Genomic DNA, 144,179 nt, shown 5'->3' on the forward strand with positions numbered 1-144,179 from the left:
TGATAGTTTGAGTCAGGTGCTTTATTAGAATCATATTTTAGTCAGCTTTTTCATCTCCGTGACCAAGACCTGACAAGAACAGTTTTAGACAAGAAAAACTTTATTTGGTGCTTATAGTTTCAGTGGTCTCAGCCTACTCCATTGTTCTGGGCACGAGGGGAGACAGAACATCATGGCAGAAGGGTATGGAAGAGAATAACAACTCAGAACATGGCAATCTCCATGCAGAGAGAGAGCTCCACCCATCAGGGAGAAAATACAAACCCTGAAAGCATGCCCCCAATGACCTGACTCCTCTAGCCATACTTTACCTTCTTACATTACCACCCAGTTAATCCATACCAGTGGAGTAAACCATTGATTAGGTTATACCTCATAACCTAATCATTTTGCCTCTGAGTGTTCTTTCATGAGCATTTGGGGGATACCACATATCCAAATCATAACAGATCACCTGTGGGAAGCCATTCTAACACATGATTGGGTGACTCCCGTTAAGGGTCTGAGGCACTTTGGATCTGTTCAAGTTTTCCTGGCTCTTTCCTGATAAGAGACCCCATCCGTGTGGGGGTGTGCCTGACCACTGACCCCGGGGACCCAATCACTGACCCTGACCTTGGAGTGCAGCCCCCCCTCAACCTTCATTGGATGGAATTCTCCCCTGAATCTCTTGTTCCCCAATAAAAGGCTAGTCCCCAGCGTGTTCGCTCTCTCTCTCCTGCTAGCCCTGAGTAATCCTTGCTGCCCTGCTGGGCGGTTAGAGGTGGGAACCAGAGAGGGGAGCCATCTCGGACCTAGCAATAGAAATAAGGTAACTGAATCTGTGTGTTTTATTTCAATCTCTTCTAACTAACTTTATGCCTAGAACCTCATTAATGAAACCATTGCGCTGGCCACGTGGTAGAATCACCCAAAGTGATCTATAGATCTAATGCAATGCCCATCAAATACCAATGACATTCTTCCTGGAACTAGGGGGTGATGGTGGAAAAAAAAACAGTCTTAACATTAATATATAAGAACAAAAGACCCAGAATAGCCAAAGAAACCCTGAGCAAAAAGAGCAATGCTGAAGGCATGATGATACTTGATTTCAAATTATACTACAGAGCCATAGTAATAAAAACAGTATAGTACTGGCATAAAAACAGACTATGTATAGGCCAACAGAACAGAGGACATACAAACAAACTCACACAGCTACAGTTATCTGATTCTTGATAGAAGGGCCAAAAACATGCATTGGAGAAAACATAGCTTCTTTAGCAAGTGGTACTTGGAAAACTGGATATGTAGAATGTTGAAACAACATCCCTATATTTCATCCTGTACAAAAGTTAACTCAAAATGAATCAAAGACTAGAAACTTTGCAACCGTTCAAAACAAAATAGGGAAACACTTCAACATAGCTGCAAGCAAAGACTTCCTGAATAGGACTACTGTACCTCAGAAATAAGAGAAAATCTATAAATAAGATGGCATCAAATTATAAATCTTCTGCACAGTAAAAGAAACAACAGAGTAAAGAAACAACTGAAAAAGTATTTTTGCCAGCTGACAGAGGATTAATATCCAGAATACATAAAGAATTAAAAAACCCTCAACCTTAAGAAAGCAAAAAACCCAATCATGAACGGGCAAATGAACTGAATAGAGTTTTCTCAAAAGAAGTATGAATGGCAAACAACTGTATAAAAAAAATGTTCAATATCTTTAGTCATAAGGGAAATGCAAAGCAAAACTCCATTTCACTTAAGTTAGGATGACAATTATCAATAATACAAAGAACAATAAATGCTGGTGAGGATGTGGGAAAAGGGAATTCTTCTACACTGTTGATGGAAATGTAAATTTTTACAGTCAATGAAAATCAGTATCGAGGTTCCTCAAAATGCTAGAAATAGAACCACCATATGATCCAGGTATACCAAAAGAATTAAAGTCAGCATACTTAAGAGATATATGCATGCCCATATATATCACAGCACAATTTATAACTGCCAAGGTATAGAATCAGACTAGGTGTTTATCAAAAGATAAGTGGATAAAGAAAATGTGGTATAATGTACATATTACAGTTTTATTCAGACATAAAGAAGAATAAAAGCATGTAATTTGCAGGGAAATAGGTTGAACAAGAGACCATAATTTTGAATGAAGTAAGTAAGACTTAGAAAAGTATAGTATTTCTTTTTCTCATATGTGGAAGCTAGAGGTAGAGAGAGAGAGAGAGAGAGAGAGAGAGAGAGAGAGAGAGAGAGAGAGAGAGAGAGAGCCATGAAAGTAGAAAGAAGATCATTAGGGTAGAGGAAAGGAGTCAGGGGGAAGGAAGTATGGTAGGAGATATTGGGGGGTGGGAATTGATTTCTAGATCTGAGAAATTCAAGAAAAATAAAATATTAGATATATACTATAGAACTGGCTAGGACGCATTTTACTGTGCTGAATTTATCAGTACATAATTTTGGTTAATTTCCTGCTGACGGAACTATCACTTTCATGTGGTCTGCTATATCTCACTCCTTTGCTTATTTGGAATTCTGCTGCTTGAAAGTACACCCTAGGGACTAGGGCTACATCTAACTGCCAATTCCCACTGTAACTCTAAAATTAGCTAGGATGGCCCTTTAAGAGTCCCAAAGAAGAGGATTGTTCAATTTTAAATGGTCTCCTTTCCTTTCTGCACTCCTGCACTTGCAAAGACGAGAATTTATACCTGGCTTTCCCAGATAATTGTTGGGTGACTGCCGGTCCTGGCTAGGACAATGGTTTAGAAAAAGCTGCTCTTGTTAATTTCAAGGAGTTTGCACATACTGCTGTCTATATTTTGCCTGTGTCCTGAGACTTTCTGTGAGGTGACAGACTAATGAATCTGATTGAGGAAATTTCAAGGCAGCAGCACAGTTTTCAGGGGACGGCATGGGTATTGTTGGTGGCTTTTAGCCGTGGGTGTGGAAGAGCAGAAAGCAGAACAGAAAGATTGGAAAAACTTGCAGTTTAGCCAGAAAACTATGAATAAAAACAGGGCTAAGGAAATGTAGTTAAAGAGATTACAGCCACTAATGAGATGCTGCTTAGTACTTTGCCAGGAAACAATAGAAAAGAGGGCTTGAGGATGTCTCAAGATTTGGCAAGACCACACCCATCTCAGGCTCTAAGGTGGAAAAGTAAAACCGCCTTTGAGAACTGACCAGTGGGGTACCCTACTTGCAAATGGGGACCTAGAAATTTTTTTCACCATGTTCAGCTGCTCAGGCACTCAGAGGCTCCTGCAACCATAGTCCCTGAAGGCTTGGCTACTGCTCCAGATGGTGCAGACCTTGGCATCAACCACAGAGTGCTGGTTCTGCAGGACTGCAGGATGCTAGAGTTAGGGGGTCAAGGAGGTTTCCACCAAGAAAAGGAAGACCTGAGAGGTCAGGCAAAGTGCCCCAGGGTCAGTGTCCCTGAGGGCTGCCCCTGAATGGGCCATGCATGACGATATGAGAAGAAAGCCAAACTGCAGTGGAAATCCCCAAGATTAAGAAATGCCAGTACCATGGAACATCTGCTGAGGAAAGCTGCAGGAATTGAGCACAGACAAGACAACTGAGCGGCCATATGGGCTGCAACCAGCAAGGACATATGGGCTGTGTTCCACAAGCTCTTTGCAGAGAACATTACCGTGTCCTGTGCTCCAGATGCTGTCTATGGAGCTACAGGACTTGTTTTGCCCTGCTATTTTTTGGTCTTGCTTTGGTCTCATTCCTTCTATGCCCCTATTTTTTCCTTTTGTAATGGAAAAGTTTATTATATGCCTTTATGTATAGGATACATATAACTTGCTTTTGATTTTTACAGGGGCTCACATTGAGAGTTTGCCTTGAGTCTCAGAGGAAACTTTGGAATTGGACTTTTAGGCAATGCTAAAATGGTTGAGAGTATGTGGGCCCTTGAAAATGGACTAAATGTATTATATTGTGTGAGTGGCAAGAACTTTTGGGGACAGGGACAGAATATTATGATTTAGTTATAAGGTATCCCCCCAGAAGCTCATGTGTGAGATAATTCAAGAAGGTTTAGAGGAGAAATGATCAGATTATAAAAGCCTTAACCTAATCAGTGCATTCATCCCCTGAAGGATTAACTGAGTAGTGTCTATAGGCTGGAAAGGTGTGATTGGAGAAGGTGGTTGATCGTAGCCCTTATATTTTGATCAAATGGGAACTATCTTTCTCTCTGCTTCTCTACCCAACTCTTCCACAATGATATTCTGCTTCACCTTGGGCCCAGAGGAATGGAGCCAGCTGTCTGTGTATTGAGACGTCTGCACCCATGTGCCCCCAAATAAAATTTTCCTCCTTAAAATTGTTCTTGTTAGGTCTTTTGGTCATAGATGTGAAAAAGCTGACTATAGCATGTACCAAGTGGCTATATATAAGTAAATTCTTAGTTATCTTCAGGAGAGATGTCTGAGTCTGAGTTCAAACACCTGTTCTCAAGATTATCCTGTTGAGCGCCCTCCCTCCAGACTCTGTCTCCCTCTGCTGCAATCCAGTTGCAAGGGAAACTTCTTCACAGTTTAAAATATCATCAACTAACCTACGATCTTTGTGATATAATCTGACATCTGTGGCTGGTTAGAGCACTACATTTGAGCATCTCATGCAGTGTATGTTACTGACATTTAATGTAGAAAAACTTTTTTTTAAAAAAGTAAGTGTTTTATAAGGAGATTATAGCTATTTGATAAAAAACAAGTTTAAAATTTGGAAAAAGTGCTAGGGAAAATGGTATAAATTTTGGTATAGGACTGAGTTTCTTTATAGTCTTCATTAAAATTTCTCTGATAATTTATTTTCTGCAAATAAGATCTAATTTCTCAATGTTAACCCACATTTCTCAGGGGTGGAGCATTTAATAATTAATAGGATCTAGAGAAAATGGGTTCTCAAAATGTAATTATTACTTTCAATATCACATGGTGGTAATATGTTCTTAAAAAGAGGCCTGTGCTTTTAGAAATTCATACTAAAATATTTTCAGATAAAATACAATGTCTGATTTTGCTTGAAAATAAACCATGTAATAGGGGTTGGAATAGTTGGGGGTATAGTTAGGCTGTCATACATTAATCCTAGAATACTACAACTATGCCAAGGAACAGGATTATTTAGTCTGCTCCTCTTATAGTTGAAAAATCTTGAAAAGATAGTGATGTTCAAGTTGGAGTTATACTCAGTAGTAGAGCACTTGCCTAGCATGTATGAGGTCCTAAGTATTCTTCTTAGCATACAAAAAAAGCCAAAAAAACAAGCCCTCCAAACCAACCAACCAACCAACCAAAATCCAAAAATAAAAAAATAAACAAAAACAACAATGTCCAGTTTCTAGCTTTAGAGAACTGGGCCTGGGGAGAACCCTCAGGTGGGTCTAATATGCTAAAGATAAAAACTGCCTTAAAAGTCATAGAAATCTGTCCTGCTTGGAGGCTCTTCAATTTATTCTAACTCTGGCATCTGGACAGATCATATTATTGGGGCTCTTTCAGCCCTTTTCCTATGTTTGTGCACCTGTTCTTACTAGGCTAAAGCAGAGAAGCACAAACATATAATTAGAATGCTCATACCTAATATTTCGTACTGTGAAAACCTCCGATTTTTCTTTCCTAGTTTAAAAATAGTGGTTTGCTTTAAAATGTCATTTGCGATGAGGCCAGCAAGGCTGGGGTAGAGGTGAAAGCAATTTGTATAACTTCTGGAGTTTAGAAAGGACCCTGAACTAATCTAGAAAAAATGCTTTGGACAGTAACAATTTTCTGCCATCTAGTGGATAATTCAAAGAACAAACCATGCCTTTGTTAAAAAAAAGAAAGAAAGAGAGAGAGAGAGAGAGAGAGAGAGAGAGAGAGAGAGAGAGAGAGAGAGAAAGAAAGAGAGAAAGAAAGAAAGAAGAAAAAAGAAAAGAAAGAAAAGGCATTATTACAAAGCTGTGTCTTCAAAACCCTCTACAACTGGAAAAAATTTTGTGTCTGGAAAACAAACTAGTTTTCCACAAACTGTGTGTCAAAGTTATTATTTCAATGATTTTATTAATTTTAATGTAAAAGAATTTGATATGCTCTATTCTCTTAATGTTGCTTAAAATATAAATCCAATATACTTAATTTTGTTAGCTTAGAGGCCTAAGATATATATAAATGTGTTTATAGTTGGTTCTTTAAAATTTTCTCCTTCCCTTTCTTGGCAGTAGTAATGTCCAAGACTTATAGGGGCTCTAAAAGCAAACCTCCTACTTAAAATTCTGGTTCTACTTTGTACAAACTGTACTTGGAGAACATATCTCTTTGTGCCTTAGTGTTCCTATCTGTTAATCATAGTACCTACTTCATAGTGCTACTGGAATGATTTAATCTATTAAAAGCACTTGGTGTTTCAATGTTATCCTTTTCATCATTATTGTTGTTTATATGTGTATCAATATTTAGTATTCATGACAAATAAGTTCAGAAGTGGCTTGTACTGTGAATCAATTCCATTTTTAAAACCAATAAGGATTCATTATATTTTGATGATACTCAACATTAGATGAAGTTAGATAATATGTTTTGTTTTGTTTTGTTTTTAGTCAATGGTCTCATAAACTGATGGAGAAGAATTAACTATAACTTGAACCAAATACAATGAGTGTGGGACACCAGAGTTTTCATAACCAGAGTATAAAAGAGGGGAAAGATATTTCCACCTGGAGAAATTGACTTATGAGCTATAAGTTAAATAATGGATGCATTTTAATAGAAATTAAATTGCAAAAGTGAAGATGGTAGGGAGAACTCCCACTGTGGGAGACCATTTTGAGTGAAGGAACTGAGTTGAAAAAAAATACAGCATTTATTTGAAGAACAATGAATAAATAGAAAGACCTCACTACCTCTATGCTGGGCTTTGTTCTAGGCAATACATATATTGAATAGAAAAGACAAAGTTTCTACTATTAAGGATGTACATTTCAGTGGGGAATAAATACTGAAAGGGGTCTAGGAAGAGAGAATGGAGCTAGATTTTGGAGGGTATCTATGGGAGAGCCAACAAAGACTGTTGAATATGGAGGAACCAAGATCACATGGTAATTAAGAAATATTTACCTAGTGAGGAATATGCAGGATACATAAAAGGTTGAGGTCATGGAGACACAGAGAGAAACAAGTCTCAATAGGAGACAATTTAGGGTCCAGATGAGAGGTAATTAAGCCTGAACCAGGGAAGCAAAAAGGAGAAAACAGTCTTGAGGCATCCAATCTTTGAAACAGCATTTGGACCAATAGAAGGTCATGAAGGACATGGAAATGTTGACACTAAGCTTTCTGCAGTCTGTATTGCAATTACATGTGCCTGTATCATAATTATTTGAGCCAACTATTTCATATCTTTAAGCCCCAGTTCTCTCATCAGTACAACAACAACAAAAAAATCACTTTGTTATACCATTGTTGTTGTTGTTTTTTTTTTAAAGGGAAGACGAACAAATAAATCACAAAGACAAACACATTCCACATTATTAGGGATATGGAGAGTTCTCGGCCCTTGGGAGCTGTTACTGGAGGAAGTCAAGAAAACCAAAACAGAGTCATTCATACCTACCTGCCTGTATTTGCATCAGATGCATTTGAAGAGGAGACTGCTCTTTCCTTAAGGGTGACAATTATTCACAAAGGAGATAATTAGCTGAGAATTTTCAGTAATTATTCCATATTAAGGCCAGAGATAAAAGGTTCTTAATTTTTTATTCGGGAATCCAAATAATTGTGGATTTTGATATTAATCTTGTCATAAACTGTCCAAAAGTTCATTTTGTAAGCTAGAAACATACCTCTTAGGAGGGATGAAAAGTGATCTTATGAGAAAAAAATCCTAAGAATTAGAGAGAGTTTTAATACCCAGAGTGTTTTATTTCTGTCCATCTTAAGATCTGTCTCTGGCCATTTGCTAGCTGTAGATTTGTGTTTGCCCACCTTAAAGACCACATACTGAATTTAATGTAGAGGTACCAGGCAGCAGAATTGTGGATGCTAGTTAAGCTAAAGTGGATTAAAGAACTAACTAGATGTTTGTTTTCTGGAATTCCATCCAAAGCAATTAAGTGAATAGTCTGAGTTTATATCCAGAGGGAATTCATGCCTATTAAGAGAAGGAGAACACTGAAACAGAAGAGGTGGATGTGTCAAGAAAAGGCAAAGCTTAATAAGGACTAAGGAGAGAGAGGAATGCTTTACCCTGAGAGGATTGAGGAGGAAGTCCATGAATGCTGTTCCGTTGTGATAAAAGAATTGAAGATGTCCAAAGCTATGCATACTCCCCTGTAGGTTAAAGTAACATTGTCAGCACTTTTCAGAGACAGAGAGACTGCATTTTTGCAGTTTAAGCAAATTCAGTACAATTGCATTTTTAGTTGTCTGCAAACACATGATACAAAACTTAGATGATTTCAAATTCAGCAGGCATATTTGGGATAGTCTGGCTTACCATAAAAGCTGTGCATTAGTCTACTTTGAAAGCTCTAGAGGAAACTTCAAAGTTGTTATTCTCCATGGGCACCTAAAAATTATTTGTTTCAAGGCATCCAGGTAAATTCTGGTTGAGAAAAACATATTCTACAGATTTATATGGACAGAGGAAACCATGGTATCAAAATTAAAAAAAAATAAATCAAAGTAGATACTTGAGGTTGCAGGCATTAATTTGCAATCCAGTTGCTTCTCACATGGGCCACTCCATATTACATGTTAAGGATTAATAGCAAGAAATTTATATACTTATCATCATTATTGAAAACACAGGGAGAATATTATTATAGCAATAATAATTCACAACTAGATTTTAACTCATTATTTGTTGTCAACCAAGTATCAGATATTTTACTAAGTACTGGGTTTATAAAACATGAATAAACATGATCCAAGCATAGTGTGTGTGTGGGGGGGAGGAAGTTGAAGATAACTAACATTTAATAACTTTATAATAAGCTGAATATGTGCCAGGTAGATGTAAAGACACACACACACACACACATATTTTATTTTATATTCACTGAAGCTTTTTAAGGCTTATGCTATAGTTTCCCAATTAGAGTTTAGCAGTTTCAGAAAATGACACACAAAAAAGCAGGTGGCAAGCTGGGATCTAAACCTAGTTGTTCTATCTTTAAAGACCATCTTTTAACTAGGCTGCTTCTCGTTCCTGTGATATAAATCAACTTGTTTAAACCTCTCACAAGATTATAAAAGAAGTTGAAGAAAATGACTAAATTTTGCTAAGGAACATTTGCAAATGTTTCACAGAGGATGTAACTTTGATCTGGGTCTTAAACATTAAAATTTTGACAGGCAACTGAGAAGAAGGGAATCTTAGGCAGAGGAAACAGCATGGGCAGAAGCACAGAAAAAGTGAAGGACATATTTGGGGAGAAAAAATGTTTGCAAGAGAAAACTAAGAAGCGGTGGCAATAAATTGCTGAGACTGACTTCAGACTTGTAATCATCCTACCTCAGCTTCCCAAATTGATCAGTTTAAAGTCATGTACCACTGTGTCCACCTACTAATTGTGGCATTTCTTATAGGGCTAAGTAGTAATGGACTGGGGAAAGAAAAGACCAAGACAAATCTTAATAAAAAAAAAAGCTTTATTGAGATATAGATTACATATTATATAATTCAATAATTTTCAGTAATTTTACCAAGTGGTGTAGCGGTAACCAAAAATCAGTTTCAGAATATTTTTATCTACTCCAGTAAAGATACTCCATGCCCATTTAGTTATTTGACATTTCTACCCCCAACCCCAGGAAACCTTTAATCTACTTTATCAGTTTGGTCTTTCTGGATATGTATACGTGGAATCATATGTGACTTTTTATCTGGCTTACTTTGACTTAGCATAGTATTTTCAAAATTTATTCACATCATAGCATGTAGCAGCGCTCTAAACATTTTTGTGTGTGAATAATACTTCATTGTATGGGAATACCACAGTTTATCCATTAACCAGTTCAATGCTTGAGTTCTGTTTAACTATTTTGAATAATGCTACTATGAACATTTGTGTGAACACACATTTTCATTTCTCTTGGGTAGATATCTAGGAGTAGAAATTGCTGGGTTTTATGGTAGTTTTGTTTAGTATTATCAGAAACTGCCAAACTGTTTTCCCAATGGCTGTACAATTTTATGTCCATGCCCGTGAAATATGAAGCAGTATAGAAAGTTTAATAAGAAGGTGGTCATTGAATTTGGTGACTACATATCCACTGGGGATACCTAACAGAGTGATTTTTATTTAGGCAAGGAGACAGATGCTAAAGTGTAGCTATCAAGTTCAGATTTTCATATAAAAAATTCTTGTCAATATATTTTGCTTCCTGTGAATGTAGTTTTGGAAAATTTTTATTATATAAGGTAACGAAGGTTTTAAATTTCTACTTTTATCAGGAAGGCCATTTTTTATCATCACTTTTTTTTGTTTCTTTCTCAATTTCTTCTTTATCCTTACTCCCTTCGCTTATTCTCTGAAAACAGGAGTTAGAGCAATCAGGTCAACAACCCATTAGTGATGCCACAGAGTTAACCTAGAGATAGGCTGTCATTTGAATAGAGTAAGCCTGGAGGATTCAGTGTGTGCACTTGCATAAATACCAAAGTTGATTTTCTTCTTATGTGTGATAGAAATAGTATTTGTGTCACTGAGTCATTGAATGAATGTCTGTTGAGCTCATTAATGTTCCTTACTCAGAAAACCCTTTATGGAATCCACTCCATTAGTTTATTACCATTCATGGGAAAATATTTGACTGAAATACTCTTTGCTCCTCTGTGACACAGGACATAATTCTATCAAAGTGAGCTGTTCCCTTTCTTGACCACAGATATATCCTATCCAGTCATTACAAATACACACAGACTGTTATTTTTTTTATGGACTCAAGCTTTGAGCATGAATCTTTTCTGTTGATTTTCCCTCCTTTTGATTTCCAATTTTAGAAATAGTTCTTCCCTGTCCATTTTCAACAGGATAACCGTCTATAAAGCTATGCAGCCAGGAAAACTCAAGATAGTTTATGATTCTGATATGTTTTTTAATTCTTTCTCCATGATATACGAACAGGGATCTAAGAAGCTACGTGACAACCAAGTGGAGGGACTCACTTCTATATTCTCTTGTTTTTCCCTTTATTCTAATTTGTTATACATGATGGCAGAATGCAATTCATTTCATATTACACATATAGAGGTCAAATTTTCAAGTCACTGGTTGTACACAAAGTATTTTCACACCATTCATGTCTTCATACATGTACTAGAATGATGTCTAACTCATTCCACCATCATTCCTACCTCCTTACTCCCTTCCCATCCCCCCTTCCTCCCCTTTGCCCTATCTAAATTTCTGCCATTCCTCCCATGCTCCCTGCCCTAATCGCCATTATGAGTTAGCATCCTCATATCAAAGAAAACATTTGGTCTTTTGGTTTTTTGGGATTGGCTTACTTAGTATTATATTCTCCAACTCCATTCATTTACCTACAAATGCCATGATTTCATTCTCTTTTAATATTCCATTGTGTGTGTGTGTGTGTGTGTGTATATATATATATATATATATATATATGTATATATATATATATATATATATATATATATATATATATATACCAAAGTTTCCCTTTCCATTCATCCTACATTGCATATTGCATCTAGGTTGGTTCCACAATTTAGCTATTGCGAATTGTGCTGCTATAAACATTGATATGCCTGTGGCCCCTGTAGTATGTTGTTTTTAAGTCCTTTGGATATATTCTCTTGAGTTGGATGGCTCAAATGAAGTCTCTTAACAGCTTTCCTAATAGTTCTCTTTTGGAAAAAGACTAGATGATGTTTGTAGTGTGGATTAGATGAAACTTTGTGAAGACTTACATTGCAGACAAAAATTTTGCTTTATACAGAAAAAATAAGAGCTTAAAATCACCAAGATTTTAACAATTCCTTTAATAGAGAGGAAATTAGTGAAAGATTATTTGAGTCAAGGTGGAAAAATTTCAATCAAAGTGATCTATTTCCTACAGTATATTGTTAGAGTTACAGAAATAATAATTAGGAACAAAATATTTCTTGCTTACAATATTTATACAGTTGATCATTATAAAAAAGAGCACAAACATGGTTCTCCTTGTTTAATTGGGAGGAATTCTGTTTGGGCTACATTTCAATTATATTATTTTTCTAATTAATGCCCTGCATTAAATATAATCAATTTGAATGTTGTAAAAGTAGATGGGACAAGAAGATAGAGTCATCATGTTCCCTATGTGATAAAAGTAAAAGAAAAAAATACAGATTTTGTTTCACATCTGTTCTGTTTACTGCACAGTTAATGTAAAAAGTGAATCTCTGAAGCAATTGAATAAATATAAACATGTGAAATGCAAATGTATTTATCATATAAAACTTCTGAAAAACCACAATTTGTAAAACAAGCAAAAATCTGTACTATTAAAGTAGTAAACATCTATTTATATTATTTATAATAATAACTATAATTATTTTCTAATTTTGCATTATAAAATAATTGTTGGCCCAATTGTATCCAAGTCATGCTGCAAAAATCATTTCCATATTTAAAATATGAACTACTATTAACATGATGAATAGATTAAAAAATACTTCTTCCTTAAAGTAAAACAATGGTATTACTAATATCAAAAATGTTTGGGGGTTGATTTTTCACTTGTGGCTTTAAATTTTGCAGTGATTTTAATCAAAGTGAGTTGTGATCAGTGTTATCATTTTTCACAATGGTTGGCTGATCTTTCAACTGCAATGTACAATTATATATATATATATATATATATATATATACACACACACACACACACATATATATATGTATATATATATATATATATATTTAATTATAATGATTAAGTTTTGAACCTGTGACTGTGGCACAATTGCATTACACTTAATGAATGGTGCTAGTTGGTTCTCGTATAACATTTTTTATGATTTCATCAATTAAAAATTGAGCCCCTGGGTATGCTCCCCATAATCATTGAAACCACAGTTCTCTTTTGCTTTTCTTTGTCATCTTTAATCCCCAAAACAACAACATAAAATATTTTGATTTGTTGACCAAAAAAATTAACAAATATAGCTCCAAGCCTGCATTATCTTGGGCATCTTCTCTTTTCATTTTTTGTTGCCACTAACCACATGAATGAACCTCTGTAGGAAGAAATCTAAGCCTTGGAACCCTGCCTCCTTTAGTTCCCACAAATACTATCATGATTTTCTTTTTCATCCTCATGTGAGAAAAGTTGGTAACTTTCTATGGCCTGTTATATATACACTTTTTATCCTAAGAATTAATATTATTCCTTCCTCTGACACTTTCTCTTTTAGCAATCTCATTTCTCCCTGCTCTGGTACCACCTCTCTGCTGCTTTCAAGACATTCATTTCTTATTAGCACATGCAATTTGCTTCTAACAACTTTCCTGCCTGTGTAGATGTCACCCGGAGTCATGGGGAGTCAGTCCACTGTTTCCTGAGGCAGCTTATTCCATTTTTGGATAAGTCAATTAAAAGAGCTGTTCTCTCTATTGTATAAATCAAATAAGTTAGCTATATGATTTTCACAGCTTTTTATTTTGGTGTGGATATCAATCTAATGAGGCCTTATTTCCTAGTTGTTTTGCAGATGTGTGTTATGTCTATAGGGTGCTTTGTCTACGCTGTAAAGGAGGATTCTCTGCATCTGGCATATCCACAATTCCATGCCTGGATTCACCCTGTCGTCACTTCAGATGCAAAACAGTGTGAGGTCTACTTTTGGACACAGCACATGTATAAACACGTTTGATGACTAAGCCACCTTTTAAATATGAACTATTTTATGTGAAAATATATATACAAACTATAGTTATTCAAGAATGATAAAAAATCCCTATGTAAAAGTGATCTGGTAAATTTTAATTGTAGAGATTAAATGCAAGCCTGATCATATGCATACTCACCTACATAGCAAAATTACTAAATACTACTAATTATTTAACAAAAAAGCATTATGTGTTGTATGTTTGTCTACAATTGAGTAACAGAGAAAATGTTGCATCTCCTGTATTCTATATTTTGAATGGAATAATAATAATAATAATAATAATGAAGCAATTGGCAAATGATAGTTCTACACCTGCAATTTCATATAATGTAGGAAAACGTGGATAGTTTGTCATTTTACAATATGAATATGAGAAAATATCTCATATTTTACCTCAGTTGTAGTTTCAAATACTCTATAGAGCCTGATCTCTCAAATCTCTGAATTGTTAGCATCTTTAAATACCCCTGCATTATAAACCATTTTAAAAATTGTCTTAATGACAATTTTAATTGAATTTTATGTGATGCTATTGTCATTGTTCTAATGAGCCACAACCTATATTTCAGTCAGAACATCTTATGCTCTGCAGTAACCTGAAAGTATATATATATATATGGGTTTTTTACCCAACCTTCCTCCACCCTACCCAGGAGCTGCTCTAACTAGTAACTGACCACGGAGAGCACAGGCTGTTTTCCATTTGTCCCAAATAATGTGGTAAAAATATCTTCTGGAGACAGCTAAGTGTGTCACTATCAGTTAACATCTGATACAAAGATCAACATGTGGTGAGAGACTTTTCACTCAAATTTTCTTTGTGGCCTAATAAATACTGACTTATTTATAGAGAAGCTACTTAGAGTTAGGAGTGCAGCTCCTGATCATGTAGCAGATTTACGAGCTGAGGAATGGTTGGCTTGGGGCAAGGTGGACAGCATAGGTAGGGAGGAGTAGTAAGAAGGGATCATCTATAGCCAGCACGGCTCTACTGTGAATTGTTCTTTTTCAATTTTTATTTTATTTTATTTATTTTTTATTCTAATTTATTATATATGACTCAATTAACTAGATGTCTTTAAAGCCCACTTTTAAGCCTATCCATTAATCATCTATGTAATTTTAGCAAGCAAAATGCACGAGGCTCAGAGCTAATTATGCATTATATTATGCCTTCAGATATCTGGATAAAAGTCATGCTAGAACACTCAATCACTTCCCTAAAATTCATTTCCACTATTGATGACTTAATGATATATTTACTTTAGAGATTTGCCTTGGGAGAGAATGATTATCCTGGTTAGTTTTACTTGAAAGAATAAACTTGTACTTTATGGAATCTGTAAGCATTTTTCTTTCTCTTAAAGTTATTTTTTATCAGTGCATATTTACTATGCAAGAGAGTGGTTTTTTTAAATCATTCTGTTAATTGTATTTTCAAAGCCCACAATTAATACAGAGTGTTGAAACTCATGCTTTGGCTATTCCTAGGTAGAAATGATCCCCTTGATACCAATGCAAAATATGAGAGCCCTAACATACACAGTTCTTAAATTGCATTGATTAAACCTGGGTAACAACAGGCTGAGGAACCTGGGGAAGCAGTGTGTATGAGGGCAGACTGCAGCTTTGTTTCTTAAATCCAAAGTCAGTACATTTGAGCAGTAAAAGAATGATTTAAAAAACCACTCTCTTGCATAATAAATATTCACTGATAAAAAAAGAACTTTAAATAAGAGAAAGAAAAATAAAAATGACAATTTTTAAGTATGATCATCACAAATCAATCTTTGTTTATAAACCTTGTTCTACCATTCATCTATCACATTATATGTAACTCACTAGCTAGAATACAAACGTTAGCCTAATTTATACCTCTCAATTTAACTCTTTGATTTTTTTACTCTGTAGTTTTGAAAACTGTCATTCTTCAGTAATAATATCCACAACTTCTAGGTACAGGTTATATACTCAATTATGAAGAAATATTTTCCCATGTTTCTAACAGCAGAGAGCAGTATTTTGCAAGGTGAGCTGATTTTGTGATTTAACAAATATTCTTTTGGTAAACTGCTCTTTTTGTGCCCAATTTTCTAAAACCTAAGTTAAAAAAAATACTACTGCAACTCAGTTCTGGATTTAGTGAGAACAAAGACAAAATGGATTTCTGGTGGAGAAAGACTACCATCACTACCTAGATGTCAGTGTCCACCCCAGAACCGCATTTTCGGCAGAAGATTTCCATGCTCTGGGTCAGGAAGCCCTCACCCACCAAGGAGATGGCGCACTTTCCACAGTTAAAGCACTCACTGTGCCACTGGCGGTCTTGAAAGCATATAAACTTGGCCCCTCTGAGACCTGTAAAGGAATTGGGAGAAGAAGAGAAATACATTCACTCAATGAGTGTATTGAATCAACCTGATTGACCATTCAATTAGGTGCTGTTCTGAGAACTGGGGGTACAGCAGTGAGCAAGATGATGTAGAAGTGTCACTCCAAGAAGAAGGCTGTAAAGGTCTATGAATTTTGGGCTGGGACTGTAACTCAGTGGCAGAACTCTTGCCAGTTCCATCCTTAGCACTGCATAAAAATAAATAAAATAAAGGCATGCTATCCATTTACAACCAAAAAGTAATTTTTAAAAAAAATCTATGAATCTGAATTGCTCCTGCCACTGTGGCCTATTTCTTTCTTTCATTTTTTTTTTTTTTTCAGTGCAAGGGACCAAACTCAAACACATGCTTAGGCAGGTAATCTATCACACCCCCAGTCCTCAGAGATTAATTCCCAAGAAATGTCTCATTAGCCTCTACCATTTTAACTTAGGGCACACTTTTGCTGTTGTGTTTTTTAAAAGCTAATAGAATTTGAGTCTGCAGTGACCCTCTGATCTTTCTGCCTAATATGATTTCAGGGCACAGTTCAAGAAATTGAGACGTTATAGAGGAGAAAAGATCTAAAAGTTGGGAAGTGGTTGATTTGCCTGAGGCTTGGGTTTATTTATTTGACAAGTTTTCTCAAAATGACCTCAATCTTATAGATTTTCTATAATCTTCTTATCATCCATGGAGTGTAGATGAAATAATTCATGTGCTAATTCATATATAATTTCTAAAAACTCCATTTTAGGATGGTGAAATTGAAAGTGTGAATAAGCATTCCATTTCAGATAAACTCTCTCTGACTGTGATAATGAAGTTTTGTTTCCATCTTAAAAAGTCATAGTTAATATCTTTAGCGTTTAGTACTTCATAGAGAAATTTGCTTCAAATCCCTACTTTCTTTCCTTGATTAAATTTACAGTTGCTTATTCAAGATGTTATCATCACTAGTTTCTAATAAATTAGTATATAACAAGTGATTCCCTCAAAGTCATTTGAAGCATTGATAAACTGATTGTAAGAGTCATATTCTATGTATATACATGAATCATCTCTATTCATAAAATTATTAGATATCTAGCACTTTGATGCTTATGAGGTTTTTCTTGATTCAATCAGTAAGCCTTATATAAGTGGCAAATGTAAAGTAGTTCTGAAATTTTACAAAGAAGAAAAACATCAAAGCATCTGGCAGTGTCCAAAATTGAAACACTATGTTTACTCCTTTAGGTCATGAAGATCATTTGCAGTAAGAAAGTCAGCCTGGAAACTTGTCTCTGCCACCTCTTTTGTTGGGCTTTATTTGTTCCTAGCAAGTCAATTCAATAAGAGTTGGCATTTTTTGAGCCCCTAAATATGTGCTACTCACTACTATAAGCCCTTTATGTGTATTACCTCATATGGCTCTCATCTGATTTTCATGGGGGAAGATATTAGCATCATCCCACTTAGACAAAAAACAAGAGGTGGAGAAGTTCAACCACTTTCTGGAGATCAACCAAATGGTAAGTGGTAAGATCTGATTCCAACCAAGGCAGTCTGGCTTCACAGACTATGCTATTAACCTCACCAAATTAATTTTAACCAAATCCTGGTAAAACAAAACGTAACCAAGAATATTACCAACTCTCTCTGGAGAAAATACAATATTTAAAATTCCTCTTCCTCTAAATAAACACAAATCCAAGAACTTATTCCTGGGTCATTGAAATTATGTATCCTGTGACCAAGAATACAGATCCTTAAGATGACATATGTTTACATGAATGCCCAAATTTCTAAAGATAAGTATATGGCAGTATCAGGTATATTAATATGGTATTTTAATTCAAATAGCTATTATAGTTTGTGGGTTTTTGTTTATTTGTTTGATTTGGGGGCACTGGGAATTGAACCCAAGGCCTACTTGTATGCTAGACAAGCACTTTACCACTGAGCTACATTCCCAGCCCCAAATATCTATGGTATATTACTTCAGATAGCTCCAATTTTAAAGAATATTTACTTCCAGGCCTATATATATTAAGCAGTCAGATCAAGAAATAGTAAGTGACTTGGAGGTTTTTGCAAGCATTTCAGTTTCAATCAAGAACTGAAGTAAGATTATTATTAGAAGTTCCCTTTAGACTGTTCTAAATCAGATATACATTTAGGTTACTGTTGGGTGTGATTTGTGGTTCTTGATCATCCTTGTGTTTGTGAGAAAAAAACAAAATCGTTTTTGTCTGACTTTAAAAAGCTGATTTCAGTGAATGATTTGGAACAATTCATCAGAAAAATCACTTAGACATATCTTTGATGAATCAGAATTGAAACTCATTAATGTATGTTCTCTGAGATCTTTATTAGCTATTTGAGTGCCCAAAGAAATGTGCAACACATTTTAAATTATTTGATTTCCCCATTTCCTTATTGGTGTCCCTTTTTTCTCGTTCGATTCAAAAAATGTGTGGAATCAATTGTGATGGCATATTTACTAAGATTTTGGAGCTCAAGGTACTTATGCATGTCTGGAAGTCCCATTTTTGAACAAAGTGGTGGAGATGGTGTCTTGTTCCCTTAGTTGTAAGAGAAGCCAGATGTATAGAAAGCAGGAGAGTAGAGTGGTTAGGAGCATGTGCTCTGAGACCCAATAGTCTGGAATTGTCAACTCCTTGCAAGGGTCAAGGAAGTAATGTACCTGAGTGACAGAGACAGGATGTGAGGAACACAGAGGGCACTCCCCACACAAAATGGCAGCTGCTTGGCTCCATGTGACCTTGAGCCTGCTTAGGGAACATGAAGGCAGCCTCTTCATCAGTGGTAAGCTCTATATTTGCTTTTGGCTGCAGAAGTAGATTTTACATTCATCTTTCCCCCTAAATATGTCCAGGCCTAACAAAGCTGTTCTGCTAGTCAGACGTAGCCCACGGCTAGTGTGAGAATTTGAAAAAAAAAATGGGGTCCCTATGCAAGTGGGTGGAAGCCTGAAAGTTGGGGTTTGCATGAAACTCTTTTCCTTCATTGGAAGACACATGGAATCAACTTTTGTTTTGTTATATTTATTTGAAAATGGAGGAGGAGGAGGAAAGGGATAGCATCATCTTTAATTCTCTTGTTATAAAATCTGAACTAAAAAAAATGAAATATCGTCTAAGAATGGAGAGCAGAATATAGTTCTGTCACATTATTAAGTGACGATAAATTGCTTCAAAAAGTAGCTGCTGGTTTCTTAAGTATCCTGCTAGCTTTAGTTCCCTTACTATAGGATTAGCAGTTTAGAGATGGCTGAGGAAAATATAATGCATTTTTTTAAACCTTGAAAACCTATTTAACATGGATCAATTTATCATTGATGTCATTTTTCAAATCATATCTCATGTATCTTGTTTCTTTAGTAGAGAGCAATATTGTTTTTCTTTCATCTGTTCATAATTTCAACTTGTTGCAAGTGAATGGAGAGAAAAGAGAGTAATGTATTTGTTAGAAGCACGTTAAAATGAAGTTTAGTTCATTCCTGACCTATGCTTTCCTAATCATAGCAGTTTCAGATATTTTATAGAATATTGTACTTAATTTAAAACTTCTGTATCTTAATTCTTCTTGGCTATGTTTGGAATAAAGGCAGAATTCTGATTTATTATACTCTTTCCTCCCACTCAAATCCTTAATGAGACTCAAATCAGGACTCTTCATTTAATGTCTTCTCTGACCTCATATCTCATCCTATTTTCTCGTTCCTCAAACTATGACTTTACTTAAAATCTGTACCATTAGGGTAGTGTTTAATTTCTTTTGAAGAGCATAGTTATCTAAATTCCACCCTGTAATTTCCTTGAGGGGTCCATTTAATATTTGAATTTATAAATGGTAGGTACCTCAGTTGTGTTTGCTCAAAAGGAAAGGAAATACAAAAGTATAATGAAAGATTTAGAATTTTTACTTATATTTCCTAAACTAACTAGGTAACATTTTATGTAGTTATAACTGTCTTATGGTGGTACCATGTTGAACTGGAGAACTTACCAGTAATGGGTTTGGTACATGCTGCACACCTTTTGGCATAAAGATGGTTGTAACAGTCCATGCAGAATGGATAATCATCTTTGGACATAAATTCTTCTTCACAAAGCTCTTTCCTACAGCCACTACACAGAAAACACTCTCTATGCCATTGCTGGTCATGAAACATTATCCCACCTGAAGATATCACCTGCCAAAGGATTTCAAAAAAAGTCAATGAGTGTGGTCTCCACTGCATGTTAGACCTTTTCTGATACTCTACCTGCTTGATTTAGGATTTTATTTTCCTTAAAACTTCTGTGATTTTTTTTGAGTCAATTTATGAAATCAAATGTTATATCAATTAAATAGGATTGGTAAAAAAAATGAAAATTATTTTAATTTTTCTCAACCAATGGATCAGAAAAATGGCATAGCCTTTTTGGACTCAAGAAGATGAAAAGAAATAGGTGTTTGATTCACCTCATCTTCCTTTGAGTTTTCTTAGCTTTGCCATCAGAGTTAAGATAGTTCTATACTATGTTCTTACATCAATATCTAATTTGTAAGGATCTGAGGAAAAACATCTACTTTTTCCTGAAAGCTTTGTACTAGGGTCAAGAATATCTGACAGTAGAAATCCTGGATGGAATTGGTAAATATCGTCATTTGCTATTAATGACTTACATTTCTTAATTGTTTTGAGGTCCTCAGTACTGTTCTAAGAGGTGGCCTCTTTGTATATTCTCAACATCTCTGCTTGGTGGGGACTATCATCTTTACCCCTTTTACAGATGAGCAAGAACCAAGAGTTAAAGTCGCTAAATTACATTTCCTGGAGACAGCATTCAAACCTGCACAGTCTGACCCCACAACCTGTGTACATAAGCATTAACACCATTTGGAGTTGAGGTTATTTTGCATGGGTAAGCAGTTGATAAGATCTTGTGGAATGAATACTTAAAAACAACAACAATAAAACTTTCGGAAAACAATTCTAATATTGTATCTAGCACGAGATGTTGTAGGGTATGTGTTTTTAGCTTCAGGATTCAAATAATGGCACTCACTATATATTGAGCCTTAGGGTATGATAGGGTTTGGCCAAAGATGCTTATTAGTTCTTCATAAGATAATATAGTTTTTCTTAGTCAATTTAATCCAAGGATTCAACTTCTTAAAAACTTTAAATATATTTATCAGAATCAGATGGGTAAATATTAGGCAACTCTTCTTGTGTAGTTACTTTGAAGTCATCATCTTTCAAATTTGTGGTCATTGAACTCCTGGAATTGCTGAGGAAATTGGAATATGTTCCTGTACACGTTTTATAAAGAATGAAACAATATGATATCAGAGATGGCCTACAGTCTTTGTATTAGAATTAACTCATATTGAAGATAGTTTAAGTCATTTTATTGTTGACAAACTCAAGTGTTGTTTGTCTATCATGTAAGGCTTTTGAAAAAATATTCTAAAGATATTTTTAAACTTATAATAAATATCTTAGAAATTAAAGATACTTGACATAAAAGTTGTTTTTCCTAAAGGAAAAAAGTTTACTATTCTGAATAAGTAAATGAAAGTATAATGGTGTGTGTGAAGTAAAGCAATTTAAAATACCCCCTACTGACTTCAAATGCCTTACCGCAGGCACAGCAGAAATCATGATGCCTTTGATTTGTTTGGTCAAATGATTAGCAGGCAATGCTTAAAAGATTTAAAACTTGGAAAATGTATTCACAGCAAAATAAAATTTGATATATACACCAAGGTCTATTTAATTAGGGAGAAGAAACTCTGGAACATTAAAAATCATTTCCTTGTGATTACATTTCTTTTGAAGAGAGAGGTGAACTAAGATGAAGTCTAATATTTAAGCTTGGTTTTGGCCACTGACTGATTCCATGATTTATAATAAGTTTTTTCTCTGGAGAAGTGGAAGCAATGATGATTTTTCATGCCATAGATACCAAAGCAAGAGTTGAACATATTTAACTCTATTTGAACTCTGAGAAATTTGAATTCAAAGCACTTGTGGTTTGAGGTCAGTTGCTCTCTAGAGGAAAATAAATTTAGTGTGACAAAATAAAATATGTTGAAAAAGTTTAAAGGCCTGGTTGTCAAGTAGTTTTTTGTTTCTAAAAACCATGTGGTCTTTGGTTTGGGTTGAAAAAAAAATTGCTTTTCTTTAGCTTTGATCAAAAACATTTACATCCAGCTTTCCTTATGGAACTTGTAGTTTTAAAAATTAAACAGAAAATAATCTGGCATGCCATGACCTATCTATTATCCAACATAAACATTTCATAAATTTTTGATGACTTTTAATAACATTCTAAATATAGTCACAGCTGCCTATAACCTGGGAAGCACCAATGCTGCATCCCAAACTGTATTCAGCCCTGAATTATGACAGAAGTTCCTATCTTGAATCTTTACAGCAGTATTGAAAGAACGTTCATATTGCCCAACAAATTTTAAGATAATTCTCACAGATTCCATTAATATTTTAGTCTAAGTCTTTAAGAAAGGAAACCTAAATTGGCTACTTAGTTGTCTTTCAAAACACTTAGTTAAACCTACTCATTTTATTTCTAGCATCTATTTTTAAATTTATGTCATTGACTCTGGTAATTCAATGGAGTCATAGGATCTGACCACTGCTTGAAACATTTCCTGTCAGTGTTTCTTTGAGTACTAGACGATTTCATATAATATTACTATCCATTGTAATTTTCAATCATCATTATAATATAATTCAATAATTACAACTTAGGAGAGTATATTTATTTAAATATAAATGTAGTATTGGTATTGTTAATATATGTAGAAAATTACTGTATGTGTGTTCATATGTGTGTGTATATGCACCTGTAGGTGGTAATGAGACCCAGATATCCAGATGCAAATATACAAATGGTCTTAAGAGAACTGACAACGTTGCCTAAAATATTTAGGAACCAGTATACCAATCCAAAGTGTTTTCATGAATCAACTTTCTCATTGTAATTTATAGTGTCATTTTAAACTTGTAACGTCTCACAGGCCAAGACTTACTTTGAGAATATAAAAGTATGTTATGAAATATGGACAGGTTTCATCAAGATTAGAGATGTGAGCCACTTTCCACATAAAAATATAGAGGATAAAGAAGAGTTGGACAAAGTTTACCTCTGAAAAATGACTTGTTTTCCTCCTTGGAAAATATACTTTGCATGGGGAACCAACTCCCTGCATGCAACACTGAAACTGGAAGTAAAAGAACTTGAAGCTCTTAGTTTTGTTGGTGTTTTCATCTTTATCGAATTCCCCTTAAGATCTCCACAAACCTACTCTTTGAAAATGCCAAAGCTTCAAACCAAGAAGACATTTGCATTGCACAATGTGAGGAGTTAAGATCTTATCTAATTTGGTTCTTCAGTCACTCTGTGAAGCAAGTCCATATTCCTCTGAAACAGTTAACACTGAAAGGATCAAAAATTATTTCCTAAGAATTTTGTATTCAAAGAGAAATGTACTGTCTCTCAGAATGCATGAACTCGTTTATAGAAGCAGTGAATGCAACTGGAATGTCAAATCACTTGAACCACTAGAAAATTAAATTCATGTTCTGGATGAAATTTTATAGCTGATAAAATATAGGTGGACATCCTCACTGACAGAGAGTGGTTTTGTGCATGTTGGAATTCATAGCTAATATGAATGTATTAGACAGATATGACTGTAACAGTTCATTCCAAATATATCATGTAGAAAAAAAAAAAGCAATGATACAGAAGCTTCTACAAGTTTCATCCTCTTTAGATAATTACCTTATTGCAAAAGTTGCAGTAATGAGCAAACTTCTTCTCAAAACATGGCAGGCAGTAATTTCCATTCTCTTTGGAGATCAAGGGCTTTGTGCCTATTGGCTGTAGGCAAAGCTCACACACAAAACAGGTTTCATGCCAGTAGTTTCCCTTAAACTCCATTTTGCGAGAACCTATGAAATGCAAAAGTAAGAACCTGTTAGTACTAGTCAGGCATGGTTTTATTTTCTTTAGGTAAGTGTAGATCAAATTACTTAAAATACATATTTTAAATACCAAGTTGAAAAACGAATTGTCCTTTCATAAAAATTACATTCTGTCAGAAAACATCCATCTGGGGAAAGAAAAGTTAATACAGTTCAGCCTTGATGACAATGAATTATTCTTTCACTGAAAACTCCTCCAAGGACTGCATAAGGCACAATTTAGAGATGTTAAAGTATTTTAAATGGAGAATAGGAATGGCTGCACATGGTTTAGATAAATTGGGTCATAATAATAATTACAAGGATATTAGAAATGCCCAGGGCACAACCCCCAAGATTTATATTGTATAGTTATAGCCTCTAAAATTATTTGAATCCATAATAAGAAAATGTGTGTGTGTGTGTGTGTGTGTGTGTGTGTGTGTGTGTGTGTGTGTAAAAGAGAGAATGGGGGAGGAAAGAAGGGAAGGAAGGAGGAGACAGAGAGAAAGAATTTCAGGTCTTACGCTGCTGTCCATAGAGAGTAAAGGACCAAAATATAATGAATTCACGCTTGTCAAAAGTGGAATGATTTACATAGAGACTTGTCTTCCCTAAAAGAAACAATGAAGACTGATCCCTGAACCAGCTTGGGTAGAGTTACAACAAGATAGTTGGCCCCAATCTCCTCTGGCAGATTTTTTTTTTCTTCCTTAGAACATTTGTTATGTCCAGGGCAATGTGTTTAAGTAGTGTTATTAAAAAACAAACAAAACAAACAACAACAACAACAAAACTCACCATTTATTCAGGTTCTGCTTGAAAATGTTATCTATGAATCAGTTTTTATTAAAATACACAGAACACTAATTTACCTGTTCAAGGATAATAAATGAACTACCTTTTTATTTTGTAAAGTACATGAAATTGAGATCAAGTGAGGAAGAAAATTGTCTTTCTCAAACCCAAGGCTTTGTGAACTGCTGTAATAGGGCACATTGTGGCCCTTAATGAAAAACACTGCAGCTTTGGTTAGACACCAGCGCTCCCAGGAGATCTTACCAGGCATGATGGTCCTTTTGCATTTGAAGCATTTAGAGGAGCACTCATTAGAATAGCACTCTGTGCACAGCAGGCGCTCATCCTTGGCAGCAAAAGGCTTTTCCACCAGAGAGTGTTTGCATTTGGTGCACTTGAAGCATCCTTCATGCCAGTGCCTTTGTTTGTAACAAAGATCCTTTGAGACAGTAAATAAAAGTTAATTAAATGTGTTTGCAATAAAGGCCATTTTATAAGACAAAACTGAACACTCATGGGACTCTAGTGCCAGTAGGTTGTTCTACTAGCTTGAGGGAAAGTTGTTATTGATACTGTTATCTATAGTGAAGAGACTGTGGAGTAATTATGAGCTACAGTCTGGGTGTTTCTTGGTTGGTCACTAAAGGAGCTGGAAAATACACTGACTTTCTGCTATTTTTTCCTATTTTCCCCAGTTTCCTTTTGCATAGTGCTAGAGATTTTTCAGGAATTGTTTTTAATTTTTTCCCATTACACGTTGAGATTTAACTAACTAAATAAGCATACAAATAATACCACCTAATAAAAGCAAAGTTAAGAAAATGATGATGAAGGAGAGAAAGAGAAAGAAGGAAGGAAGGAAGGAAGGAAGGAAGGAAGAAGATAATGGTAATCAGTGAGCATTGCAGAAAGAAGGGGTGGTATAAAGGGAGGTTTCCAAATCTTGTGGGGTTTAGTGGAGCTGAGGTTGATTTTTAAGTTGGAAAGTATTAATTTTCCATATTTACACCTCAATTATTTATATATTTATTTATACACTTGTTATTTCAGAAATAACTCAATATTTTAGCTGTGGGACTTTGGGGGAAATAGCTTAACTTTTTTAATGTTTATCATCCTAAAACACAACCTCACAAGACCATGTAAAGATTGAAGCACATGCTATATTTCACAGTGCTAAGTGTCGTGACTGGAACTTCATTAGTGACAACTAATTAATCCTTATGTAAGTATAAGGAAATAAAAAAACCCTTACATAAAGTATTAAGAAAATAGAGCTAAAAGTCAACACTAATAGAATCGAGGCATTTCGAAGCATTTGCTGCTTATAATCAGTTTTTATGTGAATTGAGGTGAGACTTACCTTGGAATCTGATTCAATTGGTTCTTTGCATTCCTCACAATAGTTAGAAAAGATACGATCATAACATGAAACACAGTATGGATTATCATCCTTTAGTACATACTTCTTCCCAAGAAGTGAGGCTGTGCAGTATTGACAATCAAATTGAGCAGTCGTCATTTTGGTTTGATCCTGTGAATAAGAAAATGATTCTTACACACAAAAGTAAAATTCTGTTTATAAATGACAATACAGTGTGAATCCAACACTTGAATGAATTTCTATTTCTTGAGCACAAATCTACTGATTTAGGAAAATTATGTTTGTAGTCATGGTGACATTTGGAGTGATTTAGGAATGGCTACTCTTTCATCTTGGCAGTTCTTGTGTGTTTTTTAAGAAAAAAAAATAAAAACATCAAGCCAACAGGCAGATTGTAAAAAAAACCAAAAAACATACTGTAGTAATCATGAGCTAATATGTACATCAATAAGAATATGATGTGTGTTTACATAGGATGGCTTTACCTCAAGCATAATACACATGACCTGTTGATAGGGTTTTTACAAACTTTCATCACTCGTTGTCTGGGAGAATTCTGGAGGTGTGGAGGTGAAGTTTGATGTAGATGACAACAGTCTTTTTGACTTAGACTTAAAGAGAAATTAATAAAAGTGCTTTGCCATTTTCTAGTCCATTTCCATTATCTAGTTCATTTATTTACTCCTTATTGGGTATCTAGGAAGGGCTCTGCACATTAATCCTAAGGTCTTCCTATACCATAACCCTCTGTTAGGACATCCTTACTTACCTGTGGCTTCAACCGCCTTAAATATGCCCACGACTCCCCAAACTGGTTTCTGCTAACTTTAATGTCCTTGACTTCACCATGCAAATGTCCCACACCAAGCTGACCAAAAACCTTCTCAGTAGGTAGCATTTAGTCCCAGCCCTAGGTCTTGGACTAGGTTCTAGCAAAAGCACAGATGTAGAATTGCAGGTAAAGCTTTTAATGGTAGAGAACAGCCATAGGCTTCTTCAAGACATAGAGTTAAATTAACGCATATTATGGTATGAATAAAAGCAGCAGCAGCATCTTCCACAATAAAAGCTCATGGAACACAAAGCCAGGGCTAGGTTATGAATCCTAATTATTTTATAAATTAAAAAAAACATTAAGAAACAGAATATGTAGATTTCAAGTTTTAAACTAGACATTTAACATGAAAATTTCATTATTATCAAAAGCAGTAGCACTAATTTTCCTTTTGAAGATGGGATTTATGATTTCTGGATTTGCTGGGATATATTAGGACTTGTGAATGTTTTCTAATTATCCAATCTAGAAACTTCTTAAAATTTTAGCAAAACTAGAAGATAGGTTAATTATAATGATGCTTTCTAAAAGTATTTTTGGTGCTCATTTGTAGTTAGTACATTTTACATCTTATTCTCATAAATTTTGCCTCATTTTAGTGACGAAGTTCCCCCAGAGTGTCTTGCTGAATGCACATTGTCATTAGTTCTTTGAATGACAGTTTTACTACATTGTCCTTCACTATAAGTGGAGAAAAGAATGAGGATTAGGAACACGTGAGTCTTTTCCCAGGAAAGATGAGAATTCAGACTAGAAAGTCCCCAATGGGACATGACCAAAATTATCTGCAAGGAACATTGAATTCCCTATTTGATTAATTCCACAGAAATGTCCCTTCCTAGTGAATACAAACACACTCAAAGGGCTACCCAGGGCTTGGAAACAGAAGGAAAATAGATTCTCTGGGAAATTCTTAAAATAAAACTTTTCTTCATATTCCCAGTGATCAATGTTTATTCCAATAGTGAGATAAGGTAGGTAGCTTTGACTTTCATTACTTAATATGGAACATGTCATTTTCATTATTAATATTTAATTTTAAATGTATAAAATAGCACCATGAGAATGGCCTCTCAGCGGTTGGGAACTACCAGACCCCTTCCATTTTGTGAGACATTTTGTGTATTACATGACAAAACAAACAAAAGAACCCCAAAGTGGTAGTATTTCAATGGTTTATTTCAAACAACACTTTAAGCACTACAGTGTCATAATGCCTGATCTCATTTAGTGATTAGGTCAGAATTCTAAATATAAGGCCATTTGGTCCTTCCTTTATCTCCATCCTAATATGCTTTGCTCCATAGGAAATTCTTAATAAAATGGAACACATGTCTTCATTTTTTAAAAGGCAAAGATCTCTTCTTATTCCATTCTGTTTTGTTACTGCAACATCAGGGAGTTGGGCAGGGTGAAAGCAGAATCAGGTCCACTAATCAAAACCTTGTAAATTTGCATTTATGGGACTGTACAGTGACAGCAGGCATTGGTTCATGTCAACAGTTTTGAATGTTTGCTCAGTGGTATTGAACTCTCTGCCTTCAAGAAGTCTCTGTTCTCTTAGCTTCCTTATTACTTACCTTAATGATAGTGGATGGAATTGAGGAAGAGAACACACTGAGTTTCTTAAAATTACAGGTGTCATAACTATATAAACATTATAACTGTAGGTGAACAAATTCTATTAAAATCATGTAGAATTCATAGGGAACTAAAAGAAGTAAGGAGAGACTTCCCTAGGAAGACTTTAAGGAAATTAAACTATTGGAAATCTGATGGGAAGGAAGGAAGGAGGAAAGGGTAGAAAGGATGAGGCAGGGAAGGAAGGAAGGGAGGAGGGAAGGAAGGAAGAAATCACTCTCATTGTATCAAGGAAGAAGAAAGATAGTGGGAGAATGACATAGAATCTCATCTGAAGCTGGATAATGGTAGTCTTGAGGTCAGATTCTCACCTGGGTATTTTAAGGATAAAGGAAGACCTTGAAACTTCAAAGCCTTTTAAAGCTCTTTGGACCTTTAAATGGGGAAGAGAGATAAAGTGTTTTAATCAGCTTATTGCTGCTGTGACCAAAAGACCGGAGAAGAACAGTCTTAGAGGAGGAAGTTTATTTGGTGCTTGCTATTTCAGAGGTCTCAGTCCATAGATGACTGACTCTGTTGCTCTTGGCCTGAGCAGAATACCATGGTGGAATGGTGTGGAAGAGGAAAGCAACTCAGGACATGGAAATCAGGAAGCAGAGAAAGTGGGCTCCGCTCACCAGGGACAACATATAAACCCCAAAGGCGTATTTCCAGTGACCTATCTCCTCCAACCATTCCCTACCTGCCTACAATTACCACCCAATTGGTTAGGTTACAACTCTCATAATCTAATCATTTCACTTCTGAATGTTCTTGCATCATCTCACAGATGAGCTTTGGGGGGAATCTCATATCCAAAACACAAGAGTATGATTTTTTTTCCCCAACCAAGTCACTTTAAAAAAATATTTTTAGTTGTAGATGGACACAATATCCTTATTTATTTTTATGTGGTACTGAGGATTGAACCCAGTGCCTCATATGTATGAGGCAAGCACTCTACCATTGAGCTACAGCCCCAGCCCCTAAGTCATTTTTAAAACCCAATTCTTTTCTAATTATCATTTGCATTCTCTTTTCTTCTTTATCCCTAATGTAAACATTTTTAAGTACTCAGGGAATAACAGTATCTAGAAGGCAGGTCAAGACCTGTTTTTGATCATTACCTAACAGGTGAAGCTATAGGAAAGAGGAGGAGGACTATGTAGTTTTTGTCTCAGGGATCTAAATGTTAATTTGTGAAGATCAGAATTTTTATCATATGGTTCATATGGTGGTTTTAGAATATTGATTTAGAGATGCACTAATATATCAAAAGAACCTGTGAGGAAAGAACAGTTCAGAAATCAGCAAAAATAGACTGGGCTTTGTTTTTCCAGGTCCTTCCTTTGTATTTTTAGATTTCTACCTAAAAGAATGTGAGTTTATTGGCAATAGTTTCCATATCCAAGAATGTTGCTTAGGAATTATTTTTTTAAGCAAAACATAAATTTGTGTTGTTATATTTTATAGTGGGTTAATGCTAAGAAGGCTAATGCATGATCGGTCTATCCACTTGCATTTTTACTATGCTTAGCAGAATAGATTTCATAACTCAAGGGCATGTCAAGCAGGAGAGAGACAAGGACTAGATGCTGGGTTTTTTATCTTTAATATTCTTGCAAGGCACACACTATTCATTTATTCAAGTATTTGATGAACATGTAAAGTATATGTTATTTGCAAAGTAATCTGCTGGAAGCTGTGAAGGCTGTAAAAATGCATTAGACTCACATCCCATCTCTAGAGAGTTTATAATCTAGTAGGAAGAGTAGAACATTTTAATATATCACTAAAGTTAAAAAGTGATAAGGAGAAATGAAAAGTTATAAACATTTTGAGCTGTGTTTCTACCCATTAGAAGAATTTCTAAAATTTCTAAGGTGCATCACCCGAATCCCAAACCAATAAATCAATTTTTGGAGGCAGAGATGAAAACTAAGAATCTTTCAGTTTTTAAGTGGTTTTACTGTTCAGTGAGGGTTGAAAACTACCAGTACAGAGGAGGGGAAGAACACTTATTTGTAGCCAGCAAAATTTCAGGAACAAACTGGAGAAATGGCATTTGAATACATTGTGAGGTGGATATTATGATTGGCTTTCCTGACCTTGGCTCTAATTCTGGTTGTTAGAGATCATAGAGCTAAAATCTTCTCCTGGATTCTCAGAGTGAGTGAGTGCTTGGGAGGCAAATTTGACTCTGTTAATTAGAAACACACGTGAACATTGGAAGGTAGATGAGAAATCAAAGGTGTGTTCTTGCTGTTGCTTGTGCTTGTAAACTAGGTTACGCAATGTGAATGGTTTCTACCCATTCACTATACCTGGAGTCAGTTTTACAGGGTTCCATGACTTGTATTTGGCTGTGAGAGACAGCTGTGGTATGGTGTTGGAAGCAGCAATATCAACATTCAGATTCCCGACATCTGAATCACAAGAAACAGATATTGAAGTGGGAAAGTATAGTCCCTACTACACTTGGATAGATATTGGAAACACTGAAATGCTATTTAACACTCTTTTTTTTTTGAAGAGAGAGTGAGAGAGAGAGAGAGAGAGAGAGAGAGAGAGAGAGAGAGAGAGAGAGAGAGAGAGAAAGAGAGAGAATTTTTAATATTTATTTTTTAGTTCTTGGCGGACACAACATCTTTGTTGGTATGTAGTGCTGAGGATCAAACCCAGGTCACATGCATGCCAGGCGAGCGCGCTACCCCTTGAGCCACATCCCCAGCCCCTATTTAACACTCTTGTTTCCTGAAAGTTGGGTACAGTATTAACTATCATATGTGTATAATCTTATATTAATCTTTACACTCATCCCTGAAATATTTTACTATTATTCTAATTTGACAGATGAGAATCCACACTTAGGTCAAGATTATTTGACTGTTGAAAACACAGAATTCTAGGATTTAAAAACTACACCTGTTAAAACTGAGGCCCAGGATTTTTTTCTTCTTTTTTTTCCCTGCAGTACTGGGGATTGAAACCAGAAGTGTTCTACCACTGAGCTACATCCGCAGCCCTTTTTATTTCTATTTTCTATTTTGGACAGGGTCTCACTAAGTTGCATGATGCTGGCCTTGAACTTGTTATCCTCTTGCCTCTAGAATAGTTGGAATTACAGCTGCTGGCTCATGATTAGCCAGTGTAAACCTTTCTCTTCTTGGAGATGTTGGGAAGGGTATTTGAGATGGAGTAACAGAATTAGGAAGGGCACTTATATTTGTAAATGTGAGACACACATGAACAATAATAATTTATTCTAAGTGGTTCACAGAGCATGAGAAGGTAAGTGTTGGAGGACACGTTTGGAAAGGTAGCAGGCAAGGGCATCTATAGCTTAAGTTTCAATCTATAGTTAAATTTTGTCTGAGGACAAAATATAATCATTGATGATTTAAAATAGGTACATGGCTTGCTTTGAGCTGAAGTTATGAAAATTTAGCAGAAAGAGTCATCCTGGGATTTTACATAGGTTTCTCATAGGATCAGTGTGCCGCTAATAGGAGTTGGGAACATGGAAAGGAAACTAGTTGGGAGGCAAGATTAATATAGATTTAGGAACTTTAAAATTGGGGAACTGAACTAGAGGGGTATTGAGCTGTATGTCCAAAAAATTAGGCTGGAGTGTCATATTAGAATAAGAAATTTAGCTGTTTTTCTTAGTTAAACTCTGTAACAGTTGGTGAGATGCAATGGTATGACGTTGAAGGAAACCATCAAAGAAAGCTATAGCATAGAAAAAGGCAAAAGATGGACTCATTAAAAAAAATGCATGTTATATTATAGACAAGAGATAAAGCAGACGAAGTAAAGAGACACATGATATTGTGAAAGATGAAGGAAATAAGAACTCTGAGAATGGATATTAATGCCAATTAAGTGTCACCAGGAGGTAAATAGTGGCTTTAAAACAGCAGTACAATAAACATCAGCTGATGTCAGATTTCACAGGTATAAAGTACATGAGGAGGCCACATTTCTGACAATTCAGAAAACTGTTTATAGACCAGTACTCCTAAGAATGAAAAACAAAATAAAATGCACTGCTGAACTGGCAGAAGAGTTAACAAAATTCTCAGAGGCTAAAAACAAAAAGAAAGTAGGAAGCTAGAAAGGTTAACAATCTCTATCTCCTTCAGTTGAATTCTGAGCCATGATGATCTTGGTATTCACATTTAAGAAATTCTACCAACTGAAGTTGAAAACCCTTAGGTTTCAGTTTAAAGACTTAGTCTAAAATGAAACTGGGTTGGCAGTGTGATGGTATCTGGCAGAAGCAGAAGAAATTCCTCTGTGAAAGAATGCCCCAGTCTAGCCACCCTTCGTCCAGTTCACACACATAAATTTTCATTGAGCATGAGCTCACAATAACTAAAAGCAATGAAAAGAGGCAGAATGAGTAAATCCATAAAAGAAAATAAATAAATAAAGCACCAGAGAAAAAGTGATTCTGCATGAGAAATAAGAGACAAAAATGTAAAATAATTATATTTAACATGTTCAAAGACATGAATGGGTATTATACATACAAAATTTCAGAATAAAAATGAGTAGGCAGATTTTCCAAAGAACCAATAAAAGTAGAAAGTATTGAAAAATCATTAAAATAAAATTTAAACATTCAAATGCAGATTAAAATCAGTTAAAGGAAAACTTAATAAACTTAAGGATAAAATTAAAGAAATGCTACAAAATATAGCACAGAGGGAAAAAGAAAAATATAAAAGAAATGCTAAAGGATCTGAAAGACAAAGTAAAGGGATTTGAAGTCCTTTTATAAGACAATAGAGAAAATAAAGACTATTAAAGGTTGGAAATAGAATTGAACTACAGAAACTTAATGAATGACAAAATGCCTAGATTCAGAAAGAAACAACTAGCTGATATCATGAAAAGAAACATTCCAATAAAGCTGCTACACTACAGAGACAGAGGATCTTAAAACATCCAAAGGGAGAAAACATACTATGTTCAAATAATCATATTTTCAGATAACTTAACAGCAATAATGAAAGCCAGGAATAATGCTAAGAAAAATAGGTAAGTCCTAGACCTGCACACTCTGTGGAGCTGACTTAAAGAATATGATGAAACACAAACATATTTAGGTTGGCAAAAACTGTTTATCAGCAAAATATGCTCAGTAAAGGCAATTCTAAACGTTGTTCTTAAAAAAAAATTAAAAAGGAAACTCTCCAAAGGAAGGTTGAAGAACATGATTGCAATAGAGAAAATAAGGAGGAAAAAAAATGGTTAACATGGAGTTGCATATAAAAATACTGGCAGTATAAAACAACAATATCTTTAGAATTTAAAGGACACAATATTTTACTTGGCAAAATAGCATGTAATGAGGAAAGAGTTGATTGTTTTTATATTATTTGGTAAGAAAATAAAATGAGTGATATTAGTCATATTTCTTGTTAAATTTTTTTCATTTCTCATACAGAATCACTTTGTTTCTAGTGCTTTATTTATTTATTTTCTTTGGTGTGTTTTGGTGTATTTATTTTGGTATATTTTACTGTTTATTTTCATTGCTTTTAGTTGTTCAATGAAAATTTTTATGTGTTAGGCACATTATGTTTTCTATAGTTAGCTCTAAAAATGGAAATGGAAATAAGTGAAACAAAATCAATATTTCATTAAAAAGTTAGGGAAAATAAAAATCTAACACTGGGATATCACAAAATAAGAAGATACATTTTAAATCTAAATAAAAAAATGTCAGCGAGGAAACTCTTCTCATAGAAGACAAAGATATTCCAATGATAATCCTAAAGTAAATAATCTTGCAACCAATCTTAGTTCAGATCCTAGGAAATTCTAATCAGCTTTAGCTAAGGTTTGGGCAGAAAGGTAAATAGTATTAACTGAGTACTGTGTGAAATCAGAGGTCAACTTAATTTGATATTACCGTGAACTCAGTGCAAACACCATTATCTCCTTAGGATGTGACAAATAAGGATTGCACCCTATGGGGAAAAGTCAGACAAAAAATGTACATGCATCTCCAAAGTCTGGTAGGCAAAGCAAAACAGCACCTCATCCCCAACAACAACAACAAAATACTACCAGCATGTGTGGTGTGGTGTATTGGTGTATTTGTGTGTGTGTGTGTGTGTGTGTGTGTGTGTGTGTGTGTGTGAGAGAGAGAGAGAGAGAGAGAGAGAGAGAGAGAGAGAGAGAGAGAGATTGAGAGATTTTACAAGCTGCCTTTATAACTTATACAGAAATGCAGAAGTCCAAGAAATTCCAGGTCAACAAAAAACAAGATGGGAATACTTTCAGAATCAGCCATCAATGCACAATATGGTTTGAATACAGGGTTTGACACATTACTGCAACAAAATGGAGAGCTCAGCAACAAATCCACAATCCACAATCTATCCATCCAGGGGACACAGTGATGGGTGATGAGAGATAGGAATGGTTTCTCCAGTAAATGGTGTTAGGTTAACCATATTTCCAGAGGAAAAAGAATGATACTAGGTTAGTACTTCACATCATATATGAAAATCATTTACACTAGGTTATAGATTTCAAGGTTAAGAGAACTTTGAGAATATAGACTGTTTTCACAAATTTGTAGTATAAAATATTTGTTAAACAGACAGAAAAAGGACTTGCCATATTGGGACTATTTAGTAGATTAGACAAAATTAAAGAACCTGTGTTTTTCAAAACACAAAGTTAAGAGTGAAAATGAGCTACAGATTCATAGAGGCTATTGTAAGTCATTAATCAACAAAGAGCTCATATCCAGGGGAGGGGAGGGGGGGTAGTAGAGGATGGTAAAGGTAGCAGAATACAACAGTCACTATTATGGCAATATGTAAAAACGTGGATGTGTAACCGATGTGATTCTGCAATCTGTATACGGGGTAAAAATGGGAGTTCATAACCCACTTGAATCTAATGTATAAAATATGATATGTCAAGAGCTTTGTAATGTTTTGAAAAACCAATAATAAAAAAACAACAACAAAGCAATAAGGAAGAAATGGACAACTGAATAAACATGCAAAAGACCTGAATAGATTCATAAAAGGATAACTAAATGGCTAAAATATGGACATGTTTTTCATTAATAATCATTGCAAGATAATTAACAAGCTCCTCTACACAAAGTGAATATACAAATATGAATGCAATTCCTAGAGACCACATTAGGAATAATGCACTAGCCATAGCAAGAAATGGTCTGAATACCCATTAAAGGAAAAATGGATAAGTAAATGGAAGGAGGGTCATACAACATATTGCCATATGGCAATGAAAGCAGATGACCTACCGATACCCTCCGCACTACAAAAGAACTTCACAATATTGAGTGGGAAAAGTTGGCTGCAACAGAGTACGGACATATGAATGTCATTTATATAAAGTTCCAAAGCAGCCAAAATTGATTATTAGTGATTATAAATACTGTGAAGGTGTTTTTTTTAAGCGTGTTGATGTAAACAAAATACTTAGGATGCAATTTAAAAAGATCTAACTTCTTAAGTTAAAAAAGCATAGGGAAGTTGGACAGAGGATTTTGAAGATATCAGGAATGCTTGGTTCCTTAATCTAGATTGTTATTTCCTATATTGTACATATATATTCTTTTCTATGTATGCAATTTTTTAAAAAGCTTTTAAAAATTAACAGATGCCAAATCAGGAGAAGTTGTATGTATTAAACCACCCTGTCATTTTGTTTTGTTATCAGATAATAATCCAATGAACACATAGCATGCCTGGGAAAGGGTGATACTGGTCATGGAAGTTTCTAGTAGGGAAGATGTAGAGATGTTTGTTAACTGGATAGAAGAATCAACTGCTGAGGGAGATTGCAGATGCAAGGAAGGGGAAAGGGAGACAATGACGTTCTTTCTCCTCTCTCCTGTCTCCCCTTTCCTTTGTCTCCTCTTCCTCTTCTCCCTTTCCCCTATCTTCTCTTTCTCTTTTCTCTTTCAATACTCAGTTAACATACAACAGTGCAAAGCAAAGACATAGTTCCAATATGAAAAATTTTAGTAAATGTGGTATCAAGCAAATCAAGGACTACCTGTATGTGTCTTAATTACTTTCTGATCATAAACACAAGTTTATAAAATAAGAGCGCTTCTATTGTCTTGTAGTTGAAATGTACTGGTCTATAAATTTCTAATAACGACTCTGTTGATATGCTTTTAAGGAATTTTATTTCTTTGTGTCATAACTTTAGGGAGTTCAATTATCATATATTCTTTATTCTGAATGCCAATTATAAGTTGCTATATTGATTTGATTACTGTATATTTGTTTCCAGTGGAGGTAATATACTATATAAAATAATCACATTGATCATGTGTCTTACAATAGAGGAAATGGTAGAGCAAATGCTATTTAAGATTACTTTTATCTCTAAAACATGATCTGTAAGTTTTATTAATAGATGCAAATAATGCCTTAACTATTACTTTTGCACATATGGAAAAGTGCACCGTTCTTCAATTTAAAGTCTTGTGGGCTTTTGTGGCTTAATTTTCATCTGCTGTTTCAAAGTAGCTTCACTTGTAAAAATATGCTGTGTTCATCTGGAAGTACTGCATGGCTCTTCCAATTGCCCATTCTGGTCTTTCATTGATTCTGCTGATTTATTTCTGCTTTCCTTTAGGGATGAGCTTGAAAGGATTTAAATATAAATGTTGTAAGGAATATTAAAAATGCTGCTGGAAAATGTTAGTGCAATATTTTGAAATCTGAAATTTATCTGATTTACAAAACTTTGGAGATGGAGACTAGATGAAAAATCTTTAGCTATTCTGGATCTTTTATTTTTCCAGATGAATTTAATTTTTCTAATTCTATGAGGAATGTCATTGCAATTTTGATTGGAATTGCATTAAATCTGCATAGTGCTTTTTGTAGTATGGTCATTTTGACAATATTAATTCTGCCTATCCAAGAACAAGGGAGATCTTTCCATCTTCTAAGGTCTTCTTTAATTTCTTTATTTAGTGTTCTCTAGTTTTTGTTGTAGAGGTCTTTCACCTCTTTCATTAAGTTTATTTCCAAGTTTTTTTTTTTTTGAGGCTATTGTAAATGAGGTAGTTTTCCTTGTTTCCCTTTTGAGGATTTGTCACTGGTATACAGAAATGCATTGGATTTATGGGTGTTGATTTTATATCCTGCTACATTGCTGAATTCATTTACTAATTTCTAGAAGTTTTCTGGTGGAACTTTTTGGATCTTCTTAGTACAGCATCATATCATCAGCAAATAGTGCTAATTTGAGTTCTTCTTTTCCTATGTGTATCCCTTTAATTTATTTTGTCTGTCTAATTGCTCTGGCCAGTGTTTCAAGAACTATGTTAAATAGAAGTGGTGAAAGAAGTTTTTAGAGGAAATGCCTTCAATTTTTCTCCATTTTGAATGATGTTGGACTGGAGCTTAGCATAGATAACCTTTATGATATTGAGATATGTTCCTGTTACCTATAATTTTTCTAGTGTTTTGAACATGAAGGGGTGCTGTATTTTGTCAAATGTTTTTTTTCTAATGTTTTCTTGATATAAGGAGGCTGATTCATAGAGGGTTGGGGAGGGGAAGGGAGGAGGTTAGAAATGATGGTACAAGTATAAAGACACAAATTGGTGAATATATACTTTGTATACAACAAGAAATATGAAAAATTGTGCTCTAATGTGTAATAAGAATTGTAATGCTTTCTACTGTCATATATAAATAAAAAATTAACTTAAAAAAGAATCTTGGTTTGAACATACTTAACTGGATTTACCTAGGTTGTTTTCTGTAACAAAACACAGAGAAAAAAAAAAAAAAAAGACCAACTTAACGGTGAGTAGTTACTGTGTCCTGGGAAATATGAAACTGCTACAAAGAAAAGGATTTGTAACTGGACCTTGATTTTAGTGAATACTGTTGCTGTAAAAGCAGGGTGGTGGCTGATGTCAAAGGCATTATTGAAGTCTCATTGACCAAGGTTGCTCTATAAGGTGGTAGCTGTTCTTTCTCCTCTCTATTTGCACCCCTGCACATGTTCTTTGGGTACTCCATTCCATTCACCTCAGAAGCATCTCGTAAATCTTAGTTTAGTCCCTCTTCATGTCTCTGATGGACCTAAAGACTTACACTGAACTAAAAATTTTATTAAACGTCTTACTGTATTGAGGAGAAATAAGCAAATGTCTATTACATGTCTTTATTTTCTGTTGATAAACTCAATTTCCCCTAGGAGTCCTAGAACATCTTGTTCAATGCTTAAAAAAAATCTCAGATGAGCTGGTGATGCACATCTGTAGTCTTGGCTACCAGAAAGGCCAAGGCAGAGGATTAAAAGTTTTAGGCCCAGCCTAGGCAATTTAGTGAGACCCAAAATAAAAATTAAAAAAGGACTAGTATGTAGCTTAGTGTTTGTGTACTTGCCTATCAAGTATGAAGCCCTGGGTTTAATTCCCAAGTATCCCGCCACCCCCCAAATCTTTCCCAGACTCATCATTTTCTTTTCCTTGTGAAAAAAAAATTCTTAACAGCTTTTCTTTGACTTTAAAACAAAATCTAAACCCAATTATGTAGCACAGAGTACCTTTACTATATTCTCTACTCTTTTCCTATATTCTACCTTTCTAGCCCTGCACTGTTCAACACCTGTGCTTTAGCAACTTTCAGTGACTTCCTCTTCTTCAAACACTCTATGTCCCTTTATGCCTTTCCACCATCACCCATGACTTTCCTTAGGTCTGTAATTGGTTTCTCCTTGTTGCCCATCTACGTTGACGGATGTTTCTCCTCATCAATCAAGGTCCAGTTACAAATCCTTTTCTTTGTAGCAGTTTCATATTTCTCAGGACACAGTAATTGCTCAGGGTTAAGTTGATATTTTTTTTTCTCTGTGTTTTGTTACAGTTGTTTAGTTCTACAGTGTGTCTCTTTCACTGGATTGTTAGCTCTCAAGGGTGGAGACATCACCTAATCACCTACTTTGTCTGTGTATCTCAGGAGTTATAGCAGAATCTCAGTATAAGTTTTGCAGCTGAATAAATGAATGCACGGAAAACTTGAAGTCTAAGACCAGTACTAATGAAAGCATATATACAAAGGGGATTTTATCGACAGAGTAAAAGATAAAGGCTTGAATAGAAAAGAATTAAGAATTTGCATGAAGTGTGTTCACTGGACTATTGAATTAATTCACACATACTATACATGTGGCAGACATGTCAAAGGATTGAGAATAAAGGTTAGAGGACAGCAGGTAGAGTCTCAGGGTCTGCCAAGGTGCAAAGAGTTTCTTTACCATTCCTGGAGAGTGGCTGAAGAAGGCAGCTCAAGTGCCCTTTGAATACCAGCTGAAGAAGATAACTTAGAAAGCCTGCAGATGTAGGCTGCTGATTGTTTAGTACTATTAATAGGGTTTTCTCTCAACGTGGGGCACCAAAGAGCTTTGATTAAACAGTTTTTGAAGTGCTTGATGAGACACTTCAATTCTCTGTTGAAAGTAGTATTGGCCTTCCCAGGTCTGTGCACATGGCTTTGGAACTACTGTGTCTTTACTGGATGACAAGGACAGTGTCCTCTGTGGTTCATGGTGGTAGCTCCAGAGTTTTTGATGTAATGAGTGGCCAAATTTGATAATATTTTGGGGAGTTAAATGAAATACATGAGGGAAATAAATCCTCCACATTTATTACTAGTCTGTATATGACAAGCCAGAGAGAATAAGTAGGTTTTGAGGAAGAAAAAAAAATTCAAATATTTCAAATCTGTGGAGGTGTTATAATAACTAGTAAATAGGATCTACTTTTAGGTTTCCCTTTCTTCTTTTATTCTGTTTCTGAGGGTGAGGTGGAGTGGAGCTGTGTGTACCTCCTTATTTATTTATTTATTTATTTTGCTGATAACCAGAGACTGAGAAAAGTACTGAGCTAGAAATCAGAAGCTGCATATTCTTGCCCTGGATGCTTCAGCGCTTGCATATAATTTGCTCTGTTTTAGAAGCCAATTAACTTTTCTGGCCCTTATTTTTTTTAAGTATAAAATGAGAACAATATTAGCTGCTTGTGGGCCTAGTCCAGGATCAAGTGGGATGTAAGAATGGAAAAGCCATAGTGAATTGGTTATAGGAACACTCGGCTTAATGCAAATCGGGCAATTGTAACTGTTGTTCACATTTTGAAGAACGAGGCTATTTTCTTCCCACTTCAAATGCTACTTTTTAAAAACTCAACAAATAATCTTAAAAATAACTAAAGCCATAACTTCAGGCCATCAATCAGAAATAACCTAAAACAAGCATCATAGAATTGTGGTGGAATGTTTGATAGTAGTCTCTGGGGATATACTTGCAAGCCCAGTTTGTTGGAAGCTCAATGCCTTGTGTGGAGAGGTCGAACACAAATTCTCCTGAGAGCTGATGAACTACTCTCCCATGAAATAAAACAGCTGACTAGAGCTTTCCATCTGGTTAATTTGTTTTGTGGATACCAACAAAGGAAAAAAAACACAGCACTTCACATGATTTTTTTTTGGAGATAATACTTTCAGAATCATGCAATTATGGTAGCTATTACTGAAAATAGAGGTAAATATAATTCCTAATAAGGCATAAATGTAGAAATATTTTATCAAAACTTTGTTCTTTTAAAAAAAACTAACAGTATGTTTCTTTAAGGATGAACTGGCTTATCTAGATCTCTGGCTATCCAGATCTAACTTCCTGCTGTTAAACCCATCCTTATGCTTGCCTCTATTTTGATCCCAAAGGAACTAAGTCACTTCAAAGATATTGAGTCTGCCCTTCCACTCCCTGAAGTCTTGTTCTGTCATTCTTGTGAAAGGTGTTTTGGAAGGGCAAATTAGTCCTTATGTTTTCTTGGGATTTTTCACAAAAAACTTGTTTGAGGATTTGATTTGGTGCATGGGTTTGGTATAGACAAGAATTGAACTCAAAGAGATAATTTATCTAATAGTTTCACACAGGCTCAGCACCTGGTAGAGATAGCATATGAATCTCCAAATCAGCTCTGTTTCCTAGAGATGGACCTTGAGGACACTACAGATCTAATACAAATGAGCAAGTACTCTCCTCTCTATGTCCCTTGGAATATTCAACAAGAACTCTAAATAGTTACTTGAAGTTATTAATCATGACAGGAGTTTTGTTTTTGGTTTTCCGTTCTGTTTAGAGATTTCTTCATCATATTCAACTACTGCCAGAGCTTGGACACTAGGAGCTGTTTGTTCTCAGCAGTGCAGAGGGGGCTTCATTCATCTGGCTAATTAGCGTTGATTTTTACCTCCTTCCCAATGCATATATATTGACACATGCAAGGTGATCTAGCAGAGTGTGATCTGTCCATTGTGGAAACTAAGATTACTGAGGAAGATTCAAACCTTTAACCCAGGCCACATCTGTAACACACATTAATTAGCTGAAAAATTTCAGAGCTTACTATTTCGTGGTTAACATCACATAAAAGATTTGCCATGGTCTGGTGAAATGCTCATTATCAGAAAGAAAGATAATGTCTTTGTGTAACTTTTTTCCACTCTTGAATTTAATTTCCTGAACTGTAGAGAGATTATGAATTTATCAGTATAAGAACAAGATGGTTATTATTTTCTTGCATGCTTTCAGGTAAACAAATTTTCTTTAATAGCCAGTGATGGGAAAAAAAATCAGTCCTTATGGAATTGAATCACCTTCAATGGATAATAGATATATTCAGTTTAAACAGTTGCTTGAGAGCAGTTTTGGTTAATAATCCTTCTTCCAGGAACTTAGAGGAACTTTGCAGAGCTATCTAATCACCACACTCTATTTGATTATCTTTACACTGTATAATCTTCAAAAAATAAAAGCATATGCTATTCATAATGTAGGAGAATTAACAAAAATATTTTCTATGATTTTCTTTGAACAAATATCTTTTCAAATATAATGAACAGTTTCTACTCTGCTAATGTAAGGATATCATTGGAAACTGCCCAATAAAATGAAGAGTGTACTTAATTTATACCAATTTATAATGATAGATCAGATTAAATATTCTTTATCTAATAGAGCTATAAAACAGGTTTATAAAATCCATGATTTACATAAATGACAACTTCAGTTAAAAAAATTAGGAAGAACTTTCAGCCATTCAACTAAAAGCAATAAATAAGATTTCATGATCACATAATTCTTTCCTGAGCTTATACAAGACTAACTATATAATATATTGACTTTCATGTATCCTGGCACTAGTGTGTATTAGCTTCTGTTGGTTTATGATCTTCTTAAAATTCATAAAACTTAAGGATGAGAGAAGAGCTCATTTCTGGGCCTTCTACTCAGAAGAAGAGCCTATTTAAGATTCTAGCCTTTTAATTCTAAGATGTATGAAGGCATATTCAGAAACTGTATTATTTGTAACATGCTTAATGAGAACCTTTCATGTTTCTCTTAAATATGTTTTGAATTTTACCTCATATTATAAATCTTTTGGAGCTTGGTATATCCCTTACCACCAAAATTCGTACTCACTCAGATCAACAATTATGTCTTCCTCTTTTCTGTACTCTAATTGGAGCCACCAGTACCCAACTCTTATTGAATAATCTCCGAAAATGCCTCAAGTAAAACTGATAATAACTTGTAAAGGATCCCTACTTTATTGAAAGTGACTATGACTCAAGTTCAAAAGCCATCTCCTGTCTTGGAATGTTCCATTGGGGGCAATGTCCTGGTTTCTTTTGTCTAAAAGGTGCTCCACATAAGAGCATAGTGAGCAGCCTTCCCTTGATTTCTAAGTCTCCAGATACATTGTTTATTTTCTCCCAACAAGTCTCTGCGATACATTGTTTCTTTTCCTCTAGATTTGGTAGGCCTCATCAAGGGATACCAGTATCTTATATCTTTGCAAGTCTACCAACAGTTTTGCTGATGGGTCTAGGTATGGAATATAGTTTCACCATCTCTTTACATCTTTTAAAAATCTGTTTCCAAAAACAGTGGTAATATGGAAAGTTATATTCCATGTATGTATAATATGTCAAAATACATTCTACTGTCATGTATATCTAAAAAGAACAAATAAAAAATAAAACAGTGGTCATTGTAGCCTTTAGACTCTCATTAAGTCTGCAGAGGGCTGAGAGTGTAGTGGGACATTTTGATAACTGGAGTGCTCTCTTTGACCCTTTGCAGACCTAGGAAGGCCCCAACTTGGCACTTTTCTGAGATCTAGCAGCCTATCTCCAAAGATCTGTCATAAGACACCACTTCTTATATTGTTGAAGTTTCAAATCTTCCTTCAAATTCTTAACTCTCAGTGAATAATTCTCATGATTTAAGGGGACTGACTGGATCATAGTAATGCTTTATAAAACCACTCCATTATGGGATCCCACTAGGCATTTTGACAATACATATCTTGGCAAAATCCAAATGTATGATTTTTAATTAGCTTGATTTAATGATTCCACATTATATTCATAAATCATGCCATCACTTTGTATTTGATAGACAATTATTATTTATAAATTTATTTGTTTTTTTAAAACTTATTTTGTAGTTGTAGTTGGACTCATCACTTTTATTTTATTTTATTTTTATGTGGTGCTGAGGATCGAGCCCAAGACCTCACACGTACAAGGCTAGAGCTCTACCACTGAGACACAACCCCAGCCCTTACAAAATTATAACTAGGCATCTTTTGAATAAAAGATAAGTACACGTATCGCAAAAACATGACATAATCAGCCTTACAAGGTAAACTTTTGTAAATGATATTTGTAGATAATGCTTTAGAGCAAATGAGATAATACATATCAAACTATCTTAAAATTATTAGGAATTATAAAAATATGAACATAACTGAGGAAGAAAGTGTGTAGGAAATAATGTTAGATGGAAAATGACAAAAAATTAAGACTATATTTAATTTGTTATTCTAATAGTTATATAATGTTTAGTATTGATCAAAACCCAAGTCGACTTCATTTAATTTTAAAATACCTAGAGTTACTATTGAGGACACAAAAAGATAGTGATGAAGAGACAGGGAAGGCAGCAGGATTTATATTTTACTGTGTAGCATACTTTGTACTCTTGAAATGTAGCAAATGTAGGAAATCACTATTTTAAAAAATTAAATCAAATCTTAATAGACATCTGTATACATAGAATCTCCTGAGAATGTAAGAACCAGAGAGAAATCAGTTTCAAGTCCTCATTTTACAGGGATAGAAACTAAGTTCCAAGAAGATATTGGTACAACTAGTCTTTCTCTCCTGTTAGGAGCTCATCATCCAAATAAAGTTTTCTAAATATTTAATTTAAAAATCCCCACATTATAATCCAAATGAATTATATATAACAAGCTTCTAATTTTTTTTAAAGAGAGAGTGAGGGGGGGGAGAGAGAGAGAGAGAGAGAGAGAGAGAGAGAGAAAGAGAGAGAGAGAGAGATAACTTTAATATTTATTCTTTATTCATCGGCGGACACAACATCTTTGTTTGTATGTGGTGCTGAGGATCGAACCCGGCTGCACGCATGCCAGGCGAGCGCGCTACCGCTTGAGCCACATCCCCAGCCCACAAGCTTCTATTTTTATTATGTTTGCAATCAGTGTTCTATTTAGGATCAGGTTGTTAAATAAAAATAACAGATTTTCTTTTAATATCAGCCAAAATTAGATGCCAGTTTAGTGACCCACTAATGACAATCTTAAATTTGTCATTATTTTGGTCATTGTGCTCAACTTTTTCTAAGCTTTACTCTTTATGAACTTTTTTTTTTTCAAATAAAAGAAAGGAATTCTGCTCTGCAATGAATAGTTGTACAACTAACTAGCATTTTCCATTATAGTTTACTAAAAATTAAATTCCAAATATTGGAGAAAAGAGAAAGAGAAGGAGAAGTACAAGGAAGAGGGAGGAGGGGAGGAAAAGGAAGAGCTGAGGGAGAATTGTAGGGAAATGCAGGGAAAAGGAATTCCCAGTGCAGATAAAGGTATTTAGCAATAAAGCCTCTTAGTGCTCAGTCATTTTGTTATTTTTTCTTTCCTTTAAAAAACACACCTCTGATCCAAACTCATCTTCACAGAACCACTAAATCCAGGAGCTGGGAGGGGTTTTTGAAATCCCTAGTTTGCTCTTTAGCGTGTTCTTTCCATCAAACAAACAAGAAAAACTGAGTTTGGAGGGGCATATTGATTTTTTTTTGTTTTTTAAGCTGGTCAACTAGTAAGTATGCTCCAGCAAGAATTCAGGTTTCTCAGCATCTATTAGAAGCCATTTTTTGTTTGGTTTGGTTTTTCCATATGGAAATGGGCAAAAAGCTTGTTTGAAAAGACATCTTTGCTTATTGCCATGTTTTTTTTTTTTGAAAATAAACAAGAAGAGAGATGAAAGCCCTCTTATTTGGGTCTGTCACTCCATGTTTTAATTACTGTGCAGGTAACAGCTTCATATGCATAATCAGAGAGGTTCATTCTTGCCGGAAGCCAAGCTGCCTGTGGCTGAATGAAATTAAACAATTATCTTCAAAGGAAGTACAAATTCCCTCCAGCACTGAAGAAAGCTCAATTTTTACTTGTTTTTGTTTATTATAGTTATTATTAAATTACTATGGAGGTTGGAATGAAAAATCTAAAACAAAAGTTGGATCCTTACTTAAGAAAGTGAGGTAGTGATGTGTGCATATGAGATGTATGTGTGGTGTGTATGGAGGGATATTGGATTGGAGTTGGAAGGTGGAGACTGATATCTATTTTTTTCAGTATTTATACCTGAAACAAAATAATCTACCTCCTACCAAGGCAGAGCTGTGTCCTGTACTTTGGTGATAATATGAACCAATAATTACAACCTATTCTTTGAATAGTTTAAAGTTTGTTGGTCATAGTGATGGTGGGGAGGATTATTCAATATTTAACACCAGCTTTAAGTTTTATCTGTTTTCAGTCTCAAAGATTTAGGCAAAGTTGCTTCTTAGCATGTGTCAAAAATGATTGTAGTGAAAGTACTTGCAGCCCTCATTCAGCAGTTTTATGTTTAGTGCTTTGGAAACAGAACGTGTTGATGATGATTTGGTTTTTTTGATAATTCTGTACATAAAAAAGGGATGATCTGTTACCATTCCCATGGAAGCCAAATGTTCAGAGTATTAGTTGATAAATATTAGTTTCGGTTTAGTATAATTTTAGATTCCATTCTAAACATTCCTTAACATGTGAATTCTTAAGGCCATTCCCAAGGGTCACACAAACATAGCAGGGACCTTTCTGTTTTGTTCAGTGTTGTGTCCCTGGTGCCTGAAACAAAGCCTAGTGCAAACATGTGTTGAATGAATATAGAATAAAGAAGTCAAGAGTTTCAGCTATAGAACAGCTTTACAACTAAATAGCCACTCCACTCCTGTTTTATTACAAAAGAAGCCAATCTGGAGACATTAATTTATTTGATTTTGAATCATTCTGCTTTTGGTGACCTTCATTAATTCAATCTCTTTAGCATAGCATTGAAGACCTTTTGCACTTGGGCATTGTATGCAGTCTGTCTATCTCATATTTTAAAACAACAGTAACAAGCAGCCCTCTAAGCACATGTATTTTCATTGTGTAGATTCTGTTAAATCTCTTAAGTGTTAACTTTGGCTCCCAATAGTATTTGGCAATGAAGATAAGACCGGGTCAAAAAGCTCACATGCTGATCTCTCTCTCTCTCTCTCTCTCTCTCTCTCTCTCTCTCTCTCTCTCTCTCTCACACACACACACACACACACACACACACCCTATTTCTTTACTCCATCATTCTTCCTTTAGAACAGACCTTGGGCTCTACATTCTCACCTTTTTCCTGTTCAATAAAAAATGCAGGGAAAATACTATGTTCACATTAGACTCGTGCTGTCTGTTATATTGCCAGCATATGATGAGCCCTCAGTAAATATCTGTGAATGAAAGAGAGTGTGAGAAGAAAGGAAAGAGGTCTTGTGGAAATGTTGGAGGGATGCACAGGGTGCTCTGATAATTTCAGGAAACTTCTAGAAAACTCTAGGTGTAAAGCTTCTTCTAGTTTTGAGAAGAAGCCATTTACCTGTTTTCAAACTCTAGGCAAAACTTCTGCCTTGAAGGTTCAATAAAGAATAGACTCTCAGCTGGGCATGGTGACATTTGCTATAATCCCAGTGGCTGGGCAGGCTGAGGCAAGAGGATGGCGACTTCAAAGCCAGCAACTTAGGTGCTAAGCAACTCAGTGAGACCCTGTTTCTAAATAAAATACAAAATGGGGTTGGGGATGTGGTTCAGTGGTTGAGCGCCCCTGAGTTCAATCCCCGGCACTCCCCACCACCAACAAAGAATAGTATCTAAGAAAAAGTGTGTGCTGGGAGGGTTCTTAAGCAGAGGGCATTTCCCGGTTGTGGGAGGCAGTGGATTAGTGACAAGGGGCATGGACACCGGCAAATGACTGTCACTAGAATTACTACAGGGATCACACCTGGAAGGCAGCATCAGTCCATGCTTGGAAAACAGAAGGGTCACATTTAAACTATTTTTACATGTGAGAACTTTAAAAGCTACAAATATATTTAGCTTATTATTTTTTTTCTTCTTAACCAACTGAAGATAACACTGCAAAGACAAAGCTCGGATGTATTCTATGAACTAAAAATTTCTCTGACCTGGTATTTCAACAATTTTCATGGATGACTTACATTTAAAATAGGCCAAGAATGTTTTCTTGAATTAAAAATCATATGAGAGAAACTCTCACTCCTTTTGTTTCCCCTTTTTAGAAATTTCTCTCTTTGAAAGTATTCAAGGTAAAATACCTCCCTTTCCCTAGGCTCACTCATTCTTCTCCACCAGAATAGTCACTTTTTCTGATAACTGAGCAAAGGGGCACTCTCAAGTGGAGCCCATGTTCTTTCCCTCACTCTGTTGGAAATGTCAATGCACATACCTCACATTTTGCTTCCCTGGAGGGAGTCCCCTGCAACTGTCCCACCTGGAGAAGAGACTGTGGTGCCCACTTCCTCACTCCCACTAGGAAGAGGCTCAACTATGCAATTTTTGTTTCCCTGTTCAGTTTTAACAGTAATGAAACTGATAATAAAATGATCCATATATAGTACCCTGTGTGTATTTCTCAGTTGAGAATTCTGAAAGGAGATGTACATGATTAAGTGGAACTTAAAAATGTACTCATATATAACAATAATGTATATATATATATATATATATATATATATATATATACATAAATATATAAAAATGGACATATAAACTTTTATTAACCAGAATATTAAATATTAAATTAAGAAGCATTACCTTTTTCTGATTATGCTAGTTATTGTAGTTTAAAAAGTAATTAACAAAACCAAGCTGAATGATTGAATAGCATTATTTGTAAATTCTTGAATTTTTCAAAAAACAAAACAAAAAAACCCCAAACAAAACAATAAACATTCCAATTATCTCAACTGGAATAATTATTAATTCCTATTTTTTTCTGTAAAATTTAACTGGTTACCGATTTTTTTTTTTTAGATTACAGTTTATTACATTTTTAGATTTCAAGTATCAGTTTCCCAGGTAGAATTCTGTTAATGGCAGACATTTATTTCCATTAATTTTTCTCAGATCCTTCGTTGTCTAAGTAAATATTATCATAATTAAAGTACTAATATGAGTCAGGTGCAGTGGTGCTTGCCTGTAATCCAGGGGTTCAGGAGGCTGAGGCAGAAGGATCTCAAATTCAAAAGCCAGCCTCAGCAAAAAAGCGAGGTGCTAAGTAATTAAGTGAGACCCTGTCTCTAAATAAAATACAAAATTGGGCTTGGGATGTGGCTCAGTGGTTGAGTGCCCCTGAGTTCAATCCCTGGTACCCAAAAACAACCAACCAAACAAAAAACTAAAGTACTTGGGGCTGGGGATGTGGCTCAAGTGGTAATGTGCTTGCCTGGCAAGCGTGGGGCGCTGGGTTCGATCCTCAGAAGCACATAAAAATAAAATAAAGATGTTGTGTCTGCTGAAAACTGAAAAATAAATAAAATAAATAAAAAAAATTCTCTCTCTTCTCTCTCTCTCTAAAAACAAACAAAACTAAAGTACTAATATTCATTTTAATAGGGATTTATGGTTTATAAAGTGCTTTTCTGTGTTTTTTCTACATCAGAGTATCTTAATAACTTATATTTAATATATTTTTTAGCATCCGTTGAAAGCTACTTACCTATTCTCAAAAACACATGAATATGCATATGTTCCACCTTGGAAGGTAGGGTCCTTGAAACCAGGCTCTAGGAGAGAGGTGAGGTCACTGTAGGCAAATGTAGGGCCAAATGTAGCCATTGCCTCCCTGTTTTTGAAAGGCCAGGGACCTAAACATAGCTTTTACATTTTTAAACAATAGAAAGTAATATCAAATGAATAATATATTTTTTTAACACAGGCAATTAGATAAATTTCAAATTTTGATGTCCATAAATAGAGTTCTATTGGAACTCTATTAGAGTTCTATAGCCAGACTCATTCATCAGAGACAGTCTTTGACTACTTAGCAGCTATAGCAGTAGACATGCATAGTTCTGAAGCCTAAAATGTTTAATATGTGTCTTTACTGAAAATATTTGCTGACCTGTAATCTATAGTTAGTTTCAAAATATATATTGTGCTTTTACTTATATTTTTCTGGTGTTTGCTGAAGTATGTAGTAAGCTTTAATTAGAACTTACTAAATGACATTTAAAATACTAGAAGTCATTAACAATGGAGTTTGGAATAGTATTTAATGGAATGGTGAAATACTTAAAATATTGCTTTAAGTTAAAAAAAGTATGAAATAGAATAATCAGTGTGATCTCAATTACATATTTTTTAAAGTAAAAAACAGGTTTAGAAGAAAATATGCTCAAATGTTAAGCTTCTTGATTGAGGTTATTGAGTTTTTTTGAGTTTTAATTTTCAATTCTTTCTAAATGATACATTCTAATATATCACTTTGACAATAATGAAGAAATCAAACAAAATTAAAGTACAATTGTTCAATTTAAAAATTATTGGTCAAAGGTTAGAGTCTTCAGAGATTGTATAATTATAAAAATGTTCAAGGGGAAGAGATAATTAGGCTTAATGTATTATAAGACAAGGAATTATTTTTAAAAATGAAATCTTAATTTAGACACCACAACAGTTTGGTGTAAGATGATTTCATTTTTAAAAATGCAAATTATACCCATAAATCTGCTGAAGAAGTGTTGATCTTTATGTGAAGAAAAATTCTTAGACAAAATTTGAGAGATTCTTATTTTATACTGAGACACATTTAGTTAAAATTTGTAATGGGCAACTCCTGTCTATAGGAACCTCTTGGATGATAATTAGCACAATGTAGTTTCATGATATGAGAAACTTGAACACCTTACCTGATTTTTCTATAGATCTATATTAATTTGAACTAAATGGTGAATAAGTGAATTAATATAGAAATGAAAAAATATGTGTGATTTTTTGGTTGTGTAAAACATGGTGAATAGTTTGATATCTTGGCTAATATGACTATTAGTACTTTAAAAAGTATTAGGAGTCAGGTGACTGTCATGTTACTTAAATTATTTTATGAAGAATTTTAAGAGATTAGTAAGGAAACAAAAATCAAACTGGAAAACAAGAACCCCAGAAGCCCATTTCTCCACTCCACTTCTTTAGTGTTGTAATTGCAATGAAATTAGAAATAATATTAAAAAGTATATTCTTCAATAATGTGAGGGGAGAAATTTCAAAATAACAATGGAAAATATAACTAAGGATTTGCTGAGTTCTGTTCTGGCAAAATTAATAACCAATAAATAAATAAATAAATAAATAAAACCTCAAATCTTTGTTAAATATTAAGTTAGATATTCTAGTAGAGACAAAATTATAACAGAAGAATTTGAGGAGGAAAAATAAACAGTTTTTTGTTACCCTAATATAAAGTGCTACCTGATATTTTATTTAATCTTAAAGGTCTGGAAAGAAGTAACTTGCCCAAGTGCACAGAGAACTTAGAACAGACCAGATTTCAAAACCTTGACTCTTCTAGAAGCCATACTGCTGCTCTCACATTATGACTCAGGCCTGTTCCTTTAATGAATTTAGGACTTGTTGTTGACATGCCCCTGCATCTTATGTGAACTAAAAATTCTTCTAGGTTTGAATTCACCTTCTCATCACCATATATCTAATTTTTCACACAAACTAATTACCCTGATAAAACAAGAAACCCAAATTATTCTCAGAGAAAAGTCATTTTGGTGTCATGCATATTGTTTTCAGTCTCTTTCAGTATCCTTTAATAATAGCTGAATAAATGATGATATCTCATTTATATGTATCTGTGTGTGTGTGTGTGTATATACACACACTGTTACCCTAATATAAAGTAAATAATATATCCAACTTGAATGTATATTATAAATATATGGTTATGTATCTATTTTTTTCCTATGGAGTCACAGACTAACACAGAGGCAGCATTTGGAAAGAAAGTCGATGTATTCTAAACCTTATTTCCTTTAAAAAAAAAAAAAGACCCAGATCTTAAAGATTTTTATTCTTGTCTCTATTTTTCATTTTATAGGTCTTTGAAAATGTGTGTTTAAAGTGCATTCATTGTTTATTGATCATCCATGACTTGCAAAGGAGTACGTAGGATGGTGGAAATTGAGTGGTAATTGTCACAGTCTCATGCTCTTATCAGATACACAAAGGAATTAGATTACAATGTGTCCAATAGGGGCACATTGGTATTATGAGAGTGGAGCCAAATATATAACTTGATGAGAGTTGGTTGTTCAGTATTACAAGGGACTTCAGCACCTAAGGTGAGAGCCGAAAGGTGAAAATAGTTGAGATGAGTTAGGTTGTATGCAGAGTGATTTGCAGAAAAATACCCAGGGAGGCCTGACAGAAAAGAAGCATTTGCCCTGTTCTTCATTTGCTGAAGATCATTCAGTGTGGCCTAAATGTTGTGTGTGTGTGTGTGTGTGTGTGTGTGTGTGTGTGTATGCAAGTATCAGCCAAGTACTGAAAGATAAAAAACAAACGTAAAGGCCAAATTATTCAGTCTTGACATGTAATAATAGTGACTAGCACTCGGTGCCAGGCATTATTATAAATAATTTTAAAATCAGTATATTCATTTGCTACATTGAACTTAAGGAAGAGGTACACCATTATGATCTCCATTTTATAGACAAAGAAAACCAGACACACAGAGGCTAAGTGACTTCTCTAAGTTCTCTGAAGTTATAGGTGGCATAACTGTGATTTGAACTTGAGCCAGTCTGGCACAAAATAGCATATCCTAGATCCTTGCTTCTCAATGTTGTCCATGAAATAATAGTTTCAACATCACCTGGGATCTTTCTTGTTAGGAACTCAAGAGCTCCGACACATACCCACAATGAAAAAACCAGAATCTGCATTTTAACAAAAACTGGGAAGTGGTTCTGAGCACCCTAAATTTTGATGGGATTCGGGACAATCCACTGTATTGCTTCTCTAAGAATGAGTTCTCTGAGAAGGAATGTGGGTACTATATAAATTTAGTATAGAGTGTACAGCGGAAGAGAGTGGTTCTAGAGGCAGGAAGACCAGTTAAAGGACTTCTGTTAACCAAGTGAAAGAAGATGGCTGGGTGAAATAGGTGGCAGTAGTGACAAAGAAAGGAAGTAGGTGAATTTATGAGGTCAAAATGGCACAAGCTGGATGTATATTTGGTACATGAATTAAGGAGAGAAGAAGATAGTTTATTCACAATTTCTGGCTTGAGTGACTGGTTGGATGATGCATCATTTATTATATGAGGGTACATCTGAGGGGAGTAGAGAGAGGAAGAGAAGGAAATGATTAGTTTACCTTTAGATTACGATGATTGATGAATATTGAGAATATTGTGAGACACCCAAGTAGAGCTGTTTAGCCAGAGCCAAAGGGACAATGGAAAGAAATCATATAAATTATGTGGGCATTTTGTAAAGCATTCAGGGCAAAACCTATGCTTGATTTTTCTTTCTTTCTTTCTTTCTTCCTTCCTTCCTTCCTTCCTTCCTTCCTTCCTTCCTTCCTTCCTTCCTTCCTTCCTTCCTTCCTTCCTTCCTTCCTTCCTTTCTTTCTTTCTTTCTTTCTTTCTTTCTTTCTTTCTTTCTTTCTTTCTTTCTTTCTTTCTTTCTTTTTACTGGCTTGCCCTTAATGCTCCTTCCCACTATTGATCCTATCAGAATCTTAAGGGGAACTGTGAGACCAATTTGGGCTGATGTAGATAGGTAAATGCTCAAGCTGGTCATTTTGAAAAGATTGGAGGTGTTTTGATGGGAAGAAGTCCTTTTCCTTTCCTTCCTTCTCCTTCTCTTCAAAGTCTCATATACAGTACTAAATGGTAACAAGAAAAATTATGACAACCAGGGGGAAAATTAATTATAAGAACAGGGAAATGCAAACATATTTAACTGACATCTGATTCAGAACTTCCCTGTGAGCCCTAGCATTTGGTTTTCATTTCAAAAGGGATCACATTTCCTAGACTGAAAACAAACAAACAAAAAAACCTAAAGCTTCTCTAAAATGTTATATATAGACAATTATTTTTTAAAAAAATTCTATGCTTGCCTAAGAAGCCCAAATTAATCCAGCTTTACTCAAAATGTTATTGGCAAGTATAATAAACACAAGAGGTAAGCTTGTCAGTGAGGTGGTGTTACATTAAAAACACAAATCTGTTACTCTTGTTTAGGTAGAACAGCCCCATAATTGGCATAATGCAGAACACATGCAGAGAACAGGCATCAAAGTTTTCCTTCCCCTTCAAGCAATTTTGGATCATGGCTTCAGGCATATATCATAACACATATGCTAAGAAATATCTTCTATGATGCTTGCTTGCAATATCTGTGTTACATTTTTATCTATATACTTTGCTAGTATAAGTACCTAAAAGTACCTAATTTACATATGACAATATTGCAGATGTGAAACAATGGCTAACAGGATGTGAGGATTTTTTACATTTTATGTATAAGGATTACACATTTTATTAATGATTTCTTTTAGTTTTCACAGTTCTGAAATCCAAACTGACAGCTGCGAAGCTGCATTTGGTTTTCAAATGGATGACAGACACCAAAGAAAGCATCCCTAAAATAGCGAGAGAGAAAGCATAAGCACAAATGGGATGCATGCGTTCTACTTAAATAATGCTACCTCAGTTTCAAATAGAAGCCCTTTATACTGATGGGGTGCATTATATATCTGCATCAGTGGGACACAAATATTTTAATTAAATTTTAGGAAATCTAAGATCATGAATTGTTATATGCCTGTTTCTGGAAAGTAGGCAGATTTTTCTTGAAAATAACAAGAATCTCATTAACTCCTTTTGCTTAAAATCCGTGACTTTGAAATGTACTCAAGAAATATAAATTCAGTAATAAAATATCCCCAGTGATAATGTTATTCAAATAAATTAAGCCAAATAAAACCCAGAATTTCCTCCCCTCTACCTTTTTTATTTTTTTTAACCACAATGCCCATTTATGAAGATATTACAGAAACTCAGGAGGCACCTCCAGAGTTATTCGCCCCTCTGCTGCCTCATACTCACACCATCAAAATGAGAAGTCTGGACATCTCAAGATACACAATTCAATAACTGTTAGTTCAAATGGTTAAGAAACTATAAGGTATGTACTTACTAAAGAAAAGTTTTTCTCTGAAGTCACTGGAAAGTTTATAAAAAATCTCTCATCCTTACAAAAATTCAAGACGTCAAAACACAACGTAAATCAAACACAAAGAAAATAGGGGTTGAAAACTCACTTTTTCTTAAAGTAGCTTCTTCCTGTGACTTAAAAGAGCATTAAATGAGTATATATGATGATTTCGTTTCCCCTCAAGTGCATAATCAACTCCAAAAGGAACAGAGAGAACACCAGCGCTGAGGATGCCTCCCAACTGCTGCTTTTAAGTTTGTGGGAAAAAAATAGGATCCCTGTATTTCCTCCAGGCCTTATGAGATGCACAAAGCTGACTCCTACTGGACTGAAAAATCACTCCTTGTCAATTTGTACTTAAAATTACAAGTAACCAGTTCTCTGCAGGATATCCTTAAAGGGAAATTCTGCCAGGATTAGTATTTGAAATGCTTGGATGGGCTCCAAAAAGTTTAAAATATATGACATTCATTTGAACACTTATATACTTGAGAAATTTCCAAGGACTAGGCTAAATTGAGGACCTATAAAAATCCTCTGAAAAGATGACGCATTTTCTGTTCCTTGATGAATCTGTGTTATGGTTTCAAAATTAGGTGTTCCCCAAAAGCTCATCTGTGAAATAATATAGGAAAGTTTAGAGATGAAATGATTTGGTTATAAGAGATTTAACCTTATTAGTGCTTTAATCCCCTGAAAGGGGAAGGGATTAATGGAGTGTCTTGGGATGTGCCTTTGGGGTTTATATTTTGTTTTTGTTAAGTACCCTTCCACCATGATATTATACCTCATCTCAGGCCCCAGGGAATGGAGTTGGCCATTTATGGATTGAGATCCCTGAAACCATGAGCTCCTAAATAAACTTTTGCATCTTTAATTGTTCTTGCCAGGTTTTTTGGTCACATCAATAAAAAAGCTGACTAAAATAATCTGGTTTGAGTTTTGTTTTCTGGTGGCTGTTAGAACTTTCCTTTTAGTTTAGAAATGGCTGAATCTTTTCTTTTGAACTATCTGGAAGACATATGTCTATGTTCTCACCTGTGGAATTGGTAGCTTGAAAGAGATGTCCTGGATTGTGGCCTCTATCACTTCTTTCTTGGGAAATTTGGGAACTTCGAACCTTGGCTTTAATTTGAATGTGAGGTAGTTGCCTGATTTCTGTACCTCCAGTGTGGACTTACGCCTATTTACTTGTGAGTTGGCAACTACTGTTATGTCATATCCATGTCTATATGACTTCATTTAAAGACAGACTCATCTGGTCTTTTGAAATCCTAAATTCAAAACATGAAAAGCAGTTGAAGATGTCAAGAGCTGAATCTGAAGAAAGATTTGAAAAGTAAACTACCTCACATCAGGAAGAAGTTGGGATGACCAAGGAAATACTCCACCTTAATTCCATTTATTTCCAGATGAAAACTATATTCTAAGTGCTAAAGCACATGTGAATATTCCCTGAGGTCAAACTCATCTACCTACACTAAAGAATTTAAGTTAGGGAAATACAGGGCCAATTAGCACTATGTTTTGTTATCTACCTGACTTTGATGACAAAGACATTATGAAAATGAAAACATGATTACCAATAAATTCTGATTTCATTAGTAACTTATCATCATCCAATGATGTCACTGCTAAATAGGCATTATTTTTCTCCTTTTGTAGGCAAGGAAGCAGAGTCAGAGATGTAAAAGTTCCTATGTGCCCAGTAGTTATGGAGTCACTGTCCTGGTTTATACATATGCTTTCTCAAAGGGAAATCTACATTCACTGATTCAACTTTCAAACCTCCTGTATTCGTCTTAACTTACTGAAATTTACCTTTCACTTGAACCATTCCACCAAACATCTTCATTAAGATCATAGACAATCTTAATAACCAGTACTGTCTTTAACCATATAAGATATTTCTCATCTCTGCCTATGTCTATTTCTTCTTGAAATTCTCTTCCCTAAGTTTCACTAAATTATATGTTTCTAGTTTCCTCTAGGGTCTTACTACCCTAAGACTTCTCTCTCTTTCTTCCCCTCACTTTCCAGATCTTCATCTTCTGTTCAGTGTGCTCATCTCTGCACTCTCTATGGTGTTCCATATTAAACCTGCAAAACTGCATTCTCACATTCTCCGTATCACCTCTGTTGGTTCTACTTCATTAAATGGCATCTCTCAAATTTGTCATTTTTACTGTCTACACATTTCTTACATAGCTTGTTGCATTAATCACAAAACAATTTGTATCTGCCTCAGTCTATTTTTTCTCTACATCTAATGATGTAGAGCCATATTTATTTTAAAATATTTGTTTATTGAATTATAAAAATGTTTCTTGCAGAACATTAAACAAGAACTGAAAAAAATATGTAAAGAAAGTTTAAAATGTCAGAAAAAAATAGCCAAAATATTTGCATATCTGAAGAATTTTATGTATGTGTATTTATGTTAACTATACAAAGAAGTGTTTGTGTGTTTAAGTAAAGGTTTACATATATATATATATATATATATATATTGTTTTATACAATTATGAAATATTCAATTAAAAAATCACCACATTGTGTGTAATTATAGGGGATGAGGAATCTTTCCCCTTTCTAGGTTCATGGCTGAGACCCCTATAACAACAGATAGATTAATAAGTAAAAAGCATAAAAATTTACTTACATTTTACATGACACAGTAGTCTTCAGTAATGAAGACTCAAAAACATTTTTGTATTTTAGGTCTAATGAAGAGTGAGTAGTTGTGAAGTATAATTGGACAAAAGGGGAGTATGAGCTAATGGTAATAAACTAGGGAAAACTTTGTAATTAAGGCCTGTTTGTCCAGATTCTTCTTAATGTTCCTCTTTAGAAATAAGGATATACTTTTTCTCAAGATACAGAGAGGATATCTCTTGAATGAAAGTCTTATGACCTACTTTAGAAGAGAAGGATGGGAGAAGGTGAGAGAACCTCCAGAGGCCATATTTTGGGGTAGGAAATCCTATCATTTTTCACTTACTATGATTTTCCAAATCAATAAAATGTTATAAATTTTGAAGTGATATGATGAACAGCTGCAATATAATGAAATAGTGCTCATTGTCTCCCCTTGTAGTTGTTTTCTTTAGTACTAAAATTTATATTGAGCATTTATAAAATAAGGGCAGATTTAGTTAGGAAAAAGGCAAGAAAAATCTAGCATATTCACTTTAAGTTCATTTACATTTATCAGGTATTATTTAAGCAACTGTTATTTTCTACACTAACCTTATGCCATGGCTTTAAGCACTTATCCAACATTATTTATATAATAGAGTTAGGTCAAGGGCTACAGATAGTAGAAAAAACAGTTTGACAAAGTGTTTTACTTCTTTATATAGAATAACAAAAAACATAAAAAGACAAACTTTGGGACTTTTGTTTCAGCCTGACTAGTTGGAAAAAAGATTTTCCTTTGATTGTTAGCATCTGAATAAACAAAAATATTTCAGTCAAGAAGACTGTTTCCTTTTTATGGGAGACATTGTATGTATTCCTCTTTTAAGGGAGAATGAGAAAAAGGCTTGTGCTTATTTAGATCACATTTTCTCAGAAAACATTGATTTTACAAATAATGTATACATTTTAAAAGGTTTTGTTAATTTATCAAATTGTCTTCCAAAATGGAAGATCACTTCTATCTAATCACACACTGGCTAACTTACTTTTTTAATGGGTATGCATGCATGTGTTCAGGATAATGCTTACACATTTTAGCTTAGTACATAAGGCATTTCAGGATTCCCCTCTGGTCTTTCTTCTTCATCTTACACTATACTTTCCCAGATTACTTTTCATATTTCTTCATCTTTAGGGCTCCCCAATGTCTCATTAGTCATGTCAATTTATATAATATTACTTCTGTACCTCTTTTGCCCAGAAGTGCCTTCCTTCCCTATCTTCCATTTGTTTGAGGCTAATCCTACTTTTTCTATTAGGACACAGTTCTGGGGATGGTGTCACATATTTTCTTTGAAAAAATTTGAATTTCATTTCTTTTCCATTGCATTGTCTTTTCACTTCTGTTCAAATGCTGCAATAGTTGATTCTTGCCATTGATGGAACGTAAGTTATATTTTTAAAGTTTACATTGGTATTTCTATTATTAAGCTATCACACAGATCCAGGAAATTACTGAGCCAAGATTTTAAATTTACCAAGTCTTCTTCCATCCCACATCAATATAACCCTGTTGTTCCTGCTCATCAAAACAAACATCAAGTGCTTATTACATTGAAAAGGAACAGAGATGCAATTAGAGGCAAGCGTGGCAAAACAAAAACTAGAAATGTACAGAAATTTAATACATATTGAAAGTATTCCTTTTTATGGTGTAAGTGAAATAATTTTATTTCTTTTTTTCCTGAAAGCCTCAAGTCAGGGTTTCTTTTTTTAGCTTCTATTTATTCTTTCATTGCTTAGTATGGTCCTCAAGGCAGAGCAACTTGTGTTATTATAGGCCATATTAATAGCCACACTATAGTGTTCCCAGATTTTTAAGAAAATACATATCTGGCAGATTCTAAGATGGCGGCGAAGGGAGTGCATCACCCCAGGGCGTTGCGTCACTAAGTGGGAGAAAGACGATGCAAAACGGCTGAAGGCTATCTTTGGGAAGTTCCAGTGAAATTGAGGTGCTCCAGAATCTAGTGGACAGATTTCCATCGTGCGAAGTTCGGCTCTGAGAGCTCCATTTCTCCGCACGGAGGGTCGCATAGCCTGACAGGCGATTGCCCGTGGCTGGAGTCTGTGGCGCGCGTCGGGGAGCGGCAGGGTGCCGGAGCGGGGAAACAGTGATACGGATCCGGGGGGGCTCCCGCCAGTGGTACATCGGAGCCCTTAGTGCTGAGTTCCAGCTTTGAAACAGAGGAGAGAAGCGGCCCAGTTTGGTTCCAGACACCGGTCAGACCACAGAGGAGGACAGCTGCCACCATTTCGGAGAAATGATGTAATCATCCCCGTGTTCTACTGATCTCAGCCCATTCAACTACGGAACAGGTGATTTCAGGCGGGTATTTGCCTGCGTCTAGCAGACAGATTTCTTGCTCAGGCTCGGGACTGGGGTTCTTGTGGAGAATACTCCTAGAGGCGCGTGCCGGGCAAGGCGTGCGCCGGGCACTGAGCAGCTGGATTCTGGTTCCCGGGGCTAACCTGGCCCAGGTCTGAGGAAACTGCGGAGACTGCCGGTGGAGGCCAGCTCCAAGTGGAGCGTGCGCTGAGCTTGGGGCGAATGGGTTCTGACTCCCGGAACAGTTTTGGCCTGGGGCTGGGGAACCCGTGGGGGTCGCTCGCTGGAGCCAGCTCCCAGCAGAGAGTGTATCGGGATCGGAGAGGCAGGGTTCCGGCTACCTAAGCTGCTTCGGCCCAAGGCTAGGGAACCGGCGGTGACTGCTTCTCAATCAGGGTCCGGCGGGGTGCTGTAGGGGCAGAGTGGAGTTTTCACCTGCGCCCAGAGCAGGCCAAGTGACCCGCCGGCGTGGTACCATGACACCCCAAATGCAGCTGGGGCTGAAGAGAGTAGCCGCCCACGCCTAGAATAGGACCAGCGATTCCGCGGCGCGGTAGCCAAGTAACCTCATTAGGAGTAGGGGCTGTGCAGAACTGCCATCTGAGCAAGTAGGGCAGGCAGACCTGCTGCCAACTGGCAAGACAGGCCAGGTAGCTTGCCAGCGTGGTGGACACGTAACACCGAGGCAGTCGCGTCACACTGGTTGGAGTGGGGGTGGAGCAGGGTCGCCGCCCGGGTCCGGAGGGGGCTCAGCGACCCGTTGGAGAGGTAGTCGGGTACCCCCATTGGGAGTGGGGGCTGTGCAGAACTGCGACCCACCGGCCTAGAGGTCTGCCAGCGCGGTAGACTCCTCACACCAATTGGAGTGGGGGCCCAGCAGAGCCACCACCCACATCCAGATCAGGACCAACGACCCCAGGGTGTGGTAGTTACCTTACCACAATTGGAGTGGGGGCAAAGCAAAGCCGCCACCCGGGCCCGCAGCGGGGGCAGACCTGCGACCGATCAGCGGGGTAGACAGACCACCATAATTAGAGGAGGAGCACAGCCAATACCCGCCCTGCAAGGGAGACTTCCCAACTATACAAGAGCAACATAAATAAATAGGGGGTAAATTTCAAAAACACAACAGTTGCACCAAGCAGAAAGAAACTCGAGCAGTATGAAAAGACAAGGAAAGAAAGGACCACAAGCAATGCAGGTCAACTCAACTTTGAAGAGGTAATAGCTGCAACAGATGGAATGTCAGATAAAGAATTCAGGATTTATATGCTTCAGATGATCTGGAGTCTCAAGGAAGACATGAGACAGCAAAATCAGACAATGAAAGATCACATTGACAAACAAATCCAGGAAGTAAAAGATCAATTTCACAGGGAGATAGAGGTAATAAAAAACAAACAAATAGAAATTCTAGAAATGCAGGAAACAATAAACCAACTTAAAAACTCAATTGAGAATACTACCAGCAGAGTAGATCACTTAGAAGAGAGAACATCAGACAATGAAGACAAAGTATTTCAACTGGAAAAGAACATAGACAGCTCAGCAAGTCTGCTAAGAAACCATGAGCAGAACATCCAAGAATTATGGGACAATATCAAAAGACCAAATTTAAGAGTCATTGGGATACAGGAAGGCACAGAGCTCCAAACCAAAGGAATAAAAAGTCTATTCAGTGAAATAATACGAGAAAACTTCCCAGACTTGAAGAATGAGACAGAATCCCAAATCCTAGAAGCCTACAGGACGCCGAATGTGCAAAATCATAAGAGATCCACACCTAGACACATTATAATGAAAATGTCCAACATACAGAATAAGGAGAGAATTTTAAAAGCTGCAAGAGAAAGAAAGCAGATTACATTTAGGGGTAAACCAATCAGGATAACAGCTGATCTCTCAACACAGACTCTGAAAGCTAGAAGATCCTGGAATAATATATTTCAAACACTGAAAGAAAATGGGTACCAACCAAGAATCGTGTATCCGGCGAAATTAAGCTTCAGGTTAGAAGATGAAATTAAAACCTTCCACGATAAACAAAAGTTAAATGAATTCACAGCTAGAAAACCATCTCTTCAAAAAATCCTTGGCAAAACATTACAGGAAGAGGAAATGGAAAATAACATTGAAAACCAACAATGGGAGATAGGACAGTAAAGGGGGGAAAGTAGTCAAAGAGGATAACAAATCAGGGTTAGTAACATCAATAAACAAATATGGATAGAAGAACAAACCATATCTCAATAATAACCCTAAATGTTAATGGCTTAAACTCACCAATTAAGAGACACAGGCTAGTAGAATGGATCACAAACAAGACCCAACAATATGCTGTCTACAGGAGACGCATCTGATAGGAAAAGATATTCATAGACTGAAGGTGAAAGGCTGGGAAAAATCATACCACTCATATGGACTGCGGAAACAAGCAGGAGTGTCCATACTCATATCCAATAAAATAGATTTCAAGCCAAAGTTAATTAAAAGGGACAAAGAAGGACACTTCATACTGCTCAAGGGAACCATACACCAACAAGACATAACAATCATAAATATATATGCCCCAAATAATGGTGCAGCTGTGTTCATCAAGCAAACTCTTCTCAAGTTCAAGAGTCTAATAGACCACCATACAATAATCATGGGAGACTTCAACACACTTCTCTCACCACTGGACAGATCTTCCAAACAAAAGTTAAATAAGGAAACTATAGAACTCAGTAACACAATTAACAACCTAGACTTAATTGACATATATAGACTATACCACCCAACATCAAGTAGTTACACTTTTTTCTCAGCAGCACATGGAACCTTCTCAAAAATAGACCATATATTATGTCACAGGGCAACTCTTAGACAATATAAAGGGGTAGAGATAATACCATGCATCTTATCTGATCATAATGGAATGAAACTGAAAATCAATGATAAAAGAAGAAAGGAAAAATCAAGCATCACTTGGAGAATGAACAATAGGTTGCTGAGTGATTAATGGGTTTTAGAAGACATTAAGGAAGAATTTAAAAACTTCCTAGAGTTAAATGAAAACACAGACACAACATATTGGAATCTATGGGACACATTGAAAGCAGTTCTAAGAGGAAAATTCATTGCTTGGAGTTCATTCCTCAAAAAAAGAAAAAACCAACAAATAAATGATCTCATACTTCATCTCAAAATCCTAGAAAAAGAAGAGCAAAACAACAGCAAAAGAAGTAGACGGCAAGAAATAATTAAAATCAGAGCTGAAATTAATGAAATTGAAACAAAAGAAACAATTGAAAAAATTGACAAAACTAAAAGCTGGTTCTTTGAAAAAATAAATAAAATTGACAGACCCTTAGCCATGCTAACGAAGAGAAGAAGAGAGAGAACCCAAATTACTAGCATACGGGATGAAAAAGGCAATATCACAACAGACACTTCAGAAATACAGAAGATAATCAGAAATTATTTTGAATCCTTATACTATACAATAAAATAGAAGATAGTGAAGGCATAGATAAATTCCTTAAGTCTTATGATCTGCCCAGATTGAGTCAGGAGGATATTGACAACCTAAACAGACCAATAACAATAGAGGAAATAGAAGAAACCATCAAAAGACTACCAACTAAGAAAAGCCCAGGATCGGATGGGTATACAGCAGAGTTTTACAAAACCTTTAAAGAGGAACTAACACCCTTACTTTTCAAGCTATTTCAGGAAATAGAAAAAGAGGGAGAACTTCCAAATTCATTCTACGAGGCCAACATCACCCTGATTCCGAAACCAGACAAAGACACTTCAAAGAAAGAAAACTACAGACCAATATCTCTAATGAACCTTGATGCAAAAATCCTCAATAAAACTCTGGCGAATGGGATTCAAATACATATCAAAAAAATTATATACCATGATCAAGTAGGATTCATCCCTGGTATGCAAGGCTGTTTCAATATACGGAAATCAATAAATGTTATTCACCACATCAATAGACTTAAAAATAAAAACCATATGATCATCTCAATAGATGCAGAAAAAGCATTCGACAAAGTACAGCATCCCTTTATGTTCAAAACTCTAGAAAAATTAGGGATAACAGGATCATACCTCAACATTGTAAAAGCAATCTATGATAAGCCACAGGCCAGCATCATTCTGAATGGAGAAAAATTGAAGGCATTCCCACTAAGATCTGGTACAAGACAGGGATGCCCTCTCTCACCACTTCTGTTCAACATAGTCCTTGAAACACTGGCCAGAGCAATTAGACAGACGAAAGAAATTAAAGGCATAAAAATAAGAAAAGAAGAACTTAAATTATCACTATCTGCAGATGATATGATTCTATACCTAGCAGACCCAAAAGGGTCTACAAAGAAGCTATTAGAGCTAATAAATGAATTCAGCAAAGTGGCCGGATATAAGATCAACATGCATAAATCAAAGGCATTCCTGTATATCAGCGACAAATCCTCTGAAACGGAAATGAGGAAAACTACTCCATTCACAATATCCCCCCAAAAAATAAAATACTTGGGAATCAACCTAACAAAAGAGGTGAAAGATTTATACAATGAAAATTACAGAACACTAAAGAAAGAGATAGAAGAAGACCTTAGAAGATGGAAAAATATACCCTGCTCATGGATAGGCAGAACCAACATCATCAAAATGGCGATATTACCAAAAGTTCTCTATAAGTTCAATGCAATGCCAATCAAAATACCAACAGCATTTCTTGTAGAAATTGATAAAAGAATCATGAAATTCATATGGAATAATAAAAGACCCAGAATAGCAAAAACAATGCTAAGCAGGAAGTGTGAATCAGGCGGTATAGCGATACCAGACTTCAAACTATACTACAGAGCAATAGTTACAAAAATAGCATGGTACTGGTACCAAAACAGGCGGGTGGACCAATGGTACAGAATAGAGGACACAGTAACCAATCCACAAAACTACAACTATCTTATATTTGATAAAGGGGCTAAAAGCATGCAATGGAGGAAGGATAGCATCTTCAACAAATGGTGCTGGGAAAACTGGAAATCCATTTGCATCAAAAAGAAGCTGAATCCCTATCTCTCGCCATGCACAAAAGTTAACTCAAAATGGATCAATGAGCTTGATATTAAATCAGAGACACGGCATCTGATAGAAAAAAAAGTTGGTTATGATCTACATACTGTGGGATCGGGCTCCAAATTCCTCAATAGAACACCCATAGCGCAAGAGTTAACAACTAGAATCAACAAATGGTACTTACTCAAACTAAAAAGTTTTTTCTCAGCAAAAGAAACAATAAGAGAGATAAACAGGGAGCCTACATCCTGGGAACAAATCTTTACTCCACACACTTCAGATAGAGCCCTAATAACCAGAATATACAAAGAACTCAAAAAATTAGACAATAAGATTACAAATAACCCAATCAATAAATGGGCCAAGGACCTGAACAGACACTTCTCAGAGGAGGACATGCAATCAATCAATAAGTACATGAAAAAATGCTCACCATCTCTAGCAGTCAGAGAAATGCAAATCAAAACTACCCTAAGATACCATCTCACTCCAGTAAGATTGGCAGCCATTAGGAAGTCAAACAACAATAAGTGCTGGAGAGGATGTGGGGAAAAGGGCACTCTTGTTCATTGCTGGTGGGACTGCAAATTGGTGCAGCTAATTTGGAAAGCAGTATGGAGATTTCTTGGAAAGCTGGGAATGGAACCACCATTTGACCCAGCTATTCCCCTTCTTGGTCTATTCCCTAAAGACCTAATAAGAGCATGCTACAGGGACACTGCTACATCGATGTTCATAGCAGCACAATTCATGATAGCAAGATTGTGGAATCAGCCTAGATGCCCTTCAATAGATGGATGGATAAAAAAAATGTGGCATTTATACACAATGGAGTACTACTCTGCATTAAAAAATGACAAAATCATAGAATTTGGAGGGAAATGGATGGCATTAGAGCAGATTATGCTAAGTGAAGCTGGTCAATCTTTAAAAAACAAATACCAAATGACCCCTTTGATATAAGGGGAGTAAACAAGGACAGGGTAGGGACGAAGAGCTTGAGAAGAAGATTTACATTAAACAGGGATGAGAGGTGGGAGGGTAAGGGAGTGAGAAGGGAAATCGCATGGAAATGGAAGGCGATCCTCAGGGTTATACATAAGGACATATAAGAGGAAAGGAGGGGTAAGACAAGATAATACAAATCGAAGAAATGATTTACAGTAGAAGGGGTAGAGAGAGAAAAGGGGAGGGGAGGGGAGGGGAGGGGAGGGGGGATAGTAGAGAATAGGACAGACAGCAGAATACATCAGACACTAGAAAGGCAATTTGTCAATCAATGGAAGGGTAACTGATGTGATACAGCAATCTGTATACGGGGTAAAATTGGGAGTTCATAACCCACTTGAATCAAATTGTGAAATATGATGTATTAAGAACTATGTAATGTTTTGAACGACCAACAATAAAAAAATATGGTAAAAAAAAAAGAAAATATATATCTGATAGAAATTTTATATATGTTTTTATTTCACATCCCATCTACACTGGAGAAATATTACTGATTTTAATGAAAGAAAGCAAATTTCCATCCTCCTACCTTTACCCAATTCTTTCAGTTAGCTTTTTATAGAAAAAAAAATCCCATTTGAGTCTGGCTTGAGTGACCTTTTTGAAAAAGCAATACATTATTTTTTTCTTGTTTTTTTTTTGAGAGTAAATAATTCATGATCCAATGATTAACGCATAAGAGATCAGGGACAAAATTTAAAAAAAATAGAGGTAAATGAGAATAACATATAGGCTACACTACCCTGCAGATCACTGTTGTCCCTTGACTTCATTCTTGGTAATTTTCATTCTGATTAAAGTATTTCTCTAAAACATTCAAGATGGCTTTACACTTAGGTTAATTATTACTTGTATTGTTTTAATATATAGTGTTAAGGTCTTTTCTCAAAATACACTGTGATTTTGCTAACATGTGTTACTGTTCTCTGGATCTTTTAGATGGCCAAAGTGGTTTTCCTTTGACTCTTCAAAAACTCATGGGTCTGTAGATGGAACACACTAGAATACAAATATCTGGGGCATGTTTCCAATATCTGTATTGTAACTGCAATGATAGGGTTTGGCATATAAGAATATAACTACACATTTAATGAAATCTGGCTGAGAAGTGATTTACTAAGATAAAATGGTTCATGAATGATGAACTTTAAATTACTAAAAGACACTGAGAACTATGGAAAATTTTTCTGTGTCAGAAAATTAAAATCAAATCCGCTAATAATAATCAGAATGAGAATTCAAAATATAAACACATCATACAGAATGCATCTATCAACTAATTTTAGTATTAATTTAAATAAAGGAAGATATATAATACCATAAAATCTAAAAGAACAATAGGCAACTTTAAATATTCTTAACACTGCCCATTAAGATCATAGTGGATAGCCATTTAACAATTTTAACTTTATTGAAATTAGATCTTTACATACAAAATCACTTATATAATTTTATTTACAAAACAATAAAAATGTTCATTTTCTATGAAAAAAACAACTGTTTTGACAAATGAAAAAAATTTAATGCAAACAAGTTAATACAGAATGCATGTTTATTTGCTTCATTGTCTCTTCTACTTTATTTTCACAGATTAAGTCAGAATGATTTTATTTGCTTCATGGTCTCTTCTATTTATTTTCTATGATCTAGTTTAACATAAACAAGAATTACTTTGGTATCTGCTGAAACATAAATGGTAAGGTCCTTAAATGCGGAGTTAAACTGGCTGAGTGTTCAATATTTTGGAAGTTGCATAAACAAAAATAAATTAAGACTCTGTAGTCACAGAGATTTTTCATTTTTCTTCTTTGCTCTTATGAAAACATATATTAGAACGTTACCCACGGGAACACATTTTTAAATTTAGTGTTACAGTCCTATCAACTTTAATAGCAATGCTTAGAAATTACATTAACTTCACTCAGGATTAATACTTTTTCTAAAACAAAGTGGAGGTAGTCTGAATTTTGCATTTAAACATTTTAAAATATAAAGTTTCAAATGCCATAAATGGAATTATATAAAATGGCATTTTTTCATATTTGGGATTTAATTTTCTATTATATTCAAAATTACTAAATTGTTTTTTGATAAATACTAAATTGTTGCTTAAAATTTGTTTGGTTGAAATGATTACTCCAAGGAATAATGTTAATTACTTTTAAATCACAATCTTTACAAAACAAAAATATTTAATTTTTGTAAGTTTTCTATTATTGGAAAAAAAAGGTTCCAATGATTTAAATGCATTTATAGATCCTCTCACTGCTAAAGAAAGCAGCTTAACAATTTGTCACATAAATACTTCCAAAGAATTAGATGTTAAAGCATCTACTGAAATAAAAAGCAAACTTTAGAAATGTAAACTGGATTAATCAAACAAAAATTTTTGTATTAAATTTTTAGTCATTCCAATATAAAATGTGACATATCTATAAGCAGACAATTTCATGTTTTCTCTCACTCTTCTCAGCAGCTTGTTTGGTAACAGAGCATAGCAATGTATAGGCTTCTCTGGTGTTCCCATCTATAAAGGCATCCCAGAAGCCCCTGCAAACTTTTATGTGGAAGGCCCTTACTAGGCCCAAATTAGAGCAAGGACTTAGTAATAAAAATATATATATTCTGAAAATTCCTGTATTTTATTTTTAAAGCAACTCTATTAACTCAAAATAAAATTGGATTTATTTTTGACACACTGAAGGCTTTATTTCCCTTTTCTTCTTTTTTAAAGTGACTACATTTTAAGTTTCTACTTAAATGAACATAATAAATATAGATATCACTTAAAAATCAAATAGCAAATGAATAAGTACTTTACCAGAAAAATTCATTCTTCATTTACCATCTGGAATAAACTAAAATGTATATTTTTTTAGAATTATGTGAAAATAATTTTTATCTAAAAAGTTGCACATAGAATTTATGTGAAAAGAAAAACTTTCGAGAACCCAGTTTTACAAAAATTCAGGTTTTACAAGATTTACATTTAATATAACACTACTATTTTAATTTAATTGTGCGAGATCGAGGGAGACGTCAATGGGGAATAAGGAGTTGCCACTGACTGTTTTTTGTGACTACTCACCTTTAAGTTTAAATTTGGGGGAAAATGCTCACTATATAACAAAAGCAAATTAAGATCATTATTCTTCTGTCACTGATGATTTCCTGCATTTGAGAACAAGGTCCTTTATGGATGAAGAAAGCTCTTGGAGCTCTTTTCGAGTAGCATTGGTGACATCCTGTTGTTCTTTGTCTAGTTCATCACTCATGGGATCATCTCCTTGTCCAGTCTTCTTTTGACTAACTAACTGTTTTACAACCAAACCTTGATACTTTACCAAAAGAGTATGCTGATCCTGTGAAGAAGAAGTAAAAGTTACAAACACAATTCAATTTTATGTGGAACTGAAGAAGTAGGATTTGTTTGACAATATGCATTGAAGGTCCTCATCTTTATGAAGTCCTCGTCATGTAAGTAGAAAGCTGAATCTAGCAAGGTCCCTGCTTTCAAGGAGTTTACAGCTTAGGGGAAATAAACCATGAACATAGATCAATTTAGTAAAAGTTGACTTAGCTAGTTTCTAACACCAAAGTACAAAGCGATAAGGAGGTTTAAAGAAGCCAAATGACTTTTAGCTGAGGGGTGGGGTTTCTCAAAAGAATTTGTATAGGACAAGACTTTCGAACTAGACCTTGAAAGTAAGTTAATTGCTTTACAACCAAACCTTGATACTTTTATATTAAAAGAGTATGCTGATCCTATGATGAGAAAGAAGGAAGGAGAAACTAAAATAGGAGATCTGACATTCTGTATTTTTCCTGAAAGCTTAATTTTCAAATTCAGAACATTCTTTATATGGATCTTAAAGGATTCTGAAAGTTCTTTCTTTCTTTATTTTTATGTGGTGCTGAGGATCGAATCCAGTGCCTCACCTGTGTGAGGCAAGTGCTCTACCAATGAGCCACAGCTCCAGCCCTGAAAAGTTCTTGAGCTATGTTAAATTAAAAACAAAAAAACAAACAATCCTCTAATTCACTGTTTACATTCTTGGAAGCAAGCAGATGACATTAATATGTTGTGCCTGAGAGTTGACAATGATTTGTGTTTATTCAATCAAAATATTGAGTTTGAAAGCTTGAAAATTTCAAAAGTATTGAAAATGTTAATACCTCTGGAATTTTATTATTAAGAAAAGTAATGATCTGTGGGACACATCTTCCAGGTGCATGGAGCATGCTGTGGGTTGAGAACTGAAACAACAGGATTGATGTGAGGTGCAGAATAAGAGCAGGGTCTTCTGTGACTTTCAGCTGTTCAGCTAGTGCTTGTCGATGCTGGAATAGTATCTGCCTAAACAAGAATCAAATCATAAAAATACATAATTTAATACTTTCTCACCAATCTCAATTTTTCCCCTCTGCATTCACTTTATCACTTTGGAGTTTAATGATCTAGTTCCATAATATTTTAAGAAATCCTTCAAATATGGAGTATATACACAACCAGTACCCTAACAAATATGGACAGACTAGCATACCAGAAAGTTATAGAAAAAACTCTAGAGCAGAGATGTTTGCAATACACTTTCTGTTTTAAGCTGTTGGTGATCAAACAGAACTGCACTGATTTAAATAAGATTTCCTATAAGGAAGGTCCCAAGCTCACAAAAAGTCCCAGGCTTAATCAACTCTGGGATTATGAGCTCTGTTACATTATTAAGAAGGTCAGATAGGAATACCTACATATATCAAAACCTTGGCATGCTTGAAGATATATAGTCATTTAGATACAGTTCTCTAAGCAAGGTTCAGATAGTAATAATTCAACTTTCAAATATGAAACAGCTCAATTTAAGAGTAACACAAATTAATTCAATGTTGTTACCTTTCCCTTTTTTTGTCTCCCTTTTTCACCATAATATCACAAGTTTCTGCAGCAGAATCCAGAGAAGAAAGAAAGTCTTCTATGCTCTAAAAAGATAGTTAATAGCATAATTTGCTTTTATATATAGGTGTCTGAAGAAATATAGCCATTTAATACTGTTTTCTAATTTTACACCCTAAATACAATATTTAAAAGGTCACTTTGGCATTAAATTAGAAATTTTGATTTAGAACTAAAAATGGTAAAATGTTCTCAGTTTTGTCTCCTTCCCCTCCTAAAGATGTATCTGAGTATACAATCCTAGCTTTTATAGTTTACAGTTTTTATAAAATTCTACCTAAAGATTTTTATAATATAAGAGTTTAGCTGCAGTAACTAACTCGAATCAAACTTTACTTACTTTTTCATTCAGAGAGTTATGCAGTTTTGTTAGAGCTACTTTGGTTTCTTCTGACAATTTACTTAAAATTTTTTTTCTTACCTGTAGGGGGAAAATTTCTTTCAGTATTGTGTTTCAACATGTAGTGAATATAAGATCAACGAAAACAAAGGAATAAAGTATACTTATTACTATAACAGAATGCTGAGTGGAATTTATTTTGTTCTTGAATTTTACATCTGAAACTGGGAATAAAAATATGATTTAAAATATTGTAAAATCAGAGAGCTAACCAATAGTCAACAAAAAGGTAGATATAGTCCTACTCCTCCTACCTGCTCCCGTAATATAAGAAGGCTGGAAAGAAAGTCAATGCTATTGTGGGGAGTAGTTAGTTGGATTAAGAGGCTCCTCCTTCCCTGGTGCCAGCTGAGAAGAGCCTTACTCACAAGGAACAGAGCTACCTATAGGATGGGGACTGAGATCTTGTTCCATGGCTAGATTTTTTTTATGCTGTATGATATAAGGAATCTTTCAATACTTTTATCCGCACATATTCATATTTGCTGAAGTTTGGTGGCAGTCTTGGCCAAAGTCAGATAGCTCCTTCTAGTACAAAATTTCTGGAAGAGGCCTACTGAAATGGCTTGACAGTAGGCCCTAAAGGGTACAGTATGTATAGGAAGTCAGGGGCAACTTAGTGCCTCCTTGTCCCACCTTATACTAAGCCTTCTATGGTTCTTTAAGGGCATGGAAAAAGATCTTCTTTATTTCCTACAACAGAAGTTGGTACAGAAGCAATAGACATGGGACTGTCCAAATAGCTGGTGATTTGTTACTCAAGTTGAAGAAGGGAAGGGGGCTAAGGGGCTGGAGGGAGAAAAAAATATACATTTGTTTGGGAAATGGTCCTTCCTATGAGGGGGAGTAATGTTAAACTAAATGTCATTCTAAGAACAACTCATGTCACCTATGTAGCAACAACCACATTACTAGAAGCCATAAGAATTAGAATGATTTGGTTTGATCTAGTTCAAACTCAGTTATATGCAGTCAATTACATGAAGATACATCCACCTCACTCATTTTCCTTAAATCTCCAAGCTTTAGTGAACCAAGAAGGATGAGGAAGAAGAGAGGAAAAAGAAGAGAAGGAGCAGTTGTCATTGTCATCTTCAGGACATTTTTCTTCCTCTAAGCAAATAGGAGACACAACTCTACAATTTATTACAATAAAGGAAGTCACATGTTTTTAAATTTAGTTCGAGATTAGTGTTAAAAGAGATCTGGAGTTAGTTTAAATATTGAAATGAGATGGTGTCATTAAATGAAAATTACTATAAAATTATAGAAATTGATCAGAATATTAAGTGACTTACAAGCCAACATGAAAATTGGAAATGTGACATAATGATTAGGAAAGTAAAAGCCTTGTTTATTCCAAAGTAATTATTATTAACTTTTAGTACACTGGTTACATTACCAATCTTGCTAGCAACTATCTATACAACATTACTATACTCCAACTAAAAGTCTTTTTAGATGTTTTAGAAAAAATTCCTTCCTGTATTTTATTTTTCTTTTAAATTATTTCAAATGAGAAAAAGTAAACTGCTCAGAATCAACGCATCAGGAATGTGAAGAAGATCACTAACATACTTCACTTGTAATGGTTGCAGGATCATCTACTGCCATCATTAAATCTGAAGCTAAGAAGTTGAAAATGAGGTTGGTGATGTCAGTACACACTGTCTTCAGTAAGTGCTTAGTAAGAGCAGCCAGTGTATCATCTGGAAAAGAAAGGCACTTTATTAAAACTAACTTCCTCCCAGAATTATGAGAATCAATGAAAAAACAGTATTAAGTATACCTGCAAAAAACTTCATCCCTTTTTCAAATAACCTAATATTATTATATAGATTTGAAACCTCTTCTTGTAAATCCTTGATTGTGCGTTTTCTGCCAGTTCCAGAAGCAGAAGTTGAAGACATGAATACTGAACGTACCACCTCAAGATAGGTTTTATTAAGAGGTCTGTGCACAAGACAAATACAGTTAATTATAAAAATGTACTGAATTTAATTGATGTAAATAAGAAATGTTATATCTACTCAAATAAGGCTTTAAAAAATCTATTTTTCCAAACTCATAAAATTAATTTGGAGAAGAGTTCATTAAAAATTTGTCTCCCAGCTCCAGGAATTGTAACTTAGATAAACCATTACACTTAAATTTTAAAGTTGTAAAAGTTATTGCTCTAAAGATTACAAGAATAATATATAATTATAATGCGCCAATAAAAATATGGGGAAAATAAAGATGACAGGAACAGTACACAAAACAAAATAGTTTTTTAATATTAATTTGGAGAAGAGTATACTATAAGTCTGTTCCCATTCTTAGGAATTACAACTTAACTATTTCACTTTTTTAAAAATATGTGAAAAACACAATTCTGTAGTATATTTAAATGTAAAAATAGTTACTTAAATTAAAAAAATTCTCACTGCAAAAGCTACAATTATACATATAAAAAGTTCATGCATCAGACTCCTGGACTGTATTTATGGCAACTTATATATTGAGACTAACTTCAGGGATGACCAGGTTTGGTTAATGATGGTTATATATAATTTCCTTTACTCTTGCATGTAAAAAAAAGTAAGTCTGGCTCATTCAAAAGGCAACAGCAGTAGCTCAGTGGTAGAGTGCTTGCTTTGATTCTTAGCACCACATATAAATAAATAAAATAAAGATCCACTGACAACTAAAAAAATATTTTTTAAAAAAGGCAATAGTATCTAAATTATTCTTTTTGAGACAATTTATTACTTATTTTCTCCTTCAAATAAACAGTTTTAAAAATTTTCTGTCAAATCAAAATAGAATACTGGTGTTTTCCTCCCTGACTACGATTTAAGACTGCAAGATTGGTGAATGAGGGCACTTCTTCAAAGGTTCTCGGCTTTATTTCCCATACTGCCTTGCCCAAAGAACAACCAAAGGTCTGTGGTACTAACAGCTTCCCAAGACAAATAAAATACAGAGTTTGTTGCCTGGATTTTAAATGCTAATCTTTGAAAATACCTAAAATATATGCTTTCTGATCTTCATGAAAATTTTACTTAACAACTCATCGAATTGCTATCACAAAACAGAAAATGAAGAATGTTTTATACTTGCTTTACTAAATATTCAGCAAGTTCAGAAATGAACTCTTCAGGGGCATCTTGAATGTGTTTTCTTAAAAAATCTTCAATATCATCCTGGAACATAAAAGTGATCTCTGGCTTCTTCTTTGCTATAACAGACAGGAGCAATGGGGGAAAAACCAAATTTTACTGTCCATTTCAGAGATTACAACACAATATTTTTCAAAAGCACTGAAATTACATTTGTTTTAGGTAGAATGATTTTACTACTTTAATAGCACCTCCCAAAAATCTACACACAAAAAAAGAATATCACATGCTTCATTTATTTACAATTACAGAATCAGAGAAGTATTTTTAAAATATCTCTTTACCTTCATTCCTAGCACATCTAGGCAATAGGGAAATTTATTTATCAGTGAGAAATTAAAACACACATAAGAGAGTCTTAATATTATTCAAAATAAGGATAGATAGCAGAAGTGGTTTCTACAAAGATATTTTTCTTAATTAACATTGTTTTATGCATGTCAAGAACAGTAGCTACTTCAACCTTCTTAGAATATTTTAAAGAAAAATCTTAAGCTATTAAAAATAGAAGCATATTAATAGCTGCAGCCATGTCCTTTGTAATTTGCATTTCTCAGCTATAGTTCATAGGCAATAAACTCTGTGAAAAAGAAAAAAAATCTCAAATTATCATTTGAGGTTTGTTTTCAATTTTCTTTTTGCTGGGGATGAGGAGGAGAGTAGTATCATGGTTTCTTTAACAGAAAAAAATAAAAAATTATGCATAATTTTATTTAGAAAAACAAAATACAATGTCTCTTGCAGACTTAATATTGCCAAACACTAACAACTCAAGGAAAAGAAAGATACACTTAATTAATTCTCCCCTTTAGACATAAGCAGTTAGGTATTATTATAAAAATTATAAAAATTAAATATGCATAAAATGTCTGGATCAGCTTTAAACACTTTATCTTTTGCCTTTCAATGTCTTGAAGCATTTCCAAGAGTTCTTTTAATGTGATTTCTTTTGCCAATTTTACGTTCGCTAAGAAATTTATCTCCTTTTTATCATAACCATTTTCTCTGTTTACATCAATAAGTTCGACTTTACTGTTCCTCTTTTGTGTGTAGTTAGAGTCTCCTGAACAATGGCACTGTCAATACTCCCACAATCTGCCATTCCTTCTATTATTCCATTATACTTGGTTTCAATTTTATTTCCAGTGTCATTACTTTTCATTTCTGCACTTTCATATTTATTATCCATTTTTTAAAAAATGTCACATGGGTTTATCACTGTGAGACAAAGGCAAAACAACTATATGCTTTGTTGTTTGTGCATAAAGAATAATGGATGTACAGTAATCAACTACTGACAAACCTTAAAAACAAGTGATCATAATATGTTATCTATTATTTTTTTAATTAAAAACATTTTTTTTTTTTGGTACTAAGGATTAAGCTCAGGGGCGCTTGACCACTAAGCCATATCCCTAGCCCCGTTTTGTATTTTATTTAGAGATAGGATCTCACTGAGTTGCTTAGTGCCCCACTTTTGCTGAGGCTGGCTTTGAGCTTTCGATTCTCCTGCCTCAGGCTCCTGAGTCACTGGAATTACAGGTATGTGCCACTGTGCCCAGCACATCTATTATTTATATAGTGATTCATGTCCTGAAGACCTAGCAGTGAAGTTTGTACATTATTTAACTACTAGCAGTTAATATATCAGGGTAACGTGGTAACTGAAAGTTGGGCTGTATTATTGGTGGGATGATTATTTAACTAAATTGTGATTCCTGAAATTTGTACCCAGTGAAACTATGCAAAGCAAGTACTTCCTATATAAGCATCATATTTATGAATGATATGAATATCAAGAAAATTTGTTAAAAAAATCGTACATACACAAAGAAAGGATAAAAATACATACCAGTGTGAGATGACTGAGACTCATCATCACTGTCATCATCTTTTCTTCCTTTCTTCTTGGTTTTTTTAATTTTGTATTCTCTGGCGTTGCTCCCTCCTCCTCCTCTCACACTTCCACTGCCCTCTGGTGGAAAATGAAACTAGTTAGTATTATATAATGAAAATGACATGAGTTAGTATTAGAAAAATGATGACATGTATTGTTGTACTTCAGAGCAGAAAGATAATTAAAGTACATTTGATCAATAAAAAATAATAAAATATGAATCCTCTTGAATTTAGGCAACCTTCTCTTGCCTATTCTAAAAGCAGTTTCTTCCTCTTATGTTACTTCTGCAGCTATGTCTGATCTTAGCTAAACCCATTCCTTCACATCGCTGCTGGGAATGGTGCTGCACATGTGTAATCTCAGCAGCATGGGAGGCTGAGGTAGGAGGATCAGAAGTTCAAACCAGCCTCAGCAACAGTGAGGTGCTAAGGAACTCAGAGACCTGGTCTCTAAATAAAATACAAAATAGGGCTGGGGATGTGGCTCGGTTGAGAGCCGAGTTCAATCCCTAGTACCCGCCTCCCCGCCATCAAAGTGTTTTCATTTGCTCATCTCTGTTGTCACAGTATCGTTAAAACCCCCTATTATGAAACTTCACAAATATAGCTATATTTGGTTTTGTTTTCTTGCTTGAAAGAGTATTACTCATCTTCAGGAGACATCCTGACTCACCGACCACTCAACTCAATCACAAATTTTTTAATAGCAAGGAGCACATCTCAATGTTTGTACTTTTTGGGATACAGAAATGTTTGAAATATTCCAGGTGCTCAGTAAATGTTTACCATGACAGTTATGTAAAAAAAAAAAAATCATTACTGATCACAGTTTAAAGACTAAAAAAAATAAAAATTATGAAGCAAACTGAAACACTTTCAAAAAAGTAAAAAAATACATATTTACATTCAAATATCTATTCTACAAAATAGAATACCGATAATGGGTTATAAAATATTATAATTATATTTCTTCATAAAATCTTTTTTTCAATAAACTATTGGGATTTCTATAAACTAATGATATATTTCTAAATTCTAAATAGAATTCCCTTAGATTTCATCATATCCTAGAACTAAGACTTCTATTAATTTACCTTTCCCTTGCTTTTATGATGGAAACATACTATTTTCATAAGCACACATCTAAAGTGAATGTGCTCTTTCATATTTGGCAATAAGTTTCTTATGGAAGGGCACTTGTATTTGAGACATGATTTCATGCACTATAATTAAACTACTATAATATAATAACACTATCAGTGAGATAAAAATCCATATGACCTTATAATCATAAAGAAAAAACAAACTAGTTATCCTGACATAATTCACCAGTTAATTAAGATGCATTTAAAATTATATATTTAAGCAAAATAAAACATGCATGGCTATGAATATTACTATGATATATTAAAGTAATTTACTATAGTTCTCTAATTCTCCTGAAAGAATAGAGAGAAATTTCAAAAGACCACTGCAAGATTCTGATGAAAATGCTTTAGAAGAAGAAACTACCTCAACAAAGTAAAAGTGAATCCACATAGCAAAAATTTAGTTTTTATAAAGTATTTTTAATGTAGCTACATATTAATTAATGAAAAACACTGAATATATTTTTTTTAGTCTTGGTATGGCATTAATAACTTTTTCCTAGGGAAAAAAGAATGGAAAATATATATCACTTTTCAAATGCAAGTTACTAGTATATCAGTGCTACCTAGAATAATTTTCAGTGACTATAAATTTTTAAAAAGGAAATTAAAAAGACAATGACTCATTGGGAAATTCACTCATTGAATAAATATTTAGAGATCACCTAAAATATGCCAACTGGTGTTCTAGGTACTAGAAATACAACCACTAACAGAGATAGACAATGTTCCCAAACAATAAAATATAACACAGTAATAAAATAAGGAAAGAAACTGGCAAGATAAACAGTGACTATGGCTACTATTTTTTAGGGGTTGTAGAAGCCTCTGAGAAAGACATTTAAAGTTGAGCTCTAAATGAAAAGAAGGAATCAGTTACTTGAAGTTTGGGACAGGGCATTACAGGTAGAGAGCAACTAGTGTAAAGGCCTTGAACTGGGAATTTTGAGAATCAAAAACAAAAACAAAACAAAACAAAACAAAACAAAACAAAAAAAACCCAGGGCTGGAATATAGAGTGAGTGGGAAAACAGGAGTTGGGCACAATCATAAAATTTAATCAGTTTTTTTTCACAAGAGAAAACAGAATATGCAATCACCAATAATCCACTAGCTTAAATAAATTTAATAGTGAAAGATTTGGTTGATATGAGCAGTTAAAAGTGAATCAATCAAGTAAAAGGTATTTCAAAAGGCCTAATAAATGCAAAGTTCACTGCAACAAATAAAAACTCATCTTTCAATCTTCTTTATTGATAATAATTTATTACCTGTTGCTCTCCTCCTACGCTCATCTTTTTTATCCTTTTTATTTGTATTAACATTTTCTAGAATGGAAACTTGTTTAAGATCTTCTTCAGTGATTAAATGCACAGGATTATTTTTCATTTCCTGAAATTAAACAAATTTTTAATGGTCAAATGTATATAGCATTTTGAAAAGCATTAAATAAAAGTTGTTTATATACTGTATAAATTATAAAGAACTATCAAGCTTTATTTCACAACTGCCATTCTTAAGCAATTTCTCCTTGCTAAAAATCAGTCTCTTCTGTTGTTCTTGGCTTTTTGTATGCATTACTAGACAAAATAATGAGAACGCCTATGTTATTGCCGAACTTATGGTTGGTCACTGAGCAACTCTCCTCAGCTGTTATTGGCTAATCTTACCACTGTTTATTGATACTCTCAAGTCCAGTACCACCTGGTTACTTGAGATTATGAGAAAGATAATGAAAATGACATTCCCTACCTATATAACCACACTAATTCACACAAATCTATTTTTTCCTCTGGATTCATTCTTGATTATCTCTGCTTTTTAAAAGTTGATGTTTACAACACAGAACTATTTATTTCCAAGTGTAGAGATTTGTTCTTTCTTGTGGGAAAGGGTTCTATAATCTCTAGTGTCAAAAGTACATTTTCATGGTAAAAATGCTATAATTTCCTCTTTGGTGTTCTAAAGAAAAATGCTTACAATGTTTACAGTTCACGTAATACAAATGCCTTTCTCTGAACCATTTTTTTGTGGTTAGACAGAATACTAAAAAAATGATAATAATGTTTTAATTTTAGTTAATAATCATAGATAAAAATAATAATTTAATAAACTACAACAGAAATTTATATGTATCCCTTTATTTATATTTATCCTTAATATAGTAGGCATCATCATCTTTTCTTTGAAGATAAGGAAATTGGAAGTCTACTTGTCCAAAGTAATATATAGAATAAACATTTTTAAACTTAGGTTTCCTAATATTAAAGAGCTTAAAAGGAGTATAGAAAAATACAGATTACATATTTATTAAGCGTACATTAATTTATTAGCAGTTTAAAATACAGGACTTGTTTTATCTACTCAAGCAAACTTTATAAAGAGTTGGTGTTGTTAATTAGAAATATGAATTCAATAGTCATTAAGACAGACCTAAAATTGCCTCTTCTTCAAAATACTTTGATAGCAGTTGCTCTGAAACACTAATCAATTTTGACAGAAAGTTTCTATTCTCAGCTAGTTACCTGTTTATATACTCTGGCTACGTAAAATTAACAAGGATATGATAGATTTAAAAAATACATTTATTGCCCAGCATGGTGGTGCATGCCTGTAATCCCCATGGCTCAGAAGGCTGAGACAGGAGGCTCATTGAGTTCAAAGCCAGCCTCAGCAAAAGCAGGCTCAGTGAAACCGTTTCTAAATAAAATACAAAATAGGGCTGGGGATGTGGTTCAGTGGTTGAGTACCCCTGAGTTCAACTGCTGGTACTACCCCCACCCCCCAAAAAACCCAACATATATATATTTTGTGTGTGTACAGTACGAATACACTATACTTTTACATATCCACAGATATGTATAATTTATGTGATTTTAATTTGTAAAATTATTTTTCCAAGTTCTAATATATATTCTGATGAAACTAAAGAAAAATAAATATTAATCTGTGAGAGGAAATAAAAAAAATGATCTATTAAGGGAAAATGATGTATAATTCAAAGTGTTCATTTTTGGGTAGACTGTTTATCTGATTTTTCAAAAGACATGACAGATGATTCTAATGTGAAAATACTGTTTAGAGAGACCAATGAAAGGAAACATGGTATACCTTTTCAGCTTTCTGGTGCATCAATTCACTGAATAACTCTGTACAGTCATTTATAAATTTTTCACTGACCACAACAGTGTCACTAAAGATTATAGCTGAAGCCTGTTTACTGAATGCTCTCATCACCTGCTGAAGCAATATGGCAGAATCTTCAACTGATAAAGAACTGGGAAGCAGAGGCTGGAATTACAAACAAAATAAATATGGAATGAAAATGCAATATAATATAGATAAACCATTTGTTCCATATATTATGTATATGTAAATATATATATATATATATTATATACACATTACAGTATGTATATGTTCTATCTGTATATATCATACATATAATTTTAATTTATTATATATATTATTATAACATATACCCATATATTATGTATACACACATAATATATACACACTCTTTCTAGGTGGTTTCATAAAGTCCAGTGACTTTAGGAACAATATTTATACTGATAACTTCCCAAAATTATATTTCTGGTTTCATTACCACTTGGAGCTCTGGAATTATATATCTTACTTCCTACATCATTTCCTCACTTGTATGCCTAATAGACGTTTCAATAATGGTTCAAAACACCAAAACTTACAAGTCACACTCAGCTTCCCTCTCTTAAAAATCCACAAAATATATGTCCTCTTAGCTTTTTCTACTATCTGAAATTGTCATTTTGATTAAACTTTCACCAATAAAAGTGTCCCTCCTGACAGCAGAAAAGTTGTTTGGCTGCCATACACACAACAAGTAGAATGATGCCTTGCATACAGAAAGTATTTCATAAATTTTGTTGCATGAATGGAAAATCTTGGGAACTTTCATATTCCAAATGGAATTCTGCTTTATAAAGAGGTTCTGATTCCTAACTTGAAAATAAAGAATTGGCCTCTTATTTATCTTTACATATATGTATCCTTTTAGCATAATGAAGGGTAGGTCAACATTGAACACTGAAGTAAAACACTATCAATGCCAGAGGCAGCTTATGTTAACATATTAGCAGAGATTAACAGATAAATAAATAAATGCTACACAGTGCCTGATGACAGTGGTTGTTTAAGTGCATGAATAAGATGTGAAAAATCTCTTTGATTTCTGTATCAGAATTGATATGAGTGTTACATTATTTACTTGTTTGTTTTGAGATTCATAGAACTCTGGATATTGATTGTGGACATGTAAAAGGATATTCTTTATTTTAATGGTTAGAAATACTTAAAGCTTAAAATAATTAAAATCATTTTTGTTGTAATAATGACTAATAAAATTGACCTTTAAAGCCAAGACTACCTTTATATATCCTAATTTTTAAAATGGCTATCTACTAGTGAAACATGTGTTCTTGGGTAAGGAAAAATAAAACAATAAAACATACTGAAATATCAACCCATGTTCCAGAGCTGATGGCTTCCTCTACTGATGCTTCCACCTGATCCACAAGTCCTTGACCAACACAAGCTGCTTTCAAAAACAAGAGTTGTGTAGTCTTATATCTTTTCTTTATGTAGCTTACAGCATCTGGGATTCCAAGTCTGGACAAGGCATCAAATTCTAGAAATATATAACAAAATTGGAAAGAACTGGAAATATATAACAAAGTTGGAAATCATTTACACCTTTTAGAAATCTTACAAAACGTTCCACCAATATCTATTCTTCAATCACAAAGGTACTGCATTCTACTATTTTTTAGGAATAAAGCAGAAAAGAATTGCACCTTATTTCCTGGTTTTCTTGCCTTATGAAAATTTTAAAACTAAAGATATGTGTACAAAAAGTGGTTTGAGTATCTTCCTGAATATCAGCTATGTCAACCCCTCTCTAATTGAAGGACCAAAGGAAGACATGAGGACTTCACAGCAATGTGATCAAAAATGGGAGCAAAGGAGAAGGTATGATTTAAATGATGAAACAAAAACTGGAATTAATTTTGCTTAATATATTTAAGGAATGGAATCTATTTTTCAAAATGTATCACCAGACAACTTAGGACAAAGTAGTTCTTCAGTCTAATTTAAGTTAGAAAAAGATTTAAAATAAAAATATACTTAAATATACAGACATTCTAGTTATTGAAGATTATCTACCTTCCTCACCACACAATCCCTACTCCAGATAATCACACTTAGGAAAACTAGATATAACAAAGTTCTAATTCAGTTCTGTGGTTGAAGAAGGTAAAAAGTTTGTCATAGGAAGTCGAGTAAGCATAAATGAAGTCCATTATCCTAGGATATATTTAAACTGTTCATTATAGGTTTATTATTGAGAAATAATCTGTTATGTGGTTTGATTTGGGTTATAAAGCTGTTTTTTTAACGATATGATAGCAGAACCTGAGAAACAAAACTAAGAGTAACTTTGATGTTTCTGAAGTACTATATAACTGATACAAATGAACATTGTAAAGTGGACAGTCAATAAATATTTCTAAGATGCTGTAACAAAAAAACTGGACAGCTTCAGAGAATGTAAGATATAGTATAATTACTTTTATGAATTTGAAATATTTGAAGTTTTGTGTCATCAATATACCTAGAAGCTCAATAACAGTCAACAATAGCAAAGTACATATTAACTCCAGAGTTAGTATAAATACCCTCCAGAAATGTTTTAGCATTAGAAAAAAATTTTAGGTTTAAAGAAAATTTAAAAAGTTACCTAGATAACCATTCTGCCTGAAAAAAGAATCCACCCAAGTACTCTGTGTCCTGGAGTAGATGTCAGGGACAAACACAGCTTTGTCCTGTCTCCCACCAATTACAGTGCCTCGTAACCGTCCATTATTAACAAGTTCCTCGAGCACAGCTTAAAACAAACACATACAAATACAAATAAATCAGAACAGGTAAAATCTTAAAAATAGTAAAAAAAAAAAACACTTTATCATTTCACAGTTAAACTATTTTTACCCTTTTAAAAACCAATTTAAAAGGTAAATAACAATATATTATACTTTAAATAAATAAAACTTTCCTGCCACTTACAGTAATACTCAGGTTGTAAATATAGGAAATTTTTGGTAACTAATATTAACATATTGAACTTTTTTTTTATTTATTTAAAGAAAAAACTAACATGCCATTATTTATTTCATGATTTGTTTTAAAGTGAATGATCACTTTGAAAATAGATAATATTCAATTCCTAAGTTAGCTAGTTTAATTTCCTGATATTTAGAAAAATCAAGATAATTGGAACATATTAGAACAGCAGTATGAAATAAAGTTATAAAAATTTTAAATTAGTTATTACATTTACACTGTTTAAACAGAAAAACATTTCAACTATACATAAAAGAGAAGTAAGCATGCGTAACAGGATGGATCTTGGAGTCAGACTTCCAAAGGCTAAACTTCAACTCTGACACCTACTAGCTTATAACTTAATTTTCTTCTCTGTGAAATGGAACAATAACAATATCTGTCTCATAGGCCTGTAGTATTCTGCTTGAAACACTAGCTGGTCTATAGTAAGCAGTCAATATATATTAACTAAGTATCTTTACTACCACTACTGCCATCATAAGACTGAGAGCAGTTTGAAAAAATGCATAGTGCTGCAATTAATACAAACTTATGCTTTTTATTTAAACAAGAAAATTTAACTAAATGTTTTGTTATTTTAACCATTAAAATCCTCTAAAAAAGATAGAAGAAGGCAGAAAGGAGCCATTTATAAATGAATTAGCCAGCTAATTAAAAGATGTCTGGCACAAAGGCTTATAAAAAATTATTGCCTTTAATATAAAAAAATTACCAACCTAGATTCCCTTCAATAGATGAATGAATTAAAAAAATGTGGCATTTATACACAACGGGATATTACTCAGCACTAAAAAATAACAAGATCATGGTATTTGCAGGGAAATGAATGGCATTAGAGCAGATTATGCTAAGTGAAGTTGGTCAGTCCCTAAAAAACAAATGCCGAAAGTCTTCTCTGATATAAGGGGAGTGACTCAAATGGGACAGGAAGGAAGAGCATGAGAAGAAGATTACCACTAAATAGGGAAGAGAGGTGGGAGGGAAAAGGAGGGAGAAGGGGAATTGCACTGGAAGATGGAAGGAGACCCTCATCGTTATACAGAATACAACAGTATGATGTTGTGAGGAGGAAAAAAAAAAAAAAAGAATTGTGTCACATTAGATTGGGTAGAGAGAAGTGATGGGAGGGGAGGGGAGAGGTAAGGGGGATAGGAAGGGCAGCAGAATAAAATAGACATTATTATTGTTGTATGTATATAGGGGTGACTGTATGACCAATGTGATTCTGCAACCTGTACACTCAGAAAAATGAGAAATTATACCCCATTTGATTCAAATGTATGAATTGTCAAGATCATTATACTGTCATGTGTAACTAATAAAAAATTTACATAGGAATTTCAGAATTTCAATGATATCAAAAAAGTCCAGAGTTCTCAGGAGACCACAAAACATGATTTTCAATTTAGTGTGACTATACAAAAATCTATTCGAAATTCTGACCAAAGTTCTCAAGTTATCAATTAGTACTCGAAAAACTTAACATTATAGTGAAATTATGTCAAGCTTCTATTACATAGCTTCCAATTAGTTTAATTTAAAATGTCTTAAACAAAAAATTCAAATTTAAAATTCATATTCTGAAAAATACAGTGAAAATTTTTAATTCAATACTTGAATATCTTTTCCATTCATTTTAGATTTTCATATTTGCACAGATATCATCTGAATTGAAAGATTGTCACTGCTTTTAAAAAGTATTCTAGCCAATCGTAAAAACACCTCAAAAATGCATAAGAGTGTCACACACACACAAACAAAACAGACAACAGACCAAGATTAATTGGGAGATACTGTTGTTTGAATGCTAAAAATTTAGCCATATTTTTATTGCTATAAACTCTGCAAAAATTTTGTTAGAGAAACCCTATTTACTTTTATATTTAAAAATATGAAAAACCATAGGAAACAAAAATTATTCTCAATCCTACAATTTTAAATCTCTATATACAGTAGTCTGTATACATGTATATTTTCATTCATATATAAATTTTCATTCCAATTCTCTAGTATTATCCAATACTAAATGTCTGGTAGATATAAAGATCAACACATATATGGAAACCGTTATATGAAAACCTTTTCAAACCATGAAATATTTTAGTAATATTGCTTTAAGATTAAAAAATCAATATTATTAAGTTTTATATTAACAGTATATTCAGCAGCTATGGTGTGGATGCTGAATGTCTACCAAAGGTACATCTGTGGAGCAATTGGGAGATGGTGAAGCCTTAGGAAGTGGGGCCTAGTGGAAGGTGGTTAGGCCACTGGGATGGACCTTGAAGTGACTGTGGGATCCTGCTTCTTCCTCTTTTTTGGTTCCTTGGCTCCTGATGTAAAAGGTTTTGCTATGCCACAGGCTCCCTGTAGTTGTCATCTGACATGTTATCAGAAGCTCAAAGCAATAAATCTACCTGATATTGAACTGGAATATCCAAAACTATGAGCCAAAGTAAAGCTCTTCTCTTTATGTTAATTATTTCAGGTATTTTGTTATATTGATGGAAAGCTGACTACTACCACCAACTAACTTATAATTTAAACAAAACTCACAGTACAGAAGCTGCTCCTGAAATCCATATTTTGAAATCAAAGAATTCACTGCTGTAGGCCTGTAAAGAAATAAAAATAAGAAAATATTAATTATAGAGTTACTTAAGAATTAAAAAATAACTAGGAGAATTGGTGTTTATGAAAAACACCAATTAATTTAAATTTAAAAAGGCAAAAATTATATCACTTTTGAAATTCTTAATCAGAATTATGCAACTGAAATACTAGAGAAATCAATTCACTTTTGTAATCCAAGATTGATTTATGTTCCCATCCCACAAAATGGGAACATGAAGTATGTTCCTTTACTGTATACACTCATCTCTCAGTATCCATGGGGAATTGGTCTAGGACTGTCTCCTATCTATCTAAAATCCACAGATGTTCAAGTTTCATATAAAATGGTGTGGTATTTCCCTATAGCCTATGTATATACTTTTGCATATTTTAAATCATGTTTAGATTATTTATCATACATAACAGAAAGTAAAGGTGGTGCAAATAGTTGTTCTATTGTACTGTTTATGTAGTGATGATGAGGGAGAAAAAAATCTGTATAGGCTTAGTACAGACATACTTTTTTCCTTGAATATTTTCAATCTGTGATTAGTTGAATCCACAGATATAGAACCCATAGATGGGAGGAGCTGACTATATTTGTTTTACTCAATTCTGTGCTGTCCAGGAGGATTTTCCTCATTTGGGAATACTGAAGTGAATGTTATATGACTCCATTTTTGGAGAAAAATGAGATCATATTGTACAGATATGTATTAGAATGATAACTCCTAGTGAATGAATGGGATTCATTTAAAAAAGCTTTTCTTAAGAAAACAAAAACTACAACAAAACACTTATCAGTACTTTCTATAATGACTATGCATTTTTTCTAAGCTGTTTTAATGGGTTATAATGAATACATCATACAATCCACTCAACTTTTAGCATGTAATATATGGCTTTAATTCATGGAATTGTGCAACCACAACTATCCAGTTTTAGAACATCTCCATCATCTAAAAAGTTCTCTGATAGCTGTTTGTAGTTAATTCCTGCTGCTACCTCTAGATCTAGATAAACTTTTTCCTGCTTCTGAAATTTGCCTTTCTAGACATTTAATATGGATAGAATTTTTATCTTCTTTTACTAAGAATGTTGTTAAGGTTCAACTATAATGAAGCATGCCAACAGAAGTCATTCCCTTTTATTGGTGAATAATAGCTATATAGATAGAACACATTTTGCATATATTGTCAGTTGATAGACATCTAAACTGTTTCCAGTTTGGGACTATTATGAATAATGCTTCTATGAACCACACACACTGTTTTTTTAAGTGAAGGAAACTGAACAAAAGGATCTAGACTTTTTATTCAACTACAATTTTTTTTCCTATTTATTTTCAACCAGTATGTCTATTCTTCTGTTAAGGTTAGTCTGTTTTCATTTTTATGAATATAAGTGAAAGATTTTTAAGTAACTCCAACATTTTAATCCCTTAATGTTGATTACTTAGGATGTTGCAAATTTTTTTATGCTACAAACTGAGGAAAGCAGAAATAATTACCTGTTTAAAAATCGGTTTGGTGACTTTTACTAAATTATAATTTTACCAAATTCTTAAGTGGACAAACTTGTTTTAATTTGTTTTATAGCAAATTTTCAGCCAAATTGTCTAGAAACCAAAAGCTAACTAGGTCCAGATGCCCTATGAATTTTGTTCTTCTCTATTTATTTTACAGTAATCAATATAACCTTCTAATGTTTTATTTGTGTGTGTTTTCTGTTGTTTCTACTTAAACACATCCCTACAAGAAGTTGTGGATTCCAGAAAAGACTTTATTTTTAAATTTCTGAGTGCATAACATACTATAGGTGTTTAGTAAATGTTGAATGGAGTTATAGAAAATTCCCAGTTTTAATTTGTTTGATGAAACTGTGAGTTTTTATTTCAATTTGGAGTAGAATGTAGTTTAGCATATCTATGTATCTCATTCTTATCACTAATTGCTTCATGTTTTTTTCTGGATACCTTTAATAATTATAAGCCCATATAAATATTTTCTTTGAAGTTAGGCCAGAAAAAATTGGGTATGTTCTTAATTTTAAGAGGTCATTATGAAGATATGGTGCATATGTGAAATTGTCAGGAAAATCATCTAACAACATCTTTTCAGGATCAGAACTTGTTTTCTTGTATCTACACATACAGAGAACATGTATCTGTACATACAGAGAAACTCAGGGGTACTCTGAAAAAAATAAAAGGTTATCTTGATAAAAATTAAACAACTATAGTATTTTTAGTAAAGGAAAAAATCAATGTACTTTTTAATAGGAAAATATGTTTTTAGTTTTTGTTTCATAATTATATAATAAACACATAGGGTACAACAAAACTGAATTCTCCATTCTTATCAATCAGTTACCCAGTTCCTTTCTCCAGGAACAACTGGCAGCTTCTTATGTTAGTAGGGATCCATGCATGGGCTGTTAGAGCCACAGAGGATAAAGAATATATCCATACATAGGAGGAAGCTGCAGTAGTAATGGGAAATCAGTCACATAAGGGAAATTAAATTAGTAAACATATTAAAGATAACAGATGTTAGGTTTCTCATGGTTGAATGAGGGTATTACAAATATGGGAAAGGAGAAAACTAGAATGAAGCTTATAGAGTTGGACTAGAATTGAAAGAATTAGTATGAATTCATTTTTTTGATATACATGTTTAAAAATACTAAAATATAAGTACATAGAGGGGTAAATACCCATGTGTAAGTATATCCCCTAGCTTGTCTACTGAGATGGCCTGAAAGCAATGTTGAGTAAAGAAGTAATAAGTAATTAAGTGTCCAGATCCTTGGTTGCTAAATATTATATTCTATTAGAAGGAACCAGGGCTGCTTGGAGAAATGGCTGATTCCAGGCTAGGGACAGAGAAATTATGTCTGAAAATGAACTAAAATTTAAAAATCCCTGTGAACCTGAAGCATCTTGTTCCCCAAATTATAGAAATACCCTACCCAGGAATGATGGGGACATGCCAAAATGACACAAAAGTAGCACAAGGAGCCTACCATAAGTTAAATCAGGGCCAATTTGAAAATGTAAATGATAATAGATTAAACTTTAATGAATAAATTAAACCCTGAGTTCATAGTAATTGTAATAAATAGTTTGATGATAAATGGGATAAACTGCATGATTCTAAATGGCCCTTCCCACAAATACTTATTAGTTACAAAGAAAAACCAGTAGCTTTGAAGAATCCAAACAGATATATATCTATAAAATGATTACAATATATTTATTAGTAATTGGAAAACTCTAAATTGCATGCCACCTGACAGAATTCTATTAAAAGAACACAGTGTCATTTCTGTGATATTCCTGCCAAACATGGGTAACTCGAATATCCACACACATAAACTAAACAGCAGACAAGAAAAATTGAAAGTCCTACAAAATAATTGGCCTGTGATCCTCAAAAGTATCAAGTAAGATATTTTCAAACGTCATGAAAATCAAGGAAAAACCAAGTAAGTGTTGCAGATTGAAGGTAACTGAGGAAATAAAATAATTAAATGCAATTTGTGATTTTTTTTTCTATAAAAAATATTTCTGGAGCCATCATTAAACCATGAATGGGATCTGAAGACTAGATGTTAGTATGTGTCAATGTTAATTTAAAAAAATAAAAAGTTTTTTTGGTAGTTATAGATAGACAGAATTATTTGTTTATTTTTAGGTGGTCCGAAGATTAAACCCAGTGCCTCACACATGCTACACAGACGCTCTGCCACTGAACTACAGCCCCAGCCCATTAATGTTAATTTTATATTATAGTTACATAGGATAATGTTCATTTTGTAGGAAAAACATACTATTACACTTGTGGTAACAGAATGTCATTTCAGCAATTTCTTCACACACACACACAAACCTCTTATAAGTTTCAGGTTATTTAATATAAAAAAAAGAGAGAATAAAATTATTCCATTAGATTACAAACTCTCCCTAACCTTTTAGTATTTTGTATCTCTGTGCATTTATGTGCTCAGTACTTATTGATTTGTTAAATGACCAAACAAAAACCCCAAAACATAAAACCAAAAAAACCACAACAGCTATCACTTAAAAAATGTCTGGAGTTAAATATTACTACAAAGTCAGATGTAATCATTGATTTATTTTGCAGTACTGGGGATTCAATCCAGTGTTGCTCTATCACTGAGCTACATCCATATCCTTATTTATCTATTTTTTAATTTTGAAAAAAGGTCTGGCTAAATTGCCCAGGCTGGCCTCAAAGTTGAGATCCTCCTGTGTTAGTCTTCTATAGCCGGGATTACAGGCATGCACCATCATGGGTAGCTTAGATTTAATTATATTGACATCCCTGCTATGTAAGTTGTAGAAGCCAAGGAGGTCAGTTGAGAAGAAAAAGAAGGTAAGAAAGCTGTGAATAAATGCAGACATCAATTTCAAGAAGTTTCACTTTAAGGAAACTTAATAAACAGGATGGAGTGAACTATGGGGTTCAGAGTCTGTTTTAAAATGGGAGAAATTTGGACATTTTAAAGGGACACAAAGCCACTGAAATGAAGCTGATGTCCCAGGAGAGAGGAGATAAGTGAGAACATGTTTTATAAAATCTATAGTTTGTCACATAGATCCAAAATATCATAAATTCTTATTTTAGCAAAGTTAGTCATTTTGAAACTAACGTTGTTATTCATTAGTATAGTAGAAGAGTAGAATGTTAATTATTTTTTTTTTTCTGGTCCTGGGAATTGAACTCAGAGCCTCACACATGCGAGACAAGCATTCTACCATTGAGCTACATCCCAGCCATTAACAAGTTAACTTGGTAAAAAGAGTCCTAAAATTATCTACCCCATCTAAAGCCCAAGTCAGAAGAATGACATTTATGCTTAAAGTCACATGGTTATTATTTGATACAGCTATAAGCCCCAATTCTTCTACCTTTGTTAACTGCATGGTCTTTCCATGATTCCAGGACAACCTTAATATACAGTTCTGCATAGCACTTTTTAAACCACATTCTACAGATGTGCATCTGGGGCTATGATGGAGCAAACAGGAAAAAGAAGGGGATGTTGGTTGGAGAGAATTAGGCTGCATTCTGGAATTTGGTATCCCAACCCCATTTCACAGAAGTTCCCCTTCTATCGATGACCCTCAATGAAATTTTGCTTAAAACAAAACAAAACAAAAACCAACCAAACATTCAGTTGCTCGGAAAAGAAATGTAAACCATATCAAAAAAATGTATAAATCTGCATATTTTAAAACATGCTCACCGAGTAATAGCACTGAATAATCCACGGATGCGTGCTTTATGTCGAGCAATAAAAGCTTCTGTGAAAATTACTCCTCTGTTATCAAGATCAATATGTCCATTGATAATTCTACCTAGTCTGTGAGTTAATGCCTGGGGGTAAAGATTTAAATTTTTATTAATTTGAATAAAATCACACATATACATTTTGTATACTCATGCTTGCTCAAGCATGCTGATGTTGTATGAATGATGATTAAGAAATTTTAACAAGCATGAATTACAAGGTATATAAACTAACATGAAGTTTTAGGATCTAGAAAACTACATTACCACATAGCAGAGCCAAGAAATAAGTCAAATTACTTTTATAATAAAAGGCTTGGTTATTGTATTAGCCATTGTTTATAAAGTGTATTTCTAATATGAAATACAGTGATTGATTAACTCATTTTCTATATATAGGCAGTTTCCAACATAAACACAATATATATGCATTGATATCAGAGAAGACCCTATCTGGAGCTTCAAACACTGAGAAAAATAAGTGTTATGCCAAGATTCTGCAATTTAGGAGAACCTAAGACCTGAAAAAAATGATTTTTTTCTGGTACAAATATTAACAAAAGATTTAAACCTGAATATGATCTGGTTTCTTGGTAATATGTTTTCTAACAGAGAGACTATTTTCCCACAGCTATAATATACCTGGGATCAGATAAGTGTGAAATAAGCTTGGATATAGTTCACATCTCAAAATAAATTAAATCTGTAAGTCAGCTTGGCTGATACTTTTATGATACAAAAAATATTTTCAAACAACTTAATGAACTTTTAGAATGCTGTCTGTGTATTCAGAATAATTAGAACTAAAAAATATTAAGAAACTGCATATTTCTAAGAGGTATTTAGGTGCACAGTTTGGTAAGAATTTGGATCTGGCCTGATATTTTAAAAAGTGTTTTAAAATTAGAATACATAAATTTTAAAAAAGTACAATTTAAAAAAAATATGTTTTTCTGTGATTAACATGTATTTACTCATGTGAAATAGAACTCAGAATCCTGAAATGCTATATAGAAGTTATACTCTATTTATTTTAAATGTAATTTGGGAAGTTGATTCTCTTAATGTGGAGAACAATCCTGTTTGTACTCCAAATTAATTTCATCATAGGGTCTTTCACACCTTCTCGCTGACAGGTCTTTAGCATTACTTCAGCTTGAGCATCAGGAGGGCAGAGCCCACCTCTGTCCAATACATGCAGTGCTGGGCCCCAGAAAATGTTTGGTACATTTTGTAAGTTGAAGTTTCTTATTAAAGTGATGTATACCTAAAATGAGATTTGGCTTTTTCCGTGTTTCAGTATACAAAACTATCATTTATTGAGTAACTCTGTTGTAACAGACATTGCACTTTATAGGTACATCTCATTGAAGCTTATGAAAAAGATATAATTATTCCCATTTTACACATAAGTAACTTGAAGCAAAAAGAGATTAGTTTTTCTAATGTAAAATAAATAAAAAGTGACACTAAAAGGTTTCAAATCAAGCTGTTTAACTCCAAAACATGTACTTTTTACTCTATCAAATGGATTTCCACAATTCTAAAACGTCAAACTACTTAAAAAAAAAAATAAGGAAATAGCATCTGTTTCCAGGTAGCAGTGTTACTATACTATAAATCAAGATATTTGAGTATTAACACAAGTACCTGAAAATAAGATAACAAGTGAGATTTCTTTGTTTTTCTTCCCATCATACTGACAGTTTAAAGAGGAATAATATAGATAACATTGTTTCACCTAATAATAATCAAAATTTGCCTATCCTGATAATGTTGCACACCAGATATAAGAGAGCCCTTCAGTTTATTCCTTTACTTATAGGGCTAGAAAAGGACTTGCCAGGATTGGCATAGAAGTAGCAGGATTAGGAATTTCTCTTCACTACTATAAAAAATGGTCCACACAGGTTATTGAGGATATCCATGCTGATTTGGTATGGACTTTACAAAATCAATTGGATTCCCTGTATTCTGTAGGTTTGCAAAATCATCAGCACCTAGATCTTCTTACTGCAGGACAAGGTAGCCTCAACCTCTTTCTTGGGGAAAAATGTTGCTTCTATGTTAGATAAGACAGGAATAGTAAGGGATAAGAAAGCTAAAGAAACAAGCCGCTAACTTAGCAAACATCTCCTTTTCCCCTGGATGGGAGGGAGGACTCCTGACCTGGATTTGGATCCTATGATCCCTCATTCTCCTGATTATCTTATTTTTCTCCCTTCTTCCATGTTTCATTAATATTTTCCAGAGGTTTCTAAAAGAACATGTCTCTGATCTCCAGGGCCACCATGCTAGAGCCTCTGGAAGATATCTTAGTGATGCCCCTGCTCAGCAGAAAGTAGCCAGATATGATGACATCATCCCAACTCACTATAACTTTTTTAGAGTCTAGAATGAAGGAAATGGAGACTTACTCAGGGAAAAAGGGGAGCTTAGGAATCTGGTCTCTCCTAATCACCCTTATCTGCCCAAATCCCCCTGCCCACCAAAATAAGCCCAGCAAAAGTAACTAACCAACTCCTCCCATGCCCTGCTAAACCCTATAAAACTCAGACCCTGCCGTAGCTCATCATCATTTTCCCCCTTTAAAATGTGCTCCTCCACTGCTTAGTAAAGAATCACTGATCCATTAAAAAAAAAAAAAGATGATATCAAAAGACAGTGGCACTTCTGACACTTATGACAAGAAAATACTTTGCTGAAGAGGCTGTCTTGTGTAATGTAATTTATTTAGCAGCACCCCTTCCTTGCCTTTACCCCCAGATGCCAGGAGTACCCCTTCTAACTTAAAATGTTTGATGGTTTTTCTAAAATGTAACTGGGACATGGAACTGTAGATATCCTGGTTAAAATTTCTATGCAGCTGATAAGAGAAGCATTAAATAAATTCATGCACTAAGTATACTTCTTTGTTTAAAATTCTTTGTTAAAAAGATACATTACACCATTAAGAAAAAAATACCTGTGTCAGAAAGTTTCCAGGAAGGTCATAGGTTTTACACAGTTCTGATATGGTTACCTGACCACTTTCTTGCAATTTATCATTTACTTCTTCTGCTAACCGATCCAAATAGTTGCTAATATTGAAAAAACAAAATGAAAAACAATTAGAAATAATGTTTCTCTTTATTTTCTGAATCTTTTAGGCTTATTTTCTGTTGGAATAAAGTATGTACCAAAAGTAATGAATAATGTATTGGTAAATATTCATTATTCATATTCTAAAATATTTTTTTCTCATCAATGTAACTAAATGAACACAAGGTTAATCAAATGATAAATTTTGGGATTTTTTTCTTATATTGTAAAGTTTGTTATTCTTCATTAATATTTTTGGAATGAATGTGCTTTCAGAATTAATATCATATAGCAAAAATTATAAAAGTTACATTTTGTATTGCTTTTTATTTTCAAAGACAGAGGTTTATAGAAAAGCAGAAGCACAATCAAGGGAGAATGTGGGCTATCCCAAGAGTGAGAAACTATGAGGGTACAACAAAGAATATACATTCAAGGGAGAATTTGCTTGATCTCCAGAAGCTTTGCACTGCTTCAACAGAAACAAAATAAAACAAAACAAAAAGACACAGTTTATAGTATTTGCAACAACATATTCCAAATAATTAAGCATTTACATTTTAAATGCAATGATATTTATAACAAAAATCAGCACTATAAGAGCTGTAAACAAAATGCCTAACTGGCTATAATTGGTCTAAATTTTAACAATATTTTAAAAAGAAAGAAAATAAATGCTCCTAGATAAAGTACTTACTCATCTATCAATTGTCCCAATACTAGCTGGACATGCTTTTCTGATTTAATAATGTCACCAATTCTATTCTCAATATGAATCAGGTCCACATTAATTACCTGGAAAATAAATAGAAATTCTACTAGTATAGTATGTTCTGTTTCTTAAGTTAGTTTGTTTTGGCCGTACTGGGGATTGAACAGGGGTACTCTATTACTTAGCTACATTCCCAGTCCTTTTTTGAGACAAGGTCTTACTAAGTTGCTGAGGCTGGCCTCACATTTAGGATCCTGCTACCTTGCTGGGATTACAGTATGGTGCCACCATGCCTGGCTATTTGTCAGCTTTGAAATTATATATTTAGATATTTTTTAAAAATTACTTGAACAATTTTGAATTTATTTAAAATATTGTTAAAGGCTTCAAATAAAAAATGACTTTTTGCTTACTTATGTTCAGTTCTAAAGAATTCTATTTTTACTTGCTAAAAAATTTAAAATTAATATAATAAACAACAATTTTCAGACAACAGACACCACTTCACACAAGATTGCCTAGCTTCTTATATATAATGTACCTCGTCAACCACATATGTATTTATATTTTGAAAATATATTCTACTTCTTACTATTTCTCCATTACTTCCACATAATAAAGACAATAAATATAAAACTCGTGATTTTTCTCCTGAAATGACATGAACTTTAAATTATATAAAATGTCAGCTACTGAGTTTATTAGGTAAAGAACAAGCAAGTTGACCAAGGAAGAACCTATTAAATCAATTGAATATATCATAATTTATTTGATTTAATGTATCAGTGAGGGGTATGTAACTATTTTTTCACAAACATTATATAAAGTGCGATACCAGTATCAGTCAATGCTTTTAAAGACACTGAACAAATTCACAGGATTAAAAATTAAGAAATCAAGACAAAAATTTTATAAATTTAAAATTTACCTGTTGCAGATCAACAATGTTTACTCGACCTTGAAAGAAAAGACATTCACTTATTTTAAATTATGTCTAAGTACAAATCAGCTAAAAAGTGTACATTCTCATAGATTTAAGTTTTGAACAAAGTTTTTTCCTGAAGGACACAGAATCACAATTAATATCTTTAAATGTAAACCATTTTCTATGTGTTCATAGCTGAAATCAAAGGCAATAATTTGAATTTTTATTACATGAAGCTACATATAAGCATCCACTGATACACAAGTTAACTAGACTTACAGAGGGTACTGAACTCCATTAAGAACTCAGAATTTATCTACCATGACCAAAAAGATATTGACAACTAAATTAATTATTTTTAATAATATTTTTCCCAATTGTTTGAACCTGAAAGGTAGGTTTCTATTTACCAGCAAAAGAAAATTTACTAAATATCCCCAATTATAGGTCATATTTCATTAGCACTATGTAGGGAGATAAAAAACTAAACTAACACCAAGGTTATATTCTGTAAATATCCAATGAAGAGCTGCTTTCATAGTTGCTTGTATTTTAATCAAATTGTGTCCAATTTGCTCAGTAATTTTTCCAAATAAAAGACAAAGAAAAACTGTGTGTGAGTGTTTTATGCTAACCACAATAATAGCATTTCATATAATGTGATGGGTGAAACACTATATAATATTGAGTTACCTAGTTTGTATTACTTACAAAATAAATAATTTAAAAAATATGGTAATATAGCCTTGTTTAGGAATCTCTGATCTTTATAAAATCCTGTTTCAAAAATAATACTGATAACTGGCAGGTAAATACCCTACTTTAGTTCACATAATAAATTAATAAATTACAAAAATAAATAGCCAACGAATTCACATATAATAATAAGAATAGTATTTTGGAAAGTGATATTACTTGAGTTCATTTAGATTATATGATCATGTTCATGTGAACCCAGAAAAAACATTAAGCTTGACTACTAAGTTAACAATTAAGAAGGATGTCCTATAAGCTCCATATAATTTAGCACTTACGATTTAAAGATTTTTTTTTTCTTCCAAAGGTCCAGGAGACAAAATAAAACACTACAAAATTACTTACCGCCTCGGACATGTAGCTCATCTCTCATTTCTTTACTAATTTGGGCTGGAGTAATATATTCCTTTCCATCAAGTGTGTGAACTACTTCTAGTTGTTTCTGAGCAATCAGTTTATTCACAATCTCAATGCAGTTCCGTTCTGACAATCTGAGGGAAAAACAAATTTAAGAGTGAGTAACATACTGGTGTTCCATAAAATTAACACAATGTATGAAAACAGGTTTCTAAAACATGTTTGGGTAGAGTCATTAACTTCTATTATCACAAAATATTTGTATTTCATTAATATAACAATACCAGTATAAAAGTTAAAAAAAACTATTGAATGTAAGCAGATTTTCATATACTTATATCATTTACTTAATATATATATAATTTTACTCAATTTCAAATTTGCTCTCTTTTAGGCCTTCTTTTAATCATCAAATCTAAATAGAAAATTTTGACATGTAATTTAGATAGGAAACACAACTGCCCTACCTTACTTCAATTTTTTGTTTAACCCAAATCTTCTTTTTAAATTAAGTGCATAGTGGCCTCACTGATGTACTTGGTGTGCAGATAGAATCTGGCCTAGCAAAACCATAACACCTACTGTTAGGTACCCACACACTGTGCTCTAGATTTTGTTTTTGCATCTCTCAGTGCTATAAAATACAAAATATAGCATAAAAGGTCTACTGCCTTCAGGACTAGAAGGAATAAAACATCCACAGTAAGAAATACTCCATAGAAAAAGGATTCTATTAGCATTATAAGTATTTTCTATAATATTGAAAAGTAGAGTTAAGGTGTTCCTGACACACATCCCCCAAAGGTTCGTGGGTTTGTAGACAATGTCAGTGGCCTGAAGTCCCTAAAAATGACAGATGACTTCATGGGTCTGTTCTACATCTGTTATGGTAGATAATAAAGGATCACATTTGCAGAGTACTGTATTTGGGGTTAGTCTCGCTTTTCATGCTCATTGTAGGTCAGGAAGTGTGTAACCGGGACGATGCAGAAGTGACTTGGTAAGGGGTGGGCGGGGAGGATTAGAGGGAGACTCTAAACACAGCCCTAAATCAGGAGCTTAGGCCATCGCAGAGAAGGGGCGCGCCACCACCTGGCTGGAGCCAGGAATGGGAGTGGGGCGGGGGAGTGGGGGTTCAGGGCTTCGTAGCAGGCGGGCTTTCCAAAAGACTCCTGGACTCAGAACTGCGATCCAGGCTGGGGCGAAGAAGGGAAGAAGCGAGAATGCTGACGAGGGCTGGAAGGCCCGGGGTCCAGGAACTGGGATCTAAGCTCTAATTCCGCGCGCGTCCACCCAGGGCCTAAATTGGACTCCACAACGAAGAGGGAGAGTGTGGCACCTCTGCGTGGCCTCGGCGAACTGCGCCCGCTGGAAGTCAGCCGCCAACCGCCTGATCTCTTCCCAGGCGTCCGCCATCACGGCCTGAGTCGTGAGACTCGGAGTAACTGCAGACACGTCAGCCCAAACACTACCGGAGGCGAGGCGGCGAGACGGAACGGGCCGCGCGAAGGGACAAGAAACTCCTCCCTCGACACAGATACCAAACGCGCGCTCGCGCGAGCTGGGAACACCCAAAAGAACTGCAGCCCCGCCCACCCGCTGGGCGGCGCTTAGCTTGCCAGGCGCCCGAGGTGCTATGGTTGTGTGAGAGGAAGAACGAATTAGTAAAGCGTTACTTGAGATCTTTGCATTATTACTCATATTTCTGCCTAGTGATAAATAAACCACGTGCTTCGTCTTTCTTCCGTGTGTGTGCGTGTGTGTGTGTGTGTGTGTGTGTGTGTGATTTGGAAGCGGGCAGGGGAAATGTGTTTGTGCCTACAGTCAGCATAACCCTCTTTCTCTATTAACTCTTGAGTAGTCCACTTTGTATAGAGCATCCTGCTGATTTTTACTTGAGCCCAGAATGATTTTTACCTTTTGGGAGACCTGTGGAGGCACAATACTGAAAGTAATCACTGTTTTTTGTTTGCACAAAATGACTGTTTTGCTATCATAAGTTATGTCAGATTGCTTTCATGTATTCTAGAGACTTTCTTATTTCTCTTGAGGGGAAGATTAACTCCATGAAATAATGAAGAAATGTAAACATGAGATAATAAGAGTACATGGCTATGACAACCCCTGAAGATCTACTTTAAGATCAGTAAAGAGTAGATATTTACTCTGGAGTATTTTTCCATTGCCATTCTGCTTTTATACTTCATTTAAAGAAATACATTATCCTTTTTTAATTTGAAGCCCTATTGATACAGTTAGTAAAGTTTTTTCAGTTGCTTTCCTTCCAAGTATATTATGCTGGGTAACTCACATCTAATGCCACAAATACATTTGTCTATCAAATTACTGGCTTCATTTAAAATGTGGAGAACAAGTCATAAAATCTGTTGTTAAGTAGTAAACAATGACACTGTCTGGCAACCTGATGGTGGATCGAAAAGTCAAACACCACAAGTCAAAGGGGTAACTTGGAAGATAGCAGTGCGGTTCCAAGGGCATGAAGCTTCAGAACAAACATAAATAATATTCATAAAACAGATACTGAGCCAGGTGCAGGGGCACACACCTGTAATCCCAGCAGCTCAGGAGACTGAGGCAGAAGATTGCAAGTTCAAAGCCAGCCACAGCAAATTAGACTCTAAGCAATTTAGAGAGACCCTGTGTTAAAATAAAACATAAAAAAAGAATGGGTATATTGCTCAGTGGTTAAGCACCCCTGGGACAATTCCTGGGACAAAACAGAAAAACAAAAGAAAACAAATACTTAGTCTATGTTGGATGTCATGGAATATACTGGTAAATAAGACAGTCTCTCCACAACTAATCATAAATCAAACGAAAGAATTTTAAAACATAAGTAATTAACAATAAAGCAAATTTTCTAACAATATTGAGAGTACAGTGTACTATGGGATCACTAGGTATCCAAACTTCTTGCTTACCACATGAGACTGTCACAAGCAACCCAGAGTCAACTTTCCAGTAGCATCTTCTGCTGATACTGCTACACACCATATATGGAAGATGTGGGTCCAAGACATACCAAGCCTTCTCAGGATTCAGTGTTGTTTCTGGAATGCCTGTATACTTCCTCACCTCCTATTCCTCTCATATTATTTTATAGTATATTCTATGATGTTCCAGATTTTAAAAAATTCGTTAATGAAAACTATTAATTCTCATGGACAATTATTCATATGCTATGTCCCCAAAATTTTTATTAAGATGCTCTACTTACAATGAAATTGTATCATAATTTATTTACTTCTTTATTACATCTTTCAATAGTCTCTGAGCTCCTTATGACAACTGGTACATAGAACCTGCTATATCCTATAAATCTTTGTTATAGGGATAAGTCAGTTTGAGTGTAGCATTATCTATGGTCCTATGGTTATGTTAATATTATTAATATTTACATTTATTCCTTAAGAAATGAAGACCACAGGGGTAATTTGTGGTTATATTTTCTGGGGAGTTGTTTTGACCAATGTGGTAGTCAAAAGTCATGTGAAAAAAAAAAAGTCATGTGAGACTTTAAAACTTAAGTTAATTAAATACTTTGATTAATTAGAATTTCAGTTTCACTAGCTACATTTCAAGTGCTCAATTGTAACATATGGACCATAACCATATTATATAGTAAAGTAAGAAATATAGTATGTGATTAGAATAATGATAAAAATTCCAAGTGGTTATTAAATATGAGATTGGAGATTCCTTGGAAGAATGAGCTTTGTGTCCATTTGGGGAGCAGAGCTTCTATTCCCTACTAAGTTTTCTAACAGCTATCTACAAACCTAGCTTGAATTTTGACATAAGGTGCAATGAACTGATGATGTCTTCAGCTACCCAGAATATATGATTTGTGACATTCTCAGCCTCAATTCAATATTTAATTGATACATACAAACATAAAAATTGCACATAATAATGGTGTACCATGTAATGTTTCAATTATGTAATATTAAATCATGTTAAACATATGTATCTTCTCATTTATTATCTCTTCATGGTTAAAACATTTAATATCCTTTATTTTAGTCTTTTGAGGTATTAAGAACACAGTTGTTATCCATAGGAACCCTATTGTGCAACATAATACCAGAGCTTCTTTCTCCTATTACTTAGTACCCATTGATTAACCTGTTTTCATTCCTGTCCCCCACCTCCTAAACCCAGTCTTTGGTAACCACCATTCTACTCGTGTATGAAATAAACATTTTAGATTCTACCTATGAGTGAGATCATGTAGTACTTGTCTTTTAGTATATGGTTTATTTTATTTAACATAATGACTTCCAGTTCCCTTCACACTGTCAAGAATGACAATATTTTATTCTTTTTTTGTGGCTGAATTAAAAAGAAAGAGGTCCCATTTTATTTATCCATTTCAAAGTTGACACACACTTAGGTTGTTTCTTTATCTTGGTATGCATGAATGGTGATGCAGTCAACATGGGAGTGCAGATGTCAGACACATTTTTAAATGTGAAGAATAATAAAAATTTCTAACATCTTTAAGTAGATTGATGATTTTACTGATAAAATAGCAAATGTGAGCTTATAGAATTCCTCCAATTCAAACTTTTAAAAAATATAATTTGAAATCCTTGTCTACTAGGAGAGCAAAACATTAAAATTTGAAGTACTTTTCCCAACTCAACTAGGAAAACAAAACTGCAAATAGGTATTGTCAAACAAATCAGTATTTACTATTTGTTATATAGAGAAATTGCAAAGATAAAGACAGCATTAATTGCATTGCTGGCATTATTCTATTGTGCTTAAGAATTTTAAAATTAATACTACCATAAAAATTGCATTAAAAATTATACATATAAAGCATCAATCTCTTAGGAAATCACTATGACTCATAAATGGAAAGAGAGAAAAAGGGTCATTGAAAAAGATGAAAGTAGTTGGAGAAACAGGTGAAAAGGAAGGAATAGTTAACAATACCCCTACAGAGCAAGGTGAATAAAAATCAATTCATGACTGCCGATGACTTGGGGGGGCACCAGAATCAGGAGGCACCACACCGCTTTGTAGGTTCAAACAGCAATTCTTTATTCCGGATCTCACACCAGCCTCCACACACGTTCAGGGGCAGTCTCGTTCTGCCCCCACTTCACCTACTCCACGAGGCTTTTTCCAAAATCCCATTTGAATCTCACGAGAACTCAACGGGAACAAGCAACAGGAACACCCTAATCCCAGCAGCAATAATCTTCAACCTCAACTTCCCTAAAACCCATATTCTTAAACCGGGAAACGCCTTAAACCGGGAACACCCTAAGCCCAAGGACCGGGATACTTCCTCAAACCTGCAGGATACTTCCTCAAACCTGGATCCACCCTCGATCACCTTGAGCAGGGTCATCTTTCTCAAACACACAAGCAAGGTCGCAGCAAATTTCCAAGGCAAGTCCATTTAACATGGGGTACACTGGCAAGGATTACGATGCGTCAATACCTACTTGGTAATGGCCCTCAGCACATGACCATTGACTATTACAGCAAAGATGTTGTGACTTTTAAGAGGAATTTTTTTACCCCTGTCATAGTTGCGATAGAAATGAGATTATATGAGTCCAAAGAAGGTATGCTAGTTAGTTTGGGTTCTCCAGAGAAACAGATTGAGGAAGAAAGAGAGAAAGGAAGAAAGGTAGAAAAAGTGAGGGGAAGGATATGACGCTTGGCTTGAGCAACTATGGAGGTTGATAAGTTACATGATATATAAGTTAGAGAACCATGGAGCCAGTGGTGTTAGTTCAGTCCAAGTCCGGAGCTTGAGAACCAGGTGTGCCTATGGCTGAGGGTAGGAGAAGCTGGATATCCCAGATTTATTCTTCCTCCATATTTTTGTTCCATTCAGACCCTCAAGGGACTGGATGATGCCCACCTGCACAGTTACTTACCCAAATGTTAATCCCTTCTGGTAATATTCTTACTAACATACCTGGACATAAAGTTTTGCCAGATATCTGCATGTCTCTTAGCCCAAACTAAAATTCACCATCACAGAAAGACTACCTCATGAACAAATAGAAATAACTGGAACAAGAACAATGATGGACTGGATCAGGCATTAAGTGGGTGGAAGACAAAAACTAAAGTTATTTGTGATTAAATTGTCAAAATTTTATTTTAGAGCTACATCTTTGTGAAATTTCTGCTGCAAAAATATGCTCCCCTTACCCCCTGCACTAAAAGAGAGATCATGATAATGTTGAAGAGGGAGTGAGCAAGACCCTCAGGAGTCATAGAATTAGAATATCAGGCCAGTAAAGGCTCTTTAAATCATACATATTAATGGCCTAAAATGACATAGGAATAATTGCTCTGCAAAGCTGCTGGCAGATTAGCTTTTGCTTAGACCCTTAAAGTGATGAAATTGTTCGCTGCTTTAAGAGGTGGCCTAATTCATTTTTGGACAGATCTAACTTAAAAACTCTTCTTTATACTAAAGCAAGATCTGCTTCCCTCTCTTCTGTATGCTTTCCTTGGGGGTGATACAGAAATGACTATGATTTAACTTTCCTATGAAAGCTCTTCAGATATTTGAAGCATGTCTCTCCTGTTTTCTTTTTTCAAATTAAAATCTTGGATACTTCAAATCTCAGATACTTCTCCTAAGAAGATCTCTAGACCTCTTAATTCCTGAGTACCCAACTGGGAGAGAGTAGTTGAAAGTTCGTTTGCCAGGGTTAGTTTCAAAAAGTGATGTACAAATGGAATTGAGTATTTTGCATGTAGTCTGACTACAGCAAATGACAGAGATTAATTTTGAAAGATATTTTACCTCTGCTAATTGAACTTTTGGCTTAAATTGAGCTGGTAATGAACTGTATTTGGCTGTATTTATCTAAATTGATATCAAACCAGGTTTAGTCTATTCAATGCCTGAACAAATTAGTTTTATTTGATAAAATTTCACCTTGTTAATTTCCATTCACTCATTTATTCTTTTAATAAATAATTTTTGAGATTTACTGTGTGGCACTCTGTGCTATGCCCTGGGGATACCATGGAGAACAAGTAGTTCTAACCAGTTGAGATTATTTCAAAAATTAAATGCGACATTCCACATAGTTATTTCTGCCATCACTGATCACTACAAATTTGATAAATGTGATTATGTTTTTATTCAACTGACTAATAAGATTTATTAAGATAAAATCAAGGACATATTTCTGTGATGAGCCAGTGACCTTGATTCATTAGAATCCTAGATTTTAAAATAATTAGAGGTACAGGACATCTAGTAGTCTAATTTAGAGGTAATACAGAAGAGAGAAAATATACACCTTTGAGTATGATTATATTTAATATCAAACTTTTATTTCAAGGGAAAAATGACAATGCCATCTTGTTTAAAGAATTCAAATTTTCAATCATGCAAGATGTAAGTTTTTATGCTTGTTACTAATAAGCACCATTTTTAAAAAATATCCAAACCTTACAGAGCCATCCTTTTAATAATTTGTTTTAGAACATTTGTTGCTTTCATCCATTTTTCTTGTTTTACTTTAAAACCAGGGTTAAAAGTCACTTTCATATTTTTAGGTTTCCCTGTGGGGTGAGGAGCAGGGTTCTGCTCACTATGATGTTCAGCCTTCATTAGTAAAACAACAACAGCATCCCTTAGGTTTGTATCATTTTATACTTCTGTATATAATCTTTATAGTCTGACTTACAGAGTAAAATGCATGTAAATACTTTTTAAACTACAAAATTGTTTCATTATATTTCTGCCTTTACTTATTTCTGACTAAAGCTATTTGTGATTAAATTGTCAAAATTTCATTTTAGAGCTACATCTTTGTGAAATTTGTGCTACAAAAATATTCTCCCCCCTACCCCCTGCACTAAGTATTCGTTTGTTTCCAAGGGAACAAATTCTATATTAGTTCTTTCTTTAAAAAAAAAATCCTTCACAATGTTGTATTTAGAGCCAGATTTATTAGCTCCAGGCATCACTTGCTTTCTTGTGTATACTCTCCATGGTATAACTCTCAGGCAAAATGACAAAAAGGAAAATTCACAAAGGAACAAGTTAGTGTTCTTGTCAGTGTTTGGGTCCCTTTCTCAGGAACTGAAAATTCTTCTAATTTATCAACAAAATGTGATCTAAAGGAATATATTGCCATCTTGTATCGCTTCTGTTGCAGTATGTGTCATTGTAGAGTTAACAATCATAGGAACACATTCTAAAAGTAGATAGTATCTATGCTTCCTGCCAAGCAAAGAAAAATGGAGACTCCACAAGTCTCTAGGAAAAAATGTGTCCTCCATTTTTATCTCTTGCTCTTCTTTCTGTATTCCCTCCTCTCCACCTTCTCTCCTCTCTCTTCTTTCCTTCTATGCATTAGTTATTAATTACAATGGCAAGATGATGTTTGTAAAGAAATTGAGAACTTGAAGCAGATGTTGCACTATAGCAGCAGCAGTGACAACTTCTGGAAGTTATCAAAAGCCACAGTTGGCATTTCTGAAATTCACCTACCTATATTTCATTCTTTTTTTTTAATATATGCACACAGTTTTATATATAATGCAGCATCACACCATGTAGGGCATTTACTCTTATTTTGTACATTCAGATATGTTTGAAACACTTCTTAAGGCTATAAAACAGAACATAGAAAAATAAACAGGAATATATTCAACACTTACAAAAAGTGATATGATAAAGAATATAAAGTACTATTTTCCTTTCAACACTTCAAAAGATATGTATATATACTTTTTTTTTTACAAGTAACATCACAAATGATCACATCTTCACATGCTTGTAAGTATTATTTGTACTCAGTGTAAGGCTATTATCTTTTTTATACGTAAATTTTTCTAGCTCTGTAACAATGCAATTTTTAATCCATTCAAGTAAATCCAACCCCAAAGTTGCTGCTTCCCAGCATTAAGACATGCACCCACCCCTCTTACAGGATTCTCTAAAACTTGTATTTCAGGGGGCAGGGAGGAGAAAATCTCTTCTAAAAAAAAAGAAAAAAAATCCCAATCAGCGGGAGAGTAAATGGCTGACACTAGTAGCAAACCTTAGTTCTTTGAAACTGACATACTGGAAATGAGCCATTATTAAGATTTTAGAACAAAAACAATAGCCTTTAGACATAAAATGGGGAGCAAAATACAGTACACAGAAACAGTGTAGCCAAATACGCATTCTCTTCAGCAACACTGGAATGGGCCTTGCTTAGTACCCATAAGTGAAAGACGAAAAAATTTACCTCATCTAAAACTGAAGGCAAAACAAATGAGGCAAAAATAAATATTGCTAGTTTCTAGGATGGCTGAGTATTTTCTAAACCAGAAATGGTTAGAAAGAAACTTTATTGCACCAAGTCAATCTTAAGCAAGTTTGCAGTTCACCTATATTTCATTCTAAGAAGATTGTTTCTGAAAGAAAGATCTAGTCAAGTTCCTAAAAGTGACAACATTAGGGGTAGTTGGCCTTTATACTAGTTCATATGAAAGGTAACAGTGTCTATAGAAATATACATGCATAGGGTTTGCTACTGCAAACTTTCAAAGCAATTCTTACATTCTTATGTATTTGTTTCTTAGAATTATAAAATGTATGCTTGTATTTTAGGCAGCTCAAATATGTTTATGAGAGAGATACTACTGCTGATACCTGTTCTTATACACATAGTAGTTGTATTTCTATGTAATTTGTTTATGGACTAGACATTTATTGACTTACTCTGCGTCTTTTTGACCATAGCAGTTCCAATTGGTTTCACAGGGTCAGCAAATACACGACATGAAAGTTAACACTCTTTTTGGTAGTTCCACAATCAATTATGGCATTTGTCTTGCTAAACCAGGAAACAGCTTCAGAATCCTTCTCAAACAATGTTCTAACCAGCCACTAACAATACATCAGAGTTGGCATTTGTTATCAGATATATTTGCTATTTCAGAATAATGTTGTGCCTCTGAGAAATGGCTTCATGTTGAGAGATCTCTGGCATTGGCATCAGAAATGCAGGGGTCATTGATGAAGTATGTTAGGAATATCTTTGGGTGGGCAACAATTCCAGGAATGTCAGATGGAGAGATCCTCTTTTCTCAAAAGCTAGGAATCCAAACTCTGGTTTGGATTTGAGATAGAAGTAGGATGAACATTGGGCTAGTCAAATTTTCATTGCTATGACCATAGTGCCTGACAAGAACAACTTAGAGGAGGAAAAGTGTATTTTGGAGTCATGGTTTCAGAGATTTAGTTCATGATCAGCCAACTCCATTTCTCTGGAACTGAGGTGAGACAGAACATCATGGTGACATGAGTAGTAGAAAACAACTTTTCAGTTCATAGCCAGGAAGCAAAGCAGAAAAAGAAATAGGAAGGGAGAGAGAGAGACAGAAGGAACATGGCAGGAGGACAAGCTATAATCACCAGAGCATGACCCCAGTGACCTACTTCTACCAGCCATGACCTACCTGCCTACTGTTACCACCCAGTAACCCATTCAAATTATTAATCCACCATATGAATCAATCCACTGATTATTATTATCAGTCACAGCTCTTATAATCTAATCATTTCATTTTTGAATATACTGACACAGATGCTTATTAGGGAACCCTCATATCTCAAACATAAAAGAAGAAAAAAAAGAAGAAGAAGAAAAAAGAAAAAGAAAACATACCTTAGGACTATGTCCATAAATCCACAGATTGTGTATCTGGGCAGTCATCACTCAGATTCTCATTCTATTGAGTTTTTTTTTTTTTTTTTTTTTTTTTTTGCGCGCGCGCGTGTGTGTGTGTGTGTGTGTGTGTGTGTGTGTGTGTGTGTGTTTCAAGGTGATAACAGTGACACTAGTGACCCAGTGAAGCATTGAACAGGGAAGTGTTAGTTTTTGTTTTTGTATAACATAGAGGAAGAAGTCCCTTCTTTTAACCCTGTGGCTCTCATTTTTTGGTCTCAGGAAACTTGCAATCATAAACATTGTGAGGACCTCACAAAAAGCTTTTATTTACATAAGTTATATTTATCATGTTAAAATTAAGACTGAAAAAGCTTAAATAGTTGTTGAAATTGATAATGGTAAATGTTTACTGACATGATTTTTTTGAAAAATTAGAATAAAAGTTTATTCCAGAATAAAAAAAATAAATAAGAAGAGTGGTATTGTTGTATATTTTTGCAAATATTTTTAATTGTTGGTTTATAAAAAGACTGGAAGTTGCTTCATTTAACTTATGATATCATATATCATCATATATCATGTAACCTCTGGAAAACTTTATACTTGTGAGAAACTTAGAGAGCAAAAGCCAAAGAATGTCCTAGCATGATTTTGAAAATAGTTTTGACCTCATAGATCTTTTATTATAGTTTAGAAGTGAGATGCTCCCCAAAGCACCTCTTTTGTTTTAATTTAGAAAAATTTTTTTAGTTGTAAATGGACACAATACATTTATTTTGTTTGTTTATTTTTTAATGTGGTGAATTCAGTGCCTCACGTGTGCTAGGCAAGTGCTCTACCACTGAGCTACAATCCCAGCCCTTGTTTATTGATTTTTATGTGGTGCTGAGGATAGAACCTAGTGCCTCACACATGCTAGGTAAGCCACTGAGCAACAACCCTAATCCCTCAAAGCTCCTGTTAATGCAAAAATATTTGAAATGAAGTAATTGAATTGTGAAAGCTGTAACCTAATCAGTCCTTTCAAAGTTGGAGCTACTTTGAATGAATTGATTGGGTGGTAAGTGAGGGCAGATGGGATGAGGCTGGAGAAGGTAGGTCACTGAGGCATTGTCTGAAAGTGTTGTTCTTCCTGTTACCCACACCATTTCCTTACTGTCATGAGGTGAGCAGCTTTCCTCAGCTGGGTGCTTCCGCCATGGTGTCCTGCCTCTCCTTGGACCTAGAGCAAAGGAGTTAGCTATATATCAACTGAAACCTCTGAAGCTGTGAGCCCCAAATAGAGGTTTCCTCACCTATGTTGTTCTTCTTGGGTATTCTGGCTGACTAAAATACCTACTAAAATAATTTGAAGACACCAGAGGGTTTTTTTTTTATAGTTGGAAAACTATGGTTTGAACTTATTCTGTAATGACTGATGATTTGTTTTAAGATAAAGGCAGAAGGTCTCTTGCTAGGGCTGTGCCTGGTGTTACATCATTAAAGAAGTTTCAGAACTTTATACATCAACTGAAGTTATTCATTCAACTAGATGTTTATTGGAAATTTTTTTGGTGTGTGTATTTATAATTTAGAGAAAATGCATCAAAAAATCATTGATAAAGAGCTAATTATTCTTTGAAGCACAAGTAGAAAATAAGCAGGTGCAGAGAAATATTAAAAAAGGAAATTAAAATTTGAGAAAAAATAGCAATGAAAATATTTGGACTACAAAGTTGGCTCATTCATTTATTTACTAAATGCTTATTGAGCACCTGTGCTAGGCATAAGACTTGTATAAATAACTAAGCCGCAGTTGTTGTCTTCATTGGGTTATATTATAGTTGTAAAACTTGCATAGCAAATATAGCTATAGATAGAGCAAATAAATAAAAGCAAAAACCAACCATCTAAATATATTAAGTAACAGATTATCATTCACCAAAAGATTAAAAGAAGTCCTCAGGGGAAGCAAAGATTTTGGGAGGTGTACTAAATAATTTTCCTATAGTAAATTTAATAATTGACATGTAAAGCTCTTTCTTATAGTCTCCATTGATTTAAGTTGAGGCCATGAGAATAAAATACCACTGAGAATATCATATAAACTGTTTTTCGTGTGTCTGAAGAGCATGATCCATTTGTTTCCAGTAGTATGAGACTATGATTGTAAAACAAAATTATGTTCTTTTCCTGTATTCAAGTCTTCATAATATAAGCCCCCATTCATGCTTTAGAAATACAGTATAATTCCCCAAAAAATTAGTTCCAAGACTCCACTCTATAGCAAGGGAGCTGAGAAATGTGAAGGAATGTAGGATAGTTGATGAGAAGTAAATGTGTGATATGGATGATAGTTGAAGATGGATGGAAGTTTTTTTATGGCTGATAGTTGAAGATGGATGGAAGTTTTTTTTTTCTTTTCTTTTTAGAATGGGAAATAATGGTATGAAGAATTATGGGCTGAATGCTATCCTTTGAATTTGTGTATTGAGCTAATCCACAGTACTTCAGAATGTGAGTGTATTTGAAAATAGGGTCTTTACAAAGGTAATCAAGGTAAAATGAGGTCACTAGAGTGGGCCCTAAACCAATATGCCTGGCATCCTTTTAAAAAGAAGAGATTGGGCTGGGGATGTGGCTCAAGTGGTAGCGCGCCCGCCTGGCATGCGTGGGGCCCGGTTTCGATCCTCAGCACCACATACAAACAAAGATGTTGTGCCTGCCGATAACTACAAAATAAATATTAAAAATTCTCTCTCTCTCTCTCTCTCTCTCTCTCTCTCTCTCTTTAAAGAGAGAGAGAGGTAGAGAGAGAGAGGTAGAGAGAGAGATTACAACACTGTCACCTACAGAGGGAAAACCACATGAAGATACAGGGAGAAGCTGGTCATCTAGAAGTCAAGGAGAGAGGCCTCAGAGAACACTCAGTCAACCAAATGCCCCAGTCTTGAACTCTAGCTTCTAACATCATAAGAAAATAAATTTATGCTGTTAAGTACCTGGTCTATGGTACTTTACTAGGGCATCCCTTGAAAACTAAAACCATATGATTTAATGATGAAGGGACAAAACCATTGAAGGAAGAATAATTAAAGATTCAAGGGAAAGGGAGAAGGAGTCAGGAAGAGGGGAGCGAATGAGAAGGAGAAAATTTCAGGTGTGGCAGAAAGATATGGAACAAAACACAGACAGATGGTTTGGTAGGCTGAAAAGTACCCCCTCAAAGATATCCATGTCAAAATCCTGGAACCTGTGAATATTTCCTGTTGTGATTACAAATGTGGTAAATTTTAGACTCTTTGGAAAAAAAATGTTTATCCTGGATTATCTGGGTGGGCCCTAAACAGAGTACCTTTAGGGAGGCAGAGGCAGTTTTGAGATAGACACACATAGCTGAGACACACAGAAGATGAGAAGGTGATGTGATGTGGCCTCAAGTCAAGGAAGACCTGGAGCCACCTGAAGCTGGAAGAGACAAGGAGAGAATAAATATCTGTTGTTTTAAGCCACCAAGATTTTGGTAATTTTTTTTCCCCCATCAGTCAGAGAACAAGTTCAGATAGACTAAACTTGACTATCAGAAGGGAAATTTCTTCCAGATATGCTGTGTACAAGGAAGGAAGGACATTTTTGTGTTGATTTTCTTGGAGGTAGTGGTGATGGAATAGTTGAATAGAGACTGTTCATTTAATAAGTAATAATGCTTTGAGAACATTTGATCTTTCTGATTGGTAGATAATTTAGAGTGTAGACTAGATCTCACAGATAATAGATTTTTTTTAACTTGGCAATTTACTTCAATAAGCAAGAAAGCTTATTTTCCATCTTTAAGTATTCTTTTATAAATAATTAATCAGACAGCAAATAGGTCAATAATGACATACCTAACAAATCAAGGTATGCATAATGTTTCATAAGTTGGTAGAAAATTCCAATTGCTTTTCCTGAGGTAGAGAAAACTTTCATAACAAGAGTGCTTCTTTGAAATACTATAACAGTATGATGTTCTAGATTGTTACATACAACAATATATTAAAATCTAATTGATTTTCCTTATAACAATTTGTAATTTTGCTATAATTGAACACAATTTCAGAACTGGCTTAAATACATTGTTTTTCCCCAAATCTTATTTTTGTTAGCATATTTATTCTGGCAGGTGAGGAGGCATTTGGGGTGATATTTGTTGATAACAGAAGGATGGCTTAGTTTTACAGCATGAGTTGGCATTCTATAAAATCCATTCACAAAATAATCGCTTACTGGAGTTTTTCTTTTTCTTTTTTTTTTTTTTAACTTTGTAGATGACAGACAGAGAGAGGCACATCTGTGTTCCTAGCAAAATGAGACACTGCTCTTTCTAGCAAATGATACATTCTAGAACAGATAGGGACATGGAAGAAAAAAAAGATTCAGAGGTTCTACTTGAGTCTGTGATTTTAAAATTAGAGGCAATATTGAGATCCAAGTCTATAACTATACCACGAAAAGCCATAAAAAACATACAGAGGCCTGACACATTTTACTTATATCTTTAATTGCTTTCTTGTGGATAATTTGGTAGGAAAAACAACACAAAATGAAAGCACATGTTTAGAAATCCTTAAAGTATTGCTAATTACTTATGGGGTTGGTTTCAGAAATTTGATATGTTGACATCTTAAATAAACAAGAAATGCTCTTAACAGTAAACATGAAATCATTTTCTAAAGCCAAAATGTTTTAATTTCCCCTGATAATATTTGTTCAACAACGCACAAGCAAAAGGAACAGTTTGTGTGTGTTTTGGGAAGGGGATTGGTAGTATAGGAGGAATCAATCACCAGCACTACTTGATTCCCAAAGATTCTTTGCCTATAATATCTGATATCCTTTCTTTTCTCTCAACAACCACCCACAAACTGCTTTGTAAGTTACCTGGGCTTAGGCACAACATCATTAGTTTTGGTACTGACACATGTACATATTACAGTGGTTACCTGTTTTGCTGATTCATTTGTATAAGATATTTATATTAAGAAACTTAATTGTATTAAAACATAATTCAAGTCTTAACAATTCTGCTTTTAAAAACATTTAAAATGTTTTCTGTGTTTTAACATGTTAATGGATATTCATTGGTAAAAAATAAAATGAATTTCAGACTCCTAAAAATTTTCTGAAATGGTCATTTACAATATTTCCCCCAAATTACTGCTCCAGCTGCGGCCTAATCTTCCTCAGCACCCTTCATGAAGGCTGGGATTCAGCAGTATGCACTGTTTTCCTTCTCGAAATGTGCCAGATTCCTTAGGGGCTCTGCTTGTTTGCACTGGATGGTATACCTTTCTAAAATATCCTTTCCCTCTTCTTTACCCCTGGCAAAGTAAGTTTCTCCCTATTCTTTTCTCTTAAAGCTTTTATCAACTCTCTGCTTAAACAATGTAAGAATCTTCGTAAATTTCCCACTTACTTGATTTCTAAAATTCATTTTGCTATATTTACTCCCCAGATTGGTCACAAACTTAGCAAGGCTTTGACGTTTTTTTTTCCTCTGAATTTCATTTTTATTTATGTTTCCTTTCCTGGTTATATTTTCTTCATTACAAAATAGATTTATTTGTAGTCCTTTCTGCAAAGGGCTATTGGTAATATAATGATTGCAGTCTTTTTAGCAGTCAAATCCACCAGAATAACTAAAACTAAGACTGACAGCTCCAAGTGTTGATGAGTATCTTAACACTGTCGGTAGAAGCATAAGTATGTACAATTTAGAAACACAGTTTGACATTATCAACTAATGCCAAACATAATGAATATCTTATAATCTAATAATTTCACCCTCAAATGCAACATAAAGGCCTACATACTGAGGTAGGCTAACTAATGGCCCTCCAAACACAATCCATACCCTACTACTTAGAGCATGTGTTTCCAACTATGACAAATGTGATTTCGCAGATATGATTATGTTAAGATTATCCACAATAGGGAGGTTATTCTTGATTATCTGAGTGTCAGTGAAGCCATAAGCATCCTTATAAAAAAGATGCAGAAGGAGTCAGAGAGAAAGCAATGTGTTGACTGAAGCAAATGGAGAGGAGTGATGTAGCCATAGGCAATGAATGCCAATCACCTCTAAAAGCTGGAGAGGTCAAGAACAGATTCCCTCTGGAGACTCGAGATGAAGCCAGCCTTGCCAACACTCTTATTTTAGGCCTATGAGCTTCATTTCAGACTCTGACCTCTGGAACTGTGTGAGTGGAGATTTTATTTGCTTTCAAGAATACTATTCCCTATGTCTAGACAGTGTAAGTGCTCAGTAGCCAATGTTGAAGCAACAACAATGAAATGTATGAATGAACGAATGCAAATGTCTTTATTTCATTCTTACTTTGAAGGGTAAATTGGCATGGCATAGAATTCTGGGTTGACAGTTATTTTCTTCCAGCATTTGAGAGAGGTTTCTGGTTTCTCATCAATCTTTTCTCAGCCATTCCCTCTTCGAACACTGAGTCTTCTTTATCCTCTCAATTCTTTCTGTTTGTAGTTGCTGTTTGACTTTCTGTCCTCTGTGTATCTGAACCTTTCTGCCATTGTGTCTGTCTCTTTATTTTCTCTGATACTTTCTGGGTAGGTTGTTCATATGTGTATCCAGTTCATTAATTTTCTTTTTTTCCCCCATTGGTGCATTGTAATTATACATAATAGTGGAATTCATTATACCATATTCATAATGCAGTTCATTAATTTTGTGTTTAACTCATCCACACAAAATGAACAAACCACAGGGGTAAATCTTCATGAATTATTACAAAGGAACATCACCTAGGACAATAAACAGAGTTTGTTTGTTTTTTTAAGCCTCCAGAAGCCCTTTCATCCCTTTTCCCAATCTCTGTGACTTTCTTCTTACCTATAGGTGACCATTATTACTTTGATATTTCTAAGTGGAATCTACCAGCAATGTCAATGGGTCTCTAACAGAAGATCCTTGAAGATGTATTTCAGCTTCATTGTTCTAATGGAAAAGTCACTGGTGACCTTTACTGTGTTCCCTATCAAAGTCGTCCTTTTTCCTTCCTTGTAGATGATTTTTATATTTAAATTATCTTTGTTTTTCATTCATTTCAAATTTATGTGAGAAGGCATATTTTTCTTTTTATTTATCTTTTCTGGGATTCCTAATGCTATCTGAATCTGTGGCTTAATTTCTTCTTCTGGTTTTGGAAACTCCATAGTTATACTCTCTTCAACTATTTTTCTACCCCATTTTCGTTTCCTCTTCTTCCTGGACTCCAATTATGTATTTGTTAGAACTATTCTCTGTATGCACTATGTCTTTCCTAATTTTCTTTATTGTTTCTTCCTTTTATTCTCTAAACTTCATTTTTGATATTTTCTTTTAATCTATCCATATTAAGATTTGCTGGGGTTGGTGGTGCACACCTGTAATCCCAGTGACTCTGGAAGCTGAGGCATGAGGATCACAAGTTCAAGGCAAGCCTCAGAAACTTAGCAAGACCCAGCCTCAAACTTAAAAACAAATAAACAAACAAAAATCCTCCCAAAATAGACAACAACAACTACAACAACAACAACAAAGGACTGGGGATTTGGCTTAGTGGTAGAGCCCCCTGGGACCAATTCTCAATACCATAAAAAAAGATATTAAAAGTTGTTTCTTATAACTCTTACTTATCTCCTGTTGCCTGTTTCTATTATCTTTTTTTTTTTTTGGTTGTGCACATGCTGTGTTCTCTCCTTGTTATCTTCTTTACTTTTTAAATATAGACTGCATGTTTCATACATAGTAGTGGAGATAGTTAGGTATGATAATGTTATCTTCCACTAGAGAAGATTCATATTTTCTTTTGGTAGGTAGCTAGAAATTACAGACTACCTTAACTCAATCAAGTCTTGACTTTAATTCTTCTAAAAGTTCATTTTTTCATACAATTCTTTCCTAGTGGGTATTCTTGTGGTTCCAAACAAAAGTCCAGGATGTTTACTGTGAACCATATCCTGGGCATGCAGTAAATACCATTTAACTCCACTTTTTGTTTCCTTGATCCCATGAATCTGTTTAAAATTCTAAGTTCCTAATTCTCTCAGCAGCCTCATGTGGCATGAGCACCTTGTATCAAGGAAAAGTGGTTCCAAATGCAGAGCTCTTCTGTCCTTTTAATCCCCGCCCCAACTGATATTCTTTTTCAAATTCATTTATCTCTCTTTCATCTTCAAATAATACCAAGAAGGTTAAAGTATGTATTTTTCCAGTTTAAATAGTTGTTCTTAGTGTGAGATTGATCTGATTTTTGTTGGTAATTATAGAAATGGAAATCAGGAGAGTTGCATTTTGTTGTTATAAGTTCTATTTTATTTTATTTTATTTTTTAAAAATTGCTTGTCCTTCCTATAAAGTCATTTTCTTTGATTATATGACTTGGATTCTTTTCATATGTCATCTATTTTTATTCTAAAGATATAAAGCTTCTTTATACTGTCTACACAATAATTACATCATTAGAAGTTCTCGGTAGATACAGTCCTGTGGCTTTTTATGAGATTTTTTTTTTAAAGTGGGTGCTAGGTTTATATACTACTTCTAATTTTTAAATTTTTATAATTAGTTATACATGATATCATATATCATACATATATGGAGTATAAATTCTTATTCTTCTGGTTGTACATGATGTAGAATCACACAGGTCATGTGTACATAAGGATTCATTCTACTATCTGTCCTACACCCACCCTCCAACCCCTCACTTCACTCCCCTATGCCTGATCCCAAAGTACCTCTATTTTTCCCTAGCTCTCTCACTTATTGTGAATAAACACCTGTATATCAGAGAAAAGTTTCAGGCTTTGTTTTTTTGGGTTAGGCTTATTTTGCTTAGCATAATATTGTCCAGCTCCATCCACTTACTATAAAATGCTATAATTTCATTCTTCTTTAAAGCTGAGGAATATTCCATTGTGTGAATATATACCACATTTTATTTATCCATTCATCTGTTGAAGGGCATCTACGTTGGTTTCATTGTTTGGCTATTGTGAATTGAGCTGCAATAAACATTGAGGTGGCTGCATCAATGTCACATGCTTATTTTAAGTCCTTTGGGTATAAACTGAGGAGTGGGATAGCTGGGTCAAACGATGGTTTCATTCCAAATTTTATGAGGAATCTCCATACTGCTTTCCAGATTGGTTACACCAATTTGTAGTCCCACCAGCAATGTATTAGTGTACATTTTTTCTCACATCCTCAACAACATTTATTGTTGCTTATATTTTTGATAATTGCCATTCTAACTGGAGATGAAATCTTAAAGTGTGAGAGGCCATCCTTGAATGTGATTTGAGTTCCTTCCCTGGCTGGGTGAGAGGTGCTTAGACACAGCAGTGTCAGAGCCTTCCCCATCCTGTCCCAGGTTCGAGGGCTTGTCTGTGCAGAGGCGTGCCTGGCCACTGACCTGAAGACCCAATCGCTGGCCCTGACCTTGGGATGCTGCCCCTCTTAACCTTCATTGGATGGGATTTTCCCTTGAATTTTTTGTTCCCCCATAAAAGCTCACTCCCTGGCGTGTTCTCTCTCTCTCTCTCTCTCTCTCTCTCTCTCTCTCTCTCTCTCTCTCTCTCTCTCTCTCTCATCTCTCTCTCTCCCTAGCTTCTTTTGTAAACCTCGCCATCCCATTAGGTGGCTGGAGGCGGGAGCTAGGAGAAACCATCTCGGAGCTGGGAAATAAAGGTAAATGAGAGTCTGTCTCTTTAATTTTAAAACTCAATAGCAATTTTGTATGCATCGAACCTTCTTTTATGAAGCTCGAGCTGGTCACGTGGCAGACTTAAGAGTAGTTTTGATTTGCATTTCTCTAATTGCTAGAGATGTTGGACATCTTTTTTCATATATTTGTTGATTGATTATTTTTCTTCTTCCGTGAAGTGTCTATTCCAATTTATAAATCTGTTATTTTACTTCTTGTTCTTTGGGAGTCTTGTTAAGGAAGTCAGCTCCTAAGACAACATGGTGAAGATTGGGGCCCACTTTTTCTTGCATTAGGTGCAGGGTCTCTGTTCTAGTGCCTAAGTCTTTTATCCATTTTTAGTTGAGTTTTGAGCAGGGTGAGAGATAAGGGTTTAATTTCATTTTGTCACATGTGGACTTCCAGTTTTCCTAGCCCTATTTGTTGAAAGATGCTATCTTTTCTCCAATGAATGTTTTCAGCACCTTTGCCTAGTATGAGATAATTGTATTTATGTGGGTTTGTCTCTGTGTCTTCTATTCTGTACCATCAGTTTGTGTGTATTTTGGTGCCAATACCATGTCGTTTGTGTTACTCTAGCTCTATAGTGTATTTTAAGTTCTGGTATTGTATGCCTCCTGCTCTTCTTGCTAAGTATTGCTTTGGCTATTATGGGTTTCATATTTTTCTGAATAAATTTCATGATTCTTTTTTCTATTTCTATGAAGAATGTCATGGGATTTTAGTTGGAATCATATTAAATCTGTATAAAGCTTTTGGAAGTATGGCTATTTTGACAATATTAATTCTGCTTATCCAAGAGGATGGGAAATCTTTCCATTTTCTAAAGTTTTTTTTCAAATTATCTTTAGTAGTTTTCATTGTAGAGGTCTTTTACCTCTTTTGTTAGCTTGATTCACAAGTATTTTATGTATTTATTTATTTATTGAGGCTATTGTGAATGGGGTAGTTTTCCTTTCTTCTTTTGCAATGGATTTATCACTTATGTATAGGAACATGTTTGATTTTGGGGTATTGATTTTATATCCTGCTATTTTGGTGAATTCATTTTTTAGTTCTAGAAGTTTTCTGGTGGAATTTTTTGAATATTCTAAACATAGAATCATGTCATCAGCAAATAACAATAGTTTGAGTTCTTCTTTTTCTATCTGTATTCATTTAATTTCTTTAGTCTGTCTAATTGGTGTGGTAAGTGTTTCAAGGGCTATGCTGACTAGAGTGGTTAAATAGGATATTCCTGTCTTGTTCCAGTTTTTAGAGGGAATGTTTTCAGTTTTTCTCCATTCAGAATGGTGTTGGCCTTGGGTTTAGGATAGATAGCTTTTACAATGTTAAGGTATGTTCCTACTATCCCTACTTTTTCTAGTGTTTTGAACATAAAGGAGTGCTGTATTTTGTCAATTGCTTTTTCTGCATTTATTGAGATGATCATATGGTTCTTGTCTTTAAGTCTTTTAGTGTGATTTATTGATTTCCATATGTTGAAACAAACTTGCATCCCTGGGATGAACCCCACTTGATTGCTGTGCACTATCTTTTAATATGTTTTTGTATGAGATTTGCCAGAATTTTACTGAGAATTTTTGCATCTATATTTATCAGGAATATTGGTCTGAAGTTCACTTTCCTTGTTGTATCTTTGTCTGGTTTTGGAATCAGAGTAATATTAGCCTCATAGAAAGAGTTTATAAGGGTTCCTTCCTTTTCTATTTCATGCAGTAATTTGGGGAGTATTGTTGTTAGTTCTTTTTTGAAGGTCTTGTAGAACTTGGCTGAGAATCCCTCTGTTCCTGGGCTTTTCTTGGTTGATAGGCTTTTGATGGTGTCTTCTAATTCATTGCTTGAGATTTATCAGTTTAAATTGTATATGTTCTGATTTAGGTTGGGTATGTCATATGTCTCTAGAAATTTGTTGATGTCTTAGTGATTTTCTATTTTATTGGAGTATAAATTTTCAAAAAGTTTCTTGCTGTATTTCAGTAGGATCCATTTGTGATATTTTGTTTTTCATTGTGAAGTTTAGTGATCTGAATTTTATCTTTATCTTCATTGCATGGCTTAAGGGCTTATCAATTTTATTTATTTTTTCAAAGTACTAACCTTTTGTTTTGTCAATTTTTTGATTTTTTTGTTTCAATTTTATTGATTTTGGATATGATTTTAATTATTTCCTGTTTTTTACTGCATTTGTTGTTGATTTGTTCTTCTTTTTCTAGGGCTTTTAGATGTAATGTTGGGTCATTTATTTATTGACTGTCTACTCTTGTAATGAATAGTTTCCCAGAGATTTTGATATGTTTTATTGGTGTTCTCATTTACCTCTAAGTATTTTTTAATTTCCTCCCTGATTTTTTCTGCTATCTATTCATCATTCAATACTGTATTATTTAGTCTACAGGTGTTGGAATTAGCTTCTATTTTTTTTTATTTTATCATTGATTTCTAATTTCATTCCATAATGACCTGATATGATGCAGGGTATTATCTCTATTTTTTTTTAGTATTTGCTAAGAATTTCTTTATGATATAACATACGGTCTATTCTAATGAGGATCTATGTCCTGCTGAGGAGAAAGTGTATTTGCTCATTGATGGATAAAATATTTTATATATGTCCTGTAAGTACAAATTGTTAATTTTATTATTTAGTTCTATAGTTTCTTTGGTTGGAAGATCTATCCACTAGTGAGAGAAGTGTGTTAAAGCCACCTATTATTATTATGTTGTGGCCTATTTGATTCTTGATATTGAGATAGGTTTGTTTGATGTATATAGATGCTCTGTTGTTTGGGGCATAAATATTTATGCTTGTTATACTTGTTGATGTATAATTCCCTTAAGCAGTATGAAATGTCCTTCTTTGTCCCTTCTGACTAACTTTGGTTTGAAGTTCACTTTATGTGAACTTTATCTGAAGCAGGGATGAAAACCCCTGCTTGCTTACATGGTCCATGTGAGTGGTATGTTTTTTTTTTTTTTCTTTTCCCCAACCTTTCATCTTCAGTTTGTAGATATCCTTTACCAGGAGGTGAGTCTCTTGAGACAGCATATTGTTGGTTCTTGTTTTAAATCCAATCTGCCAGTCTATATCTTTTGATTGATGAATTTAGGTCATTAACATTTAGGGTTATTATTGAGACATGATTTGTATTCCTGCTCATTTTGGTTTATTTCTGGTTTTAAAATTGAGTTAGTTTCTCCTTTGATTGACTTTTCCCTAGTTTAGTCTCTTCTTTTGCTGTTTTTTATTGTTGTTTTTCATTTCCTTATCATGGAATATTTTGCTGAGAATATTCTGTTGTGCAGGCTTTCTAGTTGTGAATTCTTTCAACTTTTGTTTATCATGGAAGGTTTTTATTTTACCTTCAAGTCTAAAGCTCAGTTTTTCTGTTTATAAAATTATTGGTTGGCCTCCATTTTCTTTCAAAGCTTGGTGTATATTTTCTATAGGACCTCTGAGTTTTGAGGGTCTGGATTGAGAAATCAGCTGATATTTGAATTGGTTTCTCCCTATTTGTAATCTGATATTTTCCTCTTGCAGCCTTTAAAATTCTGTCCTTATTCTGTTTGCTAGGCATTTTCATTATAATGTGATTTGGTGTGGATCTGTCTAATTTTGAACATTTTGTTTCCTGTAAGTCTCTTGTATTTAATTTTCCATTTCATTCTTCAGATTTGGGAAATTTTCTGATATTAATTCATTGAAAAGTGTGTGCATGCTTTGGTTTGTGCCTTCATCTCTCCCAATAAATATTAAATTTGGTCTTGGTCTTTTCATTTTATCCCATAATTCTGTTCATGATTTCTTAATATCTTCTCTCTGTGGTCAACTCATTTTCAAGATTATATATTTTGTCTTCATTGCCTGAGGGTCTTTTAAGTGGTCTAGTCTGTTGGTGATACTTTCCACTGAATTTTTAATTTGGTTTTTTGATTCCTTCATTTTGAGGAGTTCTGCTTGATATCTTTTCATAATCTCTAGCTCTTTATTGAAATGATCTTTTATGTCTTGAGATTTATCTCCAATTTCACTCCTTTCACCATTCTTTATGTCATGAATGAGTTTAACTCTGTACATTCTGAACTTCTTCTACTGTGTAGTCAATGGATTCTATTATTGGAGAATCTTGGTTTGTTTTGGTGCTTTCTTCCCTTGTTTTTTCATGTTGTTTGTGTGTCTTACCATCGAGCAGTGTGAATCTGAGGCAGTACAGTTTCTATCCTGAAGACTTATACTATACCTGAAGGTTTCCAGTACCTTACCTTTAAGGGGAACAACACCCAGTGCAAACAATATACAGCCTCAAACCATATAGCTCCTATTAAGCTATCAGGCACTTCACTCCTTGGTGGTCCTGAGGCTGAATGCCAGGACCTGTGCAGGAGTCATAGAGAGATGTTCTATATTGGGTAGATCAGGACCAGGTGCTGAGATCTGCATGTTGGCCACATAGCTGTGAACACTGGACTGGGTTGGTGGCTAGGGAGGGTTTGGGAGACTGGGGATTGGGAAGCCAGAGGGTCCTATTGGGTGATGGAGTGATGTCAGAGCTGGTGGGACTTATTGGGACCAGGAAATCAGTGTATGCTGGACTGGGGAGGGAGTCAGGGACCAGACTGGTACCATAGACTGGGCTGGTGCCAGGGCCAAATGAATGCCAGTCTGAGTGTGCCCCTGGAACCCAGTGGGTCCTGGACAAGCTTGCTGGGTGAACCAAGAGATTATATTGTTATATAATCTTCCAACCTTCCAGACTGCTGTACAAAGCCCCCTATATCCCCATGCACTTCAGGACCCACAGAGCTGGGGAAAGCCTGGCTCTCTCCCACCTCTGCAGCAAGATGGTGGCTATTAGCACACATAGCAGGAAGACCTCAGATGTCACCAAATATGTAGGTGCCTTGATATTGGACTTCTAGGCCCTGGCTGGTGTTCTAAGATGTAGTCTTCTGCATCTCAAAATGGCAATGGCAGTGGTGGTGGTTTCTGAGGATTGAGGCAGTGGCTTTTGGAGATGGGTCATGTGGGAGGGCAGCAGTGGAAGGCAGTATGGTAGCAGCTGGAGGCAGCTGCATTCAGAGATCCCCATAGTAGATTTAGCCCTTAATTATTCTGTGACCTTAGGCAATTTGGTTACATTTTAAGGTTTAATTTTTTCAACTTTTTTTGAAATGAAAATTGTGCTAAATATAATTTTCATAGTTAACTGTGTAACATAGTTTTTAAAATCATATTATTTAAAATATAAATGGTGAAGAAAAGTGGATTTTTTTTCTGTTTGCCAGAAAAATAAGTCAAAATATAAACCTCTTGTTCTGTGTGTATATAGAACTTGGTATCTTGGAACACTCTAATCACAGTGATTATTTCCGACATTACCTTGACAAACGGGGATTCCAATCTTTACTGATAGAGAAACTTGGGGATTTCAGCTTTCAACAATGTGGAGGACTGTATCACTCATTTCAAAATGTGCTGTATGTAATACAATAACCTTTTAAATTCCACTAGGGCATCTCCATCATCTGGACATAAAGAATAATTAAAAATCTGGCTCATAAGCCAATACCACATTGATGGGTGCTTGAAGGTGTTTTCTGATACTAGTAGACTTGTGTTTCCATGGCACAATAATATCTGGTGCCTGTGTTTATACAATTAGTTCCTTCAAAGTGGTGTTTTCTCAGTGAAAAGACAAAAAAAAAAAAAAAGAACAAAAAGTCTTCCCACTTGCAAAGATACATGACAAGGTTACTTCTTTGTTCTTGGTTAGATTTTAGGATGGACAAAAATAATGGATTTCTTAAAAAATTCTAGGGCTGGGGCTGTGGCTCAGTGGTAGAGCACCTGCCTTACACGTGTGAGCCAGTGGGTTTGATCCTCAACACCACATAAAAAATAAATAAATAAAGATATAAAAAATTCTAAATGTACCTCTAACTTTATGTGGAACTGGTATTGAGCTTTATATAATTCAAACTTAAAAATTACTGTAGTTGGGTTGGGGATGTGGCTCAAGCGGTAGCACTCTCACCTGGCATGTATGCAGCCCGGGTTCGATCCTCAGCACCACATACAAACAAAGATGTTGTGTCCGTCGAAAACTAAAAAAATAAATATTAAAAGGTCTCTCTCTCTCTCTCAAAAAAACAAAATAGTGTAGCCATGGTATCTGGTGTAACCAATAAAGGTTTTATCTAGTAACATCCATATTTATCTCTGACCTTCTCATTATTTCCACAGTTTTAGATGAATTGAGGTCAAAATTCAAAATTATAAAATATTCATAAAATAAGCCTCATTAGTAAGAATTGACATGAACAACAAGCAATAGAATTAGAAATGCTTTACAGCATCAGTGGCAGTTTTGGTTTGTTTTCAAGATGAAGTAGACTTAGATATGTTGTAGGCTAAGAAAACACAAAACAAACAAGCAAACAAAACCCACAAATTTAAGAAGCAAAAGCCAGGGAAAGGGTTGATGGGAATCCTGAGGTACTGGAAGAAGAAGACAAGAAGCAGAGATTGAAGGGAGAAAGCTCATTTATTTCTTGTGGAAGGGAAGCTGATATTGAAATGTTAAGTTAGGAATAGACAAGAACATGAAAGATTTGTGATTCAGTTTTCTCCATATAATAGGAAATGAGAAGGAGGCAAGAATGGAAATGTGTGGGCATGGTTAAAAGTTTAGATTTTTTATGGAGTATTTAAGGAAATGAATAGGAAAAAGTAGAAGGTTGGCTGATGGCTGTTGAGAGCCCAAGAATGGCCATGTGAATTTGAACAACATTCATTCTGTTAAGTTGTGGGATTTTCTGTCAGCCATGGAATGATGGAAAAGCATAAAATCCACAGTTCCACGGAAGACAGATTTAGAGCAAAAACAAATAAATAACTGGAATTCTTGCATCAAGAATAAAACGAATTTCTGTTTAAAATTCAGAGTTTAAGAAAATGAAATTGCACATAAGAATTTTGAAAGCTCTTGTTGAGGTTGAAATGATTAAATATTTTAAGGTTTTCATGACAGAAAAGGTAAATATTAATGATCCAGAAAATTGTATAGATAAACACTGAGCAAATCAACTCTTACTGAATTTCTTTACTTTTTAGCCGATTAAGCTGAATGCCAAAAATTTTAAGTTTTTTTTTTAATGTCTTTTAAAATGTATGTAATAAAATAAGGAACAAAAAAATCAACTGTAAAACTCAAAATATTCTGAAACTAGTTAGGAACTGCATGTGTTAAATTTGAGATCTTGACAGGCAAAGAGCAAGTGCGTGTATGAATTTTTAAGTGTTTCCTATATCATGGTTTCAGTGCCGCTGGATTCATTCACTGTGTTAGGTGTTCTAATCATTTATTGATCTTCTAGTGAGTCGCATGGCAGCTGCAACAAGAGCCCTATCATGTTTCTGTCCAGAATCACCACTGCACCACAGCACCTGCTGTGAAGAAAATTAAGTATGGATGAGCGATCTTTGTTGATTTCACTCCCAGCAGGTTCCACATGGAGAAAAATACTTTGGTTCAGGAGATCCTGAAACAAGAGAGAAAATAAAAAGAAATGAAGGGGATCTGAAACAATACAAGGTAAAATGAGTGGAAAAATAGTAAATGAAATCAGAAAAAAGCCTTAAATTGTAAAACTCAGGGACTGAACAAAGGAAGATTTCCACAAAATGTTTGGTGAGGGACTTGGATTTGGGAAGTGCCCAGAGTCCAGAAAGCAGAGTTGATATAATTCCAGTGCTCTTGGCATCTTGTCTAGCTCTTTGGCAAGCCAGGCTCCTCTGGAGGCTGCTAACTGCTTAGTACCCCTCAGGGGTAAAATACAGAGTCTTATTTAACTTAGTTGCTGCATTTAGTTTTGATACTGATGATTTGATATGTTGCCGAGACCTTGACAGGCAAAGAACCAGTGCAATTTTATTTTCTTAAACAGAAATTCATTTTGTTCTTGATGCAAGGATTCTAGTTATTTATTTTCCTTTTGTTATTTTATCATTATGGTATTTGTTTTTGAAAGAATTCCAAAGATATATTTTAGGCCCGACTAATATGTTATCAGGACCAAGAAATTTGGTTGATTTTTTTTTCAGTACCAGAAATCTCTCAGGCTGTAGCTTAACTCAGTGCTAGGAAGCTGAAGGAAGTGACTGTTTCCCAGCCAGGCACTTTCTAGATAGTGATGCTCTGAGAGCATGCTGCTTCTGTGTTGTCTATCTTTTGCTTCATTTTCTGCCTTAGGGGAAGGAAGTACCTGATAGAGGGTAACTGAAAATGGATATAAACATCTCACTAAAAATATGATTATGGGATGTAAGTTTTTTTTTTTAAACTTATGAATGTGACAAAGGTTACTGTTTTTTACAAAATGGTGGGGGTATAAATTAAAATACAGACTCTGAGGACAAAGAGAAATGAACATCTCAGAGCTTAAACTTTGCATCATAAATGTAGGCTTATGTAAACCTGTGCACACAATCCTATGCTTTATAGGAAAGCCTCTCAGGTTTACATGCAGATATTTCTTACTATATTTTATGTAACATTCCTACATGCCTGATTACTTACTTTCCCTGTTTATAGATTATATAGGAAAAAGCTGTTTTTAGGTAGTTCTGAGAAATCCATTAGACTATAAGCTCCATTGAGGGTAGAGACCAGATATATCTGATTCAAATTTGGATTTACAGTGCCAGCACACACATACCTATGAAATAGTGGCAGTAGAAGGTATATTTGTTGAACAAATTAATGAATGGTGGAAATTAATTGGGAGTGACCAGTAAATGTTGATGTAGTATATGAACCAAACTTGTGATATATCATCAGAAACCTGAAAAAAATCTCAGTTGTGATGCTAACAATATTGCCTTATAGAGATAATTGGAGTGCATAAGACCCTAGGTTCAATCTCTACTGCAAAACAAAACAAACAAATATATAGAGATAACTGGAGTGAAAAATATTTTATTTTTTCTAAGGTGTGCAGTTCTGACTTGAATGACCTAAGCTGTGATTTTTATATGTATATATACTGGGACTATATTGGAAATTACTTGAATCAAAAATAAACTCAAGGCTGAGGTGTAGTTCAGTGATAGAGCTCTTGCTTAACATACTCAAGGTCCTGAGTTCAATCCCCAACATCACATAAACAAACAAACAAAAACAAAAAAAAAACTCAAACATATTCAAAATAGTGATCTTAATTAGAAGATTGATATCCTTCTATGTACTTCTTAATCCAGATTTAGCGTACTCAATATATTTAAAACTTAGCCCTCATCAAACAACTCTAAATTATGGTGCTCCTGACCTAACTGTTTTCTTAAACGAGAACTTTTTGATCAAAGTAAAAATCTACTTATTGACTTAATTTAATATAAGGAAGCTGGTGTTTCTGTATGTCAGAGGCTAATTCAATGATCGTTATAATTCTTGAGTAGTGTAGATTCCTTTTGCTTCTGCTTCTGAAGAAAGGTAATGAATATAAAGCAACCAAATACAGTAGGGATTTACTTCCTTAAAACACAATTTAAAATGAGGTTGAAAACACATTGAAATAATGTGTGTTCTAATCAAGGAAATGCCATGGAATAATTTATTCAGGTAGAATGAGAGAGCTAACCATAAAATACATTGGTTATAAGCACGGTCTCTGAAGCCAAAGTAAGGTATTTAAACCTGGCTATGTCACACTCCAGTAGTGTGATCTGGTGATACTTACTACTACTTTCTGGGACTAAGATTCCTTCTCTGTAGAACGGAGGTGATAATATTATCTATTTCATAGGGTTGTAAAGATTAAATGAGTTAATATGCAATTCATAGAAAGCACCCACAATGTAATAAACACTAGGTAAGAATTTGGTTTTCTCATCATTTCTCATGAAGTTCCACAAAACTTTAATCATCCTTCAGATAGTCATATGGAAAGGAAGAACAGCATGCAATCATACCAACATTTTTTCCACCAACACCTTGCCTGTGTTCTCTGTGTAATTGGGCAATTGTTTTATTACTGGTTCTGTCCCAAGATGACTTCACTTTGGAAGGGCTTTAATATTGATTTTCTTCACTTAAGAGCAGTTTAGTGGATTCTTTAGAGGCCAAACCTGTGGTATGGCTCTCATGGCTTACACTAATGTATTCTGTTCGATCAGTCACACTCTCTTCAGGCCCCAGCATGCAACTGGAGCTCTCATTCTTCCCTCCACCAAAGCAGCTTGCCAGCTTGCTCTTGCCCTACAAAGTTCCTGGGAAGCAGACACCACTGTGCTGGGTCCTCCCAATTCAACAGTGCACAACAAGCGCTCTAGTGCTTCTGTGAAGAGCCTCTCTCCTCCTTTTCTCACAGCATCCTGGCAACTCATTTTAAAGAAATTCTCCTTCTAAATTTTTTCTCCAAATTCCCTGACAACCCATTAATGGTCTTTGTGTGGTTTTTAGAGTTGTCCAACTAGTTTTCCACTACATTACTTTGAAAACATTCAATTTCTACTTAACTAGCGTTGATAGCTAATATTCAACATATCTTGGTGTCTCAGATAAAATTTTCTATTACTTCCTATTATCAATTACAGTCTCTTAGGTCTATGAAGGTAATGATTGATTTTTAAGAACATTTCTATCTAGAATTTCTGTTTCCTGCAAGTTTCTTTTTACACTGTGTGTTGTTCTCTTCCTTTTTTCCTTCCTGCTTCCTCAGCAATCTGTTGGTTTTGGATTTGGGATTTTGTGCTCACTTTTCAGAGTGAGGCAAGAAGAGCTGACTGGAAGCTCTGTCTTCAAATGTAGGTTGGACTGTAAAACAGTAAGGGTGACTAAACTGTGCAGTTTCATTTGGGAACATGAGTGAAAGGGGATTAGTTAAGCTTTTCCTTTCCTTTGTAAAGGGGATTTTCCAATCTCTTGCTTTTGAAGTGTGAGGGTGGTAAATAGCATCTGGATTAACAGTTTTCTCATAACTAAGGCATCTCCAGTCATAATGTAGAATTCTGTTGCTTTTCTTATTTCAGATACCATACTTTATCCCTACCTTCAGCTATGAGGTTATCACTAAATCTCAAGCCTCTCTAGCTAAGATTCCTGGTTCTACTTGTCTTCTACCAGTGCTCAGTGGAACTGAATGTGGAGGATAAGTGGAGAAGGAAGCAATCTATTTCACATACACTATCATTCAGTCTTTCTGAAACTTTATATCTCCACTAACAGAGATATTTGACCCTCCATTTTCTAAGTTTTTCTATAAATTTATTCTATAAGTTTTTCTATAAGCCTATCAACTTTGGTTGGCAAATAAAGTTTCTGTTTTTACTTTTTTTCATGTTTCTCAAATTATTTACTACTCATCCATAAGCTTTTTATTTTCTTCATTTTTATTTGTCATCTTCTTTTCTCCTTTTATTTCTATTGTGAATTTATGAAATGTGTATCCAATTATTACTTTAGTGGGATTTTAGCTAACATATCTGTATAAGAACACGGAAGTGCTTTACCCTTAACATATTGTAAATATTGTGAATTGTGCTGCTATAAACATTGATATGGCTGTGTTCCTGTAGGAGCCAACCTAGATGCCCTCCAGTGGATGAATGGATAAAAAAATGTGGTATATATACACAGTGGAATTTTACACAGCAATGAGAATAAAATCATGGCATTTGTGGGTAAATGGGTGGCGTTGGAGAAGATAATGCTAAGTGAAGCTAGTCAATCCCTCAAAACATGTTTTCTCTGATATAAGAAGGTTGACTCATAGTAGGGTAGAGAGGGGGAACATGGGATGAATAGATGAATAATTCTAGATAGGGAAGAGGGGAGGGAGGAAAAGGAGGAGGTAGGGGATTAACAAGGATGGTAGAATGTGATGGACAACATTATCCAAAGTAGATGTATGAAGACACAAATTGGGTGTCAACCTACTTTATATACAAACAGAGATATGAAAAATTGTGGTATATATGTGTAATAAGAATTGTAATGCAAAAGAACCCCACAAAGTACATGTATAAAGACATGAATTGGCGTGAACATACTTGATATGATATGAAAAAGTGTGCTCTATATGTATAATAAGAATTGTAATACATTCCACTGTCATGTATTTAAAAAATAAAATCAAGAAAAAACCATATTGTAAGTATGGCTTTCTCTTGGAATGAATCCATATACATATAAATTGTGCTTGATTGATATACTCAATATAGTACATGACTAATAGAATCTATAGAATCAGATCTAAAAATAACATTTAGGTTAAAGCCTGAAAGTTAAGTGTGTTGATGCATGTAAGAAGTAGGAGGAACAGTGATCCAGTAGAAGAAATAGGTGTGAAGACCCTAGTAGGTATGTAGTTTGTTAAACTCAAGGATTTGTGGTGTGATTACAGACTATGGGGCAAATAAAGCATACAAGATAAAGTGGAAGACATAGAAAGGGGGCAGATTTGCAAGTTGTGAAAGGCCATATTAAGAATTTTAGATGTTCATATACTACCACAATGGGATTCTAATTAGAATAAATTATACTCCACGTATGTGTGATATGTCAAAATACACTCTACTGTTATGTATATCTAAAAAGAACAAATAAAAATCATAAAAAAAGATTTCTGAATGTGATTCTAAGAGTAATGGGAAACTAGGCAAAGATTTTAAAGTGAGTAGCTTGATCAAAATTGTGGTTTTAGTAAAATAACTGGATTTTGTCAGGAAAATACATTTGAAAACAGAAAATTATGTGTCAAAGAAGATTTAAGGTATCTTGGGAACTAGTCAAATGCTTTCTCTAGCTCAGAATTGTGGTTTGAAAATAAATGCTAAAAATGGTATTCTAATCCAAGCAATTGCAGAGAATTGGACTGACCTTTTCAGAGATAACAGTTATAAAATATACATAGATGTGTGTGTTTATGTGTGAGCATGTGTGTGTTTTAAAGGCACGTTAAAGAGTGACCAGAAGCAAACAGAACCCAGAGGGGATTTAACCACTGAAAGAAGAGACCTATAGTCACTAGGTGAGAATCACATACATATGATTTTCAAGTCATTTTGTCATCTGTATGACATAGGACCATCTGGACTTACTTCGAAAGCCAATATCTTAATGGCTCAAGGAATTAGAAGATGAAATTCAAGGATGGCAAAAGTGGCTGAAAATTAAGGACATCTGTAAAGTATGAATCCAGAGGAAAAGCCTCAAAATATGAGAATGAAGTCTCCTCAAAATCTCCACTGACCTCTAAGTTATGCATGCATGGGAGAGACATAGAGAAATCTACTAGAAAGTAACAGCTAAGGTTAGAGAAGAGTGATTTTAAATTCTTATCAAGGCAAAGCAGACAGAATTTTGAGTTTGAATCCTTTCAACTTAAACTCCAGTGGGCTTTTACCCACCCCACCCTAGCAAAGCATAACACCAAACTGCTGCCAGTTCTAGGTGATCAGTCAGAAATTTAACTCCCTGACAGAACAAAACTCACATGTTTATAAAGGATAAATTATATTCCAACATTTTAATGATGAAAATAATGTTTCAGCTAAATATGACCCATAACCAAGAAAGAAAGTAGATGAATCATTTGGGAAAACCAGCATATGAGGACTTTAAACTGGCTTTTATAAATACATTGAAAAACCTCAGGAAAACAATAGTTATAAAAAGTTAGAGATGGGAAATCTCACTATAGAAATTTATTAAAAACTAAAGAAATTTTAGAATTGAAAAATACAATTTTTAAAATGAAAAACTCACTGAATGGCTTCATAGCAAAAGCATGCCAGTAAACTAGAAGGTCAATAAAATTACCCCATCTGAAGGAGAGAGAGGAGACTAAGATTGGGGAAAATTCACATGCCTTCAGTAGCTTATGAAATAATATCAACTGACCTAATATATGTCTAATTTGAATTTCTCAGAGAACACAGAATGAAGAAGAAAAATGTTTGAAGAAATGGTGTCTTGAATGGAAAACATCAATGTACAGATCTGGGGAAGCTCAGTGTACTCTAGACAGAATAAACACAAAAAGAACCACACTGCAGGCACATCTTATTGAAAATATTGGGGAAAAAAGATTAACCTAGAATTTTGAAAGTGGTCATATAAAAAATTTACATGTGTAGCAAGACTGGTATGAATGACAGATTTCTCAGAAGTATTAGAAAACTGAAAAAATTAGAATAGATATTCTAAGTAATGAAAGAACAAAAAATAACTATCAATGAAGGATTTTATTTCTAGTAAAATACTCTTTAAAAAATGAGAATGAAAGGAAGGCATTTTCAGATAAACAAAATGGTAGATAACTAGTTATCATTAGGCATGCATTTTTATGAAACACTAAAGAATATTTTTCAGGCCAGATAGAAACTGAAAAGAAGAGCACAAGAAATGGTAAGTATGTAGGTAAATATGAAAGGTATATATTTCCTTTTGCTTTCTTTACAAGATAATTGACTTTTTTGAGGTTAATAAAATGTTCAGAACACAGGTAAAAATTTGTAAGCAATGGCACAAAGGATGAAGGTAGGTGAATAGAATTTTACTTTTGCAAGATTCTTGGCTTTACATGAATTATTTCACTATTAAGACTAAATAAACTGTGATAAGTTTATAACTCAGACCACCCAAAAATAATACAAATAAGTATAGCTAAAAGAAAATATACAGATTAAAATGATATGTTAAAAATTATTTGGGTAGTGAGAGTATCCAAGATGGTCATCCAGAGGGAGGCTGCATTCCTTATTGCTCTGTGACTCAAGATTCCAACAAAGGAAATACTGCTTCTCTGCAAGGCAGCCATTGCTGCCCACTGATCCTCTGCTATTTACCCACCATTTTTCTGCCACCATCACCTGCCATCTACCAGCATATTGCCCCCCTTTTTACCTGTTCACCCATGCCTGTCACCTGACATCCACCCATGGATTGCCCGTGGTTAGCCTACAGAACACCCACTGCTGCCTGGAAGTCAATTGTCACAGAATCTGCAGTTAAAGTAATGGAAGACTTCAGGGATACTATAAGACTACAGGGTAGAAACTGTACTGCCTTAGATCCATAGCTCTAGATGGGAAGACACAAACACAACATGAAAAAACATGGGAACAAAGCACCTCAAACAAACCAAGATGTCTCAACAATAGAATCCACAGACAAGACAGTAGATGAAATGTCAGAAAAGGAGTTCAGAAGATACATAGTTAGGTTGATCTTTGAAATAAAGAATGGTATTGGAGAGAAAATACAGGAAAGCGAAAGATCACTTCAATAAAGAGGCAGAGATTATAAAAAGGAATCAAGCAAAAATCCTGGAAATGAAGAAAACAATAAACCAAATTAAAATTTCAATGGAAAGTATTACCAATAGATGACCACTCAGAAGATAAAACTCGGGAAATGAAGAAAAAAATATATACTATTGAAAATAAAATCAACTGAACAGAGAAGATGGTAAGAAACCATGAAGAAACATGGGAAAATATGAAAAGTCCAAGTTTAAAGTTTATCAGAATACACAAGGCATGGAGATATAAATCAAAGGAATGCACAATATTTTCAAAGACCTAATATCAGAAAATTTCCCAAATTTAAAGAATGAAATGGAAAATCAAATACAAGAGGCTTACAGAACCCCAAATGTACAAAATTACAGCAGACACACACCAAGTCACATTATAATAAGACTGACTAACATTCAGAATAAAAGTAGAATTTTAAAGCCTGTGAGAGAAAAAAAAATCAAATTACCTGTAGGGGAAAACCAATTTAGATTTCAATTGATTTCTCAACCCAGACCCTCAATGCCAGGAGGTCCTAGAATAATGTATATCTGCCTCTAAAAGAAAATGGATGCCAACCAAAAATCTCATATCCAGCAAAATTAAGCTTCAGATTTGAAGATGAAATAAAAATCTTCCACAATAAACAATAGTTAGAAGAATTCACAACTAGAAAGCCTGCACAAGAGAACATTCTCAGCCAAATATTCCATGAGAACGGAATGGAAAAAAAAATAAAACAAATAAAGGAAGGAGATACACTAAATAAAAAGTTAATAAAGGGAGAAACTAAGTCAAGTTAAAAACTGAAAATAAACAAAAGCGATCAAGAATACAAATCATATCTCAATAATAACCTTGAATGTTAATGGCCTAAATTCATCAATCAAAAGATATAGACTGGAAGATTGGATTTAAATACAAGACCTCACAATATGCTGTCTCTTAGAGACTCACCTCATAGTAAATGACATCCACAGATTGAAGGTGAAAGGTTGGGAAAAAGCACTCACATGGACTTCGTAAACAAGAAGGGGTTTCCATCCTCATATCAGACAAAGTGGATTTCACACCAGAGTTACTCAGAAAGGATAAAGAAGGACATTTTATACTACTTAAAGGAATCATACATCAACAAGACATAACTATTGTAAATATATATGCCCCAAATATTGGAGCATCTATGTACATCAAACAAACCCATCTCAATTTCAAGAATCAAATTAGATTACAACGCAATAATACTCACTGACTTTAACACACATCTCTTGCCACTGGATAGGTATTCTGAACAAAAAGCACACAAAGAATCTATAGAATTAAGTAATATAACCAATGATTTAGACTGGATGAACATATATAGAGTATTTCATCTATCATTGAATGAATACATCTTCTTCTCAGCAGTGTATGGATCCTTCTCTATAATAGACCATATTAACATATGCCAAAAAGCAATTATCAGAAAATACAAAAAAAATACAGGTACTACCCTGCACTCTATCAGATCATAATGGAATGAAATTAGAAATCAGTGATAAAATAAAAAGTAGGAGATACTCCAACACCTGGAGACTAAATAATATGCTATTGAATGAACAAATAAATAGCAGAAGACATCAATGAAGAAATAAAAACAAAATTCTTAGAAGTAATGAGACTACTGATGTATCAAAATCTCTGGGACACTATGAAGATAGTGCTAAGAGGAGAGTTCAATACATTGAGCTCATTCATTAAAAGAATAAAGTCAACAAATAAATAACCTAACATTACATCTCAAAGGCCTAGAAAATGATCAAATCAACAAAAGTAGTAGAAGTCAGGAAATAATTAAAATCAGAGCTGAAATCAGTGAAATTGAAACAGAAGAAACCATTGAAAAAATTCACAAAACTAAAAGTTGGTTCTTTTAATAAATAAAATTGAGAAAACCTTAGCTACACTAACAAAGAGAAGAAGAGAGGAACTCAAATTACTAAAATTCATGATGAAAAAGAAAATATCACAAATGAACCCTACTAATACACAGAAGATAATTAGAAATTCTTTCGAAAATTTATACTCCAAAAATTAGAAAACCACTAAGACATCAACAAATTTCTAGAGACATATGGCATACCCAAACTAAATCAGGGCATACACAATTTAAGCAGATAAATTTCAAGCAATGAAATAGAAGACACCATCAAAAGTGTACCAACCAACAAAAGCCCAGGACCAGATGGATTCTCAGTTGAGTTCTACAAGACCTCCAAAGAAGAATTAGCATCAATACTTCTAAAATTATTTCATGAAATAGAACAGAAGGGAAACCTTCCAAACTCATTCTATGGGGCTAGTATCACCCTGATTCCAAAACCAGACAAAGGCACATTAAAGACAGCAAACTTCAGACCAATATCCCTGATGAACATGGAGGCAAAAATTCTCAATCAAATACTGGAAAATCACATACAAAAACATTTTAAAAGATAGTGTACCACAATCAAGTGGGGTTCATCCCAGGAATGCAAGTTTGGTTCAACTACCTCATTCACAATAGCCTCAAGACCCCCCCCAAAACAAAAAACTAACTAAAGAGGTGAAAGACTTCTATGATGAAAATTACAGAACACTAAATAAATAAATTGAAGAAGACCTTAGAAGATGAAAAGATCTCCATGCTATCTTGGATAGGCAGAATTAATATTGTCAAAATGGCCATACTAGGAAAACTGTTATACAGATTTAATGCAAGTATCAAAGCAATTCTAAGCAAGAAAAGTGAAGCATTAGGCATCACAATGCCAGACCTTAAAATATACTACTGAGCAAGAGTAAACAAACAAAGCAAAATAAAACAAAAACAAACAAACAACAACAACAACAACAACAAAAATAGCATGGTATTGATAGCAAAATAGACATATAGACCAATGGAACAAAATAGAAGACACAGAGACAAACCTATATAAATTCTGTTATCTCATACTAGACAAAGGTGCCAAGAACACACATTGGAGAAAAGATAGCCTATTCAACAAATGGTGGTAGGAAAACTGGAAATTCATATGTAGCAAAATGAAATTAAATGTCTATCTCTCACCCTTCACAAAAAAGAAAATGTGGTACATATACACAATGAAATATTACTAAGCCTTAAAGAAAAATGAAATTTTGGTATTTGCAGGTAAATGGATAGAACTAGAGAGCATTACGCTAAGTGATATAAACCAATCTCCCAAAACCAAAGTCCAAATGTTTTCTTTGGTAAGTGGATGCTGATCCATAGTGGGAGGGGGTAGGGAAGAATGAAGGAACTTTGGAGTGTGTAGAGAGAAATGAGGGGAGGGCTGGAGCTGTGGGGAAGGGAAGGACTGTGGAATGAGACATTATTACCATATATAAGATTACACTATTGGTGTTAACTCTGCAACAAGTGCAGCCAAAGGAATGAGAAGTTGTGTATAATGTTTCCAAATGCATTCTACTGTCATCTATAACTAACTGGAACCAATTTAAAAAAATAGAAGGGAGGCCAGTAGAATATTAAAAAAGGGACCAGAGGGAGGGAGGGTGGGAAATTGATCAAATTATACCATTTTATTTTGTACACATATGAATATATTATAACAAATCCAAAAAATAAAAATGGGCATAGAGCATGTTATGGGTTAAATTATAGCTTGTAGAGCATTTGTGTGGGTTCTAATCCCAAACCTTGGAATAAGGCCTTTTTTTTTTCTTCCAGAACTGGCAATATTGTGGTATAACTACCTAAGTTATAAGGGAGTAGGACAAGTCACTGTTGTCTCAGTGGGGCTTATGACTTATGAGAACAGGCTGGGCTGTTCAGTTGGTGGGCCTTGTGATCTATAAGGGAGCAGGGCCAGCTGCTGATTCATTGTGCCTTGTATCCATTAATGATTATCTTCTCTCCTATCTAATTGATTTTTCACATAAAATATTTGAGTTTCCATCCCTTTTATTTTACATATACTTTATAGGTATTTCTGTGCAGTTCCCCTGGGCATTCCCTTTAACATGAGCCAGAGAAATATCTCTGGTGTGAATCTATACCAGCATACCTTCAGTAGCAGGATATGCAGTTCTTGTATATTTCTACCTGTCCCACTCAGTTACTGGTGTCACAATGTAATGTGTATGCATCATGAATAGGACTCCATGGAAGAATTATGATGAACATTTAAGCCTCCTTCTCATCCCCAAAGGTGTTAACACTGTGCTTTACAGTGTCTTAGGGAACAGAGCATTGTTGCAGTAACCATGTGAGTGAGGTGCTACCATCCTTTTGACACCAGTTGTTCCAAGTTAGAAGAAAAAGGAATCTACTACTTTGAGAATAGATAATGTTGTGGCCTTTCAAAGCGAAACATCATTACATATTTTGAGGCTACAAATGAAAAGTACATTTAAGTTCCGTACAAATGTTAATTCCTAAACATATAAATATCAGTGGGCCTGATATTTATATATAAATAAATAACCCATTAAAGCAAAAAATGTCTAGAATCTTTCCTTATTCCTATTCTGCAAATGGAAGCAGTTCTAGAGGCCCAAAAGGGATATGACCACTGGGAGTTATGGCCAGGCATGACTGGGTGATGACTTGCTATGATGTCACAAGGAGCCATGATGAGTGAGTTTCAAAGTGCAGGTATATAAGAGAGTGGCTGTGGCTGAGTTTTTGTCCATCAGTATAGGAAGCTTTTGGTGGTGTTGAGTCAGACTACCAGAGAGTTAGTGCCTTTGGTGGTTGACAGTTGGTTGTGGTGGTCTTTGGATATTGGTTTTTTGATTTGGGTTCATTGTTTTGTCTTGGTTGTGTTTTTGATTTGAATTTGTTGTCTTGGTATATATTTTTTTTTAAGCTAGCATCCTTAGCTGTGTTCCTTAGAATATATAGCCAGAGTAGTGTGACTAGTCTAGTGTTTCAGGGTCCCAGCTTCTGCAAGAAGGCAGTCTTGAGGAACCTGTAGGCGGTCCTGAGGGACACTGGGCATGGCGGGTTAAAACTACCCTGCCATTGGCCCACAGGGGCAGAGGTGGCAATGAAAGTCCTGTCAAAGACAGTGCAGAACCTCCTGCTCCTCTCTGAACCAGATATGATGAGAAGCCTTGAACATCCCAATGTGATTCAGTTATTTCAGGTTGTTGAGACCCACAGAAATATCTACATGGTGATGGAGCACATAGGTGGAAGACAGCTATTGCCACTTCCCGCAGGGTGACATGCAGGAGAAAGAGGCCCACAGACTTTTCCTGAAGATAATGTGTTCTGTGGGCTACTGCCATGACAAAGGCATTGTGCACAAGAGCTGAAGCCAGAGAACATCATGCTGGATGCCAGAGGCCATGCCAAGTTTATGGACTTTGGCTTCAGCACCATGATCATGCCAGGGCAGAAACTGCATGGGTTCTGGGGCACTCTCACACTTTGCCCCTGAAATTATCCTGAGGTTAGCAGATGAGGAACTTCCGTGGACATCTGGAGCTTGGGTGTCATTCTGTATTTTATGCTGACAGGGGAGTGCCTATTTATGCGACCCACCACTAAGGAGACGCTGATACAGATCATGCTTGAAATCTACTGCATCCCTCCCATGTTTCTGTAGCAGTACAAATACTCACCTGCCAAATACTGACCCTGGACCCCAGGAAGCAGCCCAAAGCCAAGCAGATCCTTAAGCATCCATGGCTGATGCAGGGTGAACAGTATTTACCCCATGATAATGGTGAGGCCCTTCTCAAACACCCAGGCCCTGAAATATTGACAATGGATTACTATCTACAAGACCTGGGTGTCTCTGACCAAAAGAAGGTTCAATGTGATCATGGCTACCTAACTTATACTGGAGCACCAGAAAAGCTTGGGGGCAGGATGCATGTTCCAGGGGAAGCCTATGCTTTGGAGAGTTAAACCTCACCCATGCCCCTTGGATCTTTCCAATTCTCTTGTCCTCCCAGAGAGGTGTTCCAGTGAGCCTGTCCTTCACCACTTCCCCCTACCCTGTGAGCCTCCACTGCCTGTGGAGGCTCAACAGTCAGGGCAGAAGTGTCTCAGAAGGGCCAGCCAGCCTGCCATCCATTTTTTGCTACCTGCCTGCAAGGACCACTGTATGATTTAGCCTTCCAGACTGACTCTGGTCAACCCCACACCAATGGGAAGTTCTGGAAGAAGGTGACTGGGAGGATTGCTACCTATGTATGACAACTGTGCTGTTGCATGCCATGTGTCAGCAGTAAGATGGCTTCAATGTAAGAGGGAAGAAACCTGACAGATTCATAGAGTGTGGCTCCAATGAAAGGGAGAGGTGACCAGACTAAACCAGTGCACAGCCAGAACACCTGTGCTCTGTGCATACTGACACCTTATGTGGGCAAGGGTCATGTGGACTTTGAATAGCTGCAGGAGAAACACATGTCAACTACCTCAGGTTCCTCTGCCTGGGTTTTAGCCATGAGCACTTCTGCATCCACCTGGACATCAGGAGTCTCCTCTGCCCCCACCTGCAGAAGACATCAGAGACTGTTCTCCCTGGGACACTTCCCCTTCCCTGTTCCTCTGTCTTTTCTCCCATTCTTCTGAGATATTTCTTAATAAACTTCTTTCAGACAGAAAACAAACAAACAATTATTTGACTAACTTTCCCCCAGACAACAAAGACAGGAAAAGAGTAATAGAGAAATAAAAATCATAAAAGACAAATAAAAACCAAGTAGCATACTAGTATACTTAAATCAACGATTTCAATAATTGCATTAAATTTACATGGTCAATAGGTAGAGCTGATGACAATACAAATGGGATTAAAAAGATAAAGCAGAGAGACATGCTGGTGGCAAAATGTAGTTAATGTTGTTTAGTAGACTATATATATTATGAAAACTGTCTGATACAATTTGGTATTACTATATTGTATAGGTTAGAACTTTCACAGATACATCTGGCCTAATTTGGAACCACAAATAGAACTCAGCATTGTTAATTGTTTACTTCATTTTCTTTATTCACAGGAGACTAAAGCATCTATCTATCCAGGTACTAAGTTACTTCTTTCTTTTGGATGTTTACAGTCTGGAAGGCACAAAAATATCTAAAGAATAATGAAACAGGAGAACTGGGGCCAGTATACCCATGGCTACTTCTTTCCTGTGTTATTACTTTTTTTTATACCATCCAGCACAAAATAGTGTTTATCTATTTTTAATGACACCCATGGGATAACATTCCTCTTGGCAACTTCAAGCAATGCTTAGCAGGTTTCTCTGGAAAGGAATGTTTTATATAGAGCATGAATCCCTTGTGTTGCTCTTTGAGTTTATGTGAGTAAATTCAGAATTTGTTGAACACCTGCTATGTGCAGTTGACTGGGGGAGAGCCATTAAAGGAAAAACAATTAAAAAAAAACATGTCTCTATGCTTATTAAATTTAAATATGTATGGAGGAAGATGTATAAACATTCCAGTAGTTAATTGAAAATGCAATGAATATGATAAATATTAATTGATTAGCAAAGACAATAAATACAATATGAGTCTCTGGGAAATACAGACAATTCTGAGATGGGTTGATTATTGAAAACTTTAGAGAGAATATGACTTTATTTGAACCTGGAATTAAGGGTAGGGTTTGGACTTATGAAGAAAAGGATGAGAGTACTTTCCAAATGAAGAAACATTGGGATCAACACTCTGCTAGTAAACCTACATTTTGTGCCTAAAAACTAAGGACACAAGCCCAGCCAGAGCAGAGGATTTGTGTGGGCTGGTAGGGTCTAAGATAGTAAAGATAGGAGGGAAAAAGCTTATGGGGAGCAATAGATGTAGGCTAGTTGGTTATGATAATAACCAAGAATTCACTGGATACGGCTGATGAGAAAAGCAACATGGTGAAAGTATTAATGAAATTTAATCTGGTTGTGAAATATTGTCTGGTTTAGAGGAAATAAGATTATTTTTATTTGTCTTTGTATAGTCAGAGAGGGATTTGAATGAAACAGAATTATATTTGAGTAAAAAGTAAGTACATTTACTATAGTCTACTTTTATAAAGCAGATAAGTTAATGCTAATATTATTAATTATGGATCTCTTTCAAAGAAGGAATTATGTTGTCAAATATTTTAAAAAATTATGTGACCTAAGTCATGATCTATTAATAGTTATATAGTTATGTCTTCTAATAGTCAAATACTCAATTTAGATGAATTGCACAGGGTCCCTAGGAAAAGGCACACAGAAATTAAAAGCCTGTTACGGATTTGACTTTATTAGCTCTTTGTTCATGGGAATTAGAGGCTTTCTACAGAAGCCTAATTTCTTTATTAATAAAAATAATTAATAATGCCTCCATAGAAGGTTCCATTTTATATTTCATTTTGACTTTGAGTTTATTTCAATGTTCATTGTGATAAAGTGGAGGGATATCTTTACTTATTTGCTATGAAATATTTATGTAAGTCAAGACACAAAATATCTAGAACACCTGCAGGAATCTGGAACTTTATAGTGCTAACCAACAATATGATACACCATAAGATAAATGTATCAGATGGAACTCTTAAAAGGAAATAGCAAGTGCCCCCCCCCCTTTTTCGTTTTTCTTTATTATGTAATCTACTACCAAGATGCAGGTGGGCATCACAATGATATTTGTTGTGAATTCTGTTCTGCCTTGCTATGGCACCCTGGTGGCTTAAAGAAGTTGTATTTATCAAAGGAGGTCCTGGGAGCAGTATAAAATAGGATTTTTCAATCTGATGATACTACATTTTTTATCATTTCAGGGGAAAGTTTGGTAACATTTAGGCTAGATATGGTATCTTGTGCTATTATGAATAAGAATGTTAATAATTCATTAAATTTTTATTTCTTTGACTTCAGGCATTTATGAACTGGTTTGAATCACCCATGTCTTTACCTATTTATAACTTTTAGAATTTTGATTAATATTGTCCATAATTCTGCAAGCCCAAAACAATTTAGATGGTTTATATGAAAGATAGTCAGAATTATTCTTAAATGAATGAATTTGCTGAATGCTGCAAAGTAATTTTATATACAAAAATCTTTAGTAATTTTTAAGACATAGCTTGTGTGTGTGTGTATGTGTGTGTGTATTTTTTTTTCTCTTACATAGGACCTAGCACTGAAAAAAACACTAAAAGCAACAAGAGAAAGTCACCTTGTAAAAAATACATCACATTTTAGAATCTGGACAAATCCTTGGCCAGGCCATTTCCACCATGAACAAATTTTGGGATAACTATTCTGAACTCATCTTTAAGGAGTGCAGAGTAGGTTGCCCTTCAGAGATGGAGTAGGTTCTATTTTATCTTCTACCCTCTATTTTTCTGAAATTTTATATAAATCAATTTTTAACTTCCATGAAATGAAAATTTCCCATATATATATATATATATATATATATATATATATAAAGTATGAGGTATATGCAATTATTCACATATTGGCACTTAAAAAAAACTATTTTTTAAGTTGCAGATGGACACAATATCTTTTTGTTTATTTATTTTTATGTGGTGCTGAGGATTGAACTCAGGGCCTTATGCAGGTGAGGCAAGCGCTTTACCACTGAGCTACAACTCCAGCCTGTCACATGTTGATGTTTGTCTGGATCTTTGAATGTTTAGAGATATCTGACTTTCGCATGACTCCATGTTTTTCATTATTTTTTTTACTTACAGTGTGTGTGTGTGTGTGTGTGTGTGTGTGTGTGTGTGAGTGAGAGAGAGAGAGAGAGAGAGAGAGAGAGAGAGAGAGAGAGAGAGAGAGATGGTTTGCTGTGCTGCTCCTCACTGCCCCTTGCCCTTCTGCAATCTTATAAAGCTTCTGAATTCTTTAGTCTCATGTTTTGTTTACCTGTTTGAATGGAGATTAACAAAAGGCATTCAAAAGCATTTACTCACAATAGATATTAAAAAACAGCTTCAAATATTTGACTCAGTATAGAGTTTGTGAGAAACTAGAACTTGATTTGTATTCTCTTTATAAGAATGGAATAGTTTCAAGTTTGGCTATAGCAGAGAAAAACTGTAATATTCTAAGGAGAAAAAAAAAGAGGACATCACTTCATAACTGACATCTTTCTTACCCTTTATCTAACCTGCCAGAATAAATTTGCTATGATATTACATTATTATGATGCCTGTTCTTAACTCAAATCTATAATTGTATTATGGATGCATTTAGAAACATTT

At 34.6% G+C, this 144,179-nt stretch overlaps 2 protein-coding genes across 5 annotated transcripts; both read right to left on the reverse strand.

Moving 5' to 3' along the window:
• Window positions 1-13,670: 13,670 nt before the first annotated feature.
• Fhl5 (four and a half LIM domains 5) lies at window positions 13,671-55,928 on the reverse strand. Of its 4 annotated transcripts, none has more exons than XM_026392765.2 (6): window positions 55,747-55,928; window positions 26,429-26,599; window positions 25,330-25,504; window positions 24,086-24,255; window positions 20,295-20,481; window positions 13,671-16,266 (listed from the first exon to the last, which is right to left on the reverse strand). In XM_026392765.2, the coding sequence occupies exons 2-6, from the start codon at window positions 26,585-26,587 to the stop codon at window positions 16,103-16,105; spliced, it is 855 nt and encodes a 284-aa protein (XP_026248550.1). In that variant the 5' UTR covers window positions 26,588-26,599; window positions 55,747-55,928; the 3' UTR covers window positions 13,671-16,102. The 4 variants fall into 4 exon arrangements, with proteins under 4 accessions (XP_026248550.1, XP_077657855.1, XP_026248551.1 ...); XM_077801729.1 differs by lacking the exon at window positions 55,747-55,928 and adding an exon at window positions 55,623-55,631; XM_026392766.2 differs by lacking the exon at window positions 55,747-55,928 and adding an exon at window positions 50,123-50,205.
• A 12,207-nt stretch (window positions 55,929-68,135) lies between these two features.
• Ufl1 (UFM1 specific ligase 1) lies at window positions 68,136-99,730 on the reverse strand. The gene is made up of 19 exons (XM_026392762.2): window positions 99,579-99,730; window positions 98,228-98,373; window positions 97,130-97,158; window positions 96,187-96,284; window positions 95,374-95,488; window positions 92,365-92,495; window positions 87,037-87,095; window positions 84,095-84,241; window positions 82,809-82,984; window positions 81,430-81,609; window positions 79,590-79,710; window positions 77,124-77,246; window positions 75,213-75,330; window positions 73,900-74,063; window positions 73,689-73,819; window positions 72,051-72,131; window positions 71,651-71,736; window positions 70,936-71,116; window positions 68,136-70,121 (listed from the first exon to the last, which is right to left on the reverse strand). The coding sequence occupies exons 1-19, from the start codon at window positions 99,653-99,655 to the stop codon at window positions 69,906-69,908; spliced, it is 2,379 nt and encodes a 792-aa protein (XP_026248547.2). The 5' UTR covers window positions 99,656-99,730; the 3' UTR covers window positions 68,136-69,905.
• Between the last annotated feature and the right edge of the window lie 44,449 nt (window positions 99,731-144,179).

The sequence above is a fragment of the Urocitellus parryii genome, chromosome 8 (assembly GCF_045843805.1).
Source record: "Urocitellus parryii isolate mUroPar1 chromosome 8, mUroPar1.hap1, whole genome shotgun sequence".
NCBI lineage: Eukaryota > Metazoa > Chordata > Mammalia > Rodentia > Sciuridae > Urocitellus > Urocitellus parryii.

Coding starts and splice junctions, on each gene's coding strand:
- Fhl5 (XM_026392765.2), bottom strand. CDS start 26,587: ATGACGACTGCTCAATTTGATTGTCAATACTGCACAGCCTCACTTCTT. Junction 20,482..24,085: donor ACTGCAACTTTTGCAATAAG/GTAATTATCTAA, acceptor ATCCTTTGGCAG/GTGATATCTTCAGGTGGGAT. Junction 16,267..20,294: donor ATGTACCAAACCCATTACTG/GTAAGTTCTCCA, acceptor ATTCCTTTACAG/GTCTCAGAGGGGCCAAGTTT.
- Ufl1 (XM_026392762.2), bottom strand. CDS start 99,655: ATGGCGGACGCCTGGGAAGAGATCAGGCGGTTGGCGGCTGACTTCCAG. Junction 81,610..82,808: donor GAACATGGGTTGATATTTCA/GTATGTTTTATT, acceptor TTGTAATTCCAG/CCTCTGCTTCCCAGTTCTTT. Junction 74,064..75,212: donor CTTGCTGAATATTTAGTAAA/GCAAGTATAAAA, acceptor TCTTGTGCACAG/ACCTCTTAATAAAACCTATC.